Source organism: Narcine bancroftii, chromosome 1 (genome assembly GCF_036971445.1).
Source record: "Narcine bancroftii isolate sNarBan1 chromosome 1, sNarBan1.hap1, whole genome shotgun sequence".
Lineage (NCBI taxonomy): Eukaryota > Metazoa > Chordata > Chondrichthyes > Torpediniformes > Narcinidae > Narcine > Narcine bancroftii.
The window spans coordinates 345,556,017-345,700,195 of NC_091469.1; the positions used below are offsets into that span (position 1 = coordinate 345,556,017).

The following is a 144,179-nucleotide window of genomic DNA, read 5'->3' on the forward strand; positions in this document are numbered from 1 at the left end:
TCACTGAGAAAATTTCAAGTTATTTTCTTTCAGTCTGTTCTGCATAAAATCAAAACAGTTGCAGTTTATTTGTTAAAACAAAAACCTAATGCAGTGAGAAGGGTTCTTCTGCAAACAGTCCTATAGGTTATAACATTCAGTCAGTAAAGAGCACAATTTACCAAGTATAGGATTACAATGAAAAAGGGAGATCAATAAAGCACTTAGCAAATTCCTCATGAGAGCACTATTTGGAACCTGATGGCTCAGGAAAGAAACTGGCTTTAAACCTGTTGGTCATGTTTTTGCATGGTTTATCATGATGAGAAGAGGAAGAAGAGAATGTATCCAGGATATGATGAGTCCGATAGCATTTCCAAGGCAGTGGGTGGTATAAATGTTCAATGGAGGGGAGGTTTTTTTTTCATTCTGTAGCTTCTTCTTGTCTTGAGCATAGCACCTCCCATTACCACACCCTGGTGGATTCGGCAAGTACATTAAACCTGATGATGCACTTGTAGAAGTTGTGGAAGGTCCAGGATGACATGTTGGAATGTTTTTAGTCTTTCAAGGCAGCACTTAATCAGCATGTGCTTGTCCTAGGGCAGGGCCATTGGAGATGTTTATATCAAAGAAGATGAAGTCATCTACTCTTTTGAGTTTTGTGCCATTAATATGGACAGGGGTGTGAACTCTGATCCCTCTCCTGCACTCAATGGTCATCACCTTCGTCTTATCGACAGTTACAAGGAAGTTGTTATATTTGCAGCATGTCACTGGATTTTCAATCTCTTTCCTGTATTCTGTCTCATCGTTACTTAATAGCCAGCCCACTACCATAGTGCCATTAGCAAATATTAAAATGGAGCTGGAACTCTGTGGTGCAGCAGAAATTAAGTAGGGTGCTAAGTTCACATGCTTGAGGAATGTTTTTGTTGACTGTGATTGTGGAGGTGAAGTGCCAGTTGATAAAGTAGACAAAGACGATGTGGTCAAACAATAATCATGGCTTTTATTAGCAGAAACTCATGGGACAATAATAAAAGACAATAGGTGCATATACAGTTATATCCAAGGGGAGTGTCCTTAACAGTTGAGATAATGCACAACTAATGTTAGTACAGCAGGGCTTGCCAGAGGGGAGACAGGCACCTTGGCAGACATTCATCACAGGAGGAGATGATATTGCACATCTTATGTATTTTCCTGAAAAATGCTCTACCATATCTTGCCATTCCTTACTCAATTGAAGAGGCAGCAAAATTCAGTATTTTTTTTAATGGTGGAAGCCTCCTCTTCCTCCATTGATTGCTAGTCCCATGCCTTTTTCAGACAAAAATCTTGCTGAAGACATTATATGTTCTTGGAATCTCCATTGTTGGATCTTTCTATTATTTGACACTTGGAGACCTGACCACACCAGAACCAGTTTCATACCTGACAGCTTTTGAAGTCCTTTTCAAAAATTGTAATTCACATCCAGTGATCATAGATTCTGAAAAAAAAGATAAAATCTGGTAACATTATAAACAACTGTATCCAAAATGACTTATTTTGAGACCCAGTAAAAGATAACTGCAGGAATTTCTTAATCAATAGGTCTTAAAGAATTTTGCAGCTATGCTTGATGGAAAATTTCTAGACCTGACCCACTGCATTGTTGAATGATTCCCATCAGTATATTTGAGAAATGGCAAACAAAATTTTATTCAGTGCAATATTGGTGATGAATTGTGACATGTACACACATGATGAAATATCCAAAGCACTGTAACCTCATAAATTGAAGGCATCATAACATCATTACACTTCAAAAGCTTTAAAAGCACTCATGGTTTACTTGTAGGTGTTGTTATGAATTTATGTGGGCCAATCCAGTCAATTCTATTTCCTCGCTCTTACCCTTTTAGAGTTCTGCAATGCTTTTTACATTTAAATATTTATCAAATTATTTTTTGAAAGCCACATCTGAAACTTTAGCTATTACACTTTCAGCATTGTATTCTGGATAATTTTTGCGGCAAATGAAAAAAAAAGCAGTCTCATAAGTGTCCAAAATACAAAACAGGCTAAAAAATGGTCTCAAATACATCTTATTACCTAAAATGCAGCAGAAATTAAAAAAAAAATGAACAAACATTAAATGCAAACTATGTTAGAAATAGCTCTGCATTTGTTTTGTGTTTTGAAATGATTTTAATGGCAAATTTGAAGGAGCTTAAAAAATGTGTGTTTATGCTTGAAACTCTTAGATTTGCTACACAAACCATTTTCATAGCTCAAGGAAGTAAAAGGGTCAGAGCTATTATTAACATAGTTTACATTTAATGTTTATTCAACTATTTTCCAATCACATTAATTTTGTATTCACTCTCTGCATTGCCACCTTTCAAAAGTTGAGCAAAAATAGGCACTCTGAAGTGGAAATATAGAACAGAGGGAAAAAAACTGGGAGTGAAGATGAATTTAATGAAGCAAATACTCATTAAAGGCAGTGTTAGGTAAAATGTGAACTACTTTAAAATAGCAATAACTGTGTCCAAAATGCCTTCTTACACATAAACAATTCAAAATCAGTGCTGATCTTGTTTCTACTACAGCTTTACAAAGGCATACAATGAACTGCTGGAGGAAGCCAATAGGTAAAACAGGATTCATGGATAAAAATGGTCAGTCAATATTTTGGGTCTGAAGCTTTTATCAAACTAAGGGAAGAGAGTGAAATAGTAAAACCCATGTTCTCCAGATTTAAAGCAACTGGCAGCCTCAAGCGACTGGCAAAAAAAAATGTGGAAAATAAATAGGTTAAAAATACCAAGGTTTAAAATTGGCTTGCTTTGCAGTTAGATTGCCAACACGCAAAATGCAATCTCAAGCATTCAAATACACTTATCCGGTATCTCCCAATTCTCATAAGTGCTTGATACCAGGTGTTTTACTGTATCGTGTAGATAAAAGGGGAAAGAGGCTGGGGGAGGGGGTGTTACATGTATGAAGGTATGAGATGTGGAGAAACAGCTAGAGGGAAAAAAAACATTAGGAAGGAGAAAAAAATGCCCAGTTTATTTTGATCAGGATTAGGTTGAGATTGAAAGAGTGGATCACATAGTGGTGGGGGCTACCAACATTTTTTTTTTAAAGTAGTCATTGTTCTTGCTGTAAGTTTTAAGTTTGTCCAGGAGGAATATGATGATTTGTTCCTCAACTTATGTTTGGTCTCAGCCTGACAATAGATTAGGCCAAGAACAGACAGGGACGTAAGATGGCACCTTACAGTGGTGACTCTCTGTGAGCAACTCTGATGAAAATAATCAAATATTCCAGTTCAGAACTCCTAAAAATAAAACACAATCCAGAAATATAAAATCAAACTTACCTGATAATATGCATGTCCTAAGCTCGCTGGCTGATGTCCGAATTGGCAGAATCAGCAGTCTCCATGAGGCCACGCTACCTTCAAACAGCTGGCACTCAGGCAAGTACAACAACAGCACTGCAGGAGTTTTAAACAGCCAGAGATTGGGCCATTTAATTTTCACGGGAGTCACAGACAGCAAGACGGTCAGCACATTTAAACATTGCAGGTGATTTAAAGGGACAGGGCACGGACTATTTAAACACCATGGGAACTACCAGCAGTGGCCAGATAAAGAAGACTCAACCATTAGGCCAATGTATAATCACTGGAGAACAAACTTGATGAACTCCTAGCCAGATTTCAACATAGGAGAAACAAAAGGGACTGTTGTGTAATGTACTTTACAGAGACATGCTAAATGTGGAGATTCCAGATGTGGGGCTGCAGCCCAAGTGCTATACTCTCCATTGCAGTGATCGAACACTGGCGTCAGGGTTGGCGATGTTTGGGTCAGTGTGGTGCACAGACGTGATGGTCATGTCCCAATTTTTGTTTAATATTTTACTTAAAATGTTTACATATGTGAAATTAATAACATCTAAATGAAACATTAATTCTTTCTTTCTTTTCTTTGGCTTGGCTTCGCAGACGAAGATTTATGGAGGGGGTAAAAAGTCCACGTCAGCTGCAGGCTCGTTTGTGGCTGACAAGTCCGATGCGGGACAGGCAGACACGATTGCAGCGGTTGCAGGGGAAAATTGGTTGGTTGGAGTTGGGTGTTGGGTTTTTCCTCCTTTGCCTTTTGTCAGTGAGGTGGGCTCTGCGGTCTTCTTCAAAGGAGGTTGCTGCCCGCCAAACTGTGAGGCGCCAAGATGCACGGTTTGAGGCGTTATCAGCCCACTGGCGGTGGTCAATGTGGCAGGCACCAAGAGATTTCTTTAGGCAGTCCTTGTACCCTTTCTTTGGTGCACCTCTGTCACGGTGGCCAGTGGAGAGCTCGCCATATAACACGATCTTGGGAAGGCGATGGTCCTCCATTCTGGAGACATGACCCATCTATTCTTTTAAAACAATTAAATTGTCTATTTGATAGTTTTTACCCCACTCTTGTCATCCCCTCCTTCCCTCCTTTTACTCGTCCTACCGCACAAAAACTATACGAGAAATATAAATGAGATACATAGTCATATAAAGTTTAGAAAAAAAAGAGGAAAATAGTTTAATGGTCTGGTTTGCAGACTGGGATCCCACAATATAGGGCTATTTTAGAGAAGAAGATCAACACAGGTCTCAAGAGGCTGGAAGTACATTTTTACATATTTACCTCTAAACTATGCATGTACGGGTTCTGCATTTGCAAAAAAAAAGTAGCATATTTATTTCTTAAATTGTGTATAAATTTCTCCAAAGGAATACAACTTTGAATTTCTGCATTTAATCTCTTCCTACCTAAATATTTGTCTGATTTACAATCACCATAATATACTTCCTTGCCACCACTAATGCTATTTTGACAATTTTATTTTTGTTAGGTACATTGATAATTTCAACTTGGGACATATGCCTTCTATATTTCCAAATAAAAATAAGTCTGGGTTTTGTGGAAATATGTTACCTGTAATTTGCTCTAAAAAAAATTCCTAAACCATCCCAAAAAAGCCTTACTTTAGAAAATGACCAAGCAGAATGTAAAGAAGTTCCTGTCTCTTCACCACATCTAAAACATTTATCTGATGTCTGATTTCATTCTATTCAATTTTTGCAGCATTAAATATGATTGATTGGAGTAATTATATTGAACTAATCTATATTTAAATTTGTAATGTTTGTCATACAATCTCGACAAAGATGTGATCATCTTTTCTCATCAATTGAGAGAAGTGGCAGAAACTGTCCAGATAAATTTAGCCATACCATGACTGCACTTCAGCAAGACTGATCACCTGACTGTATTTCTACTCCCGGTGTACAAGCAGAGACAGAAGAACACAGCAACAATGGTGAAGATGGCGAAAGTATGGCCGAGGGAGACAGAGGAGCATCTTCAGGACTGCTTTGAATCAGTAGACTGGAACATATTCAAGAATTCATTCATAGATTTGAATTAATATACAACATGTGTCCCCGACTTCATCAAGACCTGCGATGAATGTGTGCTAATGCGCACATACTGGATGGTCCTCAACCAGAACCTAGAGATGAATCAGATAATTCACAAGCTGATAAGACCAGGAACAAGGGTGTTTAAGGCCAGGGATCGTGATCTTGGGATCTTTATCCGAAGTCCAAGTACGACCTGAGGAAGGCTATCTCTGAAGCAAAGTGGAAGTTCACTTCCAGAGGTAGCTAGAGTCAGAGACAAATACAATCCAGCTATGGCAAGGAGTACAGGCCATTACACCCTACAACGTGAAGGCAAACACTATAGATGGCTGTGATGTTTCATTACCTGATGAGCTGAACACCTTCTATGCCCACTTTGAGTAGAAGAGCCAAACGGTGCCTATTAGAATCCCTGACACTGAGAGCAACAGCAGAACATCATTCAAGGGGGTGAACCCTCACAAGGTGTCAGGGTCCAACAGCATACCTGGCAGGATTCTGAAAATCTGTGCCAACCAACTAGCCGAAGTGTTCACAGACATTTTCAGTCTCTCATTGCTGCAATCAGAGGTTCCAACCAGCTTCAAAAGGGCATCAATCATCCCAGTACCAAAAAAGGGTAGTCTGAGGTGCCTCAACAACTATCACCCAGTTGCACTAAGTTCAACTGTAATGAAATACTTTGAGAGGCTAGTCATGGTCAGAATTAACATGTATCTAACCAAAGATCTCAACTTGCTGTAATTCTCCTGTCCTCACAATCGCTCCACATCAGATGCAACATCACTGTCCCTCCACCTTGATCTGGATCAGCTCGAAAAAGCAATTCATACATACGGCTGCTCTTCATTGACTACTGCTCAGCCTTCAATATCATTATTCTCTCAGTGCTGGTAAAGAAGCTACAAACTCTAGGCTTCTGTAACCCCCTCTGCAACTGGAACTTTGATTTTCTCATTGTAAGACCGCAGTCAGTATGAATTGGAAACAAAGTCTCCTTCTCATTGATAATCAACACCGGCGAACCCCAAAGATCCATGTTTAGCCCATTCCTCTATTTATTACAGACCTATAACTGTGTGGCCAGATACAATTGCAATGCTATCTACAAGTTGGCCGATGACACCACAGTTGTTGACAGAATCACAAACACCAATGATGAAGTGTATAGGAGGGAGACAGATCAGCTCATTGATAACAGCCTTGCCCTCAACATCAGCAAAACCAAGGAGATGATTGTGGACTTCAGGAGGAAATCAGGGGAATGACCCAGTCCTCATTGAGGGCTTAGTCGTGGAGAAGGTCAAGAATTTCAAATTCCTGGGTGTCAACATCTCCAAGGATCTATCATGGAGCTTCCACATTGATGGAAATACATGGAAGGCTCACCAGCGATTATACTTTGTAAGGTGTCTGAAGAGATTTGGTATGACACTGAAGGCTCTTGTAAACTTCACTGCCTGGAAGAATCAATTCTCACAACAAGAATAAATTCCAGAGGGTTGATACTTCAGTCTGTGTCATCACAGGCACCAGGCTTCACTCCTTCGAGGACATCTATGTGAGGTGGTGTCTTAAAAAATCAGCTTCAATCCTCAAAGATCCCCATAACCCAGGCCATGCCCTTTTTACTCTACTACCATTGGGAAAAAGGTACAGAGCCTGAAGAAGAGAACTCAACAGCACGAGGACAACTTCTTCTCCACCATCAAATTCCTGAATAATCAATGAACCTTACTTTTCGTGCACTATTATTTTTATTTTTTTTATAATGATGTCGTAAGATGGTTATAATATGAATGTTTAAACTAAGACGCTGCTGCAAAACAGAGAATTTAATGACAACAAATTTTGTTTCTGATTCTGACTCGTTATTTTAGGAAAGGTTGAGGGAGTTAAAATTGTTGACAATAGGAAGCTCAAGCTTAGACTTACAAACAGAATGCAGATGTTCAGCAAATTTATCACCCAATCTGCCTTTGTTTTCACTGATGCAGAGGAAGTCATAGTGAAAATACCGACTGTGATAGATTAGATTGAATGATGTAGATGTAAAACCATGCTTTTCCTGCAAGGTGTTTGTGGTCATGAGTGGAGGTAAGAGACGTGTAGGCACTAATTTTGCAATTTCTGCGAGAAGTGCCTGAGGGTTGAAAGTTGGATGGGGAGGGAAAAATGCACTAAGGTGTTTCAGAGATACTTATCATTACAAAAGCAGATAGAGGTGGATGACAATGGAATTATGCTGAAGTTAGTGTTTTAATACTTTATTTATAAATTTTAAGCATGATATAATTACATTACATTCAATTGTAAATTATGCTTAAAATGATTACACATGGTAATATATTCTTATCCCCTCAACCCATCCTCTCACTCTCCAACCACCCAACCTTAAAAAAGAAAAAAAGAAAAAAAAACTGGAGAATGCAATAAGTAAAGCATTTATACAGAAAAATAATCTATTTGAGGTTACCAAGAAGTGAGGTCTTCAGACAATCAATGATATGTGCAAATCAAAATATTGTAAATATGGGTTCCATATTTTCCAAAAAATATATGATTATTAGTATGTCAACTTTCCATACCTAAATCTACTTTTGACTTCCATGATATTGCTATACATTTTCTAGAATCTGCTAAAGCAATTAACACAAATTCAATTTAATAAATATTTAAATTTAATCTTGGCCTTATAACTTTAATATACTCAGTAAAAATAACATCGGGTCCTGTGGGAATTTGACTCTCATAATTTGTGGCAAAAAAGTACATACCCCTAACCAAAATAATTACACTTTAGGACGTCGCCAAGTTAAATGAAGAAACGGTTCCAACCTCAGATCTATATCTAAAACATAAATCTGAATCGGCAGGATTTAATCTATTTAATTTTTTTGCGGAGTCAACTATAACTCATGTAATAAGTTATATTGAACTAACCTATATCTTATATTTATGTTTAGTCCTATTATTCTTACACAAATCCATCCAATTCTTTTCTAATGGATAAATATTGGGAGGAATTTGGTAAGATTGGTGGGATACATACAAAACAGATCTTATTTGAAAGAGTGAAGAATTCATATTCAGGAACATTGCAAAAATTATGGAGAATGCTATGCACATTTAACAAGTAGGTGCTAATTGAAATGACATCATGAAATTAATAGACCATTGTTTGGAGGAGACAAACTGGCTGTTTAAAAGTATCTGCAATGTGCACACTGAAAGGTCACTCCTAGGTTTTGTTTATCTACGACAACAGATGAAAGCAGAAAGATAATTCCTGTTGTTTGCTGAAGAAGGTGGAGGTTTTTGCAAGTGAGAGAGTCACATGGGCTTTCTGGCAGTTGGGGAGAGAAAGAAAGAGAGAGAAGACAAGCTCAGCAAGTGTGTGTGACACAAAGCAGCTGAACAGTGCAAGCCAGAAAGCTTGTTGAAACAGAAAGCTCCAGAGCAGTGGATGGCTGAAAGTGCTATCAGTCTGATGTTTCTCTCGGAACTCTGTGGTAGCCTGAAAGAAAGACGTTATCATCTGGAGAACCCTGATGAGGCAAGTTTCATCAGCGAGACATTGAGGTGACTAATGGTGGCATCTCAGTTTGGAAATCCTGCAAGTACCTTCTTGAGCGGTAAACATTTACCTTTTGAGCACCAAATCCTCATGAACTTTATACATGTTAAATTCTGTGCACAGTATAAGTATTGCCTGCAACCAGAGAACTTGGAAGAAGGAGAAGTGAGATTGAGCTATGAACCAAATAACTTTTCTTAAATTTACACACACATCATACACATGCGCTTAGAATTAGAAGGGTGTTAATTTGGTTTAGTTAAGTATAGATATAAGTTAAAGTTTGATTCTATTTTCATGTTTAAAGATAATTAAAAACAATTTCTGTTTAAATAACTACTTGTCTTGGTGAATGTCTTTTGCTGTTGGGTTTTGGGGTCCTTTGGAGTTGTAACACTTTTTACTTATTTGAACATTTAAATCTAATTCCCATCTTAATCTTGATTTATATATCCCAATTTTTGGGACCATTGTTTGAAGTAAATTATACACTACTGAAATAAATTTATTGACAGTAGTGTTAGAAATCAGTAATTCTAATTCACTTTGATTAGGTAACATCAAAATAGGACCTATTTTGCCAGATAAGAGAGATTTAACTTGGTAATGTTGGTGGAAGTGTTGAAGAATAATGTGTCATCTGTGGTAGTTAGTGAGGTGGAAAATGAGGATCTGGGTCGCCTGGTCCTTATTATGCCTGGGGAAAGGGTGGGTAAGGGCAGAACTATGAGAAATAGATGAGATAAACTTGTTGGCTTCTTCAATGACAGTAATGAGGAAATCTGCATTTATAAAAGAAATAGAACATTTAATTTGTTCTTGAGTGGAAGGCTTTTTTTCTGGGAACAGATTCAGTGGAGATGGAGGAATTATTTAAAAAAAAAGGAATGGTGGCCTGACAAGGAACATGATGGGAAGAGATGTAATCCAAGTAGCTGCAAGAGTCAGTGGGTTTCCAAGAAGTGTCCATGGATAGTTTGTGCCTGAGATGGAGGTAGAGAAGTGAAGGAAGGGGAGGGAGATGGTAGAAACTCTCCAGATAAATTTCAAGGCTGAATAGAAGTTAACAGTTAAATAATAAAATTGACAAGTTCTGCACAGCTACAGGCTTTTTCATATGTTGACTTTTGATTTTGAATCATTATTTGAATTTTTATGTGACTGGCATGCTTGAATGTAAAAAATGTATTTTCAAAAGAATGAATATTGGAGATGTTCAAATCAAGAGACCATCACTTCCTTCAGATATTAAGACTACAAGAACAAACTTAATTGGGACTCATCTTGAAGCTGAATTTTTAATGGGCTGTTTCTGTCAGTTAAAAGAAACTGTAATTAATTTATCTCAAATAAATTGATTACAACATTCTTATTACAAGCAAAAACAGAATAGAAAATTCATGTATTTTTCAGAAATTAGAATTAATTCATCATAAAATAATATCTACTGATTTGTAAATTAAAATTAAATATTCAGAAAAATTCTCCATATCACAATATCAGTTTGAATTTTTTTATAACTGAATTGGAGAAGTAGATTCTCAATTTAATCTTTAAAAGAATGAACATAAACCTTCAAACTTCTGGTTCACCAAATTCCCCTGGAAAGAACAATTAGGATATGATGTGTTTTAATTGTGTGAAAGAACAAAGGCAGTGGACATGCATCTTGTCAGGCTAGGTGACTTGGAGCTCCGGAGGTATTTAACTAGCTTTTGGTTCCTTTCCCTCTTGGCCTTCATTCAAGTTCCATAAAAGGAGGGTGTTGCTCTGGTGAGCAGATATGAATGGGCATTAAATATTGACAAAGATGTGATGCTATATGCCGGAAATAATAAATAACAATAATTGCATCAAAGCATTACAAGCAAGATCAGCAAGTTTACCAAACTATTGTGGATATTTGTTTCATACTGCTATATCTATCATTATTCAAATTATAACAAGAATTTGGATAATCAGGGATTGATTAAGGATAGTCAATATGAATTTGTGCATTGTAGGCTATGATAGTAGGAGATCTTAACTTTCTACATATTGACTAGGTCTCTTACATTATAAGAGGGGTGAATGGCTTGGAGTTTATCAAATATGTTGAGGATTTTTTTCTAAATCAATATGTAGAAGTATCAATTCGGGAGAGTGTAATATTGGATCTTCTATTAGAGAATGAGACAGGACAGATGACAGATGTATGTGTAGGGGAGCATTTGACGTCCAGTGATCATAATGCCATTAGTTTCAAGTTAATTATGGAGAAGGTTAGGTCGGGGCCTCAGGTTGAGTTTCTTATTTGGAGAAATGTCAATTTTGAGGAAATGAGAAACGATCTAGAACGTGTGAATTGGGATAAGTTGTTTTCTGACAGAGAAGTGTGAGGTAATTTTAAGTCATTCAAAGGTGAAATTTTGGGAGTATAGAGTTTGTATGTTCTTGTCAGGAATAAAGGCAAGGTTAGAAGGCATAGGGAACCTTGGTTTTCAAGGGACACTGGGTTCTTGTTCAGAAGAAGAGGTGTTTAACAGGTATAGTCAAAACAGAGCAAATGAGGTACTTGAGGGGTAGAAAAAAATGCAAGAAAACAGCTTAAGAAACAAATCAGGAAGTCTGATCAAAAGACATGAGGTTGTTTTGGCTTATAATGTGAAGCAAAATCCAAAGGATTTCGAAAGGTATATAAAGAGCAAAAAGATAATAAGGGACAAAATGTGTGTCCTGGAAGATCAAAGTGGTTGGCAATGTAAGGAGTAAAAAGAGATGGGGGAGATCTTGAATGGTTTTTTTTTTGCATCTGTGTTTACTCAGGAAACTGGCACAGAGTCTAGGGAAGTAAGAAAAACAAGCAGTGAGGTCATGGGATCAACACAGATTAAAGATGAAGTGCCAGTTGATGAAGTAAACAAAGACGATGTGGTCAAACAATAATCATGGCTTTTATTACCAGAAACTCATGGTACAATAATGAAAGACAATAGGTGCATATACAGTTATAGCCAAGGGGAGTTTCCTTAACAGTAGAGATAATGGTCTTGGTGCCTGCCACATTGACCACCGCCAGTGGGCTGATATCGCCTCAAACCGTGCATCTTGGCGCCTCACAGTTTGGCGGGCAGCAACCTCCTTTGAAGAAGACCGCAGAGCCCACCTCACTGACAAAAGGCAAAGGAGGAAAAACCCAACACCCAACCCCAACCAACCAATTTTCCCCTGCAGCCGCTGCAACCGTGTCTGCCTGTCCCACATCGGACTTGTCAGCCACAAACGAGCCTGCAGCTGACGTGGACTTTTTACCCCCTCCATAAATCTTTGTCCGTGAAGCCAAGCCAAAGAAAGAAAGAGATAATGCACAGCCAATGTTAGTACAGCAAGGCTCAGCAGAGGGGAGACAGGCAGCTTGGCAGACATTCACCACAGTCTCCCCCCAGCAGAAGAAGGGATAAAATCAAAAGAACAGTGTCATGATAATGAATATGTATGAGATGTACCGGAAGTCACGTGGTATGAGAGAGAGAGAGAGAGAGATAAGAACACAAGCAGGAGAACAAAGGAAACGGGAGAATAAAGACACTAAGAAGTTTACCTGATAAACTTGTGTTTAATGTTTTATTAACTTCACATTTCGGGCCACAAATGTGACATTGGCGACGAGGTAGAAAGAAGCTTGAAGAAAATTAAAGACTAAACAAGATTACAGAGGTTTACAGACAACTTCAAGGTGATAAGAATTTTTTCTGTGACTCAGTACTTTTGGGGCTGGAATATTTCCTCATGGCTGGTGCAGACGGTGACTTTCTAACACAGAGTGGAATTGCTCATTTTGACCCATCGGGTGATGCAAGCACTGTAAGTGTGAAGTGAAAAGCATGGCTGGAAGAATTTGAATCCTATGCCGACAGTCGTGGCCTATTTCTAGATACCGGTACGGTTGAACAGAAAGCGCAGAGAAGGGCGTTACTTCTTTTCACTGCTGGACCTGCAGTTCGGGAAACATTTAAGACACTTTTGAATACTGGAAGAAAAGATGAGTACCGGAAAGCGGTAGATGCATTAAATGCACACTATGTAGTGACACCGAATGCTACATTTCAACACCATTTGTTTCGGAGAACGAGACAAGAAGATGGCCAGACAATTGCTCAGTACGTGACGAGACTACGCCAGCTAACTGTTGGATGCAATTACATGCCAGCTGATTTGGACAACCAATTATTGGATCAAGTCGTACAGCACTGCAGATGAGATAAACTCAGAAGACGTCTACTGGAAAGAGGGAGTGAGTTGGAACTCACCGATGCTTTAACCATTGCTGCTGCATTAGAGGCTGTTGAAGGGCAATTTCATACCATGACCCTGAAAGACAACTCAAGCCAGCAAATTAAGAGGCTCTCACATCGCCATAATCAGCCAAGATATACGTCGACACAGGACTATCGATGTGGAAACCATGGTCATTTTGGAAAAGACCCATATTGCCCGGCCAAAGGCAAAGTTTGCAGAAAGTGTCGAGGTAAGGACCACTTTGCAAAGAAGTGCAAAAGCAAGTCCAATGCAGACCAGAAGAGGAAGAGTACAACTTCCAAAGGCAAAGCCTGGGGGAAAGGAAAGTATCCTGGAAAGAAAGATACCATTCGCCAGATAGACGGTGATGATGATGATACCCAGGAGGAACAGAGTTGTTACCAATTTACGTTGAATGAAGTACGTCATGAGAAGGTCCCAGTGATCATGGGTGGAGTGACAGTTCAGGTCATTGTAGACTCAGGCAGTGACAATAATGTGATTGATCGACATTTATGGGAGAAGTTGAAAAGGAAAAAGATCATCTGTACCTCAAAGAAGTGTTCCAAGAAACTGTATCCATACACAGCAACAAAGCCATTGCAGACCATTGGATGTTTTACTGCAACTGTTGAAGCTGGAGATAAGTACACCGAAGCAGAGTTTATGGTCATAGAAGAGAGGGGAGAACCATTGTTGAGTAGAAGCACAGCGCAAGACCTGGCAAAACTTCATATTGGAGCTTATGTCAATTCAATTCAGTCATACGAGGATATGAAGCAAGAATTCCCCGCAGTCTTCCAAGGAGGAGGAAAGCTGAAAAGTCGACAATTGAAGCTAGCGGTAGATGAAACGGTCAAACCCAAGGCACAACCAATGCGCCGAACTCCGTTTGAACTTCGTGGGAAAGTCGAAGCCAAAATTAAAGAATTGATCGAACAAGACATTATTGAACCGGTGGAATATTCGACACAATGGGTCAGTCCCAGTAGTGATTGTGCCCAAACCAAAGGGTGACATAAGACTATGTGTTGACATGAGAATGGCCAATGAAGCTATAATTAGAGAACGACACCCTATACCAACAGTGGAGGAAATACTTCAAGAACTAACCACCAGCAAGGTATTCTCAAAAATTGATCTGAAATGGGGCTATAATCAATTAGAGCTGGATCCAGGTTCCCGAGATGTAACTACATTTGTGACTCACTGTGGATTGTATCGTTACAAGAGACTATCATTTGGAATTAATGCAGCTTCGGAGATCTACCAGTATGAAATCCATCGAGTGATTCAAGGCATTCCTGGAGTTGCCAACATTTCTGACGACATCATAGTCCATGCATCAATGAAGGAAGAGCATGACAAATCGTTGAGACGTGTACTATCTAGACTACAGGAATCAGGCCTTATCGTGAATGGAAACAAGTGCCAGTTCGGTGTGTCAGAAATGGACTTCATGGGACACAGACTTACACGGGAAGGACTAAACCCTGCAGAGGCCAAGGTGAAAGCTATTGCAGAGGCACGTGCACCTCAGAACGCAACAGAGGTGAGGAGTTTCCTGGGATTGGTTATTTTTTGTGCAAAGGTCATTCCTAATTTCGCTACAGTGGCAGAACCATTAAGGAAACTAACCAGGAAAGGTGTACCATTTCATTTTGGATCTGAGCAGAAGAAAGCGTTCACAGCGCTGAAGCAAAGCCTGACAGATGCAAAAACTCTTGGATATTACGATCCGGCGGCATCAACCAAAGTCATAGCAGATGCCAGCCCAGTTGGTTTAGGAGCCGTGTTGGTCCAGATGCATGATGGAGGACCAAGAATCATTGCCTATGCCAGCAGATCGTTATCAGATGTGGAAAGAAGATACTCTCAGACAGAGAAAGAAGCACTCGGACTTGTATGGGCCTGTGAGAGGTTCCATGCATATTTATACGGCATTGAATTTGAACTCATCACAGATCATAAGCCATTAGAGGTGATCTATGCACCTAGATCCAAACCATGTGCCAGAATAGAAAGATGGGTACTCAGACTACAACCCTACTTCTTCTTCTTCTTTGGCTTGGCTTCGCGGACGAAGATTTATGGAGGAGGTAAAAGTCCACATCAGCTGCAGGCTCGTTTGTGGCTGACAAGTCCGATGCGGGACAGGCAGACACGGTTGCAGCGGCTGCAGGGGAAAATTGGTTGGTTGGGGTTGGGTGTTGGGTTTTTCCTCCTTTGCCTTTTGTCAGTGAGGTGGGCCCTGTGGTCTTCTTCAAAGGAGGTTGTTGCCCGCCAAACTGTGAGGCGCCAAGATGCACGGTTTGAGGCGATATCAGTCCACTGGCGGTGGTCAATGTGGCAGGCACCAAGAGATTTCTTTAGGCAGTCCTTGTACCTCTTCTTTGGTGCACCTCTGTCACGGTGGCCAGTGGAGAGCTCGCCATATAACACGATCTTGGGAAGGCAATGGTCCTCCATTCTGGAGACGTGACCCATCCAGCGCAGCTGGATCTTCAGCAGCGTGGACTCGATGCTGTCAACCTCTGCCATCTCGAGTACTTCGACGTTAGGGATGAAAGTGCTCCAATGGATGTTGAGGATGGAGCGGAGACAACGCTGGTGGAAGCGTTCTAGGAGCCGTAGGTGGTGCCGGTAGAGGACCCATGATTCGGAGCCGAACAGGAGTGTGGGTATGACAACGGGTCTGTATACGCTTATCTTTGTGAGGTTTTTCAGTTGGTTGTTTTTCCAGACTCTTTTGTGTAGTCTTCCAAAGGCGCTATTTGCCTTGGCGAGTCTGTTGTCTATCTCATTGTCGATCCTTGCATCTGATGAAATGGTGCAGCCGAGATAGGTAAACTGGTTGACCGTTTTGAGTTTTCTGTGCCCGATGGAGATGTGGGGGGGCTGGTAATCATGGTGGAGAGCTGGCTGATGGAGGACCTCAGTTTTCTTCAGGCTGACTTCCAGGCCAAACATTTTGGCAGTTTCCGCAAAGCAGGATGTCAAGCACTGAAGAACAAATATAAAGTAATCCACATTGCAGGGAAAGCAAACAAGGCTGATCCGCTGTCCAGATTGGTGAAGGATGGAGGTCCACAATCCAAGTCAGAATTGGGAACAGAAACAGAGAGCTTTGTACGCTTCGTAGCTATTCAGGCGACACCGAAAGCTGTGACTACGAAGGAGGTCGAGAGAGAATCCGAACGTGATCCAGAACTCAGGGAAGTAAGAGAATGCATACAGAGTGGACAATGGGACAAGTGTACTCACAAGGCTTACATTTCCATTAGAGATGAACTTTGTTGCATCGGACAGTGTGTATTAAGAGGTTGCAGATTGGTGATACCGCAAAGATTGAGACCGAAGATCGTATCCTTAGCGCATGAAGGACACCTAGGTATTGTTGGTACCAAGCAAAACCTCAGGACCAAGGTATGGTGGCCAGGTTGTGATAAAGACGCCGAGAAATTTGTTAAAACTTGTCACGGATGTCAAATCACAAGTAGGAGTAATCCGCCAGAACCGATCCGGAGTACGCAACTTCCGACAGGACCATGGATCGACGTAGCTGTTGATTTTCTTGGACCTTTACCGACGGGTGAATCAATTATGGTAGTGATAGATTACTACAGCAGATACTATGAGTTATAGTATTACCATTAGTTACGATGTTTGTATGTTTCATAGTGATATTGGTAAGTGAAGGTAAAGTCACGTGGTATGAGAGAGAGAGATAAGAACACAAGCAGGAGAACAAAGGAAATGGGAGAATAAAGACACTAAGAAGTTTACCTGATAAACTTGTGTTTAATGTTTTATTAACTTCACATTTCGGGCCACATATGTGACAGACAGCTGCTAGGAAAGACTGAAGCAAGCGATACATGGATACCATGTTTGGCCTTGAGATACTCTAACAGCCAAAATACATCAGTATCTAGCAAGCAATCAAAATATAATGAGATGTTTTATGAATATGTCAGCCTATCACATTGGCTGCGCATTATCTCTAATGTTAAGGACACTCCCCTTGGATATAACTGTATATGCACCTATTGTCTTTCATTATTATACATGAGTTATAAAAGCCATGATTATTGTTTGACCACATCGTCTTTGTCTACTTCATCAACTGGCACTTCAGTTTTATTAGCAGAAACTTATGGTACATTAATGAAAGACAATAGATGCATATACAATTATATTCAAGGGGAGTGTCCTTAACATTAGAGATAATGCACAGCCAACATTAGTATAGCAAGGCTCACCAAAGGGAGACAGGCAGCTTGACAGACATTCATCACAAAAGAGGAGGTAGTGCTTGTTGCCTTAAATCAAATAAGGGTTAATAAATCCCTAGGGCCAGACAAGATATTCCCTTGCATCTTGAGGGAGGCTAGTGCAGAAATTACAAGGGTTCTGGCAGAAATATTTAGAATGTCCTTAGCCATGGGTGAGATGCCAGTGGATCGGAGAGTAGCTCATGTTGTTCTGTTGTTTTAATAAAACTCCAAAATATCCCTTGAAGTTAGAGGCTGCTGAGTTTGACATCATTTGTAGGTAAATTATTGGAATGTGTTCTAAGAGATCAGATATACAAGTATTTCAATAGCCAAGGACTGATAAAGCATACTCAACATAGGTTTGTGTACATTTAACTAATCTGATAGAGTTTTTCAAGAAGCTTACCAAAAATGGATGAAGAAAAAATTGTGGATATTGTCTACGTGGACTTTAGTCAGGCCTTTGACAAGGTCCCACATTAGTCAGGAAGGTCATAGTGAGGGAATACACTGGATCTAACATTGGGTATACAGGAGAAGCCAGAGAGTGATGGAAGATGATTGCTTCTCATATGGAGGCCTGTTACTCATGGTGTGTCTCAGGGATCGGTATTGGGACTATTGTTGCTTTTTATATATATAAATGATCAGGATGATAATTTGGTAAATTGGATCAACAAGATTGCAGACAACATAAAAAAAGGAGTTATTGTGGCTAATGAAGAAGGTTTTCATAACTTCTAGAGGGATCTGGACCAGTTGTAAAAAATGGGCTGAAAAATAACAGATGGAAATTACTGCAGAAAAACGTGAAGTCTTGCATTTTGGAAGAAATAACAAAGAAAGGCAGAATAATAGTTTTGCATGGACTAGACAAACCAAAGGGCATGTTTTCTACACTGTAAAGTTCTCTTGTTTTATAAATTTGATAATTTATAATTCATATTTAAAAATGGCTTCCCAAGCAGCAGAAATCCATCAAGGATGTCCAGAGATAGCATTTTCATTTTTAAAATTTGCCTTTGAATTTCTCTTTAATTTCGTCTTCTCAGTAAGATATGGATTTCATAGAATGGTGCTTCCCTTCATAATCTAGATGAAGGGACAATAATCCAACCATACCTTATTGGAAGTAGTGTCAACCATCTATTAAACTCAGTACACATTTTGTTATTTCATGGTGAATCTCAACAAGCCCAAGTCAACTGGAAATATGTAAATAACTGCAAATAGAATGATGACAGTCAGTCCCTGCCAGATTTCTTTTTTTTGCATTAACAAAAAGGGCTTGTTGATCATATGGGATGTTTGGATATGGAGCTTGGTTGTCAATGATTTGAACTGATATTTAAAAGTTTGAGTTTGGAGCCCTGTAAGAGTCATTTGTTTTTTTTTACAAGCAGAGAGATGAACAAAAACAAACAGGATTATTCTCTGAGTTAGAGACAGCGAGAGAGAGAGAGAAGTCAGTTCTACAGTAGCAGTTGAGGCTGCAAAATGGCAAGCTGGTAGGCTTGTTGAAAAACTCCATTTTGAAGATGGGTTGTGAGTTCTGAGTTCAGCCTATTCAAAATCCTTGTAGTCCTTACAAGAGGAAATGGCTGTCTAGAGTGTTTCTTCTGAAATAAGGGAAACAAGAGGAACTCTGTGGTGACCTGGAAGAAGAGGATATCCTTTGGAAAATCCATGATGGGGTAAGTTTCTTTGGCAAGATGCTAAAGTGAATGATTGTTGTGTGTCCAACAAGCAACAAATATCTCTCTGAAACCAACAAGAAATTTCCTGAGCGGTAACCATTTATCTTTAAGCGCCAGAACCTCTTGGTGCATTTCTATTGCTGCTGGATTTTAGGGTCCTCTGGGCCCTTAAAATATGACAGTAAGTATTTTATATTTAATTTTTATCCACTATTAGTAGTATAATATTTTTTCTTTCTTTTCTTTTTTTGATTGTATTAAATGTTGATGCCATCTTTTTCCCCTTTTCCTTTTCTTCTTCTCCCTCTCTGCCCACTGTTTCTTTTCCTTTCTCTTAAGGTATGGAGGGGTTATTTCGTGTTTAATGTGCATTTCAAGGATATGTTTTTTTTTAAATATTTGTGTATACTTTCATTGAAGTGTGTGTGTGTGTGTGTGTGTGTGTGCGTGTGTGTGTGTGTGTGTGTGTGTGTGTGTGTGTGTGTGTGTGTGTGTGTGTGTGTGTGTGTGTGTGTGTGTGTGTGTGTGTGTGTGTGTGTGTGTGTGTGTGTGTGTGTGTGTGTGTGTGTGTGTGTGTGTGCATTGACCAAGGTGATGGAGCCCCTTATGATACTGGTTGCTTTCTTAATGCAATTAAATGAAGATGGGTTCAAGTCTGTGCTCCTGGAGTGGTACAGTAGCTGCTAACCATGGATTCTACTTTTTTTAATTTTAATTTTTTTTTCATGTTTCAATATTTCTTAAATTTTACAATAATAATACAAAAATAAAAGCCATATTTATCTAAATATAGAGGTAATATGAAAAAGGAAATATATGAAATAAAGACTTTAATAAGAAAATCTGTTACACATAAACTAGATATCATAATAATCGAGCAGAACAAATATAATATCACTACCATTAAACACACACACAAACTCACAAGACAAGATCCCATAAACTTGAAGTTTAAATCCATTACATTAGAAGAGCATCTGATTTTTTTTTCAAAGTTAAACATACCATCATGTCATATAACCATTGACTATGTGTAGGAGGGGCAGCATCTTTCCATCTCATCAATATTGTCCATCTAGCAATAAGGGAAGCAAAAGAAACTGCATGGGATTGGAACACAGTTAATTTCAAATCAATTACCTTAGTTAATCCAAAAAGAGCAATTAAAGGATTAGGTACTAAAGATAAGGTACAAAGATATCTTCCCAAAATTTGAAATGAAAGAAATAAAACCAAAACATATGTAATAAAGTCTCCTCTTCAGTCTTACATCTATCACAATTTTAAGAAATATAAGGATAACATTTAGCAAAATGAATTTTAGAAAAGTAGGCTCAATGTAAATTGTAGAAGAAAATAATAAGCACTTATAAAGAGGAGGAATTTATCAATTTTAAGATAGAATCCCAGGTAGTATCCAAGAATAAGAGCTGAAAATCTTGCTCCCATATTTAAAATAAAATCTTATCTGGAGAGTTTTCCTTAGACTTTCATAGTAAATCATCCCTATCATATTTATAACAAGATCCTGAGGAAGTCTCAACAAGAGTAAATTCAAAAAACCCTCATAATATGTAAGTATCTAAAGAAATGATACTTACTGTTAGGTAATTTAAATTTAAAAGATAGTTGTTCAAATGAAGCTAAATAATTATCAATAAATAAATCTTGAAAAGATTGGTTACCAATGAAAACCAGAACCTTGAACAGAAGGTTGAAAAATAATTAAATGATATCAGGCTAATAAGTAAGAATCTATGAAATTCAAATAAAAAATTCTAAATTGAAAGCAAATTCTCAAAATATGTTTAACAACAATATTATTGGTTAATTTGGAAGCAGAAAAGGGTAATCACACTGTTGGTAAGTATTGAAATAAGATTAAAAAAAATAGAATTAATTTCTAAATTAATCCAATTTAGAGCATCCATTCTATCCTTATATGAATCCAAAAATGATACATACATCTAATACTAGCTGCCCAATAATAAAATCTAAAATTAAGTAAAGTCAAACCACCTTTCATTTATTTAAGGTTTTGAAGGAACACTTTATTAAGCCGAGGATGCTTATTTTTCCAAATATATGAGGAAATAATTGAGTCAAGTAAAAAAAAAAGTTTTAGGAACATAAACAGGAACAGCTTGAAAAATGTACCAACAATTAGGTAAAATATTCATCTTAATAACATTAATTTGCCCAATCAAGGACATCAAAAGAGGAACAACTGAGATAAAGACTTATTTACATGATTCAATAAAGTATGATAATTCTCTTTGAACAAATTATTTTATATTTTTTGTAATAGTAACACCTAAATAATTAAATAGCTTTTCAACTATATATTTTTTTTAAACAGGAGGACCAGAAGTGTTCAATGCAAACAAATCACTTTCCTGAAGATTTAATATATAACCTCAAGATTTAATATATAACCTGAAAATTGGCCAAATTGATGAAGCAAAGACAAAATGGATGGAATTGAACAATCATCATCTGAAATGTACAACAAAAGATTATTGTCATATAAAGAAGTCTTATGAAAACTTCCACCTCTTACGATTCCTGAAATATCATTAGATTGGCGAAAGGCCACAGCTAATGGTTCTAATACCAAATTGAATAACAAAGGGCTCAGAGAACAACCTTTGCCTTATTCCATGGTAAAGATTAAAAGGTTAAGACTTTACAGAGTTGGTATGGATTGAGGCAACAGGAGATAAATATATCAATTTATTCCAATTGATAAATTTAGAGCCAAAATTGTTTTTTTCTAACACTTTAAAGAAATAGTCCCATTCCACCTATCTAAGGAAATAAGACACTCAAAGGATGAGACAGGAGTAGAATAGAGAATAATCAATAAGTGAAGAATATTAAACTGTGAATCATAACACTTAATAAAACCAGTTTGATCTTCAGATAAGGGATAATGTTTTCCAACCTACAAGCCAATATTTTAGAAAATCTTGGTCTCAGCATTCCAAAGGGAAATTAACCTATACAAAGAACAATAAGATAGATCCTTATTTAAAAAAATAATTGAAGTTTCATTAAAGAGGTTAATTTCCAAACAGTAAAAGATTGTGAAAAAAACTCCCGAATGTCAATGATATAGAAGAATAATTGTAAAATTCAGCTGGGAGTCCATCAGGACTGGGATCTTTGCCAGAATATGAAGATTTAATTGCTGTAATTATCTCCTCAGAAGAGACAGGCTTTCCAAATCAGTCTGACTTTCTAATGAGAATGAAGAAACAGTCAAATTATCTTGAAATTTCTCCATAACAATGGAATCTTTAGAAGATTCTGATTTATAGAAGGTTGGAGTAAAATTGTCAAATTGCTTAATTTATCTCCACATGATCAGTAGTAATAATCCCATTATTTTATGAATTTCTTAAATAAGTCCTCAGCAGTATAATCTGTGAAATGACTAGCTAGCAGTTTTCCTGCTTTATCACCATGAATATATAATTTAGATTTATTCTGCAAAAGTTAAGTCTGAATAGGATTCATATTAAGTAAGTCATATTCAGTTTGACCATTTTTTTAAAGAAAAATATCATGCTTCAAAGTCACAGCATATACTGTTGATCTATGAGCTTCGTTTGATTGGCTAATTCATCTCTCTTCAAATTAGCTTTTTTTTCACATTAGCCATAAATGAAATTATTTTACCTCTAATATAAGCTTCAAAAGAGTCCCATACAACCAAACCAGAGACTTTTGGAGGAATTATTTTCAAAAGAGAAAGCAATTTGATTTTTTTTATATAAATTCCATAAAATCGGAATCAGACAATAAAATAGAATTCAAAGCCCATTGTTCAGTGGCTCTAGGTAAATCCAGAATATTAATTGTTAATATAATTGGAGAGTGGTCATAAATTAAAAAGCTCTCATAGTTACAAAAGTCTATGAGTGTTTTTTTTTAATCTATGAGGAAATATTCAATTCGGGAATATGTGTGATGTACATGAGAGAAGAAAGAATACTCCTTATCATTAGAATGAAATAAGACCCAAATATCTATGATGCCACATTGTAACATGAACAAGTTGATGAGTATGGCAGACTTTTTAATGTGACAATTTAAGAAGAACAGTCCAGTACATGATCTAACCAACAGTTCAGATCACATCCTACAATCAAGCAATATAAATTCAAATCTGGCAGAAGAGAAAAAAGCTGTTCAAAAATTTCTGGATCTTATACATTAAGCCCTTAAACATTAACAAAAAGACAATGCATTTGGATCTGAAATAATGGTATGTTTAATAAAAGGAATAGAATAATCTATCAGTATTGAGACTTCTCTAGACTGTGCCATTAAGGCTGAGTGAAACTCCTTTCCCTTCCAAAATCTTAAAAGACAAGAAGTATCAGATAAATGAAAATGAGTCTCTTGTGAAAAAAGGATCCCTGTTTAAATTTCTAACATGTGCAAATACCTTAAGTCACTTTCTAAGATGAATTAATCCATGTGTATTCTAACTAATTATATTCATCACTTTAGCCATCACAAAAGAGGGCAAATTAAGATCAATATAATTAATCATCAGTAAAATTATAAACATTCTAAAAAGGCAAAAACAAGCACAATTTTGACAAAACAAAATAACTTCACATAGGAAACCCAGTCTAAATCTAAATCCCCCTTCATCATCCACATTTCTCAAACTGTCAAACAAGCTAAAAAAAAATCCCTCACATCTCTCTGCTGTCAGCACTCCTAATTAATTGAAAACAAAATCATACTTCTATAGAAAACTAGACCTATTTTGACTAGAAAGAAAACAACAAGGACAAAAATAAATGTATACTAATGGCACTATTGCCAAAGTTGAAATTATAAACAAAGTTTATGGTATTTCAAAGTAATAACCTTAAAATAAGTCCTAACTAATAAAGAATTGTTAGTTCTAAAAACATCAAAAAATGGAAAATAAACATTAATAATTTTCTTGAAGGAATAGAAACAATTATAAAAAAAGACTTTCCCCAAAAATATAAAGATAGTCAAAAAAACCTGAAATAATTCCAAAGAGAATCATATTCAAACAAATTTAAATAGTAAAAAAAGAACTGATTAATAACAATCAGATTGAGATAGATTCAAATACAGAATACCAGTGCTCTACTGAACAAAGAAGCGAAGGGGAATTCTTCCAGAAATGCTGAGCATCCTTAAGGGAATTCAACCATTTCCTAGACTTATCCAGAAGGTGATACAAAGTCAAGACAGAAAAAAGCAGAGAATGTTTAAAACTACATTTATAAAGTTGAGAGATGTCTTCTTTGTATTGAGTGCATTCCTTCATTACCTCCACAGGGTAGTCATCAACGATCCACCAAATTTTCTCCCCATGATACTGCAACAATCCTCTATGCCAGGATTCTCATATGAGTTCATCTTTAATCTGAAAATGATGTAGGCAGAGAATAATTGAATGAAACAGGGATTGGTTTAGAAATTATCGATCTATGCACTCTGGTAAGGTAGGCAGCAACTCGTGACCAAACACCTCATGGACGAACTCAGCAAAGAATTTGATAAGTTGGCTAGATTCTGTTTCTTCTTTTAATCCAATGATTCTTAAGTTGTTTCTTCTGCTTCTAACCTCCAAATCCGCAACTTTCTTCAGTAAAATGGGATTAGAACTATTTAATTCAGCATTATTTTGTTGTAAGTCCTGAAGTTGAGCTTCCAGAAACTCACCTGATCTTTTAAAATCCTTAATTTTCTTGTCGTGAGTTTCAAAAATGATCCATAGTTCATCCAATTTACTAACAACCTGGATGATAGATGTTATAATTTCTTTTCCATCATGTCTGGATTCATTAAAGTCATTCTTCAGTTTTCTGATAGATCCCCAAACTGTAGAGATTGATTCCACTGAGGTCAAGGCTTCTTCTTTTTTCTTTCCAACCTTGGACCTCATGTAGTGATGTCAAACTTGTTTAAAAAACAATTTTAAGAAGAAAAAAGATCAAAAGAAAAGGAGAAAACAATTTTGGGTTAAGGGTATGGGAGCTGTAAGAATTAAAAAGGTTAGGAACAACTAGGTACCCTATGAATGTCAGCAGGGAATCTGCTAACCATGGATTCAGAGGAGCCATTAAAGGTGGAAATTAAATGCTTGCATTGTTAGCAGTATCCATATTGTGGTTGTATGAGTGGAAAGAAAAAGGTTTGAAAACGACTGTTTTAATTGTACTTAATTGATTCGTTGTGTGCTCGGTTTTATAACTACAAAGGAAATGGGGCAATGACAAATTTTCTCAAGCAAAGTATTTCAGTAACAATTGGATCCAGAGCAATGGTTCTCAACCGTCCCTTCCCATTCACATACCACCTTAAGCAATCCCTTACTAATCACAGAGGATTTATGGCATAGGGATTGCTTAAGGTGGAATGTGAGTTTGGGGGGCCGATTGAAAACCACTGTCAAGATTGCCAATTGAACTTCAATAAATGCCAACATTTATGTCCAGTAGTTAAGGAATGCCCAGGAGACAAGTAAATGTATCTTAATGACTAGTTCTTGCAGACTGTGAATATGAATGGCTAATTCTTCTCAAATGAATGCATTTTCCTGCATTGTAATTACAGTGTATAAAATAAATAAAAACTGAAACAAATAAAAGTTCACAGAAGAAATCTTTGGCTAGTTAAATGATCAAACTTTAATGGGAAGGAGGTCACTGGAAGTCATGGAGCTAATGAGTTCCAGAAATGGGAGAGACCAAATGCTGCTTCATTGATTACTTCCGCACCTGCATACAGATTGATTGCTTCATAGTAGATGAAACATGTTACACAATGGAGGAGCTTGTTTAACAATTCATGATATAGCTTCTGCCAATATCAAAGGTAAAGTACAACCTTATAATTTGGCTATTATTCTTTTGTCCAGAAAACCAAGTCGGCACCACTTAGAAAGCTCAGGTTTGTACAAAATCATTGGAATTGATGCCAACTTGGATGTTGATGTGCCTAGAAAGAAATTGTGAAAACATAATGGCGGAGCAGGTATTTGAAATATATGCTGCTGTAGCTGAGATTTTTTTTAGTCATAGGAAACGTTCATGACTTTCTGTAAAATAGTCTGGTGTTCATGCAGTGAGTCAAATGTACCTCTACATTTTCCATGTGCTCAGGTAAACATTATGAATCATATCCTCAGTATTTTGGATCTAATTGCAAAATAAAATTATATCTATTAGACCATTAAAATAATCCAACAGTGGTGAGGTAACAGGCTCTGCTACCTCAGTACTGGTTTCCACTCAGAAAAATTCTTACCATAGTAAGCAATTTGCCGTGCAATTTATAAAGATACTTAAACATGTTAAATAAGATGTTGGAGTGCAGGATTAGGCATTTGGCCCATTTAATCTGTTCCACCATTCATTCCAGAATATGACTACTGCAATTGTCTAAATACAATGCTAAATGTTGTCTTTAAGCAACTACATATCAGGAAAATATCTATTTCTGCATCACTAATTTTTGAAAATGATGGCACTAATATCATCAGTGCTGGTGCTTAAAGTCAAGATCATATTTAATAATCTTCTAGCAGACCACAATTCCACCTCCTGCACTCCAGAGAAAATAATAATTATTTTTTTGTCCATGCTCTTCATAAAGTAAATACACTTCAATCCAAGCAACATTCTAGTGAACATCTTCTACACATCCTGCACATCCTTCCAACAGTGCAACAACCACAACTGCATACAATGCTCCAAATGTGGCCTGACCAAAATTCTCTGCAGCTGCAACTTGATTTGACAACTTTTATACCAAGTATCCTGACTAACAACAGTAAACATGTCATATGCCTTCTTTACTACCCTATCCCATTCAAGGCTCCTAAAGGTTTGTTCATTGATTATATATTTTCTTCTTGGATTTGAAAAATGCAATGCCTAATTAACCTTCATCTGCCTTTTCTGTACTAAATTTTCAACAAGTTATCTCCTGCTGTACACTTTGACAATGTTCTTCAATGTCCATAACTCCACAAATTTTCTTGAAATGTATTAATCAGAAAACTCCTTTTTTCATCCAAATAAATTCCATTTCATAGAAACATAGAAATACTGTCCCAGTGTTCAGTCTTGCAAGCACGATTGGTAACAGACCTTCAATCAGAAAAATCTCCTTTCACCAGTATCCTTTGCATTGTATAGCCAAGCCAACATTCTAGCTATTTTACCAACTTACAATAGATCTCATGTGACTTAAACTTCTGGGTTAGTCCACCATGAAGCAATAACTCCTATCCCAGGTTATTAAGGATAAGTAACATTTCAAAATGGAATTGAACATCAAGAAGTAACTGAAAGGAAGTAGATAAAAAATGCTGTAAAACTGAAATTAAAAAGTGAATTTAGAAAGATCTCAATGGATCAGGCAACATCAGAAGAGAAAGAAATGTTAATGTTTTAGGTCTGTCAGAAATGGCCATATACGAGGCAAACTGAGTAGTCATTATATCTTAGTTTGTTAAATTCAATGTTACCTAATGTTTGCAATATAGCAAATCAGAAGATTCACCTTGCATTTCCATTCTGCCTCAGTGGAACAGATTAAGGTAGAGGGGTTAAAATGGAAGTTAAATTGATGCATCTGAAAGCTCAGGCTCAACCATTGACTGAATGAGGATGTAAAGGTTAAAACTTTGTGCTTTTGATTCTTAGTTAATTTTGTGCCTGTCGCTTTAAGAAAACTTTTTTATAGTATTACCATAGTGATTATGATGTAATATGTCATAATATCCACCCAGGCTAACTTCTTGTACAAGATGTGAAGGAAATGTGAGCATGAGAAAATTTTCTTTAAATTTTGTATTTCTCTATAGTTTTGTGTTTTTTTATAGCAATCTTTAGCTATTGCTTTTGGTCTAACAACTTTTGAGTAATTAGAGTCTAAAGGACAATCTTTATACAGTAAATGTTTTATTCATAGTTTTGAAAGTCTTGTTGTGAAGCTTTGCAAAATTATTTTCTGTTCTATCATCGAATTTAAACTACATAAAGTAACAACCACCAAGTTTTATCTATTGGATTAAAGATATCGCAGCTCATGTTTTAGAAGATGATACTTTGAAATTAGGATATTTTAGAATAAGGAAAGTGCCATCTACAGAGGGAATTCTGAAAAGTCAAATTCATTTCTCCAGTGGAGGCGAGGCCATCTTGTCAGCATCAAAAGCAGCACTCTATGTTTTAATATATTCACTTATTTAAGACTGGGCCATCACTAGCAATCCCAGCATTTGTTGGCCATCCTTAATTATCTTTCAACACTTGGAGGTGAACTGCCTTCTGGGAAAAGTTGATGAAGGTATTTTCTCAGTGCTGTTAGTAAGGGTGTTCCAGGATTACAGCCTGAGACAATGAAGGACTGGTGATTTATTTCCAATTTAAGAAATGTGTGACTTAAAGGGGATAATGTTCCCATGCACCTGAAACCCTTGTCCTTGGTGGGTTTTGGAAATGCTTTTGAAGTGCTGGAGTGTGCCATTGGTGGATGGATTACTGATGAGTTTAAAATTAAATGGCAGGTTTGTGTTGAGCTCCTTATGAATTGTTGAAGCTATTGTTACAGGTAACAACAGTTTTCCGTGATATTGCTAATACAACGATTGGGTGATTGAAATGCATATAGAATAAGAGGGGTTGAGTCATTCTCCACAGGCTATTTACCATCTGACCGTATGTGGTTGATCCAGTTGAATTGTTGATAAATGGTGACCCTAAGAATGATGCTATTAAACTCTTCTTCCCCATTAGGCAGGCTGTGTCTCCCCTCACTTGATTCATCAACATTGATTTGTTACTTTCTGCTCTTTTCAACACTGCTTACCCTGCCACCAAAATACAACTTTGGTAAACTTGATATTGTTCCCTATGCTTTTATTAATCTAAAGATGTGTAATAAAAAAAAAATATATGTATATATATATATATATATATATATGTGTGTGTCCCAGCATAGAGGTCAATAATGAAATAACCAAGAATTCCAAGTATTTGCATGTAAATAAGGTTTAGAATGAGGATGAGGCTCATCACTGGTAATTTCTTTTAAAATACCTATAGGGAGCTGTCCAGGGAATAAAGAGGGCTAATTTTAATTTTGCCCATTTAAAACTGATGAGATTGATCTTTGAGTTCTATTTTTTAGCTTCTAAATATTTGGATAGACCTGACCTGAACCACCAAGAGAAACTGAGCAGTTCTACATTATGTTTGAATGGAAAACTAGCTATGATTTAAGCAACTAAAACAAACTTAATTTATAGAAGGACTCAAGTTTAGTGGGATGCCAAATAAATCTTTTGGATACTATTACAGAGGAAATTTACAATGACAAGGAACATTTTTTTTTTGGAATCGTCTAGTGGAACGGCAGAAACAATCCTTATTACTCTACTTCTGACAATTGTTTGAAGACAAAACATAATTGCCCTGGCTATGACATCATCAGGCTTTGCTTTAAAACTTTTTTTTAAACAGGGGTATGATTGCACATTCAGCTTTTAAACATTTTAACTTTGACAAATAGGGAGCCTCCAACAGTTAACACTGGTCAGGAACTGTAAATGGAAAGGAAAACATTCTTATGGATTTTATATATGTTGTCTCAGCTGAAAATGTATTGATGCCCAAACCAGCCACTAAAGGAATGGTTTTCAAACTGCCCCCCTAATTTCACATTCAACTTTATATAATTACCATACCAGTGTTCTGTGATTAGTAAGGGATTTATTAAGGTGGTATGTGAGTAGGAAGGGAAGTTTGAGAACCACTGCTCTGGACCCAATTGTTGCTGAAATATTTCGCTTGAGAAAAATAGTCATTGCCCCATTTCCTTTGGAGAATGAACCGTGTACATAACGAGTCAATTGGGTATGATTAAAACAGTGTTTTTCAAACTTTTTCTTTCAACTGACATACCACCTTAAGCAATCCCTTACTAATCACAGAACTATAATGGCATAGGGATTTCTTAAAGTGAAATGTGAGTTTAGGGGGAAGTTTTGAAATTATTGCACTAAAGCATTTGATCAAACATTGCAAGACAGACACAATAGGCCTTTTCAGACCACCGAGTCCAGGTGACGCTCCTAGGAACCAGTTAAAGTTCCCATGGGGGGGAGGGGGGCTGCACCTCAACTTACTTAACTGGGAAATTGGCAACTGGGTATTTTAAGGGGGGGGTGCTACCCCAAGTGATGACATCATAAATGACACATTATGCACTCACAGGAAGTCCTACTGGAACCTAAAAGTATATGTGTACATTGCCTTTGCCAATTGAAAATTTCTGGTTAATCCAGCAAAATCACCTAAAACTTAAATACTCTGTCACAAAAACCAAACTAACAAACTATTCTCCTTGTGCTCGTTATTTGAATCCATATCTTCAAAGAAAATATAACCATATGTTATAGGCCCCACATTGTCAAGGGCCCTGTCCTAAATGTTTGCTTTATTACTATAGTGATGTATTGCCTTTAAGTTTTAATCAGAGTTATTATTTTAACATAGTAATTAAAGCGAGTGTGGTATCAAATGCTCTCTTCATTACTGTTATGAGCCCAGAGGACCCCAAAACCCAGCAACAATAGATATAGTATCCAAGACAAATGGTTACTTGAACAAAAGTTGCTTTTAATGATCTTCAAATACAAAGATAGAATCAAACCCCAATTTATCACTAACTTACTTAACCTAACTTAACACCCTTCCAATTCTAAGTGCATATGTATATAATGTCAGTGTAAGTACAGAAAGGTTCTTTGGTTCACAATCCAATCTCACTTCTCATTCCTCCAAGTTCATTGGTTGCAGGCAATTCTTGTACTGTGCACAGAATTTAACATGTATAAAGTTCACCAGGCTTTGGTGCTTGAAAGGTAAATGGTTACCACTCAGGAAGGTTCTTGACAGTTTTCAGAGAAAGATTTGTAGTTCCAGGACATCCACAACGGATTACTTCCATCAATCACCTCAGTGTCTTACTGACGAAACTTTCCCGATCAGGGTAACCTCTTTCCTTCAGGTCACCTCAGAGTTCCTTTTTGTTCTGCTTATCCCAAGTGAAACATTAGACAGCCAGTTCTCTCCTCTTGCATGAACCACAAGGGATGTGACTAGGCCATCTTCCAAACTGGGGCTTCTTGCCAGCTTGTCCTGTTTCAGCCCCAGCTGCCCTTGCTGGTTACAACACTATACAAGTGATCTCTGCTTCTCTCTCTCTCTCACACACACACACACACACACACACACACACACACACACACACACACACACACACACACACACACACACACACACACACACACACACACACACACACACACACACAGAGAAAGCCTGTTTGACTCTCTCTGCTTGCAAAACTGCATGACCCTCTTACAACAGTGAGCTCTCCTTCCAGACAAGAGCAGTGCCAGTATTCGCTTTCATATGTTGTCTTTGGTAAATAACAATCCATTAGTGAAGTATCTTGAGCACTCTTCAAAGCTCCTGCAAAAAGCTTTGAGAGGAGCCACTATGTCTAGCATTAGCAGAGCTCCAGCATTTCAGATAAGATCTGTTTTAAAGTGTTTGTATGTAACCTACTCTAACAAACCTTTCCCAATTTATCTCCCAGAAACATATCTATATACTCTATATTCTCTGTCACATTGCCCATAATTGCCCGCTCACCTGGAACCGCTCTCTGTTTCTCTGGCACTGGCAGAGCGATTCTAGCTGTGTGGTGGATTATGGGTAACAAAGATGGCCATTGCTCCCTCCCACCTCCGCGAGGTGCTGAAGCGGTCCTGAAATTTTAAGCAGTTCTTCACCGCTCAGTTTACCCATGCCCAGGAGTATGTGAATATTTCCACTCAAAAATTAAAAATGGCAGACAGAATCCTTTGAATTCTAAAATGCATTTTTGTTTGTATTTTCAATTCTATGTTCTTGTCTCCAGTGTACACATTTTCATTAGGAATGCATTTTAACAATCTGTTCACCCATGAGATGACCCGTGCCTGCACGTGAAATACTTAACCATGTGAATTTTTTTTTAAATTGCTTTGTGCAAATGTAGATTACTACTTTGTTATAAAAAGCTTTTTTATAACAACAGGTAGTCTGTACCTGCACAAAGCCATTTTTTTAAATGTATGTTCACATGCTTAAGAATTGCATGCACTGGCACAGATTTATGTGTTTTAATTTTTTAGTACATTTTTAAATTTAGGACCCCTTTATAACATATGCTACAGGCCCTGCACTAGCTTAATCTGAACCTGGATACCATCTATGAAAAAATATTAAAGTTCATTCTTTTGTGTTTTTATATATTGTTTTACTGTGTATGTGAGTGTACGGCATGACCAGTAACCACAGAGACAAGCTCAGGAAACAATACGCTTTAATAAACAGAAGAACTTTGCTGGCCTGGATCCCAGGATAGGAATGGTGGCTCGACCTTTATGGCCCAGGACCGCGGGGGAGGAGTCATAGGGTGTGAATCATCCATGGGCAGGCCAACTCCATATATACAGTAGCCAACAATAACTATATACAATGGAGGAAACATATTACCACATTCACCCCTCCTTTTAGAACAGAACCGCCTCCCTCCCCCCCGCCACCTTAGATCTGGAACAGAAAAATCTGCCATGACTAAAGATTCAGTCTCACCGGTGACCTCCTCTGTCAACGGGACCTGTGGGAGCAAGGGTAAGAGTAATCTGCTGTTCTGCCGGCTGGGTATCTACAGGTGGCGTCACCAATGGACTAGACAGAGAGGGTACTGTCTTTATCGGGGCGATGTTGGTCACAGAACTGAAGGGAGGCAGGGTCAGTGCCCTGAGGGGAGCCTGTTCCCTTGGAGTGAGGTCCACGGGGGGGGGGGGGGGGGGTGGGGTGGGGGGTGGTATCCCAGGCAAGTCCCATTGCAGGGTGGTGTAAAATGTAGGGTGAACAGGGGTGTAACTAATGATTCTGAGCTCTCCAGCTTGTGCCAGATCCTGGATGGGTAAAGTGTCCTTATGGCCTTCAGGGTACCTCACAAAGGTGTACTGAGGGTTCGCATGATTGAGGTGCACATCTTTGATCAACGGGTCAGTTTTATGGTCCCCTATGTGCCTCCTGAGCCAGACTGGGCCTAGGTTCGCCAACCATGGGGGAAATCGAGGAACCATTCACCAACTTCCTAGAGAAGGCATACATCAGTTCGTGAGGGGTGGTGTTCATGTCAGTACAAAGGAGTGAGTGGATAGCATGCAATGCTTCTGGCAGGACATCCTGCCAGCATGACACTGGCAGGTCTCTGGATTTAAGGCCAGAGCACAGCCTTCCAGACAGTGGCGTTCTATCTGTCCATCACCCCTGGGGTCATAACTGATGATTATGCCTCTGGTGAGAAAACATTGTTGCAGCTCCTCACCCCTGAATGAGGAACCCCGAACACTATGGATGTACTCTGAGTACCTGAACAGGGTGAAGATACTATGTATGCCCTAATCACTGTGACCGAGGTCTTATCCGGGCAGGGGATTGAAAAAGGCAACCAGGAGTATTTGTCGATGACATTCAGGAGATAAATGTTCCTGTTTGATGAGGGAAGCGGGTCTTTGAAATTGACGTCAGTCACTCGAAGAACGAGTGGCCTTAATGAGACATGCCTTGTCAGGTCTGTAAAACTGCAACTTGCATCCTGCACAGACCCGACAGCATCTGGTCATGGACCTGACATCCTTGATGGAGTACGGGAGGTTCTGAGTTTTGATAAAGTGGGACAGTCTCGTAACTCCTGGTTGGCAGAGAGAATTGTGTAGGGCTTGGAGGTGGTTGAGATGTGCGCTGGTGTTTGTTCTCCAGGATAGAGCATCAGGCGGATCATTGAGTTTACCTGGCAGGTACAAGATATCATAATCTTAAGTGGGGAGCTCAATTCTTCACCTGAGGATCCTAACATTCTTTATTTTATCCTGCTGCTGCGCATTAAGCATGAAAGCGATGGCCCGTTGGTCCATCGGCAGGGTAAACTTTTTCCAGGCCAGGTAGTGGCACCAAAGGTGCACAGCCTCAATAATCGCCTGTGCCTCCTTCTTGACTGAGGAGCGCCATGTCTCAGGGCTGTGGCGGGTATGAGGAAAAAAAGGCTGTGGCCTGCCTGTCTGGTTTAGTGTGGTGGCCAGCGCACCATTGGAAGCATTGCTCTCCACCCGAAAAGGGATGGATTTGTCCATGGCATGTATTGTGGGCTTTGCAATCTCCTCACGGATCTGTTGAAAAGCAGCCTGGGCCTCCGCCACTATTTGGAAAGTTGAGGACCTAATCAGAGGGTGGGACTTATCGGCATAGTTGGGCACCCACTGTGCATAGCAGGAGAACAGCCCCAAGCACTTCTTCAGTGCTTTCAGGGTGTTTGGGACTGGGAGCACCATCAGGGGCTGATGCGATCAGGTTCTCGGGCAAAGACACCATGGGCCACGGCGCATCCCATGAGAGCCAGGTGATTGGTGTTTAAGATACACTCATCTTAATTGTTTCGAAGATTGAGGGACTTTGGTATCCGTAGAAATTTAGGTTGGATAGCGTCATGGTTCTGCTGAACATAGCCGCAGATGGTGACACTACTGAAGTAGGGGAAGGTCAATGCCTGATTGATCACCTCCACCATCATATCCATCACCCTCTGGAACGCGGAGATGCCATTTGTGACACCAAAGGGAACCCAGAGAAAATGAAAAAAATTTCCGTCGGCCTCAAAACCAGTATAAATCTGGTCACTGGGGGGAGGGGAAGCTGGTAATAGGCTGCCTTAAAGTCAATGGTCTTGATATTGCGCGACCTTGTTCTCCATGTCGGCTATCCGGTGAAGGAGGTAAGCTTCCCACTGGGTGACGAGATTGGATGTTTGATGGTAGTCAATGATCAGTCGTGGCTTGCTCTCATCCTTGACCACCACAATCTGGGCTCTCCAAGGGCTGATACTTGGGGTGATGATCCCCTCTGCCAGGAGTCGCTGAACCTCAGCCTGGATAAACACCATGTCCTCAGTGCTGTAGTGCCATGCTCTTAGGGTCGATAATCTGGGGTGAGGTTCGCCAAGAGCGATGGAGTGGATACCCAAAACGTGGTTTGGCCGCAGGTCAGAGCTGGGGACTGAGGGTGGGGGATAGGGTCCGCAAGTTGTAGATTGCTCACTATGAGGGGGTGCCTGGGGGCCTCTGAATGCCATCATCGTGCTCTTGAATGGGCTTTGAAAGTCCAAGCCCAAGAGGGATCAGTACGCAGAGTCGAGGCGTAACAAGTAGCGAGAAATTATCGTAACGCTCATCTCCCATCATCAGAGATGCAACACGATACCCCACAATGTCAGTTTGGTGGTTTTTGGCTGCCAACGATATCGAGCTGCTCATCAGTTGGACTGGAAGCGAGAGTCTGCAGGCAACGTCTGGGTGAATAAAACTTTCCGTGCTACTGCTGTCAAAAATGCAGTACATTTTATGCCCTTTCACCTCAATCTGCATCATTGAGTGAGCTGGTCTGGTTCAGCATTGCAGATGGCAGGATTGGTGCATCGTCTTCGTCGTCAGGGTGGTGCCCCGTTACACAAGATGGCGGCCTCCTTGTTGATCACGCAGTCATGGCTGCCAAGGTCTGGGAAGAAGTCAGAAGTGACATCAGAGCAATGGGCTGCAACTGTGCAGACCATGCAGAAGGCAGGAGTGGAGGCCGGTAAGATGGTGCCCCTCTCTGCACTCACTCGGTCTGCTCTGAAAGAAGGGGTGGCCCCAGAAGAAGGGGCGGGGTGGTGGGACCCACCACTCGGCAACACACGCCGCACAGCTTCAAGCAGGGGCCTTTGCCTGACATAACCGCTGATAATATCCCCTCTTTCCACTGCCTGCACAAGTTACACTCTTCACAGGACACAGTTGTCATGGGGGCCTCGCCTGCCCGCAGAACAAGCATTTTGTGCATTCAGTCACTACCGCTGCAATTGTCAGGTCAGTCGTCCCCGATGCCGTCTCCCAAAATGGCAGCATTTTTGGTGTGCACTTGGAGGGCCCGCCTTTGCCTGCGATCGATTCAGCGTGCCGCTGGACCAAATCTAGAGTCCTGATTAACTATATGGCTCGCTTCAGTGGCAACTGGTCTTCTTCGAGGAGATGCTGCTGAATGTAGATGGACTTCAATCCTGACATGCAGGCATCCCAGACTAGGTCTTTGACACACTGGGCCAGCAGTCCAGGAGCTATTGCACTACCCTCACAGCGTTTCCCCAGCATGAACAGGGCACGAATGAATTCTTCGGCTGACTCAACGGGCTGCTGCTTTCGGGAAGCCAGGAGATAACACGAGTAGATGTCGTTGATCCTCGATTTATAGAGGGCCTGGAGTTCGACCATTGCTTCGGTATACGTGGCACAGCCCCTGATTGCCTGGAACGCTCACTATTGCTTGTAGTACCTTGAACTTTTTGTCAGAGTCCACCAGGTCGGCAACGGCCTTGAGTAAATTACCAAAGCAGTTTATTCACTGCTCATAGAGTTCAGACGCTCCTGCAAGTTGGGGGTCCATTTCCAGTTGATCGGGGTGCAGCAGTTTCTCCATTAACGGAGAGTTAATTTCTGTGTATTAAATTATAGGGCACTACCAGAACCACCGAGACAAGCTGAGGAAACTATAGGCTTTAACACACAGGAAAACCTTGCTGGCCTGGATCCCAGGCAGCAAGGAAAAGGTGGCTCGACCTATATGGCCCAGGACCACGGAGGAGTAGTCATAGGGTATGAGTCATCCGTAGGCGGGCCAACTCCATATGATAACTGTATTCAATGGAGGAAACATATCACCACAGCGAGTCTAATAAATCAGGTGGAAACTGATTACATTTTGACTGGACTGATGACAGAAGTTATGGTATCTCATTCTATACTAAATGTAAACTGATCACCACAATTTTTATCATTAGTAAACTAATGTAATCAAGGCAATAAATGAAAGATAATTAATTAACAAGCATGGGATTTACAAAATTCAGAAACAATGAACAGAAGTGCAGATTTAAAAGTCAAAACCCCATATCCAGAAGCCTAAGAGCAGACAAGGAGAAATCCAACTTTACATGTATTGCATGGTCTTTAACAATGAAGAAAACATTTTTATTCTCTGCATTCATTTGATATAATGAACTGTGAAGCATGATAGCTTAACAAACCATAACAAACAAATTATTCCAGTGAAGTTGATTGCAATAGGTGGGCCTGTTATCTGCATTTTGTACCTTTGATTAAATTGTGAGAGATCATCTGTTGACACAGCACGTATGCTTGAAGTGAGGGCTTACGTGATTCAGATGAAACTGGAGGCAGTGAAAGGTTTTATTTTGCCGGATAGAAGACGGAAGAAAGCCAATTTCAGTGGGAATTAACTTTTGGAAAATTATCAGTAGGTTTCCTTTCAAACATTTATTCACTACAATTAGAAACTAATTTGGAATTTGTGGGAGAGTTGAAGTGCTGAGTTTATTGCCTGGGAAGCTGTAACATAATATGAGGAGAAGGTAAATACATTTTTATGGATTTTGTTCCTTGCTTGAGACCGAATTAAACAGCAGAAACAAATGAGCTGGTGCAGAAAAGAATGTACTGATAGCAAATGAAGGGTCTACAGGCTCATTATAAGCACAGGAGGCTGAGCCATGGTTAATTATTTGTCATGGCCCCTAGCTGAAAAAGAAGAGGCAGATTGCCTATGTGATGCAAACATGCAGATGCTGACGTCATGAAGCCATTTGTTGTTTCGCACCACCATAAGGGGATAGGCAGGTGAACTTGGCTGGTCTCCAAGAGTACCCTCCACCCAGATCTTGGAGTCCGGTCGATTTTGACTGGCCCTGCCCGGAATTTCACACCGTGCAATTCTCTGGTAGGCAACCAGTTAGATTGTCTGATTTACTCACTTGTTCACAGCAGTGTGAAACGGACATCACGATTGATTAACGGGAGGCATTGCTGAGTGCTAATTGGAAATTTTCATCAAATACTACCAGTAATTCTACAAGGTACTCATGCAGATGAATTCAAAGCATGCAATAAAGCATCATTTAATTTGGAAAATGCTTAGCATTTAAACATGATAACCAGTATGTGAATGCATTTGACAGATGATCCATCTTTGAGAGAGTTTGCCTTCAATTTACTCAAATTAGGAAATTAAGTACAAAGACTAAACAGGAAATATTTTGGTTTAAAAAAATGTGGACTAAATTGTTACATCACTTCAAATGTCTCTCAACATTACTTGAATTAACTATGGTTGTTGTGAAAGAGAATTGACCCTGTAGAGACCACAAGTTCTTTCAAAGCTTTCCAGGCAACCAATAAATACAATGATTCTCTCCAATGACAGTGTGACAGAAATTGTTGAGGTAATACAATTTCTTTTTGAATTTTTAAACTCTATGTTATAACTTGCTGAGCTATCATGTCTTCTTGAACTAAAAACAAAATTGCCCAATCAATCTAGTCAAGAATTTGGATATATCAATACAATGTAAAGGCAAAAGATTATCAGTTTAGAAATGTCCACCACATATAATTAAGGCTACAATAATGACTGGTCATGCTGTTCAGAGAAAATGGCTTCCTCCCACAGGCACCAAATATTTTATCTGATCAATCTTTTCATTTCTAGTGAATTCAGGTCATTGTTTATTTTTATTTATGAACTATAATGGGGGCACACGGACAATCACTAAAATTTGCTAGTCTTAAGCATGAAACTCAATGCTTTTTCCAAGGTTATCTATATGTTGGTTGCTTCAGAGTTGGAAATAAAATTAACTTGTGATATTGTCTTTTCAAAATATTTTAATTGAGTTTAGCATAACAATCCATATACAAAATATTAAAAAGCAAGGCAAAATACTGAATACATAACAAAATTAAATAAATACACAGTATGTCATATTTCAAATTCTATCACTTATTATTAACTGTGATTATCTGTTAAAGTAATTATACATATAAATTACTTTACAATTTATACATATAAATTACTACAAATCACATTATATTTTAATAAGATCTAAAAAAAAGTTTATAATACAGGATAATTATAATTAACATGAACTTTTAAACTGGAATCAAAAGAAAGAAATCTGGTGATTTCTGAAGCACTTCAAATTTGAAATTGAGTAAATTTAGATATTGTGCATATATAAACAATATTAAATATAATTCTGCATACATATTTATTTTCAATGTGCACGGTTTTATTGGTACATTTACTTAAACTACATAACATTATCCCCTAATTATATTATTCGTAACTACAGTATTTAAATTAGATTTTATTTCATTTGTTCTGGAGTGTTATATCACCCTATCACACGAAAATAAATGCAAACCTCACAATTACCAGCATAATAACCAAGCAATGGCAGGTACAGCAACTGGCCTATAAATTAAGAAAAAATGAGATTTAAATACATATTGTAATTTAGGGGTTAAAAAAATCCACAACATGGAAAGCAAATGAATTGCAGTACAATTCCAATGATCTAAAATCGATTTCTCCAAAATCTTCATTTATTCAATGTTAAAAAAATTGAGATAAATGAGGATATCCAAAACAAACCAGAAATCTTCAGTTAACTAACATTTTTTCAGAGCTGATCTGACCAGGGATGTTGGGCTGCCAGAGGCAGCAGAGAGGTAGGGCTGTGCAGTGGCAGTGGGAGCCTCAGGCTGCCTGGAGTCAGCAGGGACCTTGGGCTCCTGGCAGGAGCAGGGGCCTCAGTGGGGAGGTGTTGCAGACTGACGACAGCCACCATTTTTTTGGTGAGAATTAAACATTATTTTAATGCTTTAAACAAAAAACCTTCCCTTGTTGTTTGTTGTATTTTAAACACTGTTACAAGTGATTTGTTGTTGCTACAGGGCTTCTTTTTTAAACCAGTTCTCCGAAAAAAAAATAAAGTCTGACATTGGTCCAGTCCTGACTATTTTGGTGAATCTGAATTGTACTGTGAGAGATTTCTCTGATTAGTTTCACCAGATCACGCTGTAGAGCTCGTCGAAAGAACCAAAGACTTGTTGATCCAATCCAAGTCTTTTATTAGCAAAGGACAGGACCTCTTCACAGGTGGCCGACCAGTCCGGAATGATCCGACCTGGCTAGGGACACAACCCTTTAAGGTCCAGACAGTAGGCGTGGCTAAGCTCTCAGCCATTCGCTCTTAGCACAGTCATTACACTCTCGATACTGTAACTATATACATTGGTGATAGGTCTGTACTATCCCACACGCATCTTAGATTTTATCCAATACAATCATGCTAAATTTTGCTTCTTATCCAGTTCATGCTTTGAAAACAGGTATCAGTCAGTAATGTCGAATTGAATGAGATTGATCAAATGATACATTTCACAATAAGTAAGCTATATTTTTAATCATTAATTAAATGACAGGCAAAAACAAAAGGCAGTACAAATTCCCAAGAGATGCTAGCAAAGGTGAGTTGAAAATGCACAACAAGGTGACCCAGTTATCATACAATACACTGAGATATTACAAATCTGTTAGATAAAGAGAGATGATAGGAAGACAAACACAGCAAACATGGGGGGGGGGGGAGGGGGGTGGAATGGAAAACTTCATTGCATGAATTAACAAAATCTGAACCCTGATGTAAAAAAGAACTAAAGAAACGCAGATCAGACTGTTACAATATTTTCCTATTTCTTAATATTCTCCTAGTGACCAAATCAATTCAATTATGGACCCAACTCCCATGCTAACATGTCTGACCATGGCTTCATGTACCAACTAACTAAGACCACCTATAGATTGGAGGAGCACCATTTGATTTTCCCATCGGGGCACTCTCCAACTGGTTTGCATTAACATCAATTTCTCTGGTTTCTGCTAGCCTACTCTCCATTCTCCCTCCCTTCCCATTCCTTTGTCGCCTTTCCTCTAGCTTTCCAACCCCTTTCCTCGCCGTTCATTGAGCCATGCCTCCTCCACCCATTTGCTGATCTCCACCTACGACCTTCTGCCTTTGGAATGGTGGTCCTCCCCCTGCCCCTTCCCTACCACTTTTTTGGGTACCTGCCTATGTTTTGTCATACCTTCAGTTTGGGCTCAAGCCCAAATTGTGTTAAATTTATCTTTAGATTTCCCCTAAAAAGTGTACTGTTTCACCACTGAGTTTCTCCAGCATTGTGTTTTACCTCAACCACGATGTCTGCCGGTTTTTGGGTTTTACTTCTGGCTGCTGTAAAACTGTCAAATCTCTTCAAAGGATGCCTATCTGAAGAAGTTCTCCTTTGCTCTCTGAAGGGGGTCTGTGGCAATCTCTCTCACTGCTTCCCATCTGTAATCCCTGCAGGTCTCAAGCTCCACGACATACACACACACACAGACTCACTTCCACAGACACATTAACTTCCTGTCTACATGCCTCCTCCACCATTTTGTGCCTCGTGGATTGCAGCTCCAGTTTCACATCTCCCAGTTTGGCAAAGATCTGAGGGCTTGCACAGCATTGACTGCTGCCCTTTTTGCTTCTCTCAAATAATCCTGTGCACCACTCTGACCTCCATATAACCACATAACCACTTACAGCACAGAACAGGCCAGTTCGGCCCTTGTAGTCCATGGCGTAACAAATCCCCACCCTCCTAGTCCCACTGACCAGCACCCGGTCCATACCCCTCCAGTCCTCTCCTCTCCATGAAACTATCCAGTCTATCCTTAAATGTAACCAATGATCCCGCCTCAACCACGTCTGCCAGAAGCTCATTCCACATCCCTACCACCCTTTGTGTAAAGAAATTTCCCCTCATGTTCCCCTTATAATTTTCCCCCTTCAATCTTAAACCATGCCCTCTAGTTTGAATCTCCCCCACTCTTAATTGAAAAAGCCTATCCACATTTACTCTGTCTGTCCCTTTTAAAATCTTAAACACCTCTATCAAGTCCCCCCTAAATCTTCTATGCTCCAGAGAAAAAAAGCCCTATTCTGCACAACCTTTCCCTGTAACTCAAACCTTGAAATCCTGTCAACATTCTCGTGAACCTTCTCTGCACTCTCTCTATTTTGTTTATATCTTTCCTATAATTTGGTGACCAAAACAGTACACAGTACTCCAAATTTGGCCTCACCAATGCCTTGTACAATTTCATCATAACCTCCCTACTCTTGAAATAAATACTCCGATTTATGAAGGCCAACATTCCAAATGCCTTCTTCACCACACCATCTAGCTGAGTATCAGCCTTGAGGGTACTATTTACCATCACTCCTAAATCTCTTTGTAACACCAATGTGTTACATAACACATCTCAATAGCCTACCATTTAATGCATATGACCTATTTAGATTTGCCTTTCCAAAATGTAACACCTCACACTTATCTGTATTAAATTCCATCAGCCATTTCTCAGCCCACACCTCCAGCCTTCCTAAATCACCTTTTAATCTACAGTAATCTTCAGTGCGGCTTTCGCGCAAACAGAGGAACGACTGACATGGTCTTTGCCCTCAGACAGCTCCAAGAAAAATGCAGAGAACAAAACAAAGGACTCTACATCACCTTTGTTGACCTCACCAAAGCCTTCGACACCGTGAGCAGGAAAGGGCTTTGGCAAATACTAGAGCGCATCGGATGTCCCCCAAAGTTCCTCAACATGATTATCCAACTGCACGAAAACCAACAAGGTCGGGTCAGATACAGCAATGAGCTCTCTGAACCCTTCTCCATTAACAATGGCGTGAAGCAAGGCTGTGTTCTGGCACCAACCCTCTTTTCAATCTTCTTCAGCATGATGCTGAACCAAGCCATGAAAGACCCCAACAATGAAGACGCTGTTTACATCCGGTACCGCACGGATGGCAGTCTCTTCAATCTGAGACGCCTGCAAGCTCACACCAAGACACAAGAGAAACTTGTCCGTGAACTACTCTTTGCAGACGATGCCGCTTTAGTTGCCCATTCAGAGCCAGCTCTTCAGCGCTTGACGTCCTGCTTTGCGGAAACTGCCAAAATGTTTGGCCTGGAAGTCAGCCTGAAGAAAACTGAGGTCCTCCATCAGCCAGCTCCCCACCATGACTACCAGCCCCCCCACATCTCCATCGGGCACACAAAATTCAAAACGGTCAACCAGTTTACCTATCTCGGCTGCACCATTTCATCAGATGCAAGGATCGACAATGAGATAGACAACAGACTCGCCAAGGCAAATAGCGCCTTTGGAAGACTACACAAAAGAGTCTGGAAAAACAACCAACTGAAAAACCTCACAAAGATAAGCGTATACAGACCCGTTGTCATACCCACACTCCTGTTCGGCTCCGAATCATGGGTCCTCTACCGGCACCACCTATGGCTCCTAGAACGCTTCCACCAGCGTTGTCTCCGCTCCATCCTCAACATCCATTGGAGCGCTTATATCCCTAACGTCGAAGTACTCGAGATGGCAGAGGTCGACAGCATCGAGTCCACGCTGCTGAAGATCCAGCTGCGCTGGATGGGTCACATCTCCAGAATGGAGGACCATCGCCTTCCCAAGATCGTGTTATATGGCGAGCTCTCCACTGGCCACCGTGACAGAGGTGCACCAAAGAAAAGGTACAAGGTCTGCCTAAAGAAATCTCTTGGTGCCTGCCACATTGACCACTGCCAGTGGGCTGATAACGCCTCAAACCGTGCATCTTGGCGCCTCACAGTTTGGCGGGCAGCAACCTCCTTTGAAGAAGACCGCAGAGCCTACCTCACTGACAAAAGGCAAAGGAGGAAAAACCCAACACCCAACCCCAACCAACCAATTTTCCCCTGCAACCGCTGCAATCGTGTCTGCCTGTCCCGCATCGGACTTGTCAGCCACAAACGAGCCTGCAGCTGACGTGGACTTTTTACCCCCTCCATAAATCTTCGTCCGCGAAGCCAAGCCAAAGAAGAATCTTCCTCACTGTCCACAACACCACCAATCTTTGTATCATCCATAAACGTGCTTATCCAATTTTCCACCCCTACTTCCAGATCATTCATATATATAACAAACAATAGTGGACCCAAGACCGATCCCTGAGGAACTCCACTAGTCACCGGCCTCCAATTGGATAAACAATTTTCTACCACTACTCTCTGACACCTCCCATCCAGCCATTGCTGAATCCATTTCACTACCTCCTTATTTATACCTAATGCTTCCACCTTTTTTCCTAACCTCCTGTGGGGAACTTTGTCAAAAGCTTTACTAAAGTCAAAATAGACAACATCCACAGCTTTCCCTTCATCAACCTTTTTTGTAACCCCCTTGAAAAACTCAATCATGTTTGTCAAGCATGATCTATCCCTGACAAAACCATGCTGATTACTCCCTATCAATCCCTGTACCTCCAAATATTTGTAAATACCATCCCTCAGAACACTTTCCATCAACTTACCCACGACAGACGTCAGACTCACGGGCCAATAATTCCCAGGTTTACATTTGGACCCTTTCTTAAACAGTGGAACCACATGCGCCACCCTCCAATCTTTTGGCACTACCCTCATGACCAGTGACATCCTAAATATCTCTGTAAATGGCCCCACTATGTGAAGATATCAGTGGTAACTTACTCTACCATTGCCACATCTCTGGATCTCATTGGGCATGCCTGCAATGGATTTCTCTTATACTTCATCTGCTGCTGGATCCACACTTTTCTTGCATCGATCAAGGAACACAAGGTTGCATAACTAGAGACTGCAGACTCCATGACCTTCTACGTGGGTTTCCATCTCAGCCATAGCTAGCCATCAACGTTGTCTCTTGACACCTAAGCCAGCCTGGGCCCTGGCTGTCTGCCCACCCAACAGACCTCCCAAAGTCTAGGCTGCCCACTCTAGCCTAAGCTCAGGCTGTCCGTCCTCTTGAGAGCCCGACACCTCAGTCATTGACTCTCACCTAGGCCCCAGCCACCTGACATATCGGCCATCAAATTTCACCTGGGCCCAGCCATTCCTGGGCAGAAGCTTCCAATGTTAACTCTCAACACAAGGCTCCCAATGACACAGACATTTATCATAATCCCAAACTTGTTGCTGGATTCCACAGGCTCATTGTTGTCCACCACCACTCCTTACCCACTCCCAATCCCCTACATGTCTTCCTGCTCTACCCCCATTTCTCCCACTGAGCTCTTCATTACTTCCCACACCCCAACCATCAGACCTTCTCATCTGCCCTACACTCCAGTGACCTTCCCACACTCCACCTCTCCTATCCCCTCATCCACTCCCTGATCCCTCTACCCAACAACTCCCTGCCTAACCCTCCTACTCTCTACCTTCTCGCTCTGACCTCCTGAACACTCCTCCTCCTTCCCCTATTTCCATCTCCATCCTTTGACCTCACTAACTCTCCCCCTCCCCCAACATCCTCCAGTATGCCAACCCTCCACTGACCCCTGCTTGGTCTTTACCATCCCCTCTGACCTTCTCCTCTCTGTGACAGAGCTCTCATTCTTCAGTCTGCCCACACTTTCATTAGTTCCATGCACACCATGATACCAAACTCTTCTTCTGACACTTCTGTCTCCATGCCCACTTCCATGATCATGATCTCTATCCATCACTCAACACTCCTTAAGCCTTTTTCTTCCTTTTAGAGACTTCCTGGCCAGCTCCCACTCTGGATCTTTTACATCCAATTGCTACCAAGACATCAATCTTCTCAACTTCACCACTTCCCTCACTTATTTCAACCTAACCTTCTCTGAAGCTTCTGTCCTCCACTCTATCTGCAACCATCTCAACCTCCCTATCAGACCTGCAGAAAAGGGTGATGCTGTTGTGGTTTATCACCCTTACTGCTACCTTTCTGAGGCCAGACAACAGCTCTCAGACACCTCTTACCCCTTCAAGCCACCATCTTTAAACCTGTCACCACACCTATCTCCAACCTCAACATCACTGGTCACCTTCCTCCCACAGCCACCAACCTTATTGTTTCTCATCCCCACACTGCTCAGTTCTACCACCTACCCAAGATACTCAAACCCAATTATTCAGGTAGACACATTGTTTATGTAAGCTCCTCCCCCACCAAACTAGTATCATCTTACTTCAATTCCACTTTTTTCCCCTGTTCCAATCCCTTCCTGCCTACATCCACAATACTTCACATGCCCTCCATTTCTTCAATGACTTCCAATTCCCTACACTTGATTGCCTCATTTTCATTATGGATGTCCAGTCCCTTTACACCTTCATCCCACATACAGAAGGTCTCAAAATTGTTTTTTTCTTTCTTAACAAAGACCTAACCAGTCATCCTGCACAACCACACTCCATTGCCTAGCAGAATGTTCTCATTCTTAAAAAACTTCTAATTTGACATCCCATTTTCTTCAAATCAAAGGAATAGCAATGGGTGCCTACATGGGTACCATCTGTGCCTGCCTGTTTGAGGAACAATCCATGCTACAAATCCATGCAAGCCCCCTCACATTTTCCTCTGCTATACTGATGACATCAGTGTTGCTCATGTATCCATGATGAGCTTGACTATATTTCTTTACACTTAGTCCCCTGCAAGGATTCTATTAATTTTGCCCAATTTCTCCATTTCCATCATGTCTGTTCCCAAGATTAGATCTTCCAGTCCAACTCCTGAAATCAGAATCTGATTCAGAATTTATTATCATGATAAAGTTATAAAATTTGTTATTTTGCGGCAGCATCGTAGTTCAAACATTCATAATATAACTGTCTTATGACACTACTATAAATAAAAATAATAGTACACGATGTCCTCCTTCTTCCAAAACTGTGGCTTCCCCTCCACCATCATCAAGTCAGCTCTTACCTACGTCTCATTCATTTCCAGCTCATCTGCCCTGGCCTCCTCTCCTCCCAGACTTAATAAAACACAGGATTCCCTTTATTCCCACTTACCACCCTACCATCCTCCACATCTAACACATCCTCCATAATTTATGCCACCTACAACATGATCTCATCACATCTTCCCCTTTCCTGCCCAACTCTGTACTTATTTGGACCTTTCCCTCCATAACTCCCTCATCCACCTTCCCCTGTGGCTGCAGGAATTGTCACACTGGCTCCCAAACCTCATCTCTCACCACTAATTAGGGCCCCAAACAGTCCTTATATGTGAATCAACACTTTACTTGGGTATCTGTGGAAGTAATTTACTGCATCTAGTGTTCCCATTAGGGGGCTTTTCTATATAAGAGAGACTGAATGCAGACTGGGAGATCACTTCGCTAAGCACCATTGATCAGCCCACATCAGTGACAGAGATATCCTAGTGGCCAACCATAAAGTTCTCTGCCCCACTCCAATCTAATGTCTGTTAATGACCTCATATGGTCTCCAACTATGACCACCTGTAAGTTGGGGTAGCAACATTTAATTTTCCACCTGAGTACTTTCCAACCTGATGGCATTAACATTGACTTCTCTGATTTCTGCTAGCCTATTCTCTTTCTCACTTCCTATTCCCTTTGTCTTCTTTTCACCAGCTCTTCACCCCCTTCCCTCTCCATTCCTAGAGCCATCCCCCCATTCCCTGCTTGCTGGTGTGTCCTCCCTCACTTATCCACCTATTAACTCCTTCCTTTGGACTTCATGTCCCCTGCCCCTCTCTTCCACCATTTTGTTTGGGCATTTGCCTATGTTTTCCATTCCTTGATGAAGGGATCAAGCCAGAAACGTTGGTTATGTATCTTTATCTTTGCTCCATAAAATACAATGTTTGACCAGCTGAGTTTCTCCAGCAATGTGTTTTTACTTTTTCCTAATTCTTCCAACTCATCCACTGTTAAAATATTTTGACTAACTACAATTTCTTAATTAGTAAATTATTCTGAAATGTTTATTAAAATAAATTTATTATCCAGCACAAATCAGAATATTAGAATAATGTTTTTCCATGTGATTGCTGCAAAATAAATACAAGGCCATTTCATAATCCAAAGGAAATTCACTATTAATGAGAAGGGCAAAATGAAAGCCAGCTTTCAAAGCTATTAATTGGGAAAGTCTCAGTGAGTGGTACTTTTGTTTTTAAGTCTTTACTTTTGTCTTTATCTTACATTAAACATCCAGTAAGGGATGTGAGAAAAATTTCATTTAATTTCATTTTTTTTTATTTTCAGCACTTAACTGTCAGTTTTTTTTTTAAATCAAGCATTAAATAATTTGCTTAGAGAGCTTTTGTCTTTAAAATGAGATGGAGAAAATTCATTTGTACAAGATTTATTTTATGTGAATAGTGCATTTCAAATGAATTATTGAACATTTATTGAAGACATCTATGTGAAGCAATATCTCAAGAAGGCAGCCAACATCCTAAAAGACCCCCATCACCCTAGTATCAACCTCGTCTCACTACTCCCTTCATGTACAAGCCTGATGTCTAGTACCAGAGTTTAGGTTCAAGGACAGATATCAGCCTCTTGAAACCTCCCCCCTTACTAACCTATTTATGAAATAGTCTAACTACAAAATGTCTGCACCATTGGAACCCGACTTTGTTTCTTGCAGTATGATAAATGTGAATATTATTTATTTTTAAGTGAATTTCGTGTACACTATTGTAGTTGTTTTTTTTAAATAAAGTGCCTGTAGCATCTATGAATTTCAGTGCTTTTGTACATGATCATTTTAATTCTGGTTATGTCTTGATCAACAGGAATCTGAACAAGGTTCTCAAACACTGATGTAATTATCATTATTTCTAACAAACATAATGACACATCAGCGCTTACCTGTGTTTTATTGACAGTGACAATTGCTTTGTATCTTGTAACCTTTTCATCTCCACCTCTCCCAATTTCATTTGTCCAGTATCCTATCACCTCCTTGCTCCTCCCTGCCTCTCCGACTTTTTTATGCTTGCTATTCCGCTTGATCGTTCATATTCAATAAAAGGTTCCAGTCCAAAACATTAGCTTTTTCTCTCCATTGATGTTGTTTGACCTGATGTTCCTCTCCAGCTTTTCTTTGTTCATATTTAGCACACACTGAATACTTAAGGCATGCACACTATTTTCAGAGTATCATTTAAAATAATACCCTGCTATATTTTGAGTAAAAGGATATTGTTGCAGCTGTATTGTCTAAAAAAAATTCTGTATTACATAACAGTTGTCAATCCTGTCATAATGACTAAAAATTACATTAATAACAATGAAGGGTTACACAAATCAGGAACAATTGAACAGTTTGGGTCACTTTTATTTTGGAAATAAAAGGTAGAGGGTGGCTTGATGCACCTCATTCCCTTTCAAAGATATAATATTTCCTCTTGAAGAGGATTCCATTACTGCAAAACATAACCACATGACCACCACTGATAAATCTAATGTGAAAGTTAGGAGCTACTTCATGTAGAAAACAGTGAAGATACGGCATTTCCCATAAGAACTGATAATTGAGAAAATTGTCTAGGGACAATTATGGAAAAAAATCAATTAACAATAAGGGAGAATTAATATAATATGCTAAAAGGATGATTAAAAACTAAGGCTAAGAAGAGGTTCATAGAGAGCCAGTCTATCTTACTGAATTGTCTGTTTCAGTTCTGTACATTCCAAATAATGCAACCAATTGCTAGCATAGGTAATTGATGCATTTACAATGTAAATTACAATTTACCAGCTAGATCTTGCATAAAATCATCCAGAAGCTGTTTTGGAGCTGTAATGCTCCAAGATCTCAATAATAATCTTCATTTCATCATACTGAACTATCTCACAGCCAAAGACTGAATATAGAACTTGTGTGATTCTGAGACTTTAAAAAAAAGTAACAAACAAGCAAAATACATTCTTCTTATTGTAATGTTTATATAGATACTGAAAGGAAAAGTAACAATGTTCACTGTTGTGAATATCCAATGGAACAAACTGGATTTTTTAAGTTAACCGGGGTTTACCTAACACGTACAATTTGTGCTGAGGTCACCTGTAATGAATAACCTAACCATCAATATAATCCAGTCGTATAAATGTTACTTTTTACCTATACGTTGCTGGACCAGACAGGTGCCAGCCAAATGGGGGTTTGACTGAGCACTGTTCCATTGCAAGCCTTCTAACATCTTAGCTGCTCTCTGTGGACATACTTCTTACATAAATATGCCTGACTATGAATGCCAGATGCAAGTCAGTTGTTGCATTCTACTTTTTTAGTTTCTCAACAAATTCAATTTCTAATTATAAAAAAAAAGCACTGGAGGCTTGCAGCTCTTAAACAGCATCTGGACACTTCATACAAGATAAACTCGTTGTAAATGCATTGATGATGATTGAGTTTACCATTTCAAAGTTTGCTGATGGCACTAAACTGAGAGGAAAAGCAAATTGTACAGAGAAGGCAGATAATCTGTATGTGTGTGTGTGTGTATATATATATATATATATATATATATATACTGTGAAATAGGATGTCATGCAATTTTGACATTGTGTGATCACCATATAATATACTTAGCAAAGCAAAATAGGAATAGAATACTGTATTGACAAAGTGAAATGCATTACAAAAATATTATCAATTATTATCAAAAGGTAATTGTGCTATTGCAGCATTATAATTTAAACAAAAATCGCAGGTTGGCAAGAATGTTAGGCCGAATGGCCTGCTGCCATGCTATGATTCTATCTCAGAAAATTAGCTAAATAATTTACAGGGTCACAAGCCAAAATACTTTCTGTAGCGATGTCTAATATTGCAACTCATTACATTTTATCGAATATAAATGTAATTCACGATGCATTCTTTCATTCTTATTGTACACTTGTTTTAAGTGAGGTAAAAGAAATAACCTGAAAAATCGTCCAAACGATGCAAGAATAATTTCAGCAAATTTAAATGGTAATGCAATGCATATCTCATTAAGGAATGTGTTATTAAATCTTAAATAAAACACTGTAAATGCAAAATATATTAATGTATCTGCTACACAAAAATAATTCTGCTTTGAAAATTGTAAGATTACCCCCAGAGTTGATGTTGAATTATCCAAAAATATGTTGAGACATTTATAATTAAAAATACTGATAATAACCTCCACAGAAATAGACTGGTTAATAGAAATCAATATAAATATTAATATTGTGAACATGCCTGATTTATGATTAATTCAGTTTGATGATGGGATTCTAATATATTTTTTAATTCAGATTAAGGTTTGCTATTGTATGTGATCGAAAATATGGAAAGCACTTGAAACATCTTATACACACTTAAAATCTGGGAAAAGCAAACTCTTTTACCTTATGGGACCACAGATGTATATGCAGTCAGATGATGCCCAAACAGATGTTATGCGGTGTATGACTGTGCGTGTCTCTCTCTCTCTCTCTCTCTCTCACACACTCACACACTCACACACACACACACACACACTCACACACTCAGACACATATGAGGAAGGAAAATAGATCAGTTTATTATTTAAAAAGTGAAAATTTGCAGCAAGCTGTCGTGCAGTAGGAATTGGAATTGTTTGTGCATGATTGCAGAAATTTGGTTGGCAGAAGCAGCAGGTAATCAAAATGGTAAATTGAATGTTGTCTCTTTTTGCTAGAAGGATTGAATTTAAGAGCAGAATGGTTCTGCTGCAAATGTATAGGGTACTGATGAGACCATACCTCTATACTGTGTGCAGCTCTGATCTCCTTCCTTAGGAGGTTTGGAGGTTCCTAGCTTTGGAGACCGTAGAGAGGAGGTTCACCGGGTTGATTCTAGAGATGACAGGGTTAGCCTTTGAGGACATATTGAGTCACCAGGGACCATCTAATTGAAATTCAGAAGAATAGGAAGGGATCCTCTGGAAGCACATAAATTATTAAAGGAATAGATAAGATAGAGGCAAGAAAATTGAGGCTAGAATCAGGGAACATAGCCTCAAGATTTTAAGGTGTAAATTTAGGACAAGGCTGAAGAGGAACCTTTTTCTCTCTAGAGAATTGTATATCTGTAGAATTCCCTGCCAAAGAAGCAGTAAACTCTGCATCATAAAATATATTTAAGACCAAGTTAGATGGATTTTTTTGCCTGAGGGAGTACTGCTGAGCTTTTATATTGCACCAGCGTTTCATCCCAATTATAAAGTATATGTTCCGGTACCTTCTCCCCTATTTTATCTAGCTCTATCTTAGTCCAATCTGGTTTTTGCCTTGTCTAATAAAAATCTGATAAATACCTTAATTGTGGTGTTCTATAATAATTTTTAAAGCTTGGCAACTGCAAACCACCTTGGTTGTATTATTCTGTTAATTTATCTAACGCTATCTTTGGTTTTCCCCCTTTCCATAAAAATTTCCTTATTATTCTCTTTAGTTAACATATAACATAACATAACATAACAATTACAGCACGGAAACAGGCCATTAGGCCCTTCTAGTCTGCACCGAACCAAACACCCCTTTCTAATCCCACCTCCCTGCACAATGCCCATAACCCTCCATCTTCTTCTCATCCATATACCTGTCCAACCTTTTCTTAAATAATACAATTGACTCCGCCGCCACTATTTCTCCCGGAAGATCATTCCACACAGCTACCACTCTCTGAGTAAAGAAGTTCCCCCTCATGTTACCTCTAAACCTCTGCCCCTTAATTCTTAACTCATGTCCTCTTGTTTTAAACTTTCCTCCTCTTAACGGAAATAGTCTATCCACATCCATTCTGTCTATCCCTTTCATAATCTTAAATACTTCTATCAAATCCCCTCTCAACCTTCTACACTCCAAAGAATAAAACCCAATCTGTCCAATCTCTCGCCATACTCCAGATGCTTAAACCCAGGCAACATTCTGGTAAACCTTCTCTGCACTCTCTCCACTCTGTTTATATCCTTCCTATAATTAGGCGACCAGAACTGCACACAGAACTCCAAATTAGGCCGCACCAACGTCTTATACAATCTCAACATCACCTCCCAACTCCTATATTCCATGCAATGATTGATAAAGGCCAGCATACTAAAAGCCTTCTTCACCACCCTATTCACGTGAGTTTCTACCTTCAGGGAACGATGTACCGTTACTCCTAAATCTTTCTGCTCTTCTGTATTCCTCAATGCTCTCCCATTTACCACATATGTCCTATTCTGATTCTTCTTACCAAAATGAAGCACCTCACACTTATCAGCATTAAATTCCATCTGCCATTTTTCAGCCCACTTTTCTAAGCAGCCCAAATCCCTCTGCAATCCTTGAAAACCTTCTTCATTATCCACTATTCCACCTATCTTAGTATCGTCTGCATATTTACTAATCCAATTCACCACCCCATCATCTAGATCATTAATGTATATAACGAACAACAATGGGCCCAATACAGATCCTTGAGGCACACCACTGGTCACCGGCCTCCAACCTGCAGACAATTATCCACTACCACTCTCTGGCCTCTCCCTTTCAGCCAATGTTCAATCCATTTGACTATCTCAAAATTTATACCTAAAGACTGCACCTTCCTAACTAACCTTCCATGTGGTACCTTATCGAAGGCCTTACTGAAGTCCATATAGACAACATCCACTGCACTACCCTCATCCATATTCCTAGTCACCTCTTCAAAAAATTCAATCAGATTGGTCAAACATGACCTTCCTCCCACAAATCCATGTTGAGTGCTCCTGATCAGACCCTGTCTATCCAGGTGTTTATAAGTGCTATCTCTAAGAATTTTCTCCATTAATTTACCTACCACAGACGTCAAACTTACAGGCCGATAGTTGCCAGGCTTCCTCCTTGAACCCTTTTTAAATTCCCTTAGTTTCACTATTAAGGGAATTGGTAATGATTGAAATAAGTATTGTATCCTTGGGAAGACATTAATTTTAATGCAATTTCCCCTCCTTATCAACATTAGTGGTAATTCCTTCCAATGTTCTAAGTCTTCCTGTAATTTCTTCATTAAAGGCTGATAATTCAATTTGTACAGGTGGCTTGAATTAGTATCTAACCTAGGTATCGGATTGCTTGTGTTTGCCATTCAAATGATGATTCTTTATTAAATTCTGTATAATCCGCATTGCTCATTGGCATTGCTTCACTTTTATTTGCGTTGATCTTGTACCCCAATATTTCTCCATATTCCTTCAATTTCTTATGTAGTTCTTTTATTGATATTTCTGTTTTTGTTGACTATGCTATGATGTCATCTACAAATAAACTGATTTTATACTCCTTCTCCTTTATTTTTATCCCTTTTATTTTATTTTCTGTTCTTATTAGTTCTGCCAGTGGTTCTATTGCTAAAGCGAACAGTGAGGGATATAGTGGACATCCCTGCCCAGTTGACCTACTTAATTTAAATTGGTTTGATACATATCCATTTACTGCCACCTTCGTCATTGGTTTAATCCAATTAATATATTTATCTGGTAGATTGAACCTTTGTAATACTTTGAATAAATAATTCAATTCTACACTGTCAAAGGCTTTTTCTGCATCTCAAGCAACAGCCACTGTTGGCATCTTATTTCATTGAACTGCATGAATTAAATTAATAAATTTACAGACATCATCCGCTGTTCGTCTTTTCTTAATAAATCCAGTTTGATCATGTGCTATTATTTTTGGTGCACAGTCGGCCAATCTGTTTGCTAATAATTTTGCTATTATCTTATAATCTAAATTACGTAGAGATTTTGGTCTATATAATGCTGGTGTTAGTGTATCCTTCCCCATCTTTGGTATTTACTGTAATTATTGCTGTCTTACATGAATCTGGCAAGTTTTGTATTTCTTATATCTGGTTCATTACTTCCAGGAGAGGAGGAATTAATAACTCTTTAAATGTTTTATAGAATTCTATTGGAAGTCCATCCTCTCCAGGCATTTTATTTTTTAATATATCCTGTATTTCCTCTATTTCGTATGGTTTTATCAGCTTGTTTTGCTCCACTTCTTGCAATTTCGGCAGTTCAATTTTAGCTAAAAACTCTCCTATTTTGTCTTCTTTCCCCTCGTTCTCAGTTTGGTATAATTGTTCATCATAAAATTCCTTAAAGTTCTCATTAATCTCCATTGGATTATATGTAATTTGTTTGTCCTTTTTCCTTGATGCCAATACAATTCTTTTTGCTTGTTCTGTTTTAAGTAGGCAGGCTAATATTTTTTCCTCATAGCTCATAATACTTTTGCTTTATTTTCATTATGTTCTTCTCTACCTTATCGTTTGTAATGTTTCGTATTTTTTTTTGTCTGCCAATTCTCTTCTTTTTGTTATATCTTCCCTTGTTGCCTAGTTCTTTTTATGTACTTACTATCTCCCTTTCCAACTGTTCTATTTCCCAATCGTAGTCCTTTTTCATCTTAGTTACATAACTTATTATCTGGCCTCTAATGAAAGCTTTCATTGCATCCCATAATATAAATTTGTCTTTCACTGATTCTGTATTTATTTCAATGTACATTCTAATTTGGCATTCAATAAATTCTCTAAATTCCTGTCTTTTAAGTAGCATGGAGTTTAATCTCCATCTATATGTTCTTGGTGGGATGTCCTCCAGTTCTAAGTGAGTGATCATATGGCAATCTAGCTTTATATTCAGTTTTCCTAGCTCTCCCTTGAATATGGGCCGACAACAAAAACATATCAATCCTTGAGTATGTTTTATGCCCACTCGAATAATATGAGTATTTCTTCTCCCTTGGGTGCTGCTTCCTCCATATATCCATAAGTTTCATTTCATGCATTGATTCAACCATAAATTTGGCCACTTTATTCTTTTTGCTAGTCCTTTGTCCAGTTTTATCTAACATTAGATCCAAATTAAGGTTAAAATCCCCTCCTATCAATACATTCCCCTGTGTATCTACAATCTTCAAAAAATATATCTTGCATAAACTTTTGATCCTCTTCATTAGGTGCATATATATTGAGTAAATTCCAGAATTCTGAATATATCTGACTCTTTATCATTACATACCTCCCTGCTGGATCTATTATTTCCTCCTCTATTTTGATTGGTACATTTTTATTAATTAATATAGCTACACATCTAGCTTTTGTATTATATGATGCTGCTGCTACGTGCCCTACCCAGTCTCTCCTTAATTTATTATGTTCCACTTCAGTTAGATGCGTTTCCTGCACAAATGCTGTCTATTTTTTTTCTTTTTTCAGGAAATTTAATAGCCTTTTTTTGTTTAATTTGGTTATGTATTCCATTAATATTTAGATGTCATATAGTTCAACATGGCCATCTCGTATTCTGTTTACACCTCATTTCTGCTTCCTTACCACCACCTACCCCCTTTTCCCATTTTCATCTTTCAGTTTTCCCTTTTTGAACTCAATGTATGACAACACTTTTAAAACATAAAATACTTCAATAACTCCCACATCTAAAATTCCCTTAACCCCAAATGACCCCCCCCCCCACTCTCTGAGTTGCCCTTTCCACAACTCCCCTCTCCATTTGGATTACAAACCCGCTTGCAAGAGTCAACTGATTTCACAGTGACTGTTATTCTCTCCCAACCAACCCCCTCCAGATAAGACTGTTATCTTCACATATAACAAAGTTCACCCTCTTCCTACCTACTTCATTTCTTCCCTTTTCTTTCCCTTCTTTAGTTCTTACTTATACATATTTTTTACATCTTTATATGTCATTCTTCATTCTTGTTACATCTCTTCATCTCTCTTTCTGTCCTGCAGGCATTCTGCAAATTCTCGTGCTTTCTCCGGATTCGAGAACAGTCTGTTTTGCTCCTCCGGGATAGATATTTTAAGCACAGCTGGATATCTTAACATAAATTTATAGCCTTTTTTCCATAGGATCAATTTTGCTGTGTTAAACTCCTTCCTCTTCTTTAGGAGTTTTTGACCCTTGTATTCCAATTGTTTTTTTTGTCTTCTCTAATTTGATTCCATGCCCGCTCCAGTATATTTTCTCTTGTCGTATATCTCAGAAATTTTACTAAAATGGATCTTGGTTTTTGTTGTGTCTGTGGTTTCATAGCTAGTGTTCTGTGTTCCCTTTCTATTTCCGTTCCTTCCTGTATTTCTAGCATTCCCAGGACATTTGAAATCCATTCTTTTATAAATTCTTTCATATTTGTGCCTTCTTCATCTTCCTTTAGGCTCACTATCTTTATGTTGTTTCGGCTACTAAAGTTTTCCATTATATCCATCTTCTGAGCTAACAACTCTTGTGACTAACTTTTTTGTCGCTTTCTTCCAATTTTCTTAAGTCATTCACTTCCATTTCTACAGCTGTTTCTCATTCTTCCACATCTAATCTTTTCCCTATTTCTGTCATGATTAGCTTTATTCTTCTCACTTTTTCTTCTGTACTTTTCATTTCACTAAATTCTAATATCAACCATTCTTTTAATGCTCTCATTTGTTCTTGAAAATGTTTTTTATCTATATACTGTCCATCTATTTTGCCTTCTATTTCTCTGTGCAAAGCTTGGTCTTCTTCTTTTTCTTCTGTGTCTGCACCTGTGTTTGTGTCTTCTACTTGTCTTCCTTGTATCTGTGTCTGTTCTGACTTTCCTGTTGAGTTGCTTGCCTCACTTTGCTGGGCATCATCTTGCATGGCTACTTGCTATTGATCCTCTTCTTCTGGCCTAGTCATCTGTTGGGTCTCCTTTTGCTGTTTTTCTTTCCTATCATTCCCTTTCCTGTCACTTTCCTCTTCTTCCAGCTGAGAGCCCTGATGTTGGGCATCCCTCAGCTGGTCGCACTGTGTTAGTTCGCTCCTCAGCTGGGCCCCCCTCCCATCGGTGTTTTTATGTCCTTAGTGTGCACATTGCACACTTCTGTTTGGCTCAGAGAGCCATTTTTTCAGTCCAGCGGCTGGGAGGTCTTGACTCTGCCGGGTCATTACCAACCTTGGGGAGCGGGCTCTTTTCCCTGTTTTTTTAATGCAGGTAAGGCCTTCTTTCTCTTCTGGTGTCTTTTCTTTTTTTCTCTCATTGTTTTTACTTTTTCCTTCTTGGGTGCCATTTTCTTTCTTTTCTCCACAACTTTATCTTTTATTTGTTATGTTTTGTGTTTCTTGAACTTTATATTTTCTTCACTTTATTTCTTCTTTTCTGGAGAGGGCTGGTATTCTCCTACCGGCCACTACTCCATCACATGACTTCTCATCCTGCTCTTATTCCTTAAATTATGTTCTTTCCTGTGCTAGCAGTTGATTGGATTATTTAGAATGTACAGCATGGAAACAGACCATCAGTCCAACAGTCAAGCTCTGCAGGGACAATTAACAATATTTTTTGATACTGCTAACTGAAAACACAATTTTTTTCAAATGGGTTATGCAACAATTCCCAGCACCCACAACAGAAGTGAATACATCTTTCAAATCTATTGGTGTGATTTTAAAACATTGATTTATCAATCACTCCTATTAGTCAGGTGCTGTAGAAACAATAAGAAATAAAGCATAGAAAAAAGGTCATTTTTGCCTATTGTGTCCATGTTAAACATCAAGCACCTAATTTTACACATCCTATACTAAGTATCCCATTTTGTATACCCCCCCCCCCTCCCCAACCCCATTCCCATCCACTCCTGCAGATCTTACCACTCATTTACACACTTTGAGCAATTTATTATGGCCAACCAACTGACAAGCCTTCACCTTTTGGGATATGGCAAGAAAGTAATGTCCCTGGAAGAAATCCCTTTGGTCAAAGAGAGAACATGCACACTCCATACAGACAGCATTGGAGATCAGGATTAAATCTGGGACACTCAAGCTGTGAGGCTATAGCTCAACTAGCTCTGCCTTAGTGGGTGTTGTTAGATTTTAATAAAAAGGGTGTTTAGCCCAATTACATTTATTTGTCACATGAAATGGCAATACAGCTGAAGCTACAAATTTTACCAGGTTTATGAATTTGCAATGTTGTTTCTGAGGAAATAGCAAGGCCGTATTCAAGTACAAGGGGGTAAAGAATAGTAAATGATGTCAGACAAAGGATAGCAGATGTGTCAGTGAACTGAAAAAAATGAAATGCCAAATCCAACTGATGTGTTCATAGAAGGGGTGAAGAAGTTCCTGTGACTAAATGATTACTGTCAATATCTCAAAAAAAAAACAAGTAATACAGCAAAGTGTAAAAAGAGGAAGGCAGTGCTAATGTTTATTTTCTGATCAGAGATCAGGAAGCATTTGTAGGTTGATTACTGTGACAAATCATAGACAGCATCTCCATGGAGGATGTTGTCAGAATTCAAGTAGAATTTTTTAATCCAGTGCCTCCAGAGATTTTTCCAAGTTTCATTTCAGTCATGGATTAGAGGGCATGTTGGACAATTATATTAAAGGCATTGGGTTTTTTATTTGTTTAGACATACAATACAGTAACAGGCCAGTTCGGCAGACCAATTTAAACCCCTTAACCTACACCCCCAGTGTGCTTTTAGCTGGTGGGAGGAATCCGGAGCCCATGAAGAAAACCCACACAGACACAGGGAGAATATGCAATCTCCTTACAGAGAGCATGGCACTCGAACCCTGGTCTGGTCCCAATTACTACTGCTGCAGCTGCTCCCATATTCACTTTATTGTTGGGCAGTGCTGATATCTGTTTGATATTTTAAATTTTGTCACTTACTATCCTTTTACTCTTAATATACCTGTAGAAATCCTTAGGATTTTCCTTGACATTGTTTGATAAAGCATAGCTGAGGTACAGCATGAAAAGTGAAAAACTGTGATCAGTGAGTACATGTACTGAAATATATCCAGTGCGGAATGGGCCAGAAGAGCTTAATTTTTTTTGTTTCAAAAGGGTAGGCAGACAAAAGGAATTGTCGAATATTGTGATGGAGACAGAATAAGAGTTTACATGTGAAACAGACTCTGAAAAGGCAAGTAATTAAGAAATTATGTTCAAACTTGTTGCAATTGAATATGTGATTCTTAGAATTATTTGAAAAAAATTTGCAATGGGTTCATTGGTTCCTGTTACATTTTGAGAGCTATATTTCATGTGGAAATTATACAAGTGATACAATACATTAATGGTTACATATAAATAAAATAACTCCTTGGAAAATAGTAAAATATTTGTCATGATGACACTTATTGGTTCATTATTGGATCATTACTTCTATCAATGTCAGGTGTATATGGTGCTGAATTCTTGTCTCGTTAGAGTTTAAATAAAATGCAAATTTATGTTCAACATATCTTACAAATGTAGAGTATGGAACCATAGAATAATAAAGCACAGAAACAAGCCCCTTTGGCTCTTCAATCTGTGCCTCATCCCACTGATCTTGTCCCAGGGCATAGCACTCCATACTTCTCCCATCCATGCACCTGTCCAAATTCTTCTTAAATTAAGCTTGCTTTTACCCATCCAGCTAATGTTAAATCCTGTTTACTACCTCATATGAATACTGAGCTTCTGAAACTTCCTGACTAACCTTCTATGTGGGACGTTGTCAATGAATTTCCAAAAGTCCAGGTAGACAACATCCAGAATCGTTCCTTCAACTTTCCTGATAACCTCCTCAAATAACTCCATCAGGTTTGTGAAACATGTCCTAACATGCACAGAACCTTGTTGACTATCCCTATTCAGTTCCTGGCTATCCAAATTCTTGTATATCTCATCTCTTGGAACAGCTTCCATAATTTACATACTACTGTTGTCAAACTCACCAGCCTATAATTTCCAGGGTTATTTTGGAGCCTTTTTAAACAATGCAACATCATGAGCTGCCATCCAATCCTCCAGCACCCACCCATGTCTCAGATCACTTTCAATATTTACGCCAGAGCCCCTGCAATTTCTGCACTAGTTTCACTTATGATCCGAGGGAATAACTTGTCAGGTCCTGGGGGCCCTAACCTTTATTTGCTTTAAGATAGCAAGCACCTCCTCTTCTTTAATCTGTAAAGGTTCCATGACCTCATTGCTTGTTTTCCTTCCTCAACTCTGCCAGTTTCCTGAGTAAACTTTGACACAAAAAGCCCCTTCAATATCTACCCCATCTCTTTTGGTCTTGTACAGAGCCAACCACTCTTGTCAAATTTTGTCACTTACTATCCTTTTACTCTTAATATACCTATAGAAATCCTTAGGATTTTCCTTGACATTGTTTGGTAAAGCAAACTCATGCCTTTTTTTTAGCTGCCTTGATTTTTTTCTTGAGGATTTTCTTGCATTTTTATACTCCTCAAGTACCTAATTTGCTCCATGATGTTTCTACCTACTAAACACCTTCCAAGCCAGATCCCCATTATCCATCAAAAACCAAGCTTCCCTATGCCTGTGAACTTTGCATCTAATCCTGACAGGAACATACAACTCAGTTCTCTGAAAATTTCACCTGTGAATATCTCGTACATCCTTGCTTGAAAACAACTTATCCCAATCCATGCATTCTAGATCCTTTCTAATTTCCTCAGAACTGATGTTTCTCCAATTGAGGACCTACACTCAATGCCTAGAACTATCTGCCTTCCTAATCAACTTGAAATTAATGGCATTCTAATCACTTGACTCAAAATATTCCCCTACACATACCTCTGTCATCTGTCCTGTCTTGTTTCAACATTTCACACTATCTAGTTTGTACCTCTTTATAGTGATTTATAAATTTTTTTCTTATAAATTTTTTTCTGAACACATTTGACAAATTCCAAGCTATACAGTCCTTTTATAGTACAGGTATGGGAGTCCCAGTCATTATGTGTAAAGTTAAGATCTCCTACTACCACTAATGTTTCCTTTAACTGTCTATTATCTCTCTACAGATTTGCTCCTCCAATTCTCATTGACTGTTGAGTGGTCTATACTACAACCCCTATGAGTGTGGTCATAGCTTTTCCCATTTCTCAGCTCCACCCATATAGCCTCAATTGACGGGCCTCTGGTCTGTTCTGCCATAGCACAGCTGTGATACTTTCCATGAGGAGCAATGCTACTCCTCCCTCTTTGATTCCCCTGTCTGAAACAATGGAAACACATAACATTGAGGTGCCAGTCCTACCCCTCCTGCAACCAAGTTTCACTAATGGCTACAATGTCATAATTACATGTGCAAATCCATGCTCTAAACTTGTCTGCCTTTCCGACAATACTTCTTGCATTGAAATAAATGCACCCAGGAAAAATTCCATCAAGTAGAATACTTTGACTTCTGACATTACATACAATCTTTACTTCATCTTTTATTTCCCCTCCTCTCCCTTATCTGGCATTCTGGTTTCCATCACTCTAAAAATCTAGTTTTAACCCCCTGGAGCACCACCAGCAAACTTTCCGACAAGGATATTAGTGCCTTTCCAGTTCAGATGCAAACTGTCCCATTGAAATAGGTCCCACCATCCCTGGTAGAAAGCCTGATGATCCAGAAACTTGAAGCCCTGCACCATGACTTGAGCCACATGTTAAGCTGCATTATCCTTTCACTTGCACGTGGCATGGGTAACAATCCGGAGACTACAACTCTAGAAGTCCTGCCCTTCAACTTTGTACTTAACTCCCTGAACTCTCTTTAAAGGACCTCATCTCTCTTCCTACCCATATCATGGACTATGACATCTGGCTGCTCACCCTCCCTCCTGAGAATGCTGTGAACTTGATCTGAAATATCATAGACCTTGGCACCAGGGAGGCAACACATCACTCAGGTCTCTTGATCCCTTCCACAGAATGTTTTTATCTCTCCCCGTATCTATGGAGCCTTCTATCAGTACAACTCGATTCTTCTCCTACCTTCTTAGCCACCAGGCAAGATTCCATGCCAGAGACCTGATCACTATGGCTTGTCCCTGGTGGGTCTCCCCACCTCCCAACAAAACACTATCCAAAATAGCATACTTGTCATTGACAAATTTGTATTTGTCAATAATGTTAATTTTTTTGCAAATTGTTAATTGATAAAGTAAATACAGAAATAAAGATAATACATATATTTAACCCTAAAATATCATATCAAGATTGTTATTATAGGGTGATAACTATACAATAATTTATATTGTTATAAAAGGTTGTCCTTTTTAAGGTAAATATCATAGGAAACATTGAGGGTGCATATTGACTAAAGAATATGCATTATGATTTTTGATAACTTTTTGTATCAGATGCTGCAGTTAATTAAGTGTTATTAGTATTACAGAGTTCTGTGTTGTGTATTGGCCTATGTGTTTGGTTTTATGTTAAAAAATGACAGCTTGCCTTAGAGAGCCAAGGTGAAGGTGGTCTGCTGAGAGAGTGGGAGATGGACTGAAGCATGTGCAGAAAATGATCTAAATATTTCTGGACTTGGATGATAAACCACCATTGGGTAGTGCTGTGGAGTGAAAGAAAGCCCAGAGCACAAGTCATAGTCTAGAAGACAGTTTAGAATGTTGGGATTTCAAAAAGTATGAATATTTTGAAGGCAGCCAGAAGGATCTGGACCAAGCCAGTTGTTCCTCTCTCTGCAAGCAACACAAGACAAGTTTGAATTTTGTTCTCTCTTTCTCTCAAAGGTCTTTTGGCTTCAGTTTACCAAACAAACTGAATTTTGTTTATGATCTTTGCTTCGGTGGAGATTGAAGTTTTGTGAGTCTTGTGTGTTTTGTGTTTGTTTTGTTTCTAATTTTTTTCTGTGGGCTAGTTGGAAATATAACTTAGACTTTAATTACATGTGTTATATTTAGGGTGGGGAATTTATTAGTTTTATTAGTTATATTAGTTATATTTTCTATTAGTTATAGAAATTTGCATAGTAACCAGTGGGCATTGTTATAAAAGGGGGTAATTTGAATTAAAGTTTGAAGGTGAATTTTTGTTAATAAAGTAATTTTTCATCTTTACCCCTGTGTGATATGCCTTCTTTGTGGTTGCTGGTTTGGTCTCGTAACATTATTCATCAATAAAATCTATAATCTCATAACTTTCCTTTCTCACCAGCAATATGGAAAATGCTACACAAACTGAGAACAATTAAGAATCATTTCTACTTCTATTTAACACTACCATTTGGAAAATTTCATGATATTACTATTTTTACTTGAAATGATTTGATGATTTTCATTTTTACTTAAATTAAATTTTGCTTAAATACTAATGTGCAACTGATCTCCCAACACCTAATTACCATGGCTGCTCAAACTCAAAATCTCATCAAACCTATCCTGAAAGGGTGACTGATTCCAATAACTTGACCAAAATTAATGTGAGTTAACAATCTGATAGTGATGGACTTCAATCTCTGCATTTGAGATCTTAAAGCAAAGAGTAATGAAATTAAGCAGTTTTTGTTTTGCAGTGTAGAAAAAAACTATATTAAAAAACAGCAAAAGACATAGTGGAGAAACAGCAGTCTATTGTTCCTTGTACTGGAGGAACAAAAGAAAAAAAAAATGTTGGTTAAGGAAAAGGAAAGTATACCTTCCTCTACATTTGCTCATTTTTGTCACACTAGCTTTCTGCATATACCATTCCGGGAGAGATATTGAAATATCTTAATGCTTGATCAATTATCAAAAGATAAATACTCATGTGCTTTTTCTACCAAGTATGTCCATTCACAAGAAACACTGTCGCAACTCAATAAGAAAGCAGCTGACCAGCACAATCCCCACTTATGTTATGCATGGACAATGTATTCTCCAATTGTCAGTAGGATTCCATATCCTATATATGAATTAAGTATGTTAACCATATAACATCTTAGCCCTTCAGGTCCATGCCGGTTCACTCAAACAACTCCACTAGATCCCCTCACCTATTCTCTGCCCATAACCCTCCAACCCCCTCCTATCCATGTATATATCCAGGCTCCTCTTAAATGAAAGAATTGATTCTGCCTCAACTATTTCCTCTGGAAGATTATTGCATTCAGCCACCACTTTCTGAGTGAAGAAGTATCCTATAATGTTCCTCCTAAAATATTGCCCCCTTACCCTCAACTTGTGTCCTCTTGTTTCAACCTGCCCTGCTCTAGGAGTATTTCTTCAGGCATCTCAATGTAACAAAATAAAAATAATGAATATATTTGAATTCTAGAATTCAGGCACCATTACTTTGCCATAGATAACATCACAGCGATGAAAAACCTGCTTCATTTAAATTTTTAGGCCAGGTAACAGCTGCCATAATTAAGGTGGCAAATTGCCATGTCTATTTTCCAGCACTATGAAGTAGCAACAAATTCCAGATGTATTACATGCCATAGCTCACTTCCTCAGGGAGAGGTGGTAATTGATTAATTGTCCAAATACTCAGGAAGAAGTACAGACTGTAATATTAATAAATTCAATTATTCAAATATTAACAGTTTAGGGAGGTTTGGGCTAGAATTTTGGCCTTTGTCCATTTGTGAGAATACTGGAAACAGTGACTTCCTGTGTTTGAATTGTGAACCAAGGATATGCAATGTTGGCCATTAAAGTCTATTTGGATAAAGTAGTACAACTAAGTTCACCAGCATTAAAGAGCATGTTACAGAGGACATTAACCATTGGGGCAGCACAGTTAGTGCAGTGGTTAGCGCAATCCTATTACTGCACCAGCAAATCTGACATTGTCTGTAAGGAACTTGTATGTTTTCCACGTGTCCTCTGTTTTCCTCCCATATTCCAGTGACATATGGGCTCGGGAGGTTAATTGATATGTGAGTGAAGTTGGTCTTATGAGCTGGAAGGGCCATTTATTGTATGATATCACTAAATTTAAAAAAAATATATATAGTGCCATTTGTTAGATAATGGGTGAGAATTATTGTGAGATGAGGCAGTGTGCAATATGTTTCATATCGTTGAGGAGTGGTTGGAATTACTGTTGAAAGAAAGATAAGAATGACCTTTTGAGGTTGGAACAAATTAACAGCTATGTTGAATAAACGTGTTCTGAATGATACTGGGGGATCTTCATTAAGTATCAGGTTACTGGAGTTGGTATGATTTGGGTAGTGGGATACAGATCACTCTCTGTGTTGGATAATCAATGTCGATGATGGGATAAAGTGTGTGCAATAATTTATCTTGGGACTGAGATGACTACTATTGTTTCTGATAGCATCAGATTATTTGGCTTGATTTTAGCACAAAGCAGAAAAAAATACAAAGGATCTCAACAAGCCAAGAAAACAATCTGCAAAAAAAAACCTCCAAGGCATTAATTGTTTGATTCCATTATTCCTTAAATTGAATGCCACAACATGAAGCCTTAATGTAAGATATCACTTATCAAACATGGCCTCCAACCTTTTCCTACCATAAATATAGGTGCATTATGGTATTTCAGTAGGACAAGGGAATTGGGGGAAGAGGCAGAATCAGAATGAAATTTTGCATCTGATAAATGGCTAGTCTTCTATACCACTGAATTATTTCTGAATCAGAATTTATTGTTGTAAGCATGTTACAAAATTAATAGTTTTGTGCCAATATTACAGTGCAAATATTGATAAAAAAAATTAAATTTTAAAATAAATATATTAGTGCAAAAATAAGAGCAAGTGAGGTAGTGTTTGTGGTTCAATGTCCATTCAGAAAGCTGATGGCAGAGTGGAAGAAGCTTTCCTTGTGCCGATGGGTGGTCATCTTTAGGCTCCTCCACCTCCTTTCTGATGTGAGCAGTTTGAAGAGGGGATGGCCTGGGTGGTGAGGGCCCATGGTGATAGAGGCTGTTTTTTTAAAGTTACTGCTTCTTGTAGATGTCCTCGATGGAGCTGAGACTAATTCCTTTGATGGCACTGGCCGAGTTTACAACTCTGTAGATTTTCTTTTGTCCTGTACATTGGCACCTCCATACCAGACAGTGATGCAACCGATTAGTGCTCCACTGTACATCTGTAGAAATTTGCAAGGGTCATTGGTGACTTACCAAATGTCCTCAAACTCCTCACAAACTATAGCCACTGGCAAATCTTCTTCATGATTCCATTAACGTGGAGGCCACAGGACAGATCCTCAGAGATGTTGATACCCAGGAAGTTGAAACTCTTAGGCCTTTTCACTGTATTTGAAAAAAATATTTTATTAAAATTTAATACATGCATTAATATCTAGATACAGAAAAAAATACAATGTATGTCTCAGATCAGTAATACATAATACTATACTCCCCAATGTTCCCTCCCCTCCTCCAAATTATAATAGCCCCAAAACATAAAAAGAGAAAAAAAGAAAAGATAAGATACAATAAAAAGAAACTCATCTGGTTACTGAAGGTTACACTTTCAATCAATTTTTGCCTTTATAATATTAAATATATACTAATTGCAAGGAGTTGATAAGGTTCTTGAAATTTAGGGGATAGGTTTCATAATGTAATACCTACAATATGTAAATAAATGCACCAAATTTTTAAGAAAATATAATATTTATTTCTTAAATTATATATAATTTTCTCAAGAGGTCTACATCTATGTATGTCCACGGGCCATCTATACATTCCCAAATGTGAATCTGATTTCCATGTTACTGCTATACATTTTCTTGCAACCACTAATGCAATTTTCATGAATTCCTTTTGAAACATATGTAATTACAGTTTTGTCCTTATCTTAGATATATTACCTAATAAGAAAAGCATTGGATCTTGAGGAACATTAACTTTAATAACCTGTTCTAGGAATACTAATTCTGCCCAAAAAGTACTCAATTTTGAACATGACCAAGTGGACTGTAAAAAGGTATTTGTCTTTTGATTACACCTAAAACATTTATTTGACAAATCTGCTTTTGGTCTGTATAATTTCTGTGGGGTAAGACATAATTGATGTAAAAGGTTATATCTGACATTTATAGTATTTGTCATACTATCATGACACAATTCTAACCAACTTTTCTCTCCAATACAAATATTTTAAATCAGTTTTCCACTATTGCCCGAGATCAGTGGTTTTCAACCTTTTTCTTTCCTCTCACATATCACTTTAAGTAATCCCTATTCCATAGGAGGTCTGTGATTAGAAAGGGATTGCTTAAGGTGGTATGTTGGTTCAAAGAAAAAGTTTGAAAACCACTGTTTAAATCGTACCTAATTGGGTTGTTATGTGCACGGTTTCAGAGCTCCAAAGGAAATGGCCCAATGACAACAGTTCTCAAGCAAAATATTTCAGTAACAATTAGGTCTAGAGCAGTGATTTTCAATCTTCCATTCCCACTCACATATCACATTAAGCAATCCCTTACTAATCACAGAGCACCGATGGCATAGGGATTACTTAAAGTTGTATGTGAGTGGAAAGATAAAGGTTGAGAACCACTGGCCTAGATCTATGAATTTATTGTGTTCATATTGACGTTTGCAATAATGGATACATAGCTGAAATAAACTTCTTGATTGTTTTATTACAAATCAAATTTCTATTTCATTCCTTTCAGATAATAAGATTTTGACCCAATTTATCCTGCAAATATGCTTTTATTTTATAATAACATATATAAAAATATTTATTTTTCAATTGGTCAAAGGACATTAAGCCTCTCCCTTCAAAACAGTCCACTATTCTCCTAATTCCTTTACCAGACCAAGTAATGAAAAGACAGGTTAATTATAAAAGGAATAAGTTTATTTTGAGTCAATGGCATTTTATGTATCTCATAATTCCTTATTCCCATTTCAACATTTAACATATTCCATATATTAATTAAATGTTTGAACATTGGAGTATCTCTATCTCCAATTATTAACCCTTTATTCCATTTATATATAAAATATTCATGCATTGTATCCCCTATTTTATCCATCTCTATCATAATCCACATTGGTTTAGCTCACTCTTAAAAGAAGGAAGAGAAAAATCTCATTTGTACTGCTTTATAATTATTTTAAATTTAATAGTTGTAATCCTCCCATTCAAATTTTCAAGTTAATTGTTCTAACAAAATCTCCAAATTTTGCCCTTCCAAAGAAAATTTCTTACATATTTTTTTTTATTTCTGAAAAAAAAATCTGAGGAATGTTTGAAAAATTCATTGCAATCTAGGAAAAATATTAATTTTTATACAATTGCTGATAAGTGTGAGGTGCTTCATTTTGGAAAGAATAATCAAAGCAAGGCATGTGTGGTAACTGGGAGGGCATTGAAGAATGCAGTGGAGCAGAAAGATCTTGGAATAACAGTGCATTGTTCCCTGAAGGTAGGAGCGCATGTGGATAGGGTGGTGAAGAAGGCTTTTAGTATGCTTGCTTATATAAATCAGTGCATTGAATATAGGAGTTGAGAAGTAATGATGAAACTGTACAAGGCATTGGTGAGGCCAAAATTAGAGTACTGTGTGCAGTTCTGGTCACCAATTTATAGGAAGGATATTAACAAGATAGAGAGAATGCAGAGAAGATTTACAAAAAAAAATGTTGCCTGAGTTTCAGCATCTGGAATACAAGGAGGGACTGAGCAAATTAGGTCTTTATTCCTTGGAACGTAGAAGGCTGAGAGGGGATTTGATAGAGTGTTTACGATAATGAAAAGGATAGATAGAGTTGATGTGGAAAGGCTTTTCCCATTGAGAGTAGGAGAGATGGATACAAAAGGTCATGGGTTGAGAGTTGACGGGCAAAGGTTTAGGAGTAACATGAGGGGGAACTTCTTTACTCAGAGAGTGGTTACTGTGTGGAATAGGCTTCTGGGAAAGGTAGTGGAGGCAGGGTCAATTTTATCATTTAAGAAAGAGTTGGATAAGTATATGGATCGGAGGGGGATGGAGGGATATGGACAGAGTGCTGGTAAATGTGATAAGAGGAGGGTACTTGGATCAGTGCGGACTAGAAGGGCCAAATTGGCCTGTTTCCGTGCTGTAATTGTTATATGGTTATATTATCGCTTCCCCATATAAGTTATAGGTAATTCCATCCTTTTTAAAAAAAAATTCCTCATCAATATTCTTAAGTAAAGGGTTATAATTCAATTTAAATATAATTTTAAACAATATTATCTATTCCTATCCCTTAATATTTTATTCAATTATTTGCCATTTAAATTGAATATCCCTCTTACATTGTATAATCACCCAGAGTAAGAGGAAAAATCTCATTTTTATCCTAATCTACTTTTTCACATTTATCCCTATTTACTTTGCAATCTGATACTATTCTGTATTATTTTAATCTTGAATATAATTTATGCAATGAATTTTCTGATTCTGTCAGATAATCTATTACATCATCTACAAATAAACTAATCTTGTGTTCCTCTCTTCCTTACTGTTGACACCTTGATGAGGACTGTATCATGATCTCCTGATTTCCTCTTCCTGAAATCCACAATCAGCTCCTTCGTTTTGCTAATAGTGAGTGCAAGGTTATTGTTATGGCACCACTCAATTAGCTGAACTTTCTCCCTCCTGTACACTACCTCATTAACATCTATGATTCTGCGATGACCATGGTGTTATCAGAAAATTTGTAGGTTGATTTTGAATTGTACCAAGCAACGCAGCCATGGGTGTATAAAAAGTAGATCAGTGGGCTAAACATGCATCCTTGAGATGCACCTGAGTTTATCATCAGTGAGGAGGAGACTTTGTTTCTGATTCATGTTTTTTCTCATTAAGAAGGTGATGGTGAAGAAATATTCATGGAACTTTTATTTAATTTGCAGTTAATATGGAAAGAGAGAGGTGGAGCCAATTGTAAATTTGGAGAGAAAACTGGAGCACATGGATGATATGACCATTTGTAAGAAATTCTAACCATTTGCATTCTCCAAGATAAAAAGTTAGGATCTCTTTGCAATACTCACAACAACAATTTGTTTTTCTCTGTTAACTAAGATTAAAGAGTGTTGATGTACAGAGAGAAGTGCATGTCCAAAGCCCACTGAAAGTGAATAAGGTAGCGAAAAAATGCAGTTGGTATGTTTGCTTCTGGCATTGAATAAAAGAATTGGGATGTCATGTTGCAGCTGTACAAAACATTGTTTAGATTTGCCACTCTACAAGAATGATGGGGTAGCAATATCATTATTATCAGGATGTTGCCTGGAACAGAAGGCTGAACGTATACGGATGGTTTTGGTAGGATGGGCATACTCTCATTGTAAGTGGCTGAGCTGTACCCTTTCAGAGGTTTATAAAATTATGAGAGATGGCAATGGGATTAATAATCAGTCTCCCTCACTGTGCAAAACCAGATTTAAGGTGACATGGGAAACACTCAAAGGAGATGAGAAGGGTAGGTTTTTCACACTGAGGATTGTAAATATCTGGAATGAGCTGAAGGCAATATTTTACATTTTTTTTTACATCAGCTCTGAGTGTTTTTAATTAGGTCCAAATTAATGAAATGAACTGATAGATTTACTGAAATTGAACCTTGATATTTTAAATTTGATTTTCTATTAATTAACACAATACGGTGATAATGGGATAAACTGGGAACCACAAAATGACAGAAATAAAGAAAAGTGCCTAAAATTAATTTCTTTTCAATATTTCTGAACATGCTATGTTGTTGTGGTAACATTTGTTCTCTGCCTCAGAAATTAATTCATTTTATGTAACGTTTTACATTTCCGACCAGGGATGATCTTTTAGACTGCATGTCACTAAGCATATATTTTAATACATCATCACATCCATATCTTTATTCCATCAAATTATCACCTGCCTCATTTTAAATCATGCATCTCAAGGCATTATTGTTTGTCCTGTCCTTAGTTATACTTTTTTTTAAATTTTTTAAAAATTTTTCACACTATAAACCACATTGATCAAGATACATACATTTTCCTTTTCAAATATATACAGTGTCGTTTTTCTCCCCCCCCCCTCCCTCTTCCCATCCCACCCTCCCTACCTCCTCTCCCATTCATTTAAAGTTCAGAATCTGTCACCCCCTTGTCTCCTATAATGTATGGCATTGAATCATTCAATGATTGTTTATAGTTAGATACCTCAGGTCATTCGCTCCTGTCTTCTGTTTAGCAGTGCCTCAATTGCCACATTGTTCTGAAAACTCTCTAGAGAAAGCAAAAGTGGCAAAACACTTCACAATAAGAGGTAACCTTTTTGAGCCCTAATAGCCCATCTCTTTCCAGCCATTTGGAAGTAAAGTCAGACCTGTGCCATAGCGAAAGAACCTTGAGGTCAATTTTAACTGAAATCTGGGTAGAAATCTGTTTTTAGTCACCAGAGGGCCGGATTTAGCAAGTGTGGGGCCAATAGCACATGTTATAAAGGGCCCCTAAATTAAAAAAAAACATCTAAATATTAAAACATCTAGTAGTTTAAAAGAGAGAACAAAAGGGGCAATTATAACACCAAATGCAAGTGGAAGCTAATTCGGAGGAGAGAGATATATTCAAAGCGATAAACTATTGAAAATGCAGCCAGCAGCATTGCACATTTTATGAATGGATACAAACTTAAATGGGTGTCAGTAACTTGAGGACATAGGTCATCCAGTCTCATCTTTCTGGTGACTCAGAGAAAGTCTGCCGTGGTCTATTCTAAACATGGGATGGTGGTGTAACAAACTGCGTGCTATTGTTTTTTTTCGGAATGGCGGAGTGATGGGGTGCGAGTGCGCTTTAATTTTATGGGGCAGCAGGAGGATAACTTGTTTTCCCTTAGGGGAATGTGTAATTTTTAGCTGCTTTGAAACAAGTGAGGGGGGAGAGAGAGAGAGAGAGAGAGAGAGAGAGAGAGAAAGAGAATTAGAATCTGACTCAGCCAAATAAATTCCTTTTTTTTGCAAGTATTCATTTATGTGGAATCTCAATGATTTTTAATTTAGAGTCAACATTGATAACATTTTTACTCACCCAACCTTGGCAACCTCATTTATTACCTCTTCAAAATAATTGAACATATTCATAACAAATCTCTCAGATCTCTATATGTTCAATGATTACATCCTTGATGAAATGTTATAATAATTTTTACTACCACCCCTTTAAGCTTTCATATTTCCCACCAATGCCCATACCAAAACAGACATTATATAACACGGATAGTATTTCTGTTTAATATTAGCGATTTTAACTAATTATCACCTTCAATCAGGGTTGTTAACACAGTAATTAATGGGAATGTGGGATCTGATAGCTGCTGCACCAAGATAAAAATGAAAATGTTTAAGTTAAATCAGTTCATAAAATTTGAAGGCAGTATAGTGCATAAAGAAATTGAGCAAGTCAGCAAGTACAGTACTATAATAAGAGAGCAAGCATTTAGTGTGGGCTGCACCAAAACCATGAACATCAAAATATTCTAACAACTTGTGTGTTTTTGATATCGTAAGTTGGACTCTGCTTTCTTTTTCTTTCTGCGCTTTATATTTAACACTTCCAGAAGCATAATGATGTCCAATATCTCCTGCTTTATTGCTCGTTGCTATCTGCAGAATGCAGCACCATGACATGTAAATGAAACCAGCCAGTTGACTGAGAGCCTTAGGAGTGTTTTGCTTACACAGCCGTTGTGTTCCAGGAAATTAGTCCCAATTTCCCGGAACGCAGTCTGTGTAAAATTATCGGAATGGGAATAAGGACTCATTCCTATCCTGACATTTTACCTCTTCGACCTCTAGTTATTTTCACGGATCAAGTGAATGGGCTAACCTCCTTAAATACCGCACTTCAGCTATTCTGTTTAAACCCGCGGTGTGTTTTGGATATTTGATCATTCCTGTGTGAATGGCCACTCCCAGAAAGTTGGGAGACACTTCTGAACAGAAAGAAAATCACACAAGTTCTATGTAAAAACATAAGTTCAGCTAAGGCACATTTTTGTTTCCATTTTCATTTTCATCTTTGTGCAATGGTATGAGAAACCACAGTCCCATAGTCTGAAGTAAATCATAAAATTCTGTGGACACTGTGGTTGAAGTAAAAAAAAACACAAAACACTGGAGAATATCAGCAGGTCAAACGGTGTCCTTTACATATCAAATGTTATGATAACCAATGTTTCAGGCTTGAGCCCTTCATCAGAGTATGAGAAAATGCCAGCAAGTGTCCAAACAAAAGAGTGGGCAGGCAGTGTGGTGGTGGGGGTGTTGGCAAAGGCAGGAGATGATAGGTGGAGAAAGGAGGGAGGGGACAGCAGCAATGAGGGGCAAGGAGGGATGACTAGGTGGATGGAGGAACTGGAAAGACAGGGCAAGGGGGAGGGGAAAGAAAAGGCAAACCGGTTTAGTGGAAGGAAGTAAAATCAATGTTCATGCCATCTGGGTGGAGAGTGTCAAAACAGATAATAAGATGTTGTTCCTCCAATCCGTGGGTGGTCAAGTTGGGATAGTGCACAAGGGCATGGACTGACATGTGAGCATGGAAATGTGACTCAGAATTGAAATGGTTGGCCACTGGGAGGTGGTTGTGATTGGAGAGGAGATGCTGAGCAAAGCGGTCTCTCGGTCTGCAGCCAGTCTCTCCAATGTAGAGAATGCCACAAAGTGCAAACCAGATGCAGTAAATATGTCTTCTGAATGTACATGTGAAGTGTTGCTTCATGTGAATGGCCTGTTTGGGGCTCTGGACCTTGGTGATAGAGGTGATGTGGGTGCAAGTGTTGCACCTCCTGCGGGCACAGGTAAAGGTACCAGGGGTGTGATGGATGGGGAGGGATGGGTGTAAGAGGAAATCATTAAGGGGTGGGCATTGCTTTGGTGCATCTTAAGTGTGTCATTGAATGCCTCTCCCTCTTTTTCCTATTTCCTATATCTTGTTTTTTTGTTTGTGTGTGTGGACACACACTGCGGCTATGGCTATGCCTTTGTTTTCATTGGCTTTTGCATTCTCAGTGAACTTTTTTGCATGCTGCAGAACTAATTTACTGGCGTCGCATAACTTCACAGCTCCAGCAAAGGTAAGGTCTGTCTCTCTCAACAACCTCTCTCACTTTCTTATCAATAATCCCAAACACAATTTGATCATGGGTTATTTAATCCTGCAGTGATCCAAAATTGGATTTTCTTGGTTTTAACTTGAAGTCTGTTCAAAAAAAAAGTATCAGAGCTCTTTCCCTGCCACGGGGTGCACAAGTGAAACACATACCTCTCAAATGTTTAATGTTTCTTTGATGAACAGTGTTCATCAAACATCTTGATAACCTTGTCAAACTTGCCTTTGTCTTCTGTCTCAGCAAAAACAAACGTATTGAACAACTCTAGTGCTTGAGGTCCAACCACGCTAAGTAGCAGTGCAATCTTCTATGAATCAGGTTAGCTATTGAGTCCAATGGCTTGTAGGTATAACATGAATCATTGTTTGAACTAGCTTCACTCATGGTTGACATTTCCAGTCCAATTTACAGCATCATGGAGCTTTACACTCTCTATTTCTGCTGATATCAACTGATTCTCACGATGCGTACTCCTGGTATTCTTCCACTCCTGTGCTCACTGCATACACCTAGTACCATGTGATGTTTCTTTTATTGTTATGAAGAAACTTAGATTCTTTTAAAACAACTATACTTTATTAGCTATAGACACAAGACTGTATGGAGGCATCCATCTTCAATACAACCAAAACTGCAATAAATTAGTTTCCAACTCCCTCTAGTGGTCAGGAGAATCACTAGCATTCTATCATTACACAAGTTTCAGAGCATTCCTTAAAAATATTCTTACACCATAGAATGTGTCACGCAGCAGTATTCACTTACAGCCAGTTTGCGCTGGAAGGCCAACCAATTTTGGGCAGGCCAAACTGTGTCTTTCATGGAGCAAATGATTTTGACTATTGTTGAAGGTGTAAACAAATTTTTCTTATGGCTTGCAGCGACGAAAGGCATTAAAATACACTTCATAAAACCATAATATGGGGAAAGTGATAAAACCCTAAGCACAGAGGAACTGAATGGAATTACTCTAAGCAGTGCAACTGGCCACTAAGAATGCTCCAGTAACCCTTCTCTGAAATGACTATCAAAACTATCCTGATCTTTCTACTTCACTTTGAAAATGTATTGTGTATACATTAACTCACTGTAGGAAGCTTCATCACAAATAATTACAGTGTTATTATTCTGTGTCATTATCGTAGCAAGAATCTAATCAGTCCTGTCTTCATCTAGTCCTGTTTTTGAAAATTAGATTTTCCTCGATGAAAAGGAATCAATCTTAAGGGTGACAGATTAATTTGTTTCTAGTGCACATATTTTCCCTTGTTATCTGTGGGATGTGAGATAGTAATTCATGTTCTTGATGTATCTTTAGTGATAATGATCTTGCATATTTTAAAGTATTTGTGGTTGATCAAGAGCAAGGTAGAAATATTTATTTAATTAAATAGTTATTCCAAATTATGGCTAAATAATATAAGGTTTTAGGATTTTTATTTGTGCATATTTATCCTTGAAGCAGAACTAGTCATGATTTCTGATGGTTCACAAAAAATCAAAGCATAAAACGCAAAGTAATGAACAAAGGACTCATGCGGACATGTTAAAATGACAACAGAGCAAAGGAAGTAGCCAAAAAATAATTGAATAAAGTATATCTTTGAATGGTGGATTTAAAAAATCTTGACTGCTAGTTTTTTTTTTCTGGGGGGGGCGAATAATTTATTTACAAAAACTCTTGTTATGGCAGAATGGATATATTACATTTTTGGATATTTTTTTTTTATTTTGGGGACATTTTCGAGAAGGCAAAGTTCAGAACCTGACTGACACCCAACAAAAAATAGAGCAAAAGAGTAAAAGAGCTCTGATACTTTTTTTTCTGAACAGACTTCAAGTTAAAAAAGTAGAAGGAGAATACAGAGGTGTGAAAGGTAAGGTAATAAAAGGTAAGGAATGAAGGGAATCCAAAAGTGAGAATTTTAATTTCAAGAAAATGCAGGTCCTCTGGCACACTAATTTGGAGCAATTTTGGAAGGGAGTAGGAGATTTTAATTATCTTTGTACTTATTTTTTTTTGTAGACATGCAGCCTGGTAACAAGCCCATTCTGCCTAACTGTACCCTAGTGCAGTTTGAATGGTGGAAGGATACTAGAGCACCCAGAGGAAACCCACACAGACATGGGCAGAACAAATAAACTCCTTATAGACAGCACGAGATTCAAACCCCAGTTGCTGGTGCTGTAACAGCATTGCCCTAACTGCTACACTAACAGAGAATGTAAATGAGTCTGGTGAGAGTTTATTGCATTTGTCAAACCAAGTGGGAGACAAAGGCAGAAATGAGAAACAAATTGGATTTGGTGGGAATTTATTGAGGATTATAATTTCTGATAACCACCTTAAAAGAAGACTACATTAAGGGTGTTACGGAGTCCAGAGGAGCCCACAAACCAGCAGCAATAGATATGCGCTACAACACAGGGTCACTTAAACAAAAGTAGTTTTTAATTATATTTGAACAAGAAAACAGAATTAAACTCTAACTTATTACTTAACCTACCTAACTACTTAATTCCCCCTCTAATACTAAGTGCAGGTTAAGATTATATTTAAGATTACAAAAGTTCTTTGGATCACAATCCAATCTCACTGGTTGCAGACAATTCTTGCACTGTACACAGAGGTCAGCATTAACAAAGTTCACCAGTCTTTGGTGCTGAACAGGCAAATGGTTACTACTCAGGAGAGTTCTTGCTGGTTTTCAAAGAGAGATTCCTTTTCCAGGACATCCGCAACTGATTCCTTCTCGATTCCTACTTGCCCCCTTCAGGATTCTCCAGATGATCCTCTTTCTTTCAAGTCCCCTTTCACACTGCGTCTTCTCCTTTGACCAGGCAACCTTCCAAAGTTTGCACACTTTGTCTTTCTGGAATGGATTTCTGTCTCCTCTTTCTCTGTTTCACACCCTCCCTCTCTGAGATCAAAAATCTTCTCCTCTGCTGGCAAAGATCACATGCTCTTCCAGGCAAGCTGCTGTCGATACTTTGTTGCCTTCTGCAAAAAGCATTCTGCAAAAGTCCTGCAAATATTCTGTGTGTTAAAATGTGTGTGTGAAAGCTGCTCTAACAATTCCTCCCCAACCACCTCTAAATACTCTGTCACAAGTGAGAGATTAAAAAAATTGCTAAAAAAGATAAGGGAAAAAATAAAAATAGCAAAATGATTCTAGAATTCCAAAACAAAAAATGCTGGGAACACTCAGCAGTTCAGGCAACAAGAATAGAAAGCAATACAGAATTTATATCTCAGAATGGAGATCTTTTGTTTAAAAACATTTGAAGTTCCAAGCATTTTCTACTTACATTAACAATTAAGATTTAATATACAAAGTTATTAAAGTTTTTTTTAACAACTGACTGTATGCATGGCTGATGTTGAAACTCTTAAATGGTTTCATTTCTGAACCTAAATGATTAATTATCATTGTTCTAATAATTATTACATTATCAGAGGGGAAAACTTACATTCCTAATCAGCTATTCTAACTTACTGACTGAGCTTAATGGGCAATTTAAGTGTAAATCCCAGTAAGTTCTAAAAATAAATGGGTGTCTTGAAAATGAAAAGCAAAATAAGAAAATGATAGAAATCTGGAGATTCTCAATTCTACTAAATTTGATGGTCAATTTTCACATTAATATTTTTAGTTTGGCTCAGCCCATGATTTAAATTGCATTTGAAATATTATGATACAGAACTGTACAAACCTACTTAAACAAGAACTTCTCAATTGTTGCAAGTGCCTGTAAAACCTCAAACTGGTTTCAGGAATTAATGGACGGAGGACAGGATCTAAGCAAAATTTTATTGTTTAATATCAGAACATAAGAAACAGATACAAGCATGCTGGAAAATTCACCAACCTCCATTATCTCCCAAGTAATAATTTACCCAATGTTCCAAAGTGATTTTTCCTAACATGATTACCATCTCTAATCCCTGTGATCCTACCCTGTTTATAACAGAATCTGTGCAAATGGATCATTACTGGCCAATTTTGGTGAAAAAGACATGGATTCTAAATGATTATATTTCATAATGAACCTGTACAACAGGAAGGTTCTTCAAATGGAACCAATTACACTGGACATAATTTTTTTTTTCAAATGGTTTGCTTCCTGAAAAGAAATTGTGGACGATGATAGACCAATTCAAGATGAACAAAAACATAATTTCTGATTTGCTGTGTCATGTAGGAAGCTGTAGAAATCTTTTATTGAATTTAGCATGTTTAATCTCATAATGATGCTTACACATCATGTTAGTTAACTAATTTAAAAATGTTTTGTAGCTGATTTTCATTTGTATTCAGCATCTGATGCCTCTTGTATCAGTGTCCAACAATAGTCAGCCACCATTGATGGATTCCAGTTGCCCTGATACCATTTTTCCATAGCAACCATGTCCTGGTGAAATCTTTCAGCATGTTTGTCACTGACTGCACCAAAATCAGGGAAGAAGTTCAAGTGCAAATGGATAAAATTAATTTTCAATGACTGGTTTTTAATGTTTGAATTAGACTTAAAATATGACAGGGGATCACAAAAATAGGTGATTTTTGAGATCAGTAGCCAACACTCCCAGAAGTGTTCAGGAAGCAAAATCTTCATTTTACGGTGTTCCCATTGAGTAATATTATTATTGGGCATGGAATCCTGGTGTGCACAACATTTTTATTGTTTGTCTCTGAATTAGAGGACCATTCACTCTATTGAGTAAGAAGCACTTAGGGAATTCATCCACAGATGTTTGAAAAAAATACTGATGAAAATAATCAGCAGGTAGGTCAGCGATATATGGCCACAAAGTTGTAATGCTGGGCATATGATTGGCAAAGCCCTCCGTTTTTGATGGGCTGAGTCAAGAAGTTGCATTTTACTGTGGGCTCCATGTCACAGATTACATGATTAGTTTGGGGCAAAGGTGCATTCTAATTGATGGAAGGATTGGGAGGGAATGGAGAAAAAAAATGAACAGAAATGGAAATCAATTGTCTAAAAGGCTGTCTAAGACAGAAAAAATGTTCATCATGCCTAAATAAGTACATGGAAGAACAAATTGTGCTGTGTAATCTACAATGACAAGGTAGTAGGAGCTGAATTAGGCAACACTACTGTTTCTCAGGAACTGTAAATATAACAAGTAAAATGGCCACAGATTTTACTGTCAGTTTTTTTTTCCCAGTGTACCTGGATAATTTCTTTAAATAGATTTCCCTTTTGTGGTGCACACAAATATCACGTCGACATGTTGGAGTGATTAAACGGCTTTAATTACCAAAAACCTGCCCATTACTGATGCACTACTTGTCCTGGCTCCAAGTACAGGAGCAAGAGGGGGCAAGTCCAGGCACAGCAGCCTTTATTGGGAAATCCAGGGAGGAGCCAAGGGAGGGGTTAAGGGAGGTCAGGGATGTTCGGACTGGCCAGCCCATACAGCTATGAAAGTGCCTTTCACCACATTCACCCCATCTTTGAGATAAAACCCGGTGGGGTGATGTGGCAACACGGAGCATGTACTGTACTTTATTACATATATACGTAGTTCATAGTTTCCACCTCAGTTCAGCCTGTCTGGTGGTCTTGTGATTCTCTGTGACTTCCGAGGCATTGGATGAGGCCCCTGTGTTCCTACACAGAGCTCGTGGAATTTCAGTTATAGAGCCATTCTCTGCTTGTTGGGGTGGGCTCATTTCTGGGAAGATCTCTGTGGGATTGACCATCGCAGGTGCTTGGCTTATGACTAGGGCTGGCGGGTGAGGTTCTACTGGTGACCAGATTATCTGGGGGAGGGGGGGGGACAGAAATACGTCAAAACCCTGGGACATGGATGGGTGCTGTATCGATTGGTTCTTCTGGGGTCAGCTGATAAGTGTTAGTGTACCCTGCCCAGGCCATGTCTTGGACTGACACTGTGTCCTCCCTCATGTCCTGGTACTGCACAAATGCATATTGTGGGTTCTTGTGTACTAGATGTACTCTTTCCACCAGGGGATTTGTCTTGTGGGGTCTAATATGTCTTCAAAGAAGAACTGGCCCCTGTGTTGTCAGCCAGATTGGCATAGTGATTCCAAATGCCAACTGCCTGGGAAAAAAAAAAGAGTTTCTCGTGGGGGGGATTAGTAGCTGTGCACAGCAGGAACCTGGTTGTGTGCAGTGCGTCTGATAGTACCTCTTGCCACTGGGAGACAGGCATCCCTTTTGACATGAGGGCCAAAAGGATGGCTCTCATGATTGTACCGTTCTCCCTCTCCACTTGCCCATTCCCATGGGGGTTGTAGCTAGTAGTTCTGCTTGTGGATCTCCCTGCCACCTGTAGGTACTGTTGCAGCTCCTGATTCATGAGGGAGGAACCCCTGTCACTGTGTATGTAACTGGGGTATCCAAACATAGTGAATATGGTCCGGAGTGCTTTGATGACCATGGCTGCGGTCATATCCAGATAAGGGATAACAAACAGGAACTGGGAGTACTCATCCACTACATTCAGGAAGTACAAAGTCCATACTAAGACATTCGAAGGGATGGGTTGCTTTAATCAGTTGGGCTCTATCCGGTCTGTAAAAATGCAGCTTGCATTCAGCACAGACCAAGCAGTTACGGGACAGTTCCCAAATCTCCTTAACAGAGTAGGGTAAAGTTCTAGCCTTCACGAAGTTATACATCCTTGTCATGCAGGAACTTTAAACAATCTGCTTTTGCGCTGGCTCATGTTCCCTGTGACAGAGTATCAGGTGGCTCATTAAACTTCCCGGGCTGGTATAGGATCTCATAATTGTACGTGGAGAGTTTGATTCTCCACTGCATGATCTTATCATTTTGCTGTTAAACATAAATACAACGGCCCTCTGGTCCATCAACAAGGTAAATGGTCTACCAGCCAAATAATGCCTCCAGTGATGCACAGCTTCCACTATGGTTTGGGCCTCTTTCTCAATTGCCGAGAACCTGAGTTCCGGGCCGTGGAGTGTTCTAGAGAAAAATACCACTGGCCTCCCTCTCTGATTCAGTTTGGCTGCAAGAGCAACATCAGAAGCATCCCTTTCCAGTTAGAATGGGATGGATTCATCAATGGCCTGCATCGCCACCTTGGCAATCTCATCCTTGATGCCCTTGAAGGCTTTATAAGCCTCTGCTGATGCGGGAAAATCTGTTTTCAGAGCTTTCAGGTTCTGGGGCAATGGGAGTTCCCAAAGGGGGTGCATTCTCTCAGGGTTCGGGGACACCTTCCCTCCCTCCACCACGTACCCTAGTATCGACAATCGTGAAGTGCGGAACATGGACTTCTTCTGATTATATGTCAGGTCTAGGGTTTTTGCCATAGCGAGGAGTTCTTTAGATTTGTATCGTGTTCCTCCATGTCATGGCCACATATGGTGACATTATCCAAATATGGGAACGTTGCCTTTAGTTTGTGATCATCCACCATGTGGTTCATATTCCTTTGGAACACTGATACCCCATTTGTCAGACCGAATGGCACCCTGAGGAACTGATAGAGTTGGCCATTGGCTTCAAAAGCCTTGTAGGGCCTGTCCTCTGGCTGGGTTGGGATCTGATGATATGCCGACAAGATCTATGATGGAGAAAACCCTATATTGGGCTATCTTTTTCACCATGTCCCAGTAATGTAAATGTATTCACAATCTAGCTGTAGTTTATTACCATCTGGTTCTTCTTCCCCAACCCCCCCACTTTTACCACCAATACCTGAGCTCGCCAGGGGCTGTTGCTGGGCTCGCTGATGCCTTTGGCCAATAGCCTCTGGACTTAGGTTTTAATGGAACGTCTGTCTTCCAGGTTATATCTCCTGCTTTTGGCAGCTATCGGTCTGCAATTCTCTGATAAGTGCTCAGATAGCAGAGGGACCCGAAGGGTGGACAGCCCACACATACTTCCCAGCTTACTCTCATTGGCTGGGCTGAATTCCCTGTTATATCGGGGGGTGCAGACAATCAAACTGCATCGTTACACTTTTCAGCTGACACTGGAAGTCTAACCCCAGGATAACCGGCACACAGAAATTTGGACATTACCATGAATATAAAATCCCTGTACTTCCTGCTTCACACCCTTATGTCTCTGCAGACTGGGCTTTAGATGCCAGGAATATTTATACTTTTCTGTAGACACCTTCAGTGCCCAGCTCTTTATTAAGTCCCAGTGGATAAAACTTTCGGTGCTCCCTGTGTCAAACAAACAATCCGTGACATGACCATTTACCTCAATGTTCATCATCCAGTGTCACAGAGGCCAGGGTTAGGTCTAATTTCGAGTCACCATTGTACCTTTCCTGTTGGTAATACGTTGGACTCGGTGCCTCAGAAAATGGCCAACCCCAGTACTCCCACATTGATGGGACCAGAGGTGGTTAGCGGTTGCTGATATGAAGCCGGAAGTGATGTTAGCGATTGTCATCTTGATGACAGCTCCCTCCAAGATGGTGACACATCCTCGGATCGCACGTGGCACTGCTGGTTAGCGGGCTGCACTGGCACAGCTTTGCATAGTGCCCTTTCATTTTGCAATTTGAGCACACTGCATTCCTGGCTGGGCAGGACCTCCGGGGGTGCCTGGCCAGCCTGGAGAACACGCACTTCCCGGCCCCAGCTACCACTGGCATTGGTGCCGTATCCAAACATAGCAGCACCCTCGTTCGACATGAGGACGCAGGACTGCCAGCGGTGTAAGCCTCACAGCTTTGCACTCCAATCTCCAATGCCTCCCCCAAATCCAATACTTCTTGTAACGTAGTTACCTTTCTCTAGGAGTTTTTGAAAGACCTGGGTCGATAGCATGTTTGTCAGCAGTCCGTCCCACATCAGCTCGTCAGGATACTCAGAGAGGTATTCACCACGGTATATCCGCAGGGTCTAACCAGGTCTCTCATCGCCCTCACGATCTGTGCAAAGTGCTCCCCAGGGGCTTCACGCCAGGACATTACTTTCTACCTCATCTACATTGGGTTCATTAGGGCCCCGGACTACTTCTGCAACAGGACCATCACCTCATCGTACATTTGGCAATCTCTAATTATTGAAAATGCTCAATTGTCCACGGATACAACCAGGTGATCATACTTATCTTCAGCACCCCTTGGGTTGTGGCGGTGCATGAACATCTGCATCCCATGTAGCCACTTCTTGAAAGTAACGTCTGCATTGGGCTCCCTGGTTTCAATCATGAGCACGGTCGGCCAGCAAACTTCTTCCATTACCTGCTGCAGAGTTGATGCAGACCCCAGGGATGTGACCACTACTGCATCATGTCCACTCTTTGTGAGCTGGGTGACCGAGCATCTTCCCGATCGCTGCCACCTTGTCCCATATGCTGAGCTTCCATGGCTTTTGCTTTGGTAATTAAACTGTGATGCACTCAATAATCACGTCGATATGATGGAGTGATTAAACAGCTTGAATTACTAAAAACCTGAGCATTACTGATACACTACTTGGCCTGTTTACAGGTACAGGAACAAGAGGGTGCAAGTCTGGGCATGGCAGCCTTTATTGGGAAATCTGGGGAGGAGCCAAGGAGGGGTTAGGGAAGGTCAGTCCATACATCTATGCAAATGCCTTTCACCACAGCTTTGAGTCTTTGAATAGAGTCTAAAGGTTTCAATAAACAGGCACAACATTATGGACTGAAGTGCTTGTTCAATTCAAATTCTGGGGCTGGATATGATAGGATAATTGGGGACATGGGAGGTGACAGGCAAGGGCTTGTTATTTTGAGATTCTGAGCTCTTGGAGAATTTGAATTTTTTTTTTTAACAAGGTTAAAAAAAACCTGACACACAGGAGACTGCAGATCCTGGAATCTGGACCATCAAGCAATCAGCTGGAGGAACTCAACAAGTCAAACAGCATTAGTGGGAGAAATAAAAAAAAAATCATGTTTGGGGTGAGATTGGAGGACATGAGCATTCTTCTAAGAATTTATTTAGATATGGTAAAGGGTTTTGGCCTGAAATGCTGACCATTCTTTTTCTCTCATTGATGTTGCTTGACCTGTTCAGTTCCTCCAGCAGTCTGTTGCTTAAAGAAAAATCTGTCCTCTGGTCTGAGTTTTAAGCAGATGCTTGAATTTAATTCAGACTCCATTTCCTTACCCATGTTCTTGCCATCTCCATTTTCCCCATCTACAACTTCACTACCACAACAAGATGCATTGCCTCCACTTGACAGACAACACTTAACTCGTTTCTCTGACCTTTTGCAGCACACAAAAGTGCTGGAGAAACTCAGCAGGTCCTGCAGCATCTGTAGGAAGTAAAAGGCAGTTAATGTTTCAGGCCTAAACCCTTCCTCAAGAGCATTGCTGAGTATTTCCAGCACATTGTGCTCTGCACTAGACTCTATTACCTGCACATTTTCTTGTTTATCTCTCTTTGACCTTTTGGTTGTCTTTAATTTGTCCCTTGCTTAAACTAGATAGAGATTTGCTTTGCAATCTCAGAATTTTTTCCTATATTGAACACATCCCATCAATGACCCTCATCCTATTAAATTTCACTTGAACTCAATTCCACTCTCTGTCTCTGGAATCCAGTCATGAATGTGAATCCAGGTTGGACACATGAATAATTGTGCCACAATTCTTAAATTGGGAAAGTCAGAACTTGAAAGATGTTGGCACTCTGTCTAATCTGCAGGTTTTTTTTTAATGATTCAGGACTGACTCAATGCTTGGATCATCATTAAACCCAAAGTAGAATATGGAGTAGAGCTGGAAAATTCTGCTCACTGGCTTCTCATAAGTTGTACACTTTCCAGTATAAGTAAGGTGAGGGCTATTTGATCCTTTTGACCTCAGCAAATAATTCCTTTCTTGTAGCTGTTGTTCCCGAAATGCTTAATCACAGGAAGCCAGTTCACTGACACAAAAAAAAAAGTATGGGCACTGATATTTGAAGCAGTGAAAAATACTAAGCAGCTCAAACAGGGAGAGGCATGTTAATGTTTTAGCAGGGTGACTTATGAAGGAATATAAGTGCAGCTGATTGTAGATAGGCACATATGTGGGAAAATATGATTGGGAAGGGACGGGTTATAGAATGAAATTGAAAGTCTGTAGTAGGATGGAAAACAGAAGTGATTAAAGTCGTCAAGCTTTATTTGTGCAAGGCGAAACGGCATGAATAAAAGAGATAAAATAAAACAAGCATTTTGAAATGTCAACACTTAGATGCAAATGAAGAACTTTGGTAACAAGGATCACAAAGAACCAATTTGTGCATAAACAGGTATCAGAAATAGCAGTGATAAATGATGATGAGCAGGAAAATGGTTTTAAAACATTATTCGCAGTCACTTGTACTGAATGCAATTTGTGCATAATATCTCACTGTCAAAATTCAATTTTATTGGCATCAGTTGTATGTAGGTTTAAGTGTACAGTTTATAGTTTAAGTGTATAGTGTATAGTTTAAGTGTACAGTTGCATGTAGGTTTAAGCTTACACACCTATTAAAGGTGACCAGGGACATGTTACAACCCCATCTGTTTTAGTAACAATAATTAAGGGATAAATAGCAACCAAGGCATGAGGATGAATTCCTTGATCTTTGAAAATGTTACGATGTGACTTTTAATTCATAATGAGAAACAGTGCAGACTTCTGTTTAAGATCTCATTCAAAGGTAGTCCATGTTGCTCCTTGGATTCTCTAGATGCTCTATGCCTAAAATGCTTATCTCTAAAGTTGGGTAACTTTGTGATTTAGTAGCCAGAGTGTTGTTAATAGTCCTTCGACCAGGATAGTTTAATAGTCAAGTTTTTGAGTCTATTTCCATTCCAGCTTAAAAAAATGTTTTATTTCCTTATTTTATTCAAATATATGTTTTGTGCACTGTATAAATATCAAAAACATCAAATAGGCAGCAATAATGTCAGTGTGAAAATAATATTTTCTTCCAAGAACAATTCTATTTGATTAAGGTCTAAAAGAACTTGCTGAGAATTACCAGGCAAATTTTACCTGATCCTCACCATTCCTAACAATGTCCCATCATTTTTGGTAGGAATGTCCCATCATTTTTGGTAGGAATGTCCCATCATTTTTGGTAGGAATGTCATTGTTGTTAACCTTATTAGGATTAAACACAGCCATAATCAAAGTATAATGTTTAAGATTTAATAGACATTCATGCAAATGAGAAACTGTCTTTGTGTGCTATTTCAAAATTTAAGCTACATCATTTTTTTGAAATTAAAACAACAGCTGAATGAAAAAACAAAGCTGGCTGAAAGGCGATAGTGACTGCTTGACAGCATGAGGTGGTTCAGAGACACTCTCCTACACATTGTTTAAACTACAGACAGTGGGGGTGTGATCTTTACCTGCATCAATCCAGGCAGCAGACATCTTTGGCTAAGCAAACAATGATTAGACTTATTTATATATTCATAAACTCAGCCTTCACAATAATATTTTTGAGTGCTTAATACTTCTACTTTCCTCAAAGCTTTTTAGATTATCATTTTGAATTACTTTATCCCAGCAAAGAGGTTTGAATATTCAGCAATATTTTGTCATGTAATCCTTTGCATCCATATCCTTCGATTAAACAATCCTTTCTGCACTCAAAATGGTGAAATGAACCTGTAATTATTGAAATTGTATATAATCGCCTACTTTTATCTTTGTTGGTAGCAAAAAAGTTATTAATTTGATTTCTAGGAGATTCTCCAAATATTCTACAAACGAAGGATTCTTCAGACTATTTGCTTAATGTGATGAATAAAGATATTTTGCATCTGCAGCTCCTCATTCTATGTGACTCATTCACAATCACAACAAATGTGAAACAAGGTCTGCAAAGTTTCTAAGTAAGAAACATTTATGAAAAGTTTTTATATTTTAAAATGTGCTCTTAAGACTTTTGACATACCAAAAAGTAAAATATTTGGTTGACTAATACTTTGATACTTTGTTTTTGGCATTGCTTTAGTTTTACAAAGCAATATTTCAAGAAATAATTATTTGGTTATTTTTTAGATGTACAACACGGTAACAGGCCATTTCGGCCCACGAATCTGTGCTGCTCAATTTGCACCCAATTAATCTGAGCCCCGGATACGTTTCAAACAGTGGGAGGAAACCAGAACCCCTGGGGAAAACCCACACAGACAAGCGGAGAACGTACAACACCTTACAGATAGCGCGTGATTCAAACCCTTGTCCCGATTGTTGGTGCAGTAAAGGCGCTGTGCTAACCGCTATGCCAACGATGTTGCCCTTTTATATACATTGTGTAATTGATTTCAGAATTAAAAACTGTGCTGTTATGAAAACATTATCAGCATGAACATGAAGAGAAATGGCTGGAAGTATATATCTGAGGAGGGGCCGCTGTCTCAGAGTTGGCAGCTTTCTTTTCCATAGAGGCTTCTTGGCTGAGCTTTTCCAACAATTCTGTTTTAATTTTGGACTCCAGCATCTTTGGTTTATTTTGTTTCTATTTTTGTCAAGAAGACAAGTACACTTACTATTGTCACCTTTTAGTGAAATGTTGCATTTTATAAACTGATAAACATCAACTGTAAAGTTCCATAAAGCTAATTTTACCATAATTTTCAAAATGTCCTGTTAATATTGAATATCAGATAACTAATTTGTCATTCACTATTTTCGGCTCTGCTTTTCGAGTATCAGAGTTACGCTGGTATAGAGTTTCAAAATCTAGTGAGTTTTCTTTAAGTGCATTCACCGTCTCTGCGACCATCTCTTTTACAACTACAGGATAAATATCATCTTTTTTTGTGGATTTTGTGGCTCATAATTCCTTTACCATAATTCTGGAACTGATAGTTGACATTGTAGCTTTCATTGGTGAAACTACTGCAGATATTGCCCATCTGACACATTGTTCTTTCGCAAATAATTTCTTGCTAAATGTTTTGAATTAACTTGAAAATAACGGACAGATAAATGGATAGGATGGGTTTAGAGGATATTGGCCAAATGCAGGCAAGTGGGACTAATATGGGTGAGACATTTTGGTCGCTGTGGGCATGTTGGTCTAAAAAGCCTGTTCCCACATTGTAGGAGTTGATGACTATGACTTCCGACTGAAAGCTTTCCTTTCTTCCTTTTCCTTTTCCAGTCTTATTGTGTGAAGCATGGATTTGTTCCCTTAGCTCTGTTATCTCCCAAGGGGATTGGTTACTGATGAATCTGTGTCCGGGATTCATCCAGCACACTTTATGTTTGATCCATTATTATCAAGATGGTGGTTCGGGAGCATCAACATCATGAGAAGAAGGCTTGGAAACTGATTCTTCCTGCAGGCTGTGAGATTGCTTAACAGTATCCTGTCATTGGATAAATCATCCCAAAATATTTACATATGTTTATTTTAAATTAGATTTGTATGTATCTATGTGATTATTATGAACTGTTTTGTATGTATGGGTACACACCATGGTCCAGAAAAAAAAGGGTTCCATCGATTTCATATGTATAGTCAGATAATAATGAACTTGAAGATATACCAGCATAAATGAAGTTCTTCAGCACATGCCCCTTCATTTTCTGTTAGCTTTGGCAAAATTAAGAAATTATTGCAAATGCTAATTAATTCTAGAGCCATAACAGTAACCAGATAAAAGAACCAGAAACTCATCAGCAGATTGCTGATCGAACAATGAACTGCCGGAGGAACTCAGCCGGTCATACAATATCCATGGGTAGAAATGATCAGTTAAGGTCAGCAACGTTTTATGAAATGGCGAATCAGGCATTTGCATTCTTTGTACTTCTCTGTTACAAATTGATGATGATTTGTTTCAATGAATTTGTAGCATGGCAAGCTGAGGAGAGACATAATTGGTGAAAATGCAAGAAACATAGAATATATGAGCAGGAGTAGGTCCTTCGGCCCTTCGAGCCTGCTCCGCCATTCAATGAGATCATGGCTGATCTTAACGTTCAGTACCCTGTCCCCGCCTTCTCTCCATAACCCCTAATTCCCTTATACTGAAGAAATATATCTAATTCCCTCTTAAATATATTCAATGAACCTGCCTCTTCTGCTCTCTGTGGCAATGAATTCCATAGATTCACCACCCTCTGGGTAAAGAAATTCCTCCTCATCTCGATTCTAAATGGTTTGCCTATTATCCTCAAACCATGGCCCCGGGTTTTGGACTCCCCCACCATTGGAAACATCCCTTCCGCATCCATTCTGTTCAGTCCTGCCAGAATTTTATATGTCTCTATGTGATCCCCTCTCAACCTTCTAAACTCCAGCGAGTACAATCCCAAATTGCACCATCTTTCCTCATAAGTTATTCCTGCCATTCCAGGTATCAGCCTGGTGAATCGCCTCTGCACTCCCTCCATTGAAAGAACATCCTTCCTTAGATAAGGTGACCAAAACTGCACACAATACTCCAGGTGTGGTCTCACCAAGGCTCTGTACAGCTGCAGTAAGGTATCCTTATTCCTATACTCAAACCCTCTTGATATGAAGGCCAACATACCATTTGCCTTTTCAACCGCCTGCTGTACCCGCATGCTCACCTTCAGTGACTGGTGCACAAGAACCCCTGCACTTCTCTGCACTTCCCCATCTCCCAATCTATTGCCATTCAAATAGTAATCTGCACTCCAGTTTGTATTACCAAAGTGGATAACCTCACATTTATCCACATTGTAGTGCATTTGCCATGTATTTGCCCAGTCTCCCAATTTATCCAAATCACACTGGAGCTTCCTGACCCACTCTTCAGTGCACATAACCCCTCTTAGCTTAGTGCCATCTGCAAATTTGGAGATATTACATCCAAACCCCTCATCTAGATCATTAATGTAAATTGTGAACAGCTGGGGTCCCAGTACAGATCCCTGTGGCACCCCACTGGTCACCACCTGCCACTCAGAAAATTAGCCATTTATCCCAACTATCTGTCTTCTATCTGCAAGCCAGTTCTCAATCCACATCAATACCTTGCCCCCAATCCCATGAGCCTTGATTTTTACATGCCAGTCATTTATGTGGAACCTTATTGAAGGCCTTTTGGAAATCCAGGTACACCACATCCACTGGCTCTCCCCCATCTATTTTACCTGTCACCATCTCAAAGAATTCCAATAGATTTGTCAAGCATGATTTACCTTTTGTAAATCCATGTCGACTCTGTCCGATCCCTTCTCTGCTAGTCATATGCTCTGCTATTACATCCTTAATAATGGATTCCATCATTTTGCCCACTACTGATGGAAGGCTCACTGGCCTATAATTCCCTGCTTTTTCTCTACCCCCCTTTTTAAATAGTGGGTAACATTAGCTACCCTCCAATCCATGGGTACTGATCCTGAGTCTATCGAGTTCTGGAAAATAATTCTTAAAGCATCTGCTATCTGAATGTCCACTTCAAGTACCCTAGGATGTAGATTATCAGGCCCTTGGGATTTATCGGCCTTCAATCCCTTCAATTTCCCCAAGACCATGTCCTTAGAGATACTGATTTCTTTCAGCTCCTCCCTTGCATTAGTCTCTATGTTTCCCAACATCCTTGGGAGGTTATTTGTATCCTCTCTTGTGAAAACAGAACTAAAGTAAGAATTTAATTGGTCTGCCATTTCCTTATTCTCCATTATATATTCCCCTGATTCTGACTGCAAGGGACCTACTCTGGATTTCATCAATCTTTTCCTCTTGACATATCTATAAAAGCTTTTGCAGTTGGTTTTTATGTTTGCCGCAAGCTTACTTTCATAATTTATTTATAGAGGAATAAGGGTCATATGCAAGTTTTAGTTTAACTTAGGTATCATATTTGGCTCAGAAAGGCCAAAGGGCCTATTCCTATGCTGCACAGCTTGTTCTATATTCTAACACCAGAGGGACTCCTTGTTGCTGTTCAACTCATGTCAGCTTTGTGAAAATAAGAAAGGACGTGTTCCAAAATAACAGGGTTCTCTTCAAGTAGGTGCTGCATGTTAACTGGCTTATGATCCATCCATCTGCACACTTTCACTGGATGTTGGCTGCGCATTTTCATATTTTAACTATCCAAAGAGAAACATTCAAATGAGAGGATATAGTTTCAAGATGATGCTTGGTCATTGGAATCTTTGGCCCATGGAGATTTCTTGCTGAACAAATGAATCTCTGGAATTCTCTTTCCTAAGGGGCTGTGAAGAATGGCTCTTAAGAAGTACCTAAAGTGGAGCTAGATGACTTTTGATAGAGGATGGCATTGAAGAATATTGTATCTGAGATGGAGCAAGAGAAAGAAGATCAAGAGGAAGATAAGACGTACAAGAAAAATACAAGGTAAAAAAAAAAAGACAGATGATAGATAATGAATACTTTGACAGACAAATAAAGATTCTAATGGAAACAATAATGGCTGAGTTCAGTACTATTTAAAAAATTGTGCAAGAGGCAAATGTTAAAAATGCAAGGAATGGTGAATGCTATGGCAGAAATGAGAAAGCAAAATGATGAAGTGGAAGACAGAGTGGATAGGCATGGAAATGGTGGTGAATGAGTTAAGAGAAAAACTGGAAGATAGAGATAAGGAGATTAAGAAGACACATGACTTATTGGCTCAAAAAAATGACATTTTAGAGAATTTCAGACGTAATAATATAAAAATAGTGGGCCTGAAAGAAGGGGCAGATATAAAAGGATTTATACAAAGATGGATCCCATAGATCTTGGGAGAAGAAGAACTCCAAGAAGAAATAGAAATTGAAAGAGCCCACAGAGCATTAGCGCCAAAGCTGCAGCCACAGAGGAAACAGTGCTCCATTCTAAAAAAAACAACTAAGATATACAACAAGAGGGAAAATACTGGAATTGGCAATGAAAAGAGTGAAAGAAAATTAGGAAACATTAGAATACAAAGGAATTTTTTTTATCCAGATATAAGCTTCAAACTTTTATAGAAGCAAATGGAGTTTAATTTAACAAAAGCTGTATAGGTACACAATCCTTTATCCAAAACCCTTGGGGAACCGTGTGTTCTGAATTTTGGATTTTTCCAGATATCGGAAAGCCAAATTTAAGCCCACCCGAATTGTGTTGCCGTATCCACCCCAACCCCCTTCCAATCGCGCTGCCGTTCTCTCGCTTGCCAAACTCATGCTCCCGGTCTCTCTCCTTCACTTGCCCAACTCGCACTGCCAGTCTCTCCCCACTTGCCGGATTTTGGAGCTTTCCAGATTTTAGATGTCTGGATAAAGTATTGTGTAGCTGTACTATAGAAAAAAGATTATAACTTTGCGTTATGGCATCCAGCAGTGTTGAAGATATTCATCTCTGGTGGGCAAAATTGACTGTTTTCAGATCCAGAAGAAGCTCATCGTTTTGGAGATCAATTACCAAATAAGGAACAAGAGAAGAGTAAAGAAAATAATAAAAGGACTATTTAAGATATTTAAGTTGGAATGTTAAATTTAAGTACAGATGTTTAATAAAAAATGTTTAAAAAAAAGGCTTTCTCATATTTTTAAGAATGCTATATAGTGATTTCACTGGGGGAGGGCTGGAGTGAGGGGGATGATCTGTCCACTGCAAAATCTGTTGACATTTGTGGTATACACTGCAGCCCACGTAGAAAATAGAGTTGTGGTTCTCTTGCACGGTGACGAGGGCAACTCAGTAAAGAGGGATTTAATGCTGGTTTCTTTACTATTATTCTTTGGTTTTCTTGTGGTTTTTGTTATTTTCCTATTAGTTGTGTCGTCATGCATAGTAAAGAGTAAGAACAATCTAAAGAGTGATTTTAAAAGAAGGGAGATGGAGGGATGGAGTAGAGGTGAAAATGGATGGGTAAAATGAATACATTGAAATATATAACTATTAATATTAATGAAATTCACAATCAAATAAAGAGAAAAAAGTTACGACACTACATAAAAAAAGAGAAAATAGACATACCATTAATATAAGATACACACTTAACTGAGTTTGAACATCTAAAACTGAAGAGAGACTGGGTAGGTCATATAGTGGCATCATTTTTCAATTCAAAAGCCAGTGCAGTTGTTCTATTAGTTAAAAAGAATCTGCCAGTTAAGATAAAGAAAGTAATAATAGACCCAATGGGTGGATACGTAGTGATGATGTGCCAGATTTATTCAGAATCTTGGAACTTGTTGAACATCTATTCATCTAATGAAGATGACCAGGAGTTAATGCAGGATATTTTTTTTTAAAGATAGCAAATACACAGGGACACATTTTACTAGGGGGAAACTTTAATTTTAACATTGACCCATTAACAGATAAAACCGGGAAAACTATTATTAAAAAAAATAAAACAACTAAATTTGCATTGAACTTGATGCGTGATATGAAGATAATTGATATATGGAGAAAACAACATCCAAAAGAAAGAGTTTATTCATATTATTCTAACAGCCATAAAACCTATTATAGGTTTGATATGTTCTTGTTGTTGTCTCAGATTCAAGGGAGAGTTTGAAAGACCAAATATAAGGCAAGACATTTATTCGATCACTCACCCTTGTTATTGACAATTACTTTAGAGGATATTCTGCTGAAAACATATAGATGGAGACTAAAACCCATGTTGTTAAAAAGGCAAAACTTTAGGAATACATAGAAAAACAAATTAAAATATATTTTGAGACCAATTTATATTATGGGACTAATGAAGGCCTTTATTAGGGGACAAATAATTAGTTATACAACCAATATTAAAAAAGAATATGATTGGGAAATAGAACAGTTGGAAAAGAGATAGTAATTATAGAAAAAAGAATTAATAAGAAGGGAAGATACAGAGAAAAAGAGAGAATTGGCAGAGAAAAAAATTAAAATATGACATTACAAATATACAAAGTGGAGAAAAATATTATGAAAACAAAGCAAAGATATTATGAATTAGGAGAGAAAATCCACAAAATATTGTCTTGGCAACTAAAAACAGAACAAGCAACAAGAACTATCATAGCAACAAGGAAGGAGGATAAACACATCTCATATATTAGAGATTAATGGAATTTTAAAAAATATATATATTTAAGCAATTGTATCAAAGCAAAAACCTAGGGAAGTTAAATAAATTAATAAGAATGTTTCTATGGAAAGGTAAAAAAAAATCAAGAATGGCTTTTGAAAAATTAACATGGGTGTATAAACAAGGTAGCTAGCAAATTTCAAAAAACTATTACAGGGCAGCACAGTCAAGATAATTATCAGATTTTTATCAGAGAGGAGAAAAACTGGACTGGCACAAGATAGAATTATATATATGTTATGAGAAAAGGTCCCGAACATTTACTCTATAAATGGGATGAGGAACTGGTGCAATATAACAATCTACCAATACTACATCATATACTAAAAATATGGAAGAGAATGCATCTGGAGCGAAAGATGATAAATTATCAAATACCAAAAATGCTACTAATGCAAACCCTTGATTAATTCCTTTTAAAATAGACATTTTTTTTAAGGAATAGGCAAGAAAAGGAATTAAAAGAATAAAAGATTGCTTTTTTGGAAATAATTTATTGACATTTGGGCAGTTAAAAAATAAATGTGGAATATCACATGATACAATATTTTCATACTACCAGTTGAAAACCTATTTAAAAGAAAGGTTGGGAACTAGTCTAAGATTACCTGAGAGTAGCTGCTGAATTACAGACACTGCAGTAGTAAATAAAAATATTAAAAACATGTATAGTAAATTGCAATACAAGGAAAATGATGAAGCAATATATAAACCCAAACACGGTTGGGGAAAAAAAGATTTAAATATACGAATAAAGAATGAAACATGGAAGAAACTATGTGCAGGGACCATGATTAATACAATAAATACTCAGTTTTGTATGATACCATACAATTGGCTGCATAGACAATATATTACACCTCAAAAGTTAAAAGAATAGAATTCAACAATATTGGACAGATGCTTCCATTGTAAACAAGAAATTGGAACAACAATACATGCAATTTGGACTGTACATTTAATATGAAAGCAGTGCCAGCAAGATGTGGAGATTGGAACTGATAACTGGATAATAATGTAAAAAAAAACTTTACTCTTGCGGTTGCTACTGCTGGAGAGATTTATGCTCAAAGAAGAGACACAGTACAGGAGTGAATTCAACACTGGTTTATTGTGCTTGCACCTCTGTTTACAAAGGACTCAGAATCCCTTCTCTGACATCATCATGCATTACGATCCGTTTCCTGGGATTGGTTGTTTAGTGCTAACCAGTCAGCGGCCAATCAGTGAGCCCATCACATCCTTGAGTGTGGCTGCTGATGGCCAGCCCATTGGAGTGAGGCGATGCAACCGTGGGCTGCTGAGTCGGGTGCCGACTTTGAAGAGCTTAGCGCAGCTCATTTTGGCTGTGTAGGCTGCGGGCTCCCAGTGTCAGGTTGCAGCTTCACGCATGGTATATTCAGCAGCCCACTACATGACCCCCCCCTCACCCAGAATTAGCGGTAGTTGATGCTTTGTGATTGGGAGGCCTGCCCCTTCTGCGTGGGGGTGGGTCATAGCTCAAGCGATCAGAGTCAAGGAATGCTGGCTTGAGCTGGTCCAGGGTGAAAGTCTTGCTTCTCCCCCACCCCCCCACCCCGATATCCAAAAGACACATTGACCCGTTGTGTCATACACATTTGTTTGGGCCTTCGTGAGGTTTCTGTAGTGTGGGTCTGTGTGCCCTGCATCTGACAAATAAATATTTACAAGTCTCAAGTTCTTTAAGTATGAATGTTGCCCGTAAGCTGTGCTGCTTTGGCTGTGTCAGGGCAAGTGTGCACAGGCAGGTCAAGACAGCTTCAGGGAAATCATTACCAGTGTCTTTGGCAGCCAGGAATTCCCCTGGAATCACTAATAGTGCACCTTGAACCATTTCAGCTGCAGAAACATCTAGATCATCTTTAGAAGTGGCCCAGATCCCCTGGAGTACCCACGGGAGCTCATCCACCCAGTTAGGGCCATTGAGTCTGGACACGAGTTGCTTTAAGGTGTCGATTGAATCACTCCACCAAACATTTAGCTTGAGAGTGGTAAGCTGTAGTATTGTGGAGCTGAGTACCCAGGGCATTAGCGAGATTAGACAAGAGCCAGAGGGAAATTGGGACCCCCTGTCCGAGGTTATATGCTCTGGAATCCCAAACCACCTAGCCACCCAGCTGTGCACCCTGGCACACATTTCCGTAGAGGTTTCTGGCAAAGGGATGGCTTCCGGCCATCTGGTCGAACTGACTACTGGGGTCAGTATGTAGCATGCGCCTCTGGATATTGGTAAGGGGCCCATCAGATCTACATGGACATGGCTCAAATGGTGTCATGGCGGTTGAAATGACTAGGAGGGGCTTTAATGTGGGTATGGATTTTCGAGATCTGGTACTGTGTACAAAGAGGCTGACCTCTTTGCGGAAGCCATGCCATTTTGATGGTCATTTTGATGGAAGGGTGTGCCAGGTTGTGTATGACCTTGAAAATGCGCCTCCTCCAGGTAGTGGGAATGATTGGAAGAGGCTTACTCACATATGTGTCGCACAGGACAGTCTGCTTCCCAAGGCCAAACTGTACATCCTCCAACTGGAGGCCACTAATCGCAGTGCAGGCAGTGTCGATGTCCTTGTCCACTAACTGTGCTTCAGCCAGGGCCTTGTAGTCAATGCCAGATGTTGAGGTGTCTACCACCTGTAATGTGGGACATGAAAAGGCATCAGCCATCATGTTGGATTTTCCTGCAATATGCTGAATGTCAGTAGAAAATTCTGAAATATATGAAATGTCCCTTTATTGCCTGGATGACCATGGGTCAGAAACCTTAGTGTAGGCAAAGGTGATGGGCTTGTGGTCTGTAAAAATTTGGGTCTTCTTGCCCTCAAGAAAGTATGTAAAATGTCTGATTGCCAGGAGTTCTGTATCAAAAGCACTATATTTCAGTTCAGGTGCCTGCAAATGTCCACTAAAAAAAGTAAGAGGTTGCCAGTTTCCACTCACCCACTGTTCTAAGACTCCCCCTACTGCTATGTCAGAAGTGTCCACTGTGAGAGCAATGAGGGTATCACCTTGAGGGTGTATCTGGAGGGTGGCATTAGCCAGGGCATCTTTTGTTGCCTGAAATACATCAGATGCATGTTGGTTCCACAAAACTACCTTCTTCCTGCTGGTTATAAGGGAGAATAAAGGATACATGGTGTGAGCCACCCCTGGCATGAATCTGCGGTAAAAGTTCACTATGCCAGTGAACTCTTGTAGCCCCTTACTGTTATAGGCTTGGTGAATGCTCTAATGGCTTCTACCTTGTTGGGTAGTGGTTTATGCCTTTTAGGTCCATGAAATCACTTTCTTCGTACCGGTCATAAGGGAGAATAAAGGTGTCATGGTGCCAGCCCCCCTTGCATAAACCTGCAATAAAAATTCACCATACCAGTGAACTCTTGTAGTTACTTTTGTAGGCTTGGCGAATGCTCGAATGGCCTCTACCTTGTCAGGTAGTGGTTTAGCCCCGTGGCAGTCCATCCTATGACATAAAAAGTCAATTGAGTCTGCCGAACTGGCAGGTTGCTGGATTAATTGTCAGGCCAAACTGACTCAATATGTGACACAACTGTCTGATGTGAGTGGCATGTTCTGCACAGTTACGGCTTGTAATCAGAATGTCATCGAGGTAGAAAAACGCAAATTTCAAATCCCTGCCCACAGCATCCATAAGCCTTTGAAAGATCTATGTGGCATGATTTAGGCCCAAGGGCATTCTGAGGAATTTAAACAGCCCAAATGGTGTAATAATGGCAGTCTTCGCGATATCCTCAGGGTGGACGGGGATCTGATGATTGTCAATTTTGGAAAATATCTGTGCCAATTGCAGATTTGTAGAAAAGTCCTGAATATTGGGGAATTGGTATCTATTCAGCATGGTGGCTTAATTTAGATGGCAGAAATCCCCGCATGGACTCCAACCCCCTGAGGGGTCCCCTTAGGACCATGTGGAGTGGGGAGACCAAGGGGCTGTTAGAGCGGCAGTAAATGCTGACTTCCTCCATTTAAAAAATCCTCCTCCTTGGTGAGGTTGAGTTTACCTCATGGGAGGTGGTGTGCTCTGGCGTGAAGTGGGGGTCCTTTAGTGAGGATCTGATGGCTTACCCCATGTTCAGGCTCAGTGAAGTTAAAGTGCAGCATCACACTGGAGGGGATCTCGGCTAGAATCTTGACAACTCATTGCTTGGACTTACCACTGAGTGTAGGTGGGGAGTGCTCAGTTTGGTGCCTTCCAGTGCAAGGGTCTGAAAGGATTCTCTGTGTACTAGCCAGCGGCCCTTAATGTTGACTAGGAAGAAGATGACCCTCAGCAAGTCCAACCCGAGGAGAGGCTGGTGGACATCTACTAAAACAAATCAAGTGAAGCGATGGCTGCCAAAATGAAGGGGGATAGTACGGGTGCCGTAAATCTGTAATGATGAGTTATTGGCAGCCCGTAACCCATGCCCTGCATTCCAAAGGCCTGCATCGGAGGTGGAGGGCGGGGGGAGGATGGTGACCTCAGCCCCAGTGTTGACCAGGAAGTGTCGGCCTGACACTGTATCCTGGACGTGGAGAAAGCTGTTGTGTAGGACAGCATTGCCGCTTCCCGGAAACACGCAGAGTGATTGGCATCACTGGGCCTCAACACCCCATCACTGATGGTAGAAGCAATATTGCTCACCAGGGTTTGCAGGCTTGGAGGAACACTTACTGGTCAGTCTGTCAAGTGGCCAACGTTGATAAGAAGAGGCCATGTGGTCTAACAAAATGCAGGCATCAATTTTTGCCGTCCACAACAGGTCAGCTCTGGGGGCTACCTTTCTAGGGTCCACAAAGTCCTCTTTGGCTATGAGTAGCCTGATATCCTCGGGTAACCTCTCCAGGAAAATTTGCTCTAATAGAGCACAAGGGGTATGGCCATCATTCAAGGCGAGCATATTGCTCACGAGGGCAGATGGGGCCCTGTCCCCCAAACCATCCATGAGTAGCAGACAGGGGCAGCATGCTCGCAACGTGAAAGCCTAAAAGCTTGAGTTAGTAGTTCCTTAATGGCCAGATACTTCCCTTATTCCAGAGTTTTCTGGAGGAAGTTGGTAATGTGAACTGCTGTATTCTGCTCAAGGGTGCCGATCTCATAGTAAAAGCAGGTGTTGTTGGGAGTGATGTTCCATATGGCAAACTGTGCCTCGGCTTGCTGGAAAAACATCTATAGCTGTAATGTCCAGAAGGTTGGCAGCTTCAACGAGACTGCATTGAATGCAGACTGATCACGCATTCTTCAGGTCCACGATGCCGGTTGGACCAGTCAGGGGTCACCACTGTCATGGCTGCTACTGATGGAGAGGTTATGCTCAAGGAAGAGATACACACTACAGGAGTGAATTCAACACTGGTTTATTGTGATGGTAGCTCTACTTATAAAGGGTTGTGAAGCCCATCTCTGACATCATTATGACACCCAGTTGGTGGCATTGCAATCTGCTTCCTTGGATTGGTTGCTTAATGAGCTCCTCTCATCCCCGGTTGTGGCTGCTTCCCAAGCTTCACTTGATTGGCTATCGCTGGCCAGCCCATGGTGCTGAGTCAGGTGCTGACTTCCAAGAGTATAGCCCGTCTTGGCCAGCTGAGCAGACCACGGGCTCCCAGTGTCGGATCGCCATTTTGGGCATGATGTGTTTGGCAGCCTGCTACACTACAAAGCTAGACTTGTTGCCCTCCTCCACAAAAGTGAGTTATCATATAAATTTATAAATGCTATGAAATACTTAACTTCAATATAATGCATGACTTTACTATAATGAAATAACATAGTACATTTTATAATTAATTGATCATTAGGTCAAGGCATTCAGTGTTTTTACTGAGTAGAATAGACATTAATAAATCAAAATACCTTCATCAAGAAGGTAAAGAAATTCTCAGCCATATACTACTTGGGCTGAATCACCCAACATGTTTTCATATTTAAATTACAATTAGTCATTAATGTAAGGTTACAATTAGTAATTAAATATTAAAACAATTCTTCAAATGTTGTTTTTCTTTCTCCAGGAATTTCTATACAGGAATTTAGATGTGGTTATTTGCTTTGATAGTGATGCTATGCCACAGCTAATGAGGCCTGCCATCGAGATTATGACTGGCATGAAGAATCTGCATTCAGTTTAAAAATAATAATTCCAACTCTCTGGTTTTCAGTGCCATTATATGATGACTGACAGCCTTAAGTAGGGCCACCCAGAATTGAAAAAAAGCAATCATGGCAAATTAAAATCCCCAAACACTTTTGTTTTAATATTTCATGGTCAGAAAGGATTTAAATCACAATTCTTTTCATTTCCTGCTTGCTATTGATTTAAATGTTGAAAAAAAGAATTGGTATTGTTCAGCGTAGCACTGGTTAGTTGATTGAGGTCAGATGTAACTTCTTTTATAATCAGTTCATGTGGATTCTGAAAGAATCCAGAAACAAATCAGTTTTTGTTTATTACCAACTCACCTATGGTGCTCTTGTTTAATTGTAGAATACAACAATGCACTTGTCTCTACCCAGTAACTGGAACCAACTTTTCTCTGCCAAATGTTGGATTGTCAACAAATGTTTCCTCAGGTGGTCTGATCCCCCTGAATGAATTTAATGACTGTTCAATGCTGCTCTATGGAGAGAAAAAAAAACTATCACTGTACATTTTTGGCAAGCACGGCTCCTCCTATATCTCCATCAGCATCGAAGAACCACATACTACACCCCCTGCTCATCTTGTTTTGACTGCATTGCTCAGTACTTCAACAAAAGGGCGATGAGTCAGCATACAGAAGGGAGATTAAAATCTAGGTTGAAAGGTGCACTAACAACAACATCTCATTTAATGTCACCAAAACCAAGGAGCTGATTTTAGACTTTAGGAAGGGAAAAGCAGAAGTAGGGTGGAGAGTGTGAGCAAATGTAAATTTCTAGGAGTCACTATCACAGAAGACCATTCCAAGACCCAATATCATGAAGAAAATACGTCAGTACCTCTACTCCCTCAGGAGTTGGTGAAGGTTTAATATGGCGTTATAAACTTTGGCAAACTTAAATTTAGACATACAGCATGGTAACCGGTCATTTCGCCACACAAGTCTGTGCCACTCAATTTACATTCAATTAACCTTCAACCCTTGCTACATTTCAAACAGTGGGAGGGAACTGGAGCCCCCAGGGAAAGCTCACACAGACATGGGGAGAATGTACAAACTCCTTACAGACAGCATGGAATTCAAACCCCAGTTCTGATTGCTAGTGGTGTAAAGCGTTGTGCTAACTGCTAACTTCCACACATTTTAATGGAAATATGCTGACCAGCCGCATCATGATCTGGTCAGGGGGCACCAATACCTCTGAGCAGAAAGCCCTCCAAAAGGTAATGGACATAGCCCAGTACATCACAGGCAAAATTCCCCATTGTCGAGAAAATCTACATGGGACACTTCCACTGGAGAGCAAAGGCAATCATCAAGAATCCACACCACCCAGGGCATGCTTACTTCTCACTGGTGCCATCAGGAAAGAGCTATGGGTGCCATAAGACTTATACCCAATTCTATTTTAATAGATAAATTTTTGCAACTGTTGAATATACCTAAAATATCATTAAAAGATCAAAATTTGTTGGAAGCTAAAATTACAGATTTGGAAGTATCCCAAGCTATATCTTCTCTTCAATCCAACAAGGTCCCAGGTCTGAACAGCTTTAAGATGGATTTTTTTTTTTTTTTTTTTTTTAAATCATTTACTAATTTACTTACTCCTCAACCATGAAAAGTATTTGAAAAAAAAAATCTGTTTTTTTTTAGGGGACCTGACTGGCAACTTTTTAATGAAGCACCAATTTCACTGATTCCTAAAAACAAAATCTGACTGAATGTACTTTCTCTAGGGAAATTTATTAGTTGAAAGTAGATTTTATGGTTATTTCTAAGATTTTAGCTAGCAGGTTGGAAATTATTCATCCTTCTATAATATCTAAAGATCGGACTGGATTTATTAAAAATTGATATTCTCATTTTAATATCCATAGATTAATGATCATTATTTATACCTCTTCAGACACAATTCCTGAATGTATAGTTTCTCTAGATGGCAAAAAGGCTTTTGATAGAGTGGAGTGGAACTATTTATTTGAAGCATTAAACAGACTTAATTTTGGAATAGATTAAATTGATCTATAGTACCCCTTTAGCTATGGTAGTTACTAATAATAAAAAATCCTCTTCATTTAGGTAGTTTAGGGGAATGAGACAGGGATGCCCCTTAGCCCCTTGTTATTTGATCTAGCTTTAGGACCTCTGGCAATAGCCCTTAGAAATTCTTATGAGGTTCAAGGGATTTCCAGGGAAAGTGTAACTCCTAAGGTTTCTTTGTATGCAGATGACCTATTAGTTTATATTTCAGATCCCCAAAGATCTATCCCAAATACATTAGCTGTGTTTTCTCAATTCTGTTCTTTCTCTGGATATATATTAAACTTTCATAAAAGTGAACTTTATTTCTGATTAATATACAGATCCCTATCTACACTCAAGTTCCATTTAAGATTGTTAGAGATAATTTCACATACTTAGGGGTTAAAATTACTAAAAAAAAAAGATTTTTATAAACTCAATTTTCTTCCTCTATTTGAGTATGTTAGATTGTCTTTTTCTAGTTGGTCTCCCTTATCACTATCTTTAATAGGTTGTATTAATGCAGTTAAAATTATAATATTACTTAAGTTTTGATATTTAACATAACATAACATATAACATAACAATTACAGCACGGAAACAGGCCATTAGGCCCTTCTAGTCCGCACCGAACCAAACACCCCTTTCTAATCCCACCTCCCTGCACAATGCCCATAACCCTCCATATTCTTCTCATCCATATACCTGTCCAACCTTTTCTTAAATAATACAATTGACTCCGCCGCCACTATTTCTCCCGGAAGATCATTCCACACAGCTACCACTCTCTGAGTAAAGAAGTTCCCCCTCATGTTACCTCTAAACCTCTGCCCCTTAATTCTTAACTCATGTCCTCTTGTTTTAAACTTTCCTCCTCTTAACAGAAATAGTCTATCCACATCCATTCTGTCTATCCCTTTCATAATCTTAAATACTTCTATCAAATCCCCTCTCAACCTTCTACGCTCCAAAGAATAAAGACCCAATCTGTCCAATCTCTCCCCATACTCCAGATGCTTAAACCCAGGCAACATTCTGGTAAACCTTCTCTGTACTCTCTCCACTCTGTTTATATCTTTCCTATAATTAGGCGACCAGAACTGCACACAGAACTCCAAATTAGGCCGCACCAATGTCTTATACAATCTCAACATCACCTCCCAACTCCTATATTCCATGCAATGATTGATAAAGGCCAGCATACTAAAAGCCTTCTTCACCACCCTATTCACGTGAGTTTCTACCTTCAGGGAACGATGTACCGTTACTCCTAAATCTTTCTGCTCTTCTGTATTCCTCAATGCTCTCCCATTTACCACATATGTCCTATTCTGATTCTTCTTACCAAAATGAAGCACCTCACACTTATCAGCATTAAATTCCATCTGCCATTTTTCAGCCCACTTTTCTAAGCAGCCCAAATCCCTCTGCAATCCTTGAAAACCTTCTTCATTATCCACTATTCCACCTATCTTAGTATCGTCTGCATATTTACTAATCCAATTCACCACCCCATCATCTAGATCATTAATGTATATAATGAACAACAATGGGCTCAATACAGATCCTTGAGGCACACCACTGGTCACCGGCCTCCAACCTGACAGACAATTATCCACTACCACTCTCTGGCCTCTCCCTTTCAGCCAATGTTCAATCCATTTGACTATCTCAAAATTTATACCTAAAGACTGCACCTTCCTAACTAACCTTCCATGTGGTACCTTATCGAAGGCCTTACTGAAGTCCATATAGACAACATCCACTGCGCTACCCTCATCCACATTCCTAGTCACCTCTTCAAAAAATTCAATCAGATTGGTCAAACATGACCTTCCTCCCACAAATCCATGTTGAGTGCTCCTGATCAGACCCTGTCTATCCAGATGTTTATAAGTACTATCTCTAAGAATTTTCTCCATTAATTTACCTACCACAGACATCAAACTTACAGGCCGATAGTTGCCAGGCTTCCTCCTTGAACCCTTTTTAAATAACGGAACCACATGCGCAATGCGCCAATCCTCCGGCACTATCCCCATATCTAATGACATTTGAAAAATTACCGCAATTCCAGTTTTTATTCCAAAATCTTTTTTTTTAAATATGAATGATATTGATTCAAAAGTTTTTTTTTTCATTTGGAAGAATAAAAACCCTAGAATTAGTAAATTTCATTTACGAAAATTGAAAAGAAAAAAGATGGAGGTATGGCCTTACCTAATTTTATATTTTATTATTGGGCTGTTAATATTCGGTACTTAACTTTTTTTTTCATTTTTTATTCTGATAGATTGGGCCATCCATTATAGACAGATTTAAAATTGAAATCTTTACAGCTGTATTCAGTTGCCTCTTTATTGGGTGCCTCGCTTCCACTTATCTTTTCCAAGATCAACAGGAAAATATCTAATCCAATAATCAAACATACATTATAAATCTGTTCCAATTTAGGATTTTTTAAAATTTAAAACAACTTTGTCTTATCTAGTGCTTTCTCTCATAATTATTTTTTTTTGGCCATCAATAATTAATCAATCCTTCTCTATATGGAAAATCAAAAGTATTGTTTCTTTCACAAAGGTATTTAATTAAGATTGTTTAATGTCTTTTGAACAGCTTTCAAGTAACTATGATTTACCAAATTCTCTTATTTTAGATATTTACATATTAGAAATGTCTTAAATACCATATTACTGGATTTTCCATTGTGTTTCCACCAATTTAGTTGATAATATTTTTCAATTAAATCCCTCTCCAAAATGGTTAATTGGAAATATAAGATTAAAAATACTTTGGAACTTGCATGACCCTTATCAGAGGATCTATGGGACAAGATTTTTAAACTCATAAATATCTCTTCTATATGTGACCAACATTCATTAATCGAGTTCAAAGTGGTGCATCGTGTTCATATGTCCAAAGTAAATTGGCTAGTATTTTTTCTAATGTAACCCAATTTGTGACTGAAATATATCTGAAATTTCTACATTGACACATATGTTTTGGTCATGTTCATCCTTAAAAAAATCTATTGGAAATATTTTTTTAATATATTTTCAACTATACTCGAGGTGGAGCTATGACCCAATCCAATAACTGCTCTTTTTAACGTTATTGACTTAAACATTGGGAGATTTTTTTTTTGTACCTGTACCTGTTCAATGGGTTGTGACCTTCTCTACATTGTTGGTTTGAAGAGCTATCCAATCCAATTGGAAAGACTCTAGACCTCCACCAGTATTTCAACGGTTTTCTCATATTATGTCTTGCTTAAGTTGATGAAAAAATTGGATGTCATATTTTTGATTTATCAGTGAAATTTGAAGATACATGCCAACTATTTTTTTGTCTTATTTTCATATGATGTAAATGTTTCTAATGTGATTAGATGTATTTATTCTTCCAGACGAGATATATTGGAGGGAGAATTGAGTTTATTCAGTTTTTAATTTTTATGTTAATATATAAATACATATGTGATACTGTATTTTCAGTTTTGTTCCCTTTTCTTCATTGTATAGTATTACCTATTTTTTTTTAATTGAAAAAAGAATGGTAAAGGGATACTAATACATCTGAGCAGAAAGCCCACCTAAAGGTAATGGACACAACCCATACATCACAGGCAAAACTCCCCATCACTGAGAAAGTCTACATAGAATGTTGGAGAGCAAAAGCAATCATTAAGGATCCACACCACCCAGGACCTTGCTGCTGCCATCAGGAAAGAGGTATATGTGCCACAAGACTCATACCTCCAGGTTCAGGAACATTTGCAACCCCGCTACCATTAGAATCCTAAACAACAAACGTAGTTAATGACTTAATTAAGGACTCTTATTTTGCACATTACTTATGGCTGAATATTTTTTTTCTGCATTTGCAGTCAGCTTGTTTACATATCCCTTTTGTACATGTATCTCCAATAAGTAAAATTCAGCCTGACCTGCAGGATAAAAAGAATCTTATGGTTGACTGTGATATCATATTTATATTCTGACAATAAATTTGAACTTGAACTTTTAGCAAGTTACACAACTTCTTTGAAGGTACTAGGGAGAATTGATGGTGTTCACTTTCAGAAACTCATGGCATTGTTGGTCACCCTCAATATGTGGGGACTGTGATGAAGACCAACATTTACTGCTCAATGCTAGCTACTGAGATTATCAAGGTCTGGTACTGCTTTGAAGTCCCATGGCCCATGTGATGAAAGCACTGTTCAGGAGTTCTAGATCTGACCCAATCACCAACAATAATATTTTATTTTGACATCTTGGAGGTTATGGTGTTCTTAAATGAAGCAAGCCTCATTCTTCTCAGTGGTAACAATTTGTGAGGGATTATTGAAAAGAAATTGCTGATAAGTAGTTTGAAGAAGATAGTTATGGGCCAATTTAAAAATAAAACTTCTGCAGTATTAATTGCAGCAAGTGGAAAGTGAATAAAATGTGAACTCTAATCTCTTATTTAAAGTTCATAATATTAAGGTAACCATTTCAAACTATCTGCACAGTTATTGATGTAATTTCCTTTTGCAACTGCCTGTCATTAACAAAATTCCTGGTAGAAAATAGACGTTCAATATTTGCAACAAATATTAGGAGGCATGAAAATGTAAGCAATTACACCCTACTCACATTAAATCTATCTGCATTTGCTCAGTATTGTGTGTGATAGTACAGATCTATCACCAACGTACAAAGTGTATATAGTTACTGTATCTAGACTGTGCTTACAGCAAATGGCTGAGAGCTAAGCCATGCCTATTGTCTGGGCCTTAAAGGGTTGTGTCCCTAGCCAGGTTGGATCATTCCGGACTGGTCGGCCACCTATATGAAGAGCTCCTGTCTTTTGCTAATAAAAGCCTTGGTTTGGATCAACAAATCTTTGATTCTTTTGACGAGCTCTACATTGTGAAATGAATTTCTAGACCTAGGCCTTCAGTCTTTTGTCTAGTAATCTGAAAAAAAAATGGATATGTGCATTTAAGATAGATGGAGCATAAAAATCTTTGGTGGAAGATCCATGCAGTGTAAAGGGAATGCTGGACTGTCATTGGAGCCATCTTAAAATCAGAATCAGAATTTACATCACAAAATGGGTTGCTTTACACCAGCGTCACAGTGAAAACATTCATATAAACCACCTGACAACAATACATAAAAAAAAGGTGGTACACAAAAAAAGTCAAAGTAAGGCAGTGACTTTGGTTCATTGATCATTCAGGAATCTGATAACAGCAGGAAAGAAGGTGTCCTTGTGCCATTGAGTGCTCATCTTTAAGCTCCTGTACCCTTTCCCCCCCTCCCCCCCCCCGCCCCGTTGGTAGCAGAGTGAAGAGGGCATGGCCTGAGTGGTGGGGTTCTTGAGGAGAGAAGATGCTTTCTTAAGAAACCACCTCTTGTAGATGTTCTTGCATTAAACCCAATGCATTGGACAATATTTAGTCCATGGTTAACATGATCAAAGCCGGTTTACTGGTCATTGTCGAAATTCAGTTAGTCGTAGCTTGTTGCATAAAATGATTTCCTATATTTCAATTATAATGATACAATTCAAAACTTACTTGATTCTGTGTCTTGAAATTAGGAAAGACAGTATATCATCACCATACAATAAAACATAATATCCAACCCATGCAATAAATTATTCATCCTTAACATATCTTAGAGTTCTTTCTCCAAACCTCTGTGGGTTATAACACAACTAATGCTCTCTTATTGTGTGCACAATTTTTCTGCACTCTTTACTCTATTAGGCAATGGGTCCTGCATTCCATCATCTTCTGGGTAGACAAAATTTCTATTCTTATCAATTAGTTCTGATCAATGCCCCACATTTATGACCTCTCTAAAGGAAAATAAAAATTTGTGCTATACACTCAATCTCCAATTTTCATAACTTTCTGCATCTCAAAAATACACTCTCTGTTCAAGAAAGTAACCTTAATTTTCCTTAACAGCTAAAGTTAACACAAAAATGCTGGAGAAACTCAGCAAGTCACTCATCATTCTTTATTTAGCAAAGATAAAGATGTATAACAGATGTTTCGGGCTGGAATCTTTCAACAAGATATGAACAAAAAGCAAGAAGGTGCTTGAATAATCTGGTGGGGGAAGGGGCAGGGGGATGAATGCAGGCCCACAGGCAAGAAGTCATTGATGGATATGAGCATGATAGCACAAGAGAAAAATAGTGAGTTGATAGGGGGAGGGGCTAGCTCTCTGAATGGAGAGGGAAGTGGATGGGGAACTGAAAAAAGGTGACAGAAGGATGAGGAAATGAAGGAAACAGTGGCCTAATATAAACTGGAGAAGACATTGTTAATGTCATCCAGTTGGAGAGTGCGCAGCTGGAATATTAGGTACTGTTCTTCCAATTTATGGGTGGCCTTGGGTTGGCACTGCATGAGGCTATGGACAAAAAAGGCATGGGAGTGGGGCATGGTATTGAAATGGTTGGCCACTGGGAGATCCCATTATTGCTGCAGACAGAACAAAGGTGCTTAACAAAATGATATAGCAGTCTGTCCAGTCTCTCAGACAGAGAGATGGTCACAACTGGAGCACAGGATGCAGTAGATAAATTTCTCCATCTTGATAAACTATCCTCTTGACCATCCTCCATACCATTATCAAATCTTTTCCATACTGTAATGAGAATTGTAGACTGCAATATATAATTATATTTTTCATGAGAACTTTGTTCACATGTGATATGCATCTCAATTGATGCTTATTTCATATTTATTATGAACCATGATGTTTGCAAACTCTTTCCCCCCCTACTGGTTGCTTAATTTTCCTCACTTAGTGAATAAAGCAGATGGGATGTAAAGATACGCTGCCATTTGGGTATTTTAATACCGCCACATAAATTATTAAGCTCCTTTGCATAATTGGTGTGTATTGGCTTTCTGATTTAAATAAGGCATTAATTATCTATAAAGGAACATTAACATTATTTACAAGGTCACAGAAGTGCAAGCCAGTTAAGATGTTTGAATTTTTGTATTGTACCTCATTGACACATTAAAAAGTTGGTTGAATATGCCTGCCTACAATGCAAGAAATAAATCAGTTCAAAATTGCCCTTTGCTAGAAAAAAAAATGATGGAAACAGAAGTTTAATTTTCACAGCCAGCCATATATTTCTTGATCTCCCTAGGTTTTGGGAACAGTATATTTTTGATGGATTATTTCTCCCTGATGGTCATTGTTCCATAATGACAAGATTTTGTGTTGTCAAAGAAGACAAAATTTTGAGCAAAATCAAGTCAGGTCAAAAAATTCCTCCCCCCAAAATCATTGCCATGGCAACTTTTACAGCTCAGGAATTTTGGGAACCTAAGGGTTAAGATTTTTTTTGGTCAAGATGTTATTACCATAAACTTGCTCAATTGTTCTTCCACATAAATTTTACAACAGCTATGATTAACAGGACCTGTGATTTAAGCAGTTTGAAATGAAAACAGTTTTGCAAGACTTTAGTTTTTCTGGTGGAAAAACTGAAGAGGCTCTTCAACTGATTACAGTACAGTTCAACAATTCACTGTTCATCTTACTGTCTTCCTTCTAAATTGTTCTTTGCACATCCATCATTCTCCCTTCCCCAATGTGGTGGTATGTCATTACTCCACTAGGTCACCAGGTGGTCACCTGGTCACTTGTTTATAAGCCTGGGGGATCCCTTCCCCCTCATTCTGGCCTAGGATTGTACAGAGGCAAGACCAAGGCCTCAAACCTAGCTGTATACCAGTCTATTAAAACTAGTATTTTACTTGCACTCTACCTCATGTGGTTTGATGGTAGTAGCCTACAATTTAATAGACTGGTATTCAGCTAGGCTTTGAGGTCTTGGTCTTGCCTCTGTACAAACTTAGGCCAGAAAGCCTAGCTGTATACCAGTCTATTAAATTGTAGACTAATAAAAAAGAGTTAATTTAAAATATTTAATGGAAGCAGCAGAAACCATTCAGTCTGTTGCCTATTTTCCAGTCAAGAAAAGGTTAGCTTGTACAGGTGCCACATATGAGACTGCTTGACAAGATGAGAGCCCATGGAATTACATGAAAGACACAAGCATTGGCTGATTAGCAAGAAATAGAGAGTGGGAGTAAAGGGATCCTATTCTCATTAGCTACCAGTTAATGGTAGTGTTCCGCAGGGATTTCTGAATGAACAATGAACCACAATTGCTTCCTGATATTTTCTTGCACTTTTTAAAAAAATTATTTTGTAAGGTGGTTTTATAGAAATGTTTGGACTACGACGCTGCTGCAAAACAACGGATTTCATGACATGTTCATGTCAATAAATTCTGTTTCTAATTTAAAAAAAAGAGAAGGCTAGCTGACATAGCCTCACCGTGAGGCACTGGGTGTGTATCCCAGCAGGCCTAGTGGATTAGGCACATGTCCCAGTGCTTTCTAGAAGTGATGATGGTTTCTGCCACTATAACCTTTTTCAGATATCAAACTCCTGACATCTGCCACTGCCTGGGTGACTTTTATTATCCTTTGTTAATCAAGACTCCAATCATTCAACCAATTGCTTTCATTGCACTTTGTAGGTTTTTAATTACCTCTCCGTGAGGAGAGCTATGTTGCTCTTACCCTGTCTAAACCCTTGTAACTTTTTACGTCTCCCTTGGAATCCACAGTCCCAAAGAAGCAATCCCAGCTTGTTCAACTGTTCCCTCATAGATAAAAAAAATCCAGTACTGATCATTTCTACACAGCCTCAAAAATGATTTTATTTTGCATTTTTCCTGGAATGAATCTGAGAACTAACAAGTATAATACACAATTCTTGTGTAAACTCCTATATCATTTACGCATAGGAGTTCTTTGATTATAGAACATTACAGCACAGAAACAGGGTCTTTGGCCCTTCTAGTCAAGACTCCCTTCTCTATCGTTCATACTGTGTTTGCACGGTAAACATAAGATAGCATTTCTCTAGGACCACAGAGCATATTTACATAAATGTAAGTTATATTAGAATAGAAATTCAACACATTAAAATATTAAGATGCATACAGTAAATCTATCCCCAATTGTTCTGGGAGTTCAGGAGTCTGATGGCTTGGGAGATTAAGGTCCCGAGTGTTGCAGTACCTCCTACCAGATGGCAAAAGGGAAACAATTTGCTTGAAGGGTGTGTGGATTCCTTCACAGTATTGTCTTTTTCCTGCATCAAATAGTGTAAATGTCCTTCATTGTAGGAAGAGAGTTCCCAATGATCTTTTCTGCTGATTTCACTACCTCTGCAGGATCTTGCAGTCGGAGGAGGTACAGTTTTCAAACTAGTTGGTGATGCAGTTGCACAGGATGCCTCCTGAAATATTCTCTGTAGAATCCTCTGCCTGAAATATTCTCTGTAGAATCCTCTGCCTGAAATATTCTCTGTAGAATCCTCTGCCTGAAATATTCTCTGTAGAATCCTCTGCCTGAAATATTCTCTGTAGAATCCTCTGCCTGAAATATTCTCTGTAGAATCCTCTGCCTGAAATATTCTCTGTAGAATCCTCTGCCTGAAATATTCTCTGTAGAATCCTCTGCCTGAAATATTCTCTGTAGAATCCTCTGCCTGAAATATTCTCTGTAGAATCCTCTGCCTGAAATATTCTCTGTAGAATCCTCTGCCTGAAATATTCTCTGTAGAATCCTCTGCCTGAAATATTCTCTGTAGAATCCTCTGCCTGAAATATTCTCTGTAGAATCCTCTGCCTGAAATATTCTCTGTAGAATCCTCTGCCTGAAATATTCTCTGTAGAATCCTCTGCCTGAAATATTCTCTGTAGAATCCTCTGCCTGAAATATTCTCTGTAGAATCCTCTGCCTGAAATATTCTCTGTAGAATCCTCTGCCTGAAATATTCTCTGTAGAATCCTCTGCCTGAAATATTCTCTGTAGAATCCTCTGCCTGAAATATTCTCTGTAGAATCCTCTGCCTGAAATATTCTCTGTAGAATCCTCTGCCTGAAATATTCTCTGTAGAATCCTCTGCCTGAAATATTCTCTGTAGAATCCTCTGCCTGAAATATTCTCTGTAGAATCCTCTGCCTGAAATATTCTCTGTAGAATCCTCTGCCTGAAATATTCTCTGTAGAATCCTCTGCCTGAAATATTCTCTGTAGAATCCTCTGCCTGAAATATTCTCTGTAGAATCCTCTGCCTGAAATATTCTCTGTAGAATCCTCTGCCTGAAATATTCTCTGTAGAATCCTCTGCCTGAAATATTCTCTGTAGAATCCTCTGCCTGAAATATTCTCTGTAGAATCCTCTGCCTGAAATATTCTCTGTAGAATCCTCTGCCTGAAATATTCTCTGTAGAATCCTCTGCCTGAAATATTCTCTGTAGAATCCTCTGCCTGAAATATTCTCTGTAGAATCCTCTGCCTGAAATATTCTCTGTAGAATCCTCTGCCTGAAATATTCTCTGTAGAATCCTCTGCCTGAAATATTCTCTGTAGAATCCTCTGCCTGAAATATTCTCTGTAGAATCCTCTGCCTGAAATATTCTCTGTAGAATCCTCTGCCTGAAATATTCTCTGTAGAATCCTCTGCCTGAAATATTCTCTGTAGAATCCTCTGCTGAACTATTATTTTATCTGGTCCCAATGACCTGCATCCCAACCATAACCCTCCATACCCATCTTATCCACATATCTGTCCAAATGCTACTTGGATGTTAAAATTGAACCCGACATTTCATCTGGCAGTTTGTCTATGCTCCCATCACTCTCTGTGTGAAGAAGTTTCCCATAACGTTCCCTCTAAATCTTTCATTCTTAACATTATCTTCCAGATCATTGATATAGATGACAAAAAAAGGGTCCCAACACTGATCCCTGAGGCACATTACTAGTCACAGGACTCCAGTCCACTTCTTGCGTACACCCAATGTTGAATTCAGTTGACTACCTCCCAATGAATACCTACCATCTGAACCATTCCTACTAACCTCCCTTGCAGGTTGAACCTTCTCAACAGCCTTACTAATGTCCATATAGACAACATCCACAGCCTTTCCTTTATCAACTTTCCTAGTAACCTCCTTAAAAATGTCTAAGATTGGTTAAATGTGACCTACCATACCCAAAGCCATGTTGGCTATCCCTAATCAGTTTCTGGCTATCAAAATAATTGTATATCCAATCTCTTAGAACATGTTCCAATAACTTATGGCTCACCAGTCCATAACATCCAGAATTACATTTGGAGACATTTTTAAAAACAATGTGAGCTACCCTCTAATCCCACAGCACCACACCCATGGCTAATATCCCTGGGTTTTGTTGCTTTAGGTGTGATAGAGTCGGAGGTGCAAGAGGAGGTGGTGTTGCATTGCTTGTCAGGGAGAATATTACAGCGGTGCTTAGGCAGGATAGATTAGAGGGCTCATCCACGGAGGCTATTTGGGTGGAACTGAGGAGTGGGAATGGAAAGGTTACACTGTAGGGGTGTATTATAGACCACCCGGAGGGGACCGAGACCTAGAGGAGCAAATCTGTAGGGAGATAGTGGATATTTGTGATAAGCACAGGGTTGTAATTATGGGAGATTTTAATTTTCCACATATAGATTGGGAAACACATTCTGTGAAAGGGCTGGATGGGTTAGAGTTTGTGAAATGTATGCAAGATAGTTTTTTTACAACAATATGTAGAGGTGCTGACCAGAGAAGGAGCAGTGTTAGATCTACTGTTGGCAAATGGGATGGGTCAAGTGACGGAGGTTAGCGTTGGCGAGCACTTCGGGTCCAGTGATCATAATGCCATCAGCTTCAATGTCATTATGGAAAGAGATAAGTCAGGGCCAAGGGTTGAGGTTTTTGATTGGGGAAAAGCTAGATTTGAGGAGATGCGAAAGGACTTACAGGGTGTGCATTGGGACAATTTGTTTTATAGGCAGGATGTAGTAGAGAGATGGAAGTCTTTTAAGGATCAGATTTTGAGAGTGCAAAAGCTTTATATTCCTGTTAGGTTAAAAGGAGGGGCAAAACATTTGAGAGAGCCATGGTTTACAAGGAATATTGGTTCGAAGAAAAAGGGAGGCGTACATTAGGTATAAGAAGCATGGAATTAAGGAGATGTTTGAAAAATACATTGAATGTAAGAGGAATCTTAAGAGAGGAATTAGGAAAGCTAAAAGAAGGTACAAGGAAACTATGGCAAGCAGGGTGAAAATTAATCCAAAAGGGTTCTACAAATATGTTAATGGTAAAAAGAAAGCGAGAGACAAAATTGGTCCCTTAGAGAATCAGAGCGGAAAACTGTGTGTGGAGCCTAGAGAAATGGGGGAGATATTGAACAGTTTCTTTTCTTCGGTATTCACCAAGGAGAAGGATATTGGGATATGTGAGATAAAAAAAAGCAAATTAGGTAAATATGGAGAATATAGTGATTACGAAAGATGTAGTGTTAGGGCTTTTGAGGAATATAAAGGTGGATAAGTCTCCGGGACCAGACGGGCTTTTCCCCAGGACATTGAGAGAAGTAAAGGAGGAAATAGCAGAGGCTCTGATGGTAATTTTCCAAATGTCATTATAGATGGGGATAGTGCCGGAGGATTGGCATATTGCGCATGTGGTTCCATTATTTAAAAAGGGTTCAAGGAGAAAACCTGGCAATTATCGGCCTGTAAGTTTGACGTCTGTGGTCAGTAAATTAATGGAGAAAGTTCTTAGAGATAGTACTTATAAATATCTGGATAGACAGGGTCTGATCAGAAGCACTCAACACAGATTTGTGGGCAGAAGGTCCTGTTTGACCAATCTGATTGAATTTTTTGAAGAGGTGACTAGGAATGTAGATGAGGGTAGTGCAGTAGATGTTGTCTATATGGACTTTAGTAAGGCCTTCTATAAGGTACCACATGGAAGGTTAGTTAGGAAGGTGCAGTCTTTAGGTATAATTTTTGAGATAGTCAAATGGATTGAACATTGGCTGAAAGGGAGAGGCCAGAGAGTGGTAGTGGATAATTGTCTGTCAGGTTGGAGGCCGGTGACCAGTGGTGTGCCTCAAGGATCTGTATTGAGCCCATTGTTGTTCATTATATACATTAATGATCTAGATGATGGGGTGGTGAATTGGATTAGTAAATATGCAGACAATACTAAGATAGGCGGAATAGTGGATAATAAGAAGGTTTTCAAGGATTGCAGAGGGATTTGGGCTGCTTATAAAAGTGGGCTGAAAAATGGCAGATCAAATTTAATGTTGATAAGTGTGAGGTGCTTCATTTTGGAAAGAAGAATCAGAACAGGACATACGTAGTAAATGGGAGAGCATTGATGAATACAGAAGAGCAGAAGGATTTAGGAGTAATGGTACATCGTTCCCTGAAGGTAGAAACTCATGTGAATAGGGTGGTGAAGAAGGCTTTTAGTATGCTGGCCTTTATCAATCATTGCATGGAATATAGGAGTTGGGAAGTGATGTTGAGATTGTATAAGGCGTTGGTGCAGCCTAATTTAGAGTTCTGTGTGCAGTTCTGGTCACCTAATTATTGGAAGGATATAAACAGAGTGGAGAGAGTGCAGAGAAGATTTACCAGAATGTTACCTGGGTTTAAGCATCTAGAGTACAGGGAGAGATTGGGCAGATTAGGTCTTTATTCTTTGGAGCGTAGAAGTTTGAGAGGGGATTTTATAGAGGTATTTAAGATTATGAAAGGGATAGACAGAGTGGATGTGGATAGACTATTTCCGTTAAGAGTAGGAGAGATTGAAACAAGAGGACATAAGTTAAGAGTTAATGGGCAGAGGTTTAGAGGTAACATGAGGGGGAACTTCTTTACTCAGAGAGTGGTAGCGATGTGGAACAAGCTTCCGGGAGACATAGTGGCAGCAGAGTAAATTTTATTATTTAAGTAAAAGCTGGACAGGTATATGGATGAGAAGAAGGTGGAGGGTTATGGTCATTGTGCAGGTAGGTGAGACTAGAGAGGAGTGTTTGGTTCGGTGCGGACTAGAAGGGCCTAATAGCCTGTTTCCGTGCTGTAATTGTTATGTTATGTTTAAGGACATTTAAAATATTTCTGCCGAGCCCCTGCACTTTCTAATCTAGCCTCCCTCAGGTCTGAGGGAATATTTTGTAATGCCCTGGGGAATTTATCCATGCTTATTTTCTTTAGACAGCAAGCACCTTCTCCTGTTTAATCTGTAGATGTTCCATGACCTCACTGATGGTTTTCATTAATTCCTTAGTCTCTGTGCCATTTTCCTGAAATATTAATGATGCAAAGGGGTGCACTGACTGTCAGTTCCCTTTCTCACTCCTTACTGGGACCCACTTACCTCCTGGGTGTGACAGCATCCCTGTAACTTCTGTGTATCAGGCCCTCTGCCTCCCAACTCCAGCTCTAATTCCTTAATGCTATTAGCTTCCCTAACAATCCACTTCCTGCAAGAGGACCATTTCTCTGCCCTGGCTGCCATTTCCACTATCTATGAAATAGGAAAAAAATGTTAGAAAATCCTGTCCTTACCTTGCATCATCTCCTGCACCTTCATCTCAGCCCATTCTCACCAATGCTGCTACAATCCAAAACCTCAAAGACCTACTCCAAGCCACTCACTCACAGTCTGCTGCTCACTGGTTGTTCTGCTTGAGCTTCCCCTCTTTTTATTGGCTAAAATTAATTGGCCAATAGAGAGATTAAGAAAACACTTACCGATCCCGTTTCCAATTATCTGCTTGCAACCTGCTCACTCCACCCCTCCTCCCCCCCCTTGTCTCACCTAATAAAACAAACATCCTGTAGAATTTTTAAATCATTTTGTCTACCTACCCTGTTACTTTTGATGACTTGTAGTCATACCCTCTCACATTAGTCTACATCTCTCAATAACCTCCTGTTAATTTTTATTCCTTTGCTGCCATCACCTCTCCAGTTACACTAGTTCATACATCTCTGGATTAAATTCAATTTGTCATATCTCTGTCTAACAGACTAAATAATTTACATACACAAGTCAAAAACTTCCTTCATTTCTTTCAATCATAAGGATCATTTATAGATACAGCACATTTTGTTATCATTCTGCCTATATAGTACTTAAATCCTAACCATTAATATACAGTATATAATGGATCCAATGAAAACCCACTGGCAACAGTCTTCTAGTCAGTAAAATATCTGTCAATCATTACTCACTAGTTTCAGGCCAAATTTGGATACAAATTTTCACTCTTAAATTTATCCCATTTTTTACAGTATGTTTCTTTTAGACCAGATTCTACCACAGACCTTGTGGAAATCTATCAAAATAGTGCCTTCTTCAACCCCCTTGTCATCTTCCCAACGAACAAAGAAGTCAAGCACAAAGTAAAAGTCAACAAGGAGTCTGCAAAGATCAATACACAAAAGTGCTGGAAGAACTTCACTGATCTCGAAATATCTAATGGAAAGCAAGAGCTTCAGCCCTTTAACAGCAATGCCAAATTTGAGCATTTACCCATATAGGGTGGCTGGAAGGAACACAGGCTTTCAGGCAGGGCAAGGAGAGGCAGTCGCAGGTATTGCCACCCAAAGGAGGTATTGTGAACCCCCACCCATAATACTAGCATCACTGGCATGGCTAGTCTCCACACAATATAAGCAGTGCACTTGTCTGTAATATCAGAGGGAGAGAGAAGTGTGATGGCAGAGATGCATGGAGGAGGTCCCTCCCGTGGTTACCCTAATGCCCCTTGATTAGACTTGGTCTGATGCTGACTGTGCTTGCAGGTGGTAGGTACCTACTGGTATGAGGGGAAAGAGGACAAGGGAATAGAAAGGTGATGGGGATGGGGAAGAGGGCTGAAAAAGATCCTAACGGGAGAAAGAAAGGTAAGGGGCTGGAGAAAGGGTGACAGGCAGAGGGAAGAGGAAAAAAGGGAAAAGTTAGAGGAATGAGGGAAAGGGAGGTGAGGGTAAGAAAATAAAGGAGATTATTGGGAAGAGGAGAAATTGGTGATGACTGCCAAGATGGAATATAAGGTGTTGTTCTTCCAATTTATGTGTGGCCTCAACTTCAGTGGCTCCACACATAGCTGATCACATTGGTCTGTAAATGGATCTTTTCTCTCACTATTTAACCTTTTGATCTTAATGTGGTTGTTCTTTAATCTCCCTTACCTTTATGTAGTCACTGAGTCTGACCATTGTCCAGCACGGCACAGACCATTTAGACTAACTCATCTATGCTGACCAATTTGGCACTCTGGACTAGTCCTATTTGCCTGCATTTGGTCTCAATTCTTCTAAATGTTCTCATTCCATGTATCTGAATTATATAATTGCACTCAGCTCTATAGTTTCATCTGGCAGCTTGTTCCGATTGTGTTCGATACTCAGAGTGAAAACATTTCTCCTTGGGTTCCTCATAAGTCTCTCCCTTCTCATCTCTAGAACTAGAACCTTCTCCCCTTGGAAAAAAAGATTGTGAACATTTATTTCACTTATGACCTGATACCTCTGATGGTGAGGAGCCAGGAGAATCACTGTAAAAACTGCGAGTAACAGTGGTTTTAAATTCTATCTATTTATTTATTTATTTAGACATAGAGGGGCTAGGACTAGCAGATTTTTAAAGGTCAGTTTATTTATGTAGACATGTAGGGACTAAGGTCAGGGAGGGAGCCTAGTGTGCAGGCATGAGATGTCAGTTGGGTGGCAGATTTATAAAGGGCAGGACAGCTTACCTTGTTTTTCAGTTGGTTTGCCATTTAAAGTTAAATATTTAAGTGATTGAGTGTTGAGGTAGTGATTGGATCATTAGCTGCAGGTGTGAGGAATTGAGAACATTGTCGTGAGCTGCACAGTAGTTGTGTTTATTCACTTAGCTTTACTTAAAAGGAGGAACAGACCTGGGAGCAGCCAGCAACAGAGTGGCCTTGGGACAGGGTGGCCTCGGGACAGGGTGGCCTCGGGACATTAAAATTGCACCTTTGTCTCTTGGTGCCTTCATTGAGCAGTGACTGAGTAGAGCTGCTGTTTCAATTCAAGAAGGTAAGTCTAATCAAGGGAGTTTTCATCCCAAGTTAATGGAGTCAGCTAGGACTATGGATTACTCCAGCTGCAGAATATGGGAGATCTGGGAAGGCATACTTATCCCAGACAACCACACCTGGAGAAAGTACATTCAGCTCCAGCTACTTACTGTTTGAGTTCAGCAACTGGATCTGGACGAAATGCAGATTGTTAAGGATGCTGAGGCAGTCATTGAGAAGGGTTACAGGGAAGTAGTCACTCAACTAGACAGAGCACATAGCTGGATGACTGTCAGGGGAGGAAAAAGTAAGGCATAGATAGTGCCAAGTACCCCTGTGGATGTTTCCACCAACAATAGGTATGCTGTTTTGTATACTGTTGGTGGGGAGCATCTACTAGGGATAAGATGAGGTGGTCAAGTCTCTGGCACAGTTACTGGCATCTTGGATCAGAAGGGAAGGGCTGAGAAGAGGATAGCCTTGGCAATAGTGGACTTGTTGGTTAGAAGGTCAGACTTGTTGGAATGTATTGACACTACTGGTTAGTTTTATTGCCTCTCATGTGCCAGTGTCAGTGCTGTCTTGGATTGAATTTCACAGCATTGGGGAAGGGGAGCAGTTGGAGTTGTGGTCCATGTAGGAACCAATGACATAGATAGAAGTAGCGATGAGGTCTTCAAGAGGGAATTTAGGGAGTTGGGTAGGAAGTTAAAAGACAGGATCTAAAGGGTGGTAATCTCAGGATTGATGCCTGTGCCAAGTGCTAGACAAGGTACTAATAGAAAGATGATGAATGTGTGGCTGAGGAGTTGGGGCAGGGCTTCAGATCTCTAGATCATTGTGATTCCTTCTGGGGAAGGTCAGACTTCTATTTTTTTTTTCAAAAAGAGATGGGTTGCATCTGAATTTGAAGGGGACAAATATCCAAGCAGAAGGGTTTGCCAGAGCTGTTGGGGAGGGTTTAAACTAGTTTGGCAGGGGGGTGGGAATCAGATCGTGAATGCAAAGACGAGGGTACTAGAACAAAAGCAAGATGTTAAAAGTCCCATATTGAGGAAAGACAGGAAGGATGAAAATAATAATTGAGTCAGAAAGATTGAAGTGAGTCTATTTCAGTGCTAGGAATATAAGGAATAAAGGGGATGAGCTTGGATCAGTACTTGGAACTATAATGTAGTTGCCATTACTGAAATCTGACTGGGGAGGACAGGATTGGATGATGCAGGTACCAAGTATAGATTTTTTTTTTTAAAGGGAGGAAGTGGGGGAGTGGCATTGTTGCTTTAGGATAGTATCACAGCTTTACAGAAGGAGTCCACTGAGTCAGTATGGGTGAAAATCAGAAATGGGAAGGGAGCAATCATTGTGATTGGAATAGCCTATTGGCCCCCAAATACTCTCTTGGACATTGAGGAGCAGATAAGCAGGGCAGAATTTTTTTGAATGGTGCCGGAAGTACAGTAATGTCGTCATGGGAGAATTTAACTTCCCTAATATTGACTGCAAAAGGGATGGATGGGGCTGTATTTGCGAAGTGTGTTCAAGAAAGATCCTTGACACAGTATGCGGACAGGCCAATGAGAGGAGAGGCCACACTGGATCTGGTGCTGGATAACAAACTGGATCAAGTGGTAGACCTCTTGGTGGGGGAGCACTTTGGTGAAAGTGATCTCAGCCCTTTTAGATTCAGTATAGCTATAGAAAAAGACAAACTTAGGCTAAATAAGAGAGTGATTAGCTGAGCAAGAGCCAATTATGAAAGGATTAAGCAGGATCAAGGGAATATTAATTGGAAAGAGATGTTCAAGGGAGAAGAGCGCAGAAGTAATGTGAAGGTAGTTAAGTGACCAATTAATCTGGATCCAGGACAGGTTTATACCACTAGGACAAGGAAAAAAAAACTGGTAGGAAAAGGGAAGAATAGATGACAAATCAGGTAAGGCAATTTGTAGAGGGGAAGAAGTAAGCAGGGAACAGATAGGGCTGGTGAGAAATGTATAGAAACTTGTAAGGAGCTTAAGAAGGAAATTAGGAGAGCTTGAAGAGAGCATGAAAAGGCCTTGGCAAGTAGGATTGAGGATAATCCCAAGGTGTTTTTTTTAATGTATATAAAAAAGAATGATGACCAAAAATGAAGGTAGGGCCACTAAAAGTTAAGAGGCAACATGTGCGTAGAAGTGGAGGAGGTAGGGGAGGTCCTGAATGAATACTTTGTCATTCTTTACTAGAGAAAAGGACCTTGATCAGGATGATGTTGAAATAGAGCTGGACAATATAGTGATTACAGAAGAGGAAGTGTTGTATCTTCTAAATAACATCAAGATTGCTAAGTCCCTGGGGGCAGATGAGATATACCCAAGTTGGGGGTGGGGTGGAGGTAAGAGAAGAAATTGCTAGAGCATTAACAATGGTCTTTGAATCTTGTTTGACTATGGGAGAGGTGTCAGAGGATTGGAAAAAAAGTAATAAGGAAAATCCTTGGAATTATAGACCAGCGAATCTCATATCAGTGATGTATAAACTATTGGAAAGGATTTTTAAGGTATAATTTACTCAAATAGTCAGCATTGACTTTGTAAAGGGAAGGTCATGCCTCATGAGCCTAACTGAGTTCTTTGAGGAAGTGATGAAAGAAATTGATGAGGGTATGGTGGTAGATGTGGTCTATATGGATTTCACTAATGTGTCTAAGGTCCCCCATGAGAGACTCCACTAGAAGGTCAAGAGGCATGGAATCATTGGAACCTTAGCTGTCCAGTTCTGGTCTCCAATTTTGAGGAAGGACATACTAGCTATAGAGGGTGTGCAGCGCAGATTTTCAAGGTTAGTTCCAGGGATGGCGGGGTTGACGTGTGCTGAAAGGCTAGAAAAACTGGACTTGTATCCGATGGAGTTTAGAAGGATGAGGGGCGACATGATTGAGGTATAAAAAATTATCAGGGGGATAGACAGGGTGAAATCGGATTACTTTTTCCCAATGATGGGGGAGACGAGGACTAGAGAGCATAGTTTAAGAATACAGGGTAGGCCCTTTAGGACGGAGATGAGAAAACATTTTTTTACCCAGAGAAATGTGAATCTGTGGAATGCTCTGCCACAGAGGGTGGTAGAGGCAGATTCGCTGATTATGTTCAAGAGAGAGTTAGATAAGACTCTAATGGGCAAAGGAGTTAAGGGTTATGGGGATAAGGCTGGAAAGGGATACTGATGGTAGTGATCAGCCATGATCTGTAAAATGGCGGAGCTGGCTCGACGGGGCGAAGGGACTACTCCAGCTCCTATTGTCTGTTGTCGGTTGTCTGTTGTCTGTTGTCGGTTGTCGGTTGTCGGTTGTCGGTTGTCGGTTGTCGATTGTCGATTGTCGATTGTCGATTGTCGATTGTCGATTGTCGATTGTCGATTGTCGATTGTCGATTGTCGATTGTCGATTGTCGATTGTCGATTGTCGATTGTCGATTGTCGATTGTCGATTGTCGATTGTCGATTGTCGATTGTCGATTGTCGATTGTCGATTGTCGATTGTCGATTGTCGATTGTCGATTGTCGATTGTCGATTGTCGATTGTCGATTGTCGATTGTCGATTGTCGAGCAGGTAGAAGACAGTAGTAGTGGAAGGATGGTACCCTGCATGGAGGGCAGCAACTAATGGAGTCCCACAGAGATCAGTTTTTGGTCCTTTGCCGTTTATGATTCTTATAAATGATACAGAAGATTGGGTGAGTAAGTTTGCAGATGACACGATGATTGGAGGAATTGTAGATGGAACTGAAGATTGTCAGAGGATTCAAGAGGACATAGAGAGGATGCAGAGTTGGGCAAAATCATGGCAAATGGAGTTCAATCTGGATAAGTGAGGTGATGTGTTTTGGCCAGAGAAATCAAAAAGCAGTACAGGGTTAATTAAGCATGTGGATGAACAGAGGGTTCATGTCCATACATTTCTCAAGGTCATTGCAAAGGTTGATAGGATAGTTTTTAAAAATGTCTGTGGGATTCTGGGCTTTATTAATGGGGGATTGTGTATAAAGAGTATAGAAGTTATGTTGCAGCTTTGTCTCTGGTGAGACCACATTTGGAGTATTGTGTTCAGTTCTGGTCACCTCATTATAGGAAGGATGTTGAGGCTATGGAAAGGGTGCAGAGGAGATTTACCAGGATATTGCCTGGATTGGAGGGCATATCTTATGAGGCAAGGTTGGCAAAGCCGGGACTTTTCTCTTTAGAGTGTCGAAAGATGAGAGGGGACTTGATGAACATCTACAAAATTGAGAGGCATAGATGGGTATTGGCTGCCAACCTGTTTCCTAGGGTGGGAATAATAACCACTAGAGGACATGTGTATAAGAGTAAGGGAGGGAAGTATATGGGAGACATCAAGGGTGTTTCTTTTTTATACACAGTTGTTGAGGCCTGGAATGCCTTGCTAGGAGTTGTGGTAGAGGCTGAAACATTAGGGGCCTTTAAAATACTCTTAGATAGGCACACAGATGAAAGTAGAGGGTTATAGGGTAGGGAGGGTTTAACACTTTTGTATGGTTTGCCACAACATGGAGAGTGCTGTAATATTTTTATAACTCAAGCCCTCCAGACCCAAAAATATCTCAATGAATCTTCTCTGCACCCCTTCCAAGTTGTATAATTTCCTTAAGTGGGTGACCAAAATTGCACACAATATTCTCACCTTAGTGTAGTCTCATTAATACTGGAGCTCTCTGCCTAAATTACCTCATTCCTCCCCTCCCCTTACTCTGCTGATTCATGACTTGTGTGAACTCCTATTTTCCCCAGTCTCCAAGGACTCACTTAATCTCTGCTGGCTTTACCTGACTGTTTCATCTTGACTAGAGCCTCAAAATCTCTTGTCCTCCAATGTTCCTTGTTCCTGCCAGCCTGGTCCTTCACTAAATAGACCTGTTTCTCGGCTCTCGTTATTTCATCTAGAAAAGTCTATAACTTGTCATGTCCCTTTACGTGAGTACAGCCTCTTCCCATCAACCTTTGGTCCTAGCTTCCTAGGACTTGGTGATAAAGGTGGTCACCTCAATACTACTAAAATATTCTGAAAGTCGTTGCCTTCTTCATCTTTTCAGGAAATGTATTCCAAACCCCAGCTACCCTTCTTTACAGTTCAAGTTTATTATCTGATTGTACAAGCACAACCCGATGAAATGGGTTTTCCAGTCCTCAGTGCAAAACCATGCAATGCACATACAGTAAGCAATGTATATGCATACCAAAATGCATTATAAAAAATAAATATTGTTGAATAAATAGTAGAATCTCATTGGGTTTGTATGAGTAGTTCATTCAGCCATCTCACTGCCCATGGGGGAAAAAAAAATGGTTTCTCAGCCTGGTGGTCCGGCTCTGATATTCTTGAATCTCTTTCCGGCAGGAGTTGCTGGCTGATGCTGTGTGTGTGGTGTTAGGGGTCCTCAAAGATTTTGCTAAACTATTACCTTGGTAGATCGTACTGATGGGGAGGAGGGAGACCCAAATTGGGTTTGTTTCTCATACAAACCCAATAAGATTCTACTATCTATTCAACAATATTTATTTTATAATGCATTTTGGTATGCATACATGTTGTTTATCTGTATGTGCATTGCATGTTTTTGCACTTAGGACTGGAAAACACCATTTCATCGGGTTGTGCTTGTATAATCAGAAAATAAAATTGAACTGTAAAGAAGGGTAGCCGGGGTTTGGAATACATTTCCTGAAAAGGTGATGAAGGCAACGACTTTCAGAATATTTTAGTAGTATTGAGGTGACCACCTTTATCACCAAGTCCTAGGAAGCTAGGACTTGTTTCTCTGCCACGCTATGATCCTGTGGATCGATGTCTGACAGGATGTAGCCAATAGCCTTGCCCACTTCTATCTTCTCAGGAAGTTCAGTTGTTGTGCCTTGCTGACAAGTGAAGAGATGTGTATCCAGGATAGGTCACTTCTTAAGTGGACCCTGAGAAACTTGGTACATTTTACTCTCTCCACTACAGAGCTATTAATGTGTTGTGCAAGTTGGCTCTCCTGAAGTTCATATCATCTCCTTTGTCTTGTCCATGTTGCCACTCAAGCTGTTATTTTCACACCAGATCAAAAGATTTTCCATCTCTTTGTAGTACGATACATCTTTGTTGCTGATGAGACCAGCTATTGTCATGTCATCTACAAAGTTGATGATGCTGTTGCAGTGGGATCTGGCGATGCAATCGTGTGTCAGTAGTGTGAACAGGAATGGCTGAGCACACAGGCCTGAGGTGCACCAGTGCTCAGCATGCTGGTGCCTAACATTCTGCTGCTGACCCAGACACACTGTGATCTTTCCATTAGGAAGTGCAGAATCCAGTTATAGAGAAGGGCATTAAGGCCCAGTAAGAACATCACTAGTCTTTGGGGAATGATTATAGTAAATGGTGAGCTGAAGTCGATGAACAGCAGCCTTTGTGAATGAGGCATCATTCTCCAAATAGATCAGGACAGTGTGGAGAGACAAGTCTATAACATCTTCTGTGGAATGATTCCATCTGTAGGAGAATTGACAATGTTTCAGTATCTCTGGTAGCTTCAATTCATTGCATTACCAGATGATCAAAGTATTTCATGTGGAGGACAGTGCCACGGGGTGGAAATCAATGAAACCTGTTACTGTCACCCTCTTTGGTACTAGGATGATAGTGGCTGCCTTGCAACACTCAGGAATGAGGGACTGCTGCAGTGACCTGTTGATGTCCATAAAGACCTCTGTCTGTAGGTCTGTGCAGTCCTTCAGTTCCTGACCAAAATAAATTAGGATTTCTTGATAGTTAGATTGCAAACAGCAATGACCATTTAACCTTAAAATCCTTAGAATACAAAATTTTATGACTGAGGTATTGAAAATTGAATTTTAAGGGTAAATAGAGTGAAAATATTTGTTGGTAGGAGTAGCCATATCTGCTAAATAGACATCCCACTTTACTTCTGCAGGGGTCATTGACTGCATCTAGTGCTCTCTTTATGGTCTCTATATTAGAGAGACTGGACACAGACTGGGAGATCACATCATTGAGCACCTTCTCTGTCCGTTGCATTAGAGGGTATCTCCCAGTGGTAACCTGTTTCAATTCCCCACCCTATTCACAATCCAACATGTCTATCCGTGGCCTTGTTCTCTGCCAGACTGAGCCCACCGGCAAATTGGAGGAACAGCATCTCCTATTTTGTCTAATTACTTTCCAACCAGATGACTTTAACATAGACTTCTCTGGTTTCTGTTAGCACCCTCATCCCCTGATGCCCCCATGGTCTCTCCCCTTTCCCTATTCCTATTTTTTTCCTTTCCTCTAGCTCTTTTCCTTTCCCTCTTTTTCTCCAGCACTGCATTCACAGAGCCACCCTCTCCCTTGATTAATTCTCACATCACCTCTCCATTCTTCCCTTCCATGTCCAATTCTTGCCTTTTGTCTGTAGGTCTGTGCTTGCTATCGCCCCCACCCACCCCCTTCCCTCCTATTACCTTTTTCTCCCTGCTACCCAACATTTTATTCAGGCGCCTGGCTGCTATTTGCTCACAACCTTGAAACACTCAGTCACAAAATATCTGTTATACGTATATCTTTATCTTTTATGGACACTGCGTGACCTGCTGACTTCCTCCAGCATTTTCTGTTTTCACTACAACTACAACATCTGTTTTGTGTTCCACTCCATTCAGTTGTTTCAATACAAAATCCCTTTGAGGGATGCCTTCCCAGAAGTTCTCCTCTTCAAAGGGAGTTCACTGAAAGCCTCTTTCATCGCTCTCCCTCTACACTCCCTACTGCTCTCAAGCTCTGCAACCATGCACTCGCCCAGACTCATTTCACAGTCACATGATCTTCCTGGCTACTTGTCTCTGCCGCCATCTTGTGGCACATGATTACCAGCTGTTTCCAGGCCTTTCAGTTTGGCCCCAACTGGGATCTTGGGTACCTACATGTTTGTTGCTCATGTTGCTTCACTCATATGCAGATACCAGTGGACTCTTCATCTCTCGCTATCACAGCTCCAAACCTTGCTCGTCATGACCAGCCTTGAATCTCCCCTACACTTCACCTTCACACATTCAACTGACATGAGGCAAGACCTGCTGAGCTCCTGCAGCATTTGTGTTTTTACTACAATCACAGTGTCTATGGACTTTCAAGTTTCACTGCTAAATTTGTCTCGTATTTTTGCTTTCATCCTTGAATGTCCTGAATCCAATATCTTTATTTCTGGATGGCTGTGGGAAGTCATTCAGGAAAGTAATAGATGAGTTGACTCTCAAAGTTAAGAGTGTCTGGAGTAGAAGAGTAGCTGGGTTGACATTTATATTGCTCACATGTTTGAGAGAGCAGCATATGAAAATTATACTGCACTTCTGAAATTCAGTTCTTTTGAAGTAATTGTCACTCATTTTGGAAGCAGAGTACTTGTGTAGTCATTACTATATCGAGATTTAGCACTTGACCAAGAATGACTTTCTATCTCGCATCTTCATGGAAATTGTGTATTCATCAAGACCATTTTTGTGTATTGTCCATTCTCCTCCAGAGCAATCAGACAGCAAGAACACAGATAATTATTTAGAATTGTAGGATCTTTGCTTTCAGAATTTCTAAAATTGAGGTTGAGCACTGATAGGTCCAACAATTGTATATAGCTTTGATTGCTGGCCAGTGATGAGGAGGGGGGGGGCGGAGTCCGAGGGGGGGAGAGAGTCGGGGGGGGGGGGAGAGAGTCGGGGGGGGGGGAGAGAGTCGGGGGGGGGGGGAGAGAGTCGGGGGGGGGGGGGAGAGAGTCGGGGGGGGGGGGAGAGAGTCGGGGGGGGGGGAGAGAGTCGGGGGGGGGGGGAGAGAGTCGGGGGGGGGGGGAGAGAGTCGGGGGGGAGAGAGTCGGGGGGGGGAGAGAGTCGGGGGGGGGAGAGAGTCGAGGGGGGGGAGAGTCGAGGGGGGGGGAGAGTCGAGGGGGGGAGAGTCGAGGGGGGGGAGAGTCGAGGGGGGGGAGAGTCGAGGGGGGGGGAGAGTCGAGGGGGGGAGAGTCGAGGGGGGGGGAGAGTCGAGGGGGGGGGGAGAGTCGAGGGGGGGGGAGAGTCGAGGGGGGGGGAGAGTCGAGGGGGGGGGAGAGTCGAGGGGGGGGGAGAGTCGAGGGGGGGGGGAGAGTCGAGGGGGGGGAGAGTCGAGGGGGGGGAGAGTCGAGGGGGGGGAGAGTCGAGGGGGGGGAGAGTCGAGGGGGGGGAGAGTCGAGGGGGGGGAGAGTCGAGGGGGGGGGAGAGTCGAGGGGGGGGGAGAGTCGAGGGGGGGGGAGAGTCGAGGGGGGGGAGAGTCGAGGGGGGGGGAGAGTCGAGGGGGGGGGAGAGTCGAGGGGGGGGAGAGTCGAGGGGGGGGGAGAGTCGAGGGGGGGGGAGAGTCGAGGGGGGGGGAGAGTCGAGGGGGGGGGAGAGTCGAGGGGGGGGGAGAGTCGAGGGGGGGGAGAGTCGAGGGGGGGGGAGAGTCGAGGGGGGGGGAGAGTCGAGGGGGGGGAGAGTCGAGGGGGGGGGAGAGTCGAGGGGGGGGGAGAGTCGAGGGGGGGGGAGAGTCGAGGGGGGGGGAGAGTCGAGGGGGGGGGAGAGTCGAGGGGGGGGGAGAGTCGAGGGGGGGGGAGAGTCGAGGGGGGGGGGAGAGTCGAGGGGGGGGGAGAGTCGAGGGGGGGGGAGAGTCGAGGGGGGGGGAGAGTCGAGGGGGGGGGAGAGTCGAGGGGGGGGGAGAGTCGAGGGGGGGGGAGAGTCGAGGGGGGGGGAGAGTCGAGGGGGGGGAGAGTCGAGGGGGGGGAGAGTCGAGGGGGGGGAGAGTCGAGGGGGGGGAGAGTCGAGGGGGGGGAGAGTCGAGGGGGGGGAGAGTCGAGGGGGGGGAGAGTCGAGGGGGGGGAGAGTCGAGGGGGGGGAGAGTCGAGGGGGGGGAGAGTCGAGGGGGGGGGAGAGTCGAGGGGGGGGGGAGAGTCGAGGGGGGGGGGAGAGTCGAGGGGTATGTTGCGAAGAGGATTGGAGAGGGAAACATCTCTTCACTCATCATGAAGACTATATGGCCTTAAAAGGCTCAAGTGGACAAGTCTACTTGCCACCATTCTATCAACTTTTTACATGAGCTCTATCAAGGGCATCCTGACTGTCTGTCTGTCTGCATCACATTGTGGTATAGTTGCTGCAGAGAAATGGAGTTGAGGTCATTCAACAGGATCATAAAAGTAGCAGAGAGGATCCCCACCCCATCAGTGTTTTTTTTTTAAATCACTGGTTGCTTAAAGAGGGCTTGTAAAATCAGTGAAAAGCCCTATGACCACATAAACAGCATCTTCTAGCTGTCCCATCAGGAAAGAGATATGGGCATATCAGAGTCAAAACCACCAGTCTGAGGAACTGCTTCTTCCATGGGGAGTGAGAGAGCTGAATGAATGAATGTTGAACTGCTATAACAACTTTGAGGCTCCTCCATTTATTTTAGATATATGTGTACATATACTGTACTTGCCTGTATGTGTGACAGTAGGTGCAGGAGTAGGACATTTGGCCCTTTTGAGCCATCACCACCATTCACTGTGATCATTACTGATCATTCTCTATCAGTACCCCATTCCTGTCTTCTCCCCATATCCCTTGACTCTGCTATCTTTAAGAGCTTGATGTAACTCTTTGCACTAACTGCTTGCACCATTTGCACTGTGAGTTGTACTGGTAAAATAACCATATAACCACTTACAGCACAGAACAGGCCAGTTCGGCCATACTAGTCCATGCCGTAGCAAATCCTCACCCTCCTAGTCCCACTGACCAGCAGTGAAAAAGCCTATCCACATTTACTCTGTCTGTCCCTTTTAAAATCTTAAACACCTCTATCAAGTCCCCTTTCAATCTTCTGCGCTCCAGAGAAAAAAGCCCTAGTCTGCACAACCTTTCCCTGTAACTCAAACCTTGAAATCCTGTCAACATTCTCGTGAACCTTCTCTGCACTCTCTCTATTTTGTTTATATCTTTCCTATAATTTGGTGACCAAAACAGTACACAGTACTCCAAATTTGGCCTCACCAATGCCTTGTACAATTTCATCATAACCTCCCTACTCTTGAATTCAATACTCCAATTTATGTAGGCCAACATTCCAAATGCCTTCTTCACCACACCATCTACCTGAGTATCAGCCTTGAGGGTACTATTTACCATAACTCCTAAATCCCTTTGTTGTTCTGCACTCCTCAATTGTCTACCATTCAATGTATATGACCTATTTAAATTTGCCTTTCCAAAATGTAGCACCTCACATTTATCTGTATTAAATTCCATTAGCCATTTCTCAGCCCACACCTCCAGCCTTCCTAAATCACCTTTTAATCTACGGTAATCTACCTCCCTGTCCACAACACCACCAATCTTTGTGTCATCCGCAAACTTGCTTATCCAATTTTCCACCCCTACATCCAGATCGTTAATATATATAACAAATAATAGTGGACCCAGGACCGAACCCTAAGGAACTCCACTAGTCACTGGCCTCCAATTGGACAAACAATTTTCTACCACTACTCTCTGACACCTCCCATCCAACCATTGCTGAATCCATTTCACTACCTCCTCCATCTTTTTTCCTAACCTCCTGTGGGGAACTTTGTCAAAAGCTTTACTAAAGTCCAAATAGACAACATCCACAGCTTTCCCTTCATCAACCTTTTTTGTAACCCCCTCGAAGAACTCAATCAGGTTTGTCAAGCATGATCTACCCCTGACAAAACCATGCTGATTATTCCCTATCAATCCCTGTACCTCCAAAAATTTGTAAATACCATCCCTCAGAACACTTTCCATCAACTTGCCCACCACAGACGTCAGACTTACAGGCCTATAATTCCCAGGTTTGCATTTGGACCCTTTCTTAAACAGAGGAACCACATGCGCCACCCTCCAATCCTTTGGCACCACCCCCGTGGCCAGTGACATCCTAAATATCTCTGTTAATGGCCCCAAAATCAGATGATAAATTTGATATCAGGATTGCTGTTAATTATAAGGTATATATTTGATACAATAATAAAATTAATCACAGAAAACAAAAGGAAATATGGAAAGTTGTGGAACTCTGCCACAGTCAGTGGAGGGAAAGGAAACTGAGTGATTGCAGGTGGATCACATTACAGCAGAAGAGATCCAACACGGTGAAAGCAAGACACCAGAAATTTGAAAGATTGCAAACTGTCCCGATGAAGCATAGAGGTTGTTCCTCAACACCTGGTTAGTCGGCGTTAACACCCGACTGCATGGTTAGCGTAGGGGCGGCGCGGTTAAGGAAGAATTTAGTGCAAAGCTGCTCCAGTGCTATGGACCTGGGTTTAAATCCAGTGCTGTCTATAAGGAGTTAGTGGTTTCCTCCCACGCTTCAAAAAATGTCCAGGGCTTGTAAGTTGGTTGGTGGCTATTGGGCAGTCCAGAAGGACCTGTTACCATGCTGTATGTCTAAATTTAAATTTATCTGATTTGGATTGGCACAGCGCAGAAGGCCACTGACAGTCCAGGAAAAAGTACATTTGTTATGAATAAATAGGATTAGTGGAGATGAGTACAATGGGAAGCAGAACCATGATAGTCCTGTTCTATGCTATTTAATTATGACTAAACTCCATTTACTCCATAGGTAAGACTGGTACATCTAAACCTCGTGCAAGATATTACAGGTATTTGTAGTGAGGTTAGTTTCTAAGTAACACATTCATTTCAGTTCAATGATTTTGCTTGATTAGAGTGAAGCAACATTGGTGGCAACTCCAGTATAAAGATTAAAGTTACTGTTTTATGGACTAGTGTTGATGACAAATGGCATTAGTTTTGTTGTCTCTACCTTTGCTGAATCTTGGCTAATAATGAAAATAGTATTTAAAATGAACTGCAGGTCTTGGAAATCTGGCATAAAAAAAGAAAATCTCAACATATCAGGCAGCATCAGTGAAAAGTGAAACAAGATCACAATCACAAGATGCACCATGAGCAGATCCATCCTCCCACTCAGATCCCCTCCCTAGCCTTCTCCCTGTAACACATGATTCCCTGACTAATCAAATACCTGTCAATCTCTGTCTTAAATGCACCCACAGGTTCCACAGACTCTCAATCCTCTGGCTAAAGAAATTTCTCTGCTTCTGCTTTGAATTATCCTGAAATTGTGGTGTCTTGTCCTATAGGAAACAGCTTTGTCACATCTATTCTGTCCAGGTCTTAAAGCATTCAAAATGTCTCTGAGGTCCCCCTTATCCTTCTGTACTCCATTCAATACATTCCAAGTGCTGACAAATGTCACTCAAAGGAACAATGAACATTTTAGGCCTGAGGCCATTCATTGGAATTCCAAAGTTCTGTTCAGAACCGTGCCTATTTGCCTTGGTTAACTATTTTATTTGTGTAACTTTTATTTGTGCAAAAGGCAAGAGTTTTCTGATCAATGAACTGTTCTCATAATTGCAATTTAGCTGCATGTCTCCGACTAAGGGTAAACCAAATCACCAACAAAATTGGAAATGGTGGTGTTTTATTGTAATCTCTAAGGGCAGTATCTCCTTGATTCTGTGAAGTTGTCAAGTTTTTTTAGAATGATAAAATTCCATGTACCTTGAGGAATTTGCATGACAAAATAATACATGTGCTCTATTCATTTGTTTACAGTTCATGTAATGTCTCATTTCAAATATTATTTAAATATTTGAAATCACTGGATTTTAAGTTTTCAATCCATTGCTAAATTTTAATGGATCTGGAGACCTGAAATGAAAAAATGAAAGCAACAGAAATATTCAGCATATTTATGCAAGAACTATATAGAGAGGAAGAGAGTCAGTTTCTGATCAGTTCATTTTAATTAAATGTTTTCTGTCTGGCTTGTCAAGTTTCATTTTTGCATTTTCTGCTTTTATTTTCAGTATCCTGCATTTGTTGAGATTTTCCTTTGTTTTCAATAACTGAAAATCCAAATTATCAAACTAATATCTTGAAAATAAAGCATCATGAAACTAAACAAAATTGTGAAAAACAAGAAATGCAAGCATGAAATATAGCTTGGTGAGCTACAATTCTCCCTTTGGGAAGGAAATGGATTCAAATGTGGTTCTTGTTAGTTATAAGAAATGCCACACTGTTTCCAACTGAAAATATTCTCAACTTTGAGTAAAGATTCCAATTTGGAGTTGAGTATATTCTAAAAACTCAACAGGTTCAAGTTGGTGTGAATATTGCAATTTGTTATAATATTGGAGAGAGGAGAGAAAGAGAGGGAAACAGGAGATCGAATGAACTTGAATTAGTCATACAGCATGGTAACAGAACCTTCCAGCCACAAGCCTATGCCACCCAAATACAGCAATTAATCTGCAAATGTTAATAGAGAGAGGAAATAGGTTCACCTGGAGAAAACCCATGCACATGGGAGAACGTACAAACTTCTCAGACAACACTAGCTTCATAACCAGGTTGGTGGAGCTATAATAGCATTTCACTAAACACTACACTAACCCTATTACCCTGAGGCATCTCTACCTATGGCAGAGATTTGCAGCTGACGTGGACATTTAACCCCTCCATAAATCTTCGTCCGCGAAGCCAAGCCAAAGAAAAAAAAAGAATAGCAAATTAAAGGAGGCATCTTTTTCACTGACCAGCTAACCTGCCTTCTTTGCTTGTGTTGAAATACAAAAATGATCAATGAACTGGAGGTCAAATGTCTCAAGCTTTTATGGATTTCTCCCTCCAATTTTGGTCTTGTCTTTGAATCAAACAAGGCAACACAGGATGGACTGAGTAAAGACATTGCATGCATTTCACATCTGGCCTCTCAAATGTATATCAGACATAACTTGTTCAAACCCATTCATCTGAATGGAGACGCATTCCTTGAGTCAAATGGTAAATTTCTCTGATTGTTTTTATAATGGTCTCTCCTCATTAGCAACAGTTGAGGACGCTTCAAAGGATCTTCCAGTGGTGACTGAGTTTTTTTTTATAAATATCAGGGCAGTTGAGGATGATAGTTTCAGAAGCCAATGTCTATAGTCTGGTTACCATCACTCCTAGATTTTCAGATTCAGATTTATTGTCGGAGTACTTGCATGACATCACATACAACCCTGAGATTTTTTTTCTGCATGACAGGATTACCACTTTTTGAAAGTGCAAAGAAAAAAAAAACTACACAGCATTTACATGTAAACAAATAATACTGTAAACAGAATGAATATAAACTGCAATACAGAGAGATTAAAAAAAAAAATAAATGAAGTGCACAAGTAAGAGTCCTTAAATGAGCCTTTGAGTTTGTTGTTGTGTCTGATGGTGGAGGGGTAGTAGCTGTTCCTGAACCTGGTGGTGAGAGTCTAGTGCCACCCATACCTCTTTCCTGATGGCAGCAGTGAGAACAGTGTTCTGGGTGGTGTGCATCTAATGATTGCTGCTGCTCTCTGACAGCAGCATTCCCTGTGGATATACTCAATAGTGGCAAGGGTTTTGTCTGTGATGTCCTGGGCTGCGTCCACTTTGGATGGCTTTATGCTTGGGTATTGCTTTCCCAATACCAGGCCATGATGCAGCTGGTCAGCACACTTACTGCCACACATCTGTTGAAATTTGCAAGGGTTTCTGGTGCCATACCAAACCTCTTAAAAACTCCTGAGGAAGTAAAGGCACTGATGTGCTTTCTTTATGATGGCATTGGTGTGTTGGATCCAGGAAAGCTCCTCTGAGATAATGACGCCCAAGAACTTAAATTTCTCGCCCTTTCCACCTCTGGATTTTTTTTCCCCAATGATCACTGGATTGTATACTTCTGGTTTCCCTTTCCTGAAGTCAACTATCAGCTCCTTAGTTTTGATGACATAGAGTGCATGGTTGTTGCTGGTGCACCGTTCAGAGCCACGTTTTCAATCTTCATTCTTTATTGCTGAGTCATCTCCATCCTTGATACAACCCACCAACATGATATTGTTGGCAAATTTGTAGATGGTGTTAACAAATTTATAGACTGTTATTGTCGTAACAGGCCACACAGTCATAGATGTAAAGTGAGTGGAGCAGGGGCTAAGAACACAGCCCTGTGGTGCACCAGTACTGATGGGAGATCGTGGATGAGAAGTTCTTACCAATCTTCACTGATTGTGGTCTTGAGGTGAGGAAATTCATGATCCATTTACACAGTGGGATGTTGAGTCCCAGGTCCTGAAGTTTACTGATCAGTTTTGAGGGGGATGATGATCTTAAATGTTGAACTGATTTTGATAAAGAGCATCCTATCCAGGTGTTCCAGGCTATGTTGGGAATCTGCAGTAGCCAGTCATTGCAGGATTTTCAGACACCAGGAGATGCAAATTAAGGCACAGATTTGAGTAGATGCAGTAATGAAAATGAGTTTGTCAAACACCTAAGTATATGTAAATCAACACTGAATTTCTTTCTTGCTGCCGCCAAACATAACTCCCAAAGTAAACATGAAATTACCATTTGGAAAGGACTCCTGAAGTGCTCAGGCCCAAAGTGTCCACTGCCTTTAACTTCCAAAGGATGTTTTGTGACCTGCTAATTTTCTCCAGCAGTCTTGTGTACTGAATTAAACCCCCTGCAACTGCAGATTTTCTTGTTCATCTTCTTTTGTGCCACTGTCAGAATGGTCAAAATGGCTTCTGATGTTCATGCTTTAATGATCTCACAAGATGTATGGAAGCTTTAACCCCATGGTTCTCAACCTTTACTTTCCACTTACCTACCTCTTTAAGTATACAAGTATTTAAGTAAGGGATTAGTAAGATCTGTGATTAGTCAGGGATTGCTTATGTGGGTGGAAAGATCATACCTAATTGACTTGTTATGTAAATGTTTTTATAACTCCAAAAGAAATGAGCCAATGACAATTTTTTTCTCAAGCAAAATATTTCAGTAACATTTGGGTCAAGAGCAGTGATTCTCAACTTTCCCTTCCCACTCACATACCACCTTAAGCAATCCCTTACTAATCAGAGCACTGATCTCATGGGGAATACTTAAAGTAGGATGTGAGTGGAAAGAAAAAGGTTGAGAACCACTGCAACCCTTATGGAATGAGGGATTTTTAAAAAATAAACAGCAAGTAACAGTGGAAATTGTGACATCTGTGGAGAAGGTACTGATTAATACATTAACATTTGTGTAACACAAGAAATGTATGCATTTTATAGTCAGGCACAGATAAAAGCTAGAATTGCAAAGTGGAAGCTAAAGCACGAAGTGCAACATTGCAATTGTTAATCTTGATGTCACTGCATATATGCCAATTAAAAAAAAATACAGGTGTTTTGATTTTCAGAAATCGTGCTTTGTGTCCTCAGCATAGAAGCTCAGTGAGTAGGTGTACTAGACCAATTCTTGCAGTGCATTGCTTCACAGGGGAAATTTTCACAGTAGGGAATTAGTCTCGTTTGACCTTTACACCACAAACATCAATTCCAGAAAGGAGAATGACTGCAGGTGAAAAATATGGTTAAGTGGTTATTGTCATAAGGTGATCATTGACATGACTACAGAATGTATATTATGGCCAAGAATCACTAAGTCACAGTGAACTGGAAAGCATTCAAACAAGAAATAGCTTGAGGAAATAGGATGCACATTCAGAAGGGTACATGTGATTATTGAATTTCAGCAACAGGCAGACAAAGGAATAATGAGTTTGTCCTTGGAGATGATCCAGGAGACTGCAGGATAAATGACAACTTTCTCATGTCAAGGGCTGGATGCAATACTAATGGCATAATCACAGTGAGTCAGGAAATTTTAAGAATTTAAATCTTGCGTTGCTTTCCCCTTTATATTCATAGTTAAACAATGAGGTGTCCATATCTAAATGTAAGTATGCCTGTATGTGCACTGTAACTGGAGAAGTCATTGCATACTTAACTACAGCAACAAGTGCAGGGTATTGTGCTACGAAGTGTAGGTTATAGAGGAGATCAGTTAAAACACTACAAGGGATTGGTTTATCAATTGAAATATTTTACAAAAGCAAGAAGGCATTTTTTTTGTTTCAGAATGTGTGGTTAAATAAGAGAACATAAAAATTTTATCAGAGGATTTGGGACATTAGCTTTCATTTGTCAAGGTACTAAATACAAGTTTTGAGGCATCATGTTGATGTGAGACAAGACTATCGTAAGGCCACATTTAAATGTAGTGTGCAGTTTTGGTTACCTTGCTATAAAAAGGTTGTTACAAATTTGCAAAGAGTACAAGAGGTTTAAAAAGTTGTGGATGGTGTTAGGAAGTTGAGTCATTGTGAAATTGGGGAAAAAAATGCCTTTTCTCCTTTGAAAGTAGGAGATTAAATGATCTTACCAAGATCCATAGATTCATGATGAGCCAAGATAAGGTGAACAGTGATAGCCAGTTTCTTAAGTAGGATAATCCTAGATGAGAGAGAATAACTAAGGCGAGGAGTGGGATTTAGAAGGGACATAAGGGAACTGCTCTTTATTCACATGGAAGAAGTTGCCCGACAAAGTTGTAGAGGGAGGAAGGTTATCTTCCCTTAAGAAATATTGAGAGAACTACATGGATAGGAAGAGCTTGGAGAGGTATGGGCCTAATGCAGACAAGTGTGACTGAAGTAGGTGGGCATGTTTTCAGGGACAAGCTGGGCCTCTGGGCCTATTTTTGTGATGTAGGGCTCTGAGTTGAAGAGGCCTGATGTACATGTTTTAGCAGCTCTCTCAAAATATTCTGTATGGCTCAGTTCATAGTAAGAACTTGTGGTCATGCATGTATCACAGTTCTGCTTTGTTTTTAAAAAAGAAACGCCCCAGCCACAGTTGTGCATGTTAAAATTGATCAAATTTCAAAATAATGGAGACATCATTCAGTGAATATCAGTTTGTTAACAATCCTATGAACTTCTGATGTCCTAAAACTATAAAACTGCTCAGCTAAGGGTGGCACTGGGCTCTGGTTTCCTCCTGTCATTCGAAACTTATCAGGGATGTCAGTTAATTAGGTGGAAACTGGGTGGCATGGACTTGCTGGCCGAAATGGCCTGTTAACATGCTGTATGTCTACATTTAGATTTAAATTTAAAATTCATTAAATACTTTTAGAACATGAAGAGCAAAATTATTGTCTTCCATCATGCTTGGCTCAAATCCCTAATATATAGTTCTAACCATCAGCAGTTTCCAATTTGGATTTCTATGTTTGGATTTCCAAGATGGCCGATAACATTTTCATTAGCTATTCAATTAAATTATAAATTTGCTATATCTTGCAACTCCATAATTTAAAATTAATCTACTTCTAATTAAGGGAACATATATAAAACATAATAGCTGTCTATGATCCTCTTAATTATGCAGGAAATGACAAATGACATCATACAGCATTGCAGTGAACTGGGATTCACTGATGGTGTGTGGTGCTGATGGATGGCTCCACCCCATCTGCTCACTTAAAACCCTGGTTTCCTGCCTAAACCCAGAACCCTTCTGAAGACTACTGTGTGACCCTACCCTTAGTTCTCCCTCCAGTAGTGTGAGCTCTTATTCATGCTACAAGCATAGAAATAGCTTATTTGACCAAGCACGTCTATGGAGACCAAGGATACCTATTTTAGCTGGCTAGATCCATTTGCCAGCTTTTTCCCCATATCTCTCTATACCTTCCCTTTCCATAGACCTTTTCAAATAATTTTTAAATGTTATGTACCATAGCTTCCAGTGTTTTATTTTCTGAATTGAGCACATTCTGAAAACATTTACCCCCCCCGATCATATTGAAATCTTGGCTCTCTCACCTTAACCAAAGCCCTCTCGTTTTTTTTCACTCCACTACCATGGGAAAAGGACTAAATACCCTATCTCTGCAACTCAATTTTACAAACTTCGACAAGGTCGCCCTCAACTTCTTCACTCCAGGGAAAACATGCTTCATCTCTCTCTTCTGTCCTCATAACTCAAGCCTTCCAGTCCCAGCAACAGCCTTGTGAATCTTTTCTGCACGTCTTAATTGCATCCTTCCTATTGTGTGGCAATCAGAACTGCACAGTGTGATTTCACCAAATTGTGCAGCTGTCGCTTAATGTTCCAACTCCTGTACTCAGTGCCCTGACCTATGAAGGCTACTTCAGCTTATTTGTATACCCTGGTCCCTCTGTTCACAGCACTCCTCAGTGACCTGTATTCACTGTTTGTCTTGCCCAGGTTTAATTTCCCAAAATGTTTCAATTAACACTCATCTTGAGTTGTATTTGTGTGGTCCACTGAGGTAGCAGCAAGTGAGCACAAACTCAAGACTGTAAAACAGGCTTTATTCCAGTAAAAGTCTGAACACCAGTTCAAGCCTTGGTGTCTCACCGTGTGAATGGATCAGGAGGGGCCGGCTCAGGCTTATATTCAGGTTGGCTGATTGACAGCCTTCCAGGTGGAGTCAGCCCCTTAGGTGGTCTATTCAGGTTGGCTGATTGACAGCCAGCCAGGTGGAGTCCACCCTTGGGTAATCTTCCATGTGGGTACAGAGATCGCCCCCTGAATATCACCACAATTCCACATGTCATTCCTTTACTGTTTTGTTCCTTTGTCAGTTGATTTTTGTCCAGCTATGATCTGAGACAATGTTTTTCATTGTGTGATAGTATGGGATCCTATCACCTCTGTATATATTTGTATATAGTGTTAATGATTGGCTAAGAACCGTAGCCACACCTACTGGCTAAGTCATAAGGTGCTACACCTAACTAGATCCAGGTTAGTCTGGACTGGTGGATCTCGATGTACTATGCTCCAGACCTTTGGTAATAAAAGCCTTGGTTTGAGTCTACAAGTCTTTGAGTCATTCAATGTGCTACACACTGTACTCCCAATTATGTTATCTACAAACTTGTGAATCACACTATATATACTTTTATCTAAATAGTCTATATAAGTCAGAAGTAGGCATGTTGCTTTAAGGTCTCATTCCTTGGCAAGTGAAGCAGTCCATGTCTGCATGCAGGCAGATTAAAACAATATGCAGGCCTTGGCTGAAAGACGTGTAACATTTAGCAAGTGCCAGGTAATTATTTTCTCCAACCAAATAAAGAGACTAACCCCATATCCTCGACATTCTTTCACATTTAACATCACAAGTACCCAGCCATCAATGTTCAAGACATCCAGGCAAAGTAGCCTGTTTTACAGACACCCCATGAACTATCCCAAACATTAATTCTCTCCATCACAATTGTACATCATCTTCAATATGTCCATCTACAAAGTGAACTGCAGTTATTCACTTGTGCTATTTCCCAGCAAGGACAAAGCAGCAGGTGCTTTGAAACATCATCACCTGCAAGGGCCCCTCCAACTTGTGCATCATTTGTCTTGGAAATGTATCATTATCCCTTGTCTTTGGGTTTAAATCCTGGAGTTTCTTCCCAAAGATTGCTATGGGAATTCCTTCACTTGAAGGAATGTGGTAGTCCAAGGTGGTGGCTTACCATAATTTTCTGTGAAAACTACATCAAAACAGATGATACACTGGATAACAAAGATTTTGCTTCCTGAATCCTTTGAGTACATTTTGTGGATTATGGGTTGCTGGTCACAAAAATCACCTGAAAACTTTCCTACTTTGTACCATTCTTTTTTTAGATATAACCTATTTTTGTGATTTCCTGTCATATTTTGAATCTACTAGTATGTTGCCCACAAAGCAAGCTGTTCTGGTTAATCCAAGCCTGCCTGGCTGTGTATCACTGCAGATGTTAATTAAATGTCATCTTCGACCTGGGCATGTTTGGTTATGATAGATGCACAGGCTATAAAAGCAACTTGCATACAGATGCTGTGGGTTACAGTGATGTAGATTGAATGCATGTTTATGTGCATGTTCTTCAGACAATAGATTAGTGAGAGTACTTAACAATAGCATTTATGGGTTTCAAGAAGATTCAATACAGCAAAATTGTTTCATTAATGTCGCAATAGCTGTGATACATTGTTATGTTTGTGATATGTGCTTAAGGCTCAGATGCAGCATGACAGCACTTAATAAGAAAGTCTATGATCTCTACTTCAGTTGTATAATTGGTGACCAAAACAAACCCTTGGCTCCTCACACTTGTTGCGCAACATGTGTGGTCAACCTGACAGCTTGGCTCAGTGGTACTCAGAAATCAATACTATTTGCAGTCCTAATGATATGGTAAAAATAGAAGGACCACGTGATGGACTGTTACTTCTGTCTGGCTTCTCTGCTTAAAAAGTAAGAAAATTACTGAATACCCCAATCTGCCTTCAGTCATGAGACCAGCGCTGAATGAGCATGGTTTGCCATTTTGGAAGCCACTAGAGGCTTGGAGCCTAGATGAGGCAGTTGAAAATGCCACAATGCACAAATCAAATGTGGAAAACGAGACTGATCCAGATGTTGAAGTTTATGCAGGATTATCCTCCTCTGATAACACAGCCAGAATTAAATGACCAGGTCAGGGTTTGTCAAAAGCAGAATTATTTGGTTCGCAACTACAAGGATGGGATTTGCTGTCACCAGGTTCTGAAAATTTCAGCCTTTCAGAACCATAAAGAACATTTGATAAACTTTACACAAGTTGGCAACCTATGTTTTTGCACTGACATTGATGGGTGTTCAAGGCTTTCGATTTTGTGCATGACCCTCAACAATGGTGGCTTTTTATAGATTCTTCAAAGTTGAGCTTGAAAGTTATCCTGTTGCAGAATGGCAATGTCCAACTTTCAGTCCCCTTTGGCTCTGCTGTACACTTGAAACAAACCTATGATAACATGGAACTGTTCTTGAAATGCATGTAGTACAAGTATAACTGGAATATCTGTGGTAATTTAAAAGTAATAGCATAATTAATTAGAATTTAGCTCAGATATACCAAGTGCTGTTGTTTTAATTGTGAATGGAATAGCTGTGCTAAAGAGTCACACTACAGTATATTTAAAAATAACTGGCTGCTCCGTAAACATTTGGTTCAAGGTCTGAAAACTGTGACAATTAAACAATTTATTGACCCAACAAATATATTTCTCCATCTTTCTTCATATAAAGCAGATTGATGAAAAAATTTTGTGGAAGCAATGAACATGGAAGATGATGAATTTTGATATTTGAGACAGATGTTTCCAAGAATAACGAATCCTAAGATTAAGGAAGATTATTTTGTTGGTCCACAAATCAGACACATTATCAATGACAGATGGTTTGAAGATCTGTGAGCAAGGCTGGAGAAAGCAGCATGGAAGGCGTTTAAAGATGTTGAGAATTTTCTTGGTTACTACAGAGCACTAAACTAAAACAAACTGATAACATTGCTTCAAGTGTACAAAACCATGAAGGGCAAAATGTCATTAGAAATTTATTTTCTTCATTTGCACTTACACTTCCCTGCTGATCCTGGTGCAGTCAATGGTGAACATCATGAAAGGTTTCACTAGGATATTGCAACCATGGAAAAATGGCATCGGGGAACTGGAATCCATCGATGCTGGCCAACTATTGGACACTGTTATCAGTGGCATCAGATGCTGAGTAAAAATGAAAATCCGGGAAAACATTTTTAGGACAGTTGCAGACTCGATCAGCAACATTATGCGGCTAAACTGCTAAATTCAATAAAAGTTGATTTAATGTTTTTCCAACTACTGATATAATGCTGCAAATCTGAAATTATCTTTGTGTTCATGTTGAAGTTGTCTGCCATAAATCCCAATTTCTTTTCAGGAAGAAAATCATTCTGGGGAGAGGGGGGTGAAAATTGTTGTCCATTGTTGTTTCTGTATGTAGATGATATAGAATTTGTGTGCATAATAAAAGCAAACTGTAATTGATATATTGATAACTATGTTAAAAAGCAAGCAA

At 39.5% G+C, this 144,179-nt stretch overlaps 1 long non-coding RNA gene across 2 annotated transcripts; it reads left to right on the forward strand.

The window, feature by feature from the left end:
- The first annotated feature begins 28,065 nt into the window (after positions 1-28,065).
- On the forward strand, positions 28,066-88,553 carry LOC138752474 (uncharacterized). 2 transcript variants are annotated; one of them, XR_011350678.1, is made up of 6 exons: positions 28,066-28,097; positions 60,106-60,184; positions 67,897-67,957; positions 70,871-70,947; positions 87,801-87,949; positions 88,119-88,553. It is a non-coding gene; the product is annotated as an uncharacterized lncRNA (long non-coding RNA). The 2 variants fall into 2 exon arrangements; XR_011350675.1 differs by lacking the exons at positions 87,801-87,949; positions 88,119-88,553 and having other exon boundaries at positions 70,871-71,098.
- Positions 88,554-144,179: the final 55,626 nt, after the last annotated feature.